Raw genomic sequence first — 114906 nt, forward strand, 5'->3', positions numbered from 1 at the left:
AATCCTTTACAGAGTTTATCATAGCTCCACTTATTTATATGGAACAAACGTTAACATAAAAGCGATACCGTACAGGATAAATTAAAATGGCCACTCCCNAGAACTGCGAATTTTTATTTATTTGGCATAGCCAATAAGATTGCCTGAGCAATGAGAATCATCAAACGTTTTGCCGTTGACAATGCATTTTCCGGCTTTGCACCTGCCACTATTGCCCTGGCAAAGCTGGCCATCCGCTCGGTTGCTGGTCGTATCGTTCGTTTGTCCAGCCGTTGGTATGGCCACGGCCAAGGCGGTGAGAAGGCTGATTAAGAAAGAGGTCGCAAGCTTCATTTTGGTTGGATTTTGGTGGCAAGCTTTAATTGGTATGTGAAAGAGGTTGAATCGAATGTGGTGAGGTTTATGTATTTGAAGGTTAAACCGGGGAACCTGCCAGTAAAAGATAAGGGCTGTTGAAATTCTTAATCGCGCTTGGGCAGAGAATATTGCTTTAGAGAAAACCAGTGTCGAAATGGCAGCAGTGATGGCCCGTTTATATATCCGTGTTGCAAATTTAACGACAGGTTAAAGCAACACTAATTCGGGAGGTAGCTTTGTAGCGATCGAGAGATTTCTCGTTGCGTATCAAGTCGACTTTGACACTTAACTGCTGACTCGCCGTTTCACCGGAGACAAGGGTGTTATTTTTAAAGGGTAAAAAGCTTGATACGGCGTCTTGGTCGAACCTTGGAAAGGCAAAAGAATGCTGTTTTTGGAGTTTGTTTCAATGCCATCCACTTATTAAATCACGGCTATGTGGGCTTCGTTGCACCGCGTCTCGTCTAAAAGTACAGAATGCGTAACAAGGGCCAAGGCACAAATGTTATTTTTACAAATTCTTCTCAAAACGCGCCCCAAAACAAGGGTAACGTTACCAGCGAATTTTTGGTGGTGTTCAATATATCACCTAAACCGTTACAGAAGCCTTTTCTGACACAATAATTGACATTAACGTTGGGGATTATACATGAACCGCAACCCCTAAACAAAATCAATGCGGATCCGATATTCGAACTTGTGTTGTAAATATATCCGAAATGGAAAGCCCAATTTTGTACTTACTATTATCACCAACCCGGCTATATTCGAGCTTACCCTGTAATTACATACAATTTGCGAAGTCGGTTGTTCCCAGCTCGGCTTGTTATCCTTATTAATTAGTCGATTAGGTGGTAGGGAGCCCTGGAATTTATATTTATTCAGGGGTTAAAGTGAACTGAGTGCGTCGCCAGTCGTTACCAGGGGAACCCCCAGCTTGGTTTCGCGATTATGAGGCCCTTTATAGTAGTTAGACGACATGCATTGTAAGAACGTCAACAGAGACGGATTGTAGTCGATTGCAATCGGTGAGAAAGCCACACCGTTTTTTTTTTCTTTCTTTTTCTGTTGTACGCGCCGCAAACGATGGCTTCAGTAGTAACGATACACCAAACTGCCCTACTATGCGGATTATAAGGGACCATGGTAGACTACGTAATAAATAATGTTTGGAGCGGATAGTAAACACACTTGGGTAGGCAGCGCTTTTTAGTTTCTGATTTTAGCTTTTTCACACGCAGACTTTGATGGTCCTCAGAGGGGAAGGTGCGCCAACATACCATGTCCGGTTGCTGCAGCACCGCAAGACATCTACTGAAAAGACAAAAACAAGAAACTGCACTGTATATGTGCCAAGCTGTTGTATGCAGTGAGTTCTTCGAGAAGACTTGAAGACGGTAACCAGTCTGGATGCAATTGAAACCTCAGACGGTAACAAATAGGAGGCAATGCAGCCGAGTTGGCCGTAATCCTATGGCCTGGATACGCCGGCCTATCTGTCTAAGATTCAACTTGCTTCCTGAAACTGAAAGAGACTTCGTCACCGCCATCAAGCTGGCCAACCTGTCGAGCCAGACTGACGTTAACCTCGCCAGTATTGCAGACACTGTGCAATAATAAATCGATGCCAACGCCGAAGCATCAGTGCGGATTCCTATGTTATCGACAACATACAGCAGACCAATCAAAAGTAGTTTGCCGAAAGCCACTTGTAATTCTTACACCAGCTCAATACTGAGTCGACATGGTCGTAGAAGCAGGGAGCAATGCGACTGCACGGGCAACTCAGGCCCGAAGCTCTAAGAGTTGCCTGGAACGCCTGGGATGAGCAATTCTGCGCACCGTCTTGGAGTACAGGTATACTGTTGCGGTCCAAGTTGTTCATCTGATGGACACCAGGGAATTAGGATGTCGATGTCAACGCAAAGAGGGCATTACTGATGCTGGATAGTTCAAAAGGAATCAGGAGTGTTCGGTCAGGCACCTGATTTATTATGCACTATGGGCGAGAAAGAAACCGGTGCACTCCAGCTTGAGGGATTGCCAGTCGTGGGCACCTCGACCAGGTCTCACATTGAGGTGCGTCTCTTTCAACGGCATTCGGACTAGCAAACGAGTGGTCTTCGCCCTGCACGCGCCAGAATGATTTGAGCCCGAGACGGCTCAGGCCCCGGTCAATCTCTTCAAGGAGTTGCTGCATTATGACCCGTCAATTACGAAGAGCTTGTCAGCAGGATCAACTGGGGAAAGCAGGGCAGCAGCTTAGCAACCGCGCCGAAATCGAAGAACGAGTCAAGGGGTGGAGAGGCCGATTTGAGTCACTATTCTATATTCTACATTCCAGTATTTCCCCACCCTGGAATACCTAACACGGGTTAGAGAGATGCTTCCTTCAATCAATGCCCAGCGCCCGGCGCTACGCCCTTGGTGACTTGCAGTGCTACTCTAGGTATGAACGGGCATTTCAGTGGCAATTGAGCCTGACTTTACTCTTGTCAACATCAGGGGCCCGGATCGGATCGACTATTCAGCCTCTGGAATGGACGGCGATTTGCTAGTACATGGCTTTGAAGCTGATGTTAAGGGATTGTTACATCGCTTTGTGCAACATAGCCAACAGGTCCACTTCAAAGGGCACATCGTCCATTCGTTGGGGGGCGAGAGGACGAAGATGATGTTAAGGAGTGGGTCTCGTTGGCCTGGTCGCATGAGAAAAGTTGCACATCACTATCCGCAGTGATGTGGCTGAGCTGGGCCCAAATTTGAGATCCAGCGTGACATCAGCGGGGCGCAGCAGCAGTTTCGACAAGGTGGCATCAACTCGACCTTTCGCCAACACCCGAGCAGCGGTTGTAGCAGCGCTGTCACAAGTCCAAATTCCCATCCGGCGCTCCCGTCTTTAGCGACACTGCATCCTGGGCCGTCACTCGTATATCTCTTGCCAACGAACCCGCGGCAGCCACGGTGGAGCTGATGCATAGGTAGTTAAGAGAATCAACCATAGCCTCCGTTCCACTTGATCGTTCATTACGATAGATGCACAAATCCCAGTCATGGATCAAAGAGGCAACCCAAGCCCAACATCAAAGTGGCCTGAAAGTCGTGGAGAAGCATGGTCCACATTATGCCCAGAATAACGCCGTCGATGAAATAATTTAGCCGCGCATGGAGGCGATCGTGTCCTGGAAGACAAGGGACTTTCTTGCCTTACAGGACAAGAAACTATCCCTTTTAGTGTTTACTTGCACCCTGGAACTATTTTGCTTATTACACTACTCTCTCCACACGACTTCGAGATTTTCAAATGTAACATGAAATATACCTTTTACAGCTTTTTTATTGTGTGACTAGTTCAACGCGTCAAACGCGGAATCACCGCTACGAATTCAAAACGCGAATGAGTAATGCGATTTAACGCCATGCAATACAATGGCCCGATGACACCACATACGATTTGCGCGTGTGGTGAAAGAATGTACTTGCAGGAATATATTTTGCCCATATAAAGTACGTCAGGCATATTAATAATGTGAAGTATTTTAGTCCAAGCTTTAAATGAGCGTAATTGCAGTAATATTACGGTGCGGTACGATGAAGTAATATCCGCTTTTTTTTGTCTCAAGTTAAAAATAACCAGCTCGAATTTTAAAATTAACATACATTATTATATAAGCTGGGCTAGTATCATGTAGACAGGAACATAAGGTTAATCCTTCAATCTTCCTTTAAGCCAAAGCCAATTGCCCTCGGTTCTTCTCCCTGAAATCGAATGGTGTAACTGATAATCTTATTTTAATTTGATATTTTTCTCCCTGTCTGTTTTTTTCAGGAAAAGTGAATGGCTCGGTTTACAATTTATCCATACAGTAAGTGAGCACGGCCTGGCTATCAATTTGTACCATGTTTCAGTTCAATATATTTGGACATGCCCAAAATAACACCCGAAGCAAGCTGCATCCCTGCTCCGACCGCGCAGATCTACTTAATTCGAGACAGAGCAGCGGTGTATAGAAAGGAGGTGAATCGATTAAGGGTGTAGCTATATTACGAATACAAATCGCTATAGTATACAGTACATATACATGTTGGTACATGATGCCACGAGAAAACCATCCAAAGCCACGTAAAGCCACGCAAAACCACGCAAAATATCACAAAGGTATGTTTGCACGCCGCAATTTGTACAATTTTGCAATTCGCACTACCTGCATTAGCATCTTTCTTATATTCAACACAAAAAACAAGTACGCGGGTGTTGATCATGATTAAAAACTTGCATACACGCGGGATGATTTTTTTGAGTTGTAAATAAAAACGATGCAGCTGTAGGTCGTTGAAAATTTCAAGTTTTGCACGTGCGGGGTTTATGGGGTAGTGTTTGCGTTGTACCGATAATTATTCGCACCGTAACCGTAAAGGTGGAGATTTGGAGGTACCTATTATAGCGATTTGTATTGGTAAAATAACCACACCCTTGGTTAACGTATAAATACTTCCCTGGCTTTCTCTTCAGCATATGGTCTTTATCGTATTTTCGCTCATCCGTCCTGGGCTTTTTCTGCACCCACCACATTCTTTTTTTTATTTCTTTTTTTTTTTTTTTTTTTTTTTTTTTTCCTTTGTTTCTTCCCTCTGTGTGTTATCTTGCTCTTACTCAACGAAGTAGCTTTTACATCGTTCGTTCTTTGCCAATCAATTCTTTATTGACGATGATTTAAGAAAGTAACGCATAAAAAAGGAAATAAACAGACAATGTACGCCCCAAACCTCCTCTCTATTCTCGCCTTCACCAGCGCCGCTCTTGTCTCCGCCAACCCGGTCTCGGGCAGCGGGAAACCCAATGCCGTGGGGCTCGAGCGGCGCTGGTGGCCGTTGAAGCAGCAACAGGCAACGCCGGTCCTGGCGAAACAGCCGACAACGCCCCAACCTCAGTGCCCCAACTTCTTCTCCGTCAGGGGTTGGTTCAAGCAGAAGGAACAGGGGCACTGCTGCACGCAGCACGGGGACTTGGATGCTATAAGTTGCTGCATGCTTACCGCCACCACTCCCCTACCGGGCGCAACGTCCGAACTCCGTTGCGACAACACCTACTTTTCCCAGGCCCGATGGTACAAGCTGTTGGAGGCGTGCAACACAGGCAAGCAACAACGATACATATGCGAGGCAAACCATATCCCGGACATGCCTGAGGTCAGGAAAAAGTACACTTCCAATGGCGGCAAGACCACTTTTGGGGCCACGGGAACCTTAAACAATCACCCTGGAGTGTCACGGTTGGGACGATACCCCAACGGTGACCCTGCTCCTGCAGACAATCAAGACATGTTAGGACAAAGCCAAGGATCGAACTTTGCGGGACCTGCTCGCAAACATAACAAAGCAGATTCAGGCCACCCTCCTACCATGAACAGCCATTTGCGGACTTTGATTGGCGAATAAACGGCCGGCCACGGTTAGACCCGGATGTTTAGCACACGAGGTATCCACGACAGTGTATACAAGACGTGCAACAGCGGTTTGGAGGCGCTGTTATCCCTCGGACGGAAGGCGGCGCGGAACGTCTCGTGTTGGGCTATGGTCACCCGGACTGCCTTTGTCACCTTTCCATGTCCAGACTGCCATCCAAGGGGGGGGGCGCCAATCGGGTTGTGCGGAATTGAAAAGCCAGGAGAGCACGATGTAAAATATAACGCCGGCCAAAGTCTTCCTTAACGTCTGAGCTGGAGAGAACTATCAAGCGGCGGAGTAGCAGTGGGACGATTATTAGTATCGCTGCTACAGGGAATCCTGCGACGGACTTGTGGAATTGTCTGCTTCTTGGACAAAGGTTAGGGCAACGGGGGAGAGGAGTTAGGCGTTTTCGGCTACTAGCTCATCGATTGAAGCACCGGAGACGATAAGCAAGATCAAAAGTTTGGCAAGCACTTGTTTGAAGCACCTGTTGGTTGTTAGTGGATTGTGGATGGAATAGAGCAATACTGTGTGTGCTTTCGACTAGAAGTACAATGGGACTGTAATAGCGTTTAGCGAGTCGATAACCTGGTCAACGATCCATCAGGGAACCAGCCGCATTAATACTTAGCTGGGGAGAAATATGTAATAAGACGCACATCTCATCGGAAAGAAACTTTGTTACCCCCTTTCCTACGTTCATCGCAGCCCAGGACAGATAACGCCCAGTAATTCCCAGTAAGAAGAAAGACGAACAAAAGAATAATCTCACCGCTGATGGCCTGAGGGACTAACCCCATGGTCGTGGCCGCAATCAGCATCTCCTTGACGCTAATACCGGAATGACGTGGGCGATTTCCGTCAAGGATATGTTGCTAGCCGACTTGGACTGAGTACCCTTGACACTCTCGACCTTGCGGCCGGATACGACAGCCAAGGTGAAGAGGCAAGGTCATTGTAAGCAGCGATTCTGGATGGCTTGGCCCGAATTACCATGCCACAAAGCAGCGCTCGAAAACGGTACAAAGAAGTCCATCGGGTCGCCAAACATGTCGAGGAAGATATTGGCACCAGGCACTTTGGATCACGCTCATAGCCGCCAGGCTTATATTGTCGAGCTGCTTCTGTGACTGACAGCAGGTCGCACGGCAGACCGCCCACGCGCGAGAGCACGCATTCATTACTAACCTTGGCGATTCGGGAAAAGCCCAATGCGGTGTGCTTTGGACTGATTTCTTTAGACATCCTGCACTATTGTGACGGCGGTGCTCACGGGTATACTCTTTGCCTGGGTTGGTTCGGAAAGCCTGTGTGAAGAGACGGTGGCTGCATCGAGCAACTTTACGCTGTTGCTTCGATTTTCGGACTTAAAGTTCACCTCTTGGCGCTTGCAATTTCGGACGCATTGCTTGCCGAGAACTGTCACTATACACCATTCAGGAAAGTGACTTGAAAGAGACGGGTGCGTTCTGTAACAAATACAGACCCCAATCCACCTCGCTGCGAGACCGTCTTCCAGCTATTATCGCTTTACGAGCGACAGGCCGCCCAGGCCAATTGTAACTCAAAAATTCGCTCAGCCTGTACTTCGTAGAATGGTGGCAGCTATATATCTGAACTAAACGCCCACGTCAACTGAACGACTAGCTGGACTCCTGGGTGTTTCAAAGGAAGCCTTTCCTCCAGTTTCAACAACCTTGCCCAAAAGCTTCCATAAGCTATTGGAAATTACTGCCATTATCACGATGCACACAGCATTTTTTGTCCGACTCAAATGACTGCCCTTCAAAAGTACCAAACCCCTCTTGACCTATTCGAATCTTGATAACCACTCGTTCGCTTTCTTCCACTCTACCTGCAAAACTTCACCCCGGGCCTTGCTCCGCAACCGAAACCTCAACTTGGTCGGGTGCGGCGTCATCAAAAACGCGTCATCATACCCTGTTTCGACGCTGGTGTCGATTTCCCCATCCGGTGCCGTGATTTCAAACGACCAGAGGATCTTTGCCATTACCAAAATGATCGAGTATTCGGCCATTTTTTGACCAGGACAATTCCTCAACCCCTGCCCAAATCCGTAAACCGGGAGAGGTTGGACGTCGGCGGCGCCCCTGACCTGTGGCATATATCGGGCGGGAACAAAATCTTCCGGTCGCTCAAAGACGTCGCTGTCATGCGACATGGCCCAGATGTTGTAAAGTACTGTGGTGTTCTTCGGGATGAAATAGCCGTCATATATGTGATCTGCGCGGACTTTGCGCGTCATGAGCGGCGTCAGGGGTCGCCAGCGAATAGCCTGGCAGAGAGCTGTCAGATCTTATTTCTTTTCACAAGTCATGACTCGAGGAATTAATTGGCTGACCTCATAAAAGCACGCCTTTAAAAAGCGTAGCTCACTCAATCTTTCCACCGAAGGCATGGTACCCTCCCCGAAAACGCCATCCACCTCGGCCCTGGCCTGATCCTGAAGACCCCTGTACTTGACAAATGCCGTAATCATGCTCAAACATGTTACGGCCGTCGTATCGGCTCCGCCGTTCATCATGGTCGACCCAAATGTGAGAATTTCCGATTCGGAAAACCCCTTGCCATCCAGCCGCTTGAGCATTCCGTCCCCCTCGCGGCTGGTTTTGCGCCCGGCCGTTTCCAGGCCGAGCCGGTGGAATTCTGTCCAAAAATGATGCCATTTGAGCGTAAATTTCTTACCTTTTTCCACCCATCCGCGCCAGGGGTTAACAATATCGGGCAAATACGCGATGAAGGGGAAGATATCCAGCGGCGGCGCCGACGTCAAGGCCAAAAGCGGGATAAACTCTTCGGCGAGTGATGCAAACATGCCGAGCGGCGACTCGGGCGCGCTGTCCTTGCCACGAATGCCGTAGACGGCTGCGAGGACTACGGCGCCAAACATGCGGTAGAAGGAGAGGCTGTAGGATCCGGGTGCCGCAGCACCTTCATCCTCGAGGTTTAGCAGTTCCCAAACCAATTGCGTGCTTTCGGCGTCCTGGATCGGGAGCAGTTTTTCGACCTGCCCGGAGCGTAGCATATATTCGAGTGACGCTTTCCTCGCACGTTTGAGCTCGTCGTCGTATTGGGAAAAGGCGAAGTTGCCCACGAATGGAACGCCCGACGGTTTCCACGAACGCATGCTGTCCATAACGGCGACGGGCCCGCGACCGGCATAGACGGTGCCGCGAGACTCCAAAAGGTCCCGGACCTGCCTGTCCTTGTTCAGGATGATGGTTTTGGACCAGGGGCCGAGGTGAAGACCAATAAGCCCGTCCGAGGAGTCGCCATATTCACGGCTCCACTTCTGAAACTCAACACATGACTTTTTGGTTGGGATCTGGAGGAGATTCCCAAGGATTGGGATCCCTGGGGGTCCAGGTGGGAAGGGTTTGCTGTTGCGGGTTCTCATGTGGTTGATAATAACAAGCAACAGACCGAGGCCGGCTGTGACTGCAATCACTGGAAGGTAAGACATCGTAGTGATGGGTCAAGACTGACGTTGTGCGTAGCAGCCTAGCAGTGGTCTAGGACGAGGATATCTTAGGGGCGGGTGCGGTTGTCATGGTGCTATATATCCATTTCTAGCGGCCACAAACGACGTATTTTGTCACCTCCGTAGAGCAAATTGGACTTGAGTATGCACGGGGATCTGACATGCATTAAATCATTAGCATGGCAAGATGTTGATCCCATCAAGGTTGCTTTTTGGTTGGACGAGTCTTTGACAGGATGCGACAAACAAAGATCTTTTCCGTTTAGGGGATCATCTTACTCCTCGGCACATGCACCCGCGACCAGGTGGATTGAAGCGAGCCACGGAAACCGATCCAAACAAAAATTATTCATGAATCTCGGGTAATTCCAACTTCCGATTTTATCAAACCAAGCCTTTGAGTCACTTTGCATCATCATGATTGCCTGCTCACCTACCTGTCAGATTGTGCGGGGTAAATTGGCAGCAGGCTTGGCCACCGCCGAGTCGCCAGGTACTGGGTAATAGTGAAGGACAACTAAGGGAAATTTACAAGCTGCATGTTACTAGAACTCAGAGTATTACCTAGAGTACCAAGGGAAGTTATAGGGTAACAGCCCAAGATATACTTAAGGTAGCTGGGTAAATGTCGACATTGTTCATCTCCGAAGGGGTCCGGAAGCAATTAAACTGCAAACCTTCTGGCTTGTGTCTTTGTAATTCTCCCTTTCCGTTCCAGCCCAAATCTTGATGATTATATACGTCTATGAATATGTAACTGATAGAGATGATGGTAAATTTGTCTATTACTGTTCATCATGAAACTATCGGAATACATTATTCTCCGCCTCGTTTACCATAACCAACCATTAATACCTACTCCCTTCTACATAAACTTCCACAGGTAAAACAGCTCAAATGATCATCTTCATTACTTACCATTCTAGCACCAGGCCCGGGGGCTAGCCAGTGTCTTGTTCATCCAACCACATGTTATGTAATTCAGGATATTTGCAACTTGTTGAAATGGCTTTGACTTTTAACGTTGCAAAGGCAGATTCTACCTCCTGAATATTAGGAGATTGACATTTGTCCGCTCCATCGGCGCTTCATCTACGGATTGCAGTCGCAGCTTTCCCCACAACTCAGACTGCAGCAAGCCTCTGCAGCCCCTGTTTCCGCGCAGTCCACGCATCCCAATCAGTTAGAACAGCCTTTATCCTCTTTGACCCAGTCAAGGCCGCAACCTGCTCAAAATAGTCTCTGGAGATCTCAAACGGCCGACCCGTCACGTTGGGCACGTATTTGCCAACCAGCTGGCTGGCCCGTACCCGTTCGGGCTTGATGGCCACCAGGAGCGACTCTTGAAACGCCGACCTCCGCGGCGCGATGTGACTGCTATGGAACGGCACATCTATTCCTACCAACGGTATCGTCGCGCGACCTCTCACCAATCGAATCGAGGTCTTGATGCCGTCCGTAGCGCAGAGATCCAGCTCTGCGACATGCCGCTCCACCAAGCTGCATAGCTGCTCGGGGATGGTTTCTCGTGTTGCCGCGTCGTCCAAAACCTGTTGCAGCACATGCAGGGCCCGCAGCTCACCGGCGCAAACGTACTGCGCATTTCTGACGTTGAAGTTGACGATTTCCAGGAGCAAGCCCATGCGTTTGGCGATTTGCACCACGAGCGCCTCCAGCAAAGTTGGCGAGAGCGTCCCTCGCGTCCCGCCCAGCACGACCCGCCCAGGGTCGACAGCGACCATGGCGAAGGCGCTCCTGCCATCCGCGTCCCGCTCCACGGCCTTTTGCATCGTGGCTCCGCGCGCCATGATCATAGGCAGGAGGCTGGAGAGCGGCAGGCAGTCCGTGACGGCGGCCAGCGCACCGTATTCGCCCAAGGAGTGGCCTGCGAAACGACTGCGACTCACGTCGACCACCCCGGCCGCCCGCATGTCGCGCATCGCCGCCACCTCCATGACCGTGATGGCTAGCTGGGAGAACTGCGTCGTGAAGAGGAGGCCCCCCGGGGCCCAATGCGTGTAGCTTGATGTGGTGGCCGTAACGCCAGGGAACATGGGCCGGCCTTCAGTCGTGGCGGCCATGTATTTTTGCCGCAAGGCTGCACCGCGCCTGCCGCCAAAGGTCACTTTTATAGATTTTGGGTTTTGGCGGACGATATAGAGCAGCGAAAGGCCGAGGTTCTCTCGCAGGTATGTGTCTGCTTCGTCCCACACCGCTCTCGCCACGGAAGAGGTTTCGTAAAGGTCCATTCCCATGTTGACCTCCTGGCTTCCTTGGCCGGTGAAAAGAATCACAGTTGGTGGCTGTGTGAGCGTCGCTGAACCCTGCATAACCACGGTACTTTGACCATCATCATCAGTACCGGCCCGCGCCTGCCGGCTAACCGAGATGTCGAAAACCAAACACCCATTCAACATGGCAGCGTGCGTAAAGGTCACATCGAGTACATCACCCGGCAGGACCATATTCACAAAGCGAGCCTCGTAACGCAGTATTCTCTCCGGTCTCTGTGCTGCAACCGCTCGTTCCAGCACTTGCCGGACTGTGGCGCTGACGTACATGCCGTGGGTGATGGTGTCGGCGTTGCCGGCAAGAGCGGCAAAGATGCGTGAAGTGTGGATGGGGTTCATGTCGCCGGACGCAAGCGAGTAGGGCAGGTTGGTGCATGGAACTTTGATTGCGGCCACAATCGGTGGGTAGTGGATCGGCTGTAGGAGTAAGATTGGTTGGTTAAGTTGCCGGCCATAGGTTGCTAGATAAGCTTGCAATGGACACTTGCCCAAGGATGTCCGAGAAATATTTGCCATTTGCACCAAGCCAGAGTCGGTGCGTAGCTGTAGATTACCGGACGTCTTGATGTTGTTGTCTGTGATGTGGGTTTCCGTGTGAAACTCGACGGTTTGAGGACGAACTGCCACGTCTGTCAGATATGTGGCCATGAGGTTTTCCAGTGTGCTATTGGCACCCGTTTCAGCATTGGGGGCAACCAGATAATCTTGTATATTAACCCAAAAAAGGGCAACATCCGCCACGCTCTTGAGCACAATCTCGACCGGTGCATTTTCCGTGTGACTAAAGTACGTTATGCCCTCGGTAACAGCATCATCGTCCGGCTGGCCCCTTATCAAGAACCTCGATCGAATCGTCATGATCAGTGTCCCATTGCTCGAGTTCAAATGGCAAAGCACATCAATCTCACAGCCTGTGACGGCGCCATCCGAGCCGCGCGCTGGCATGACACGACTAACGCATGCCCTGGCGGTGATGACATGGCCAATTCCCATCGATTCATCGCCACGGTGGTCATCATCATCAGTCGCAAACTCAAAGCTGTTGCTGAGGTGCACAAGACGCAGCAAGTCGCCCTTTACAGGATCGGCAAGCAAGGCGGAGCAAATGGTGCCCCACGAGACGACCATGGCAAAGTCCATACTGACCGTCTCGGACTGGTGAGCCTTGGAGTATCCAACGGCCTGATTAAATTTGCTCACTCGCGAGGCCGTAATGTTAACTGTTTCGGTGAACCAGCCAGACTCAAACGTGACGTTCGAGGTGAGCCACAGCTCGCGGTACACGTTGTACAAGGCCTGGTTTCGTAAGTTGGGCGGCTCACGAATGAGGGAGTACGGGGTGGCCGGATGGTACGTCAGCTGCAATAGGAGCGGCACGGGGGCAGAGGGGGTGCGAAAGGTGAATAGTCTTATTTCGATAGAGGTGGAGGTGGTGGGCTTCATGATCTGGAGGAGGGTGGACTCTTGGGTGTGAGTGTTCTCCTTTACGCCCAGGATTGTAATAGTGGTGGAGTCGTTTGCAGTGAGTATCTCTACACGTTCGGCCCACAGGGCTTCGGTGATTGTCCACATGGGGTTCTCTACCAGCCTTGTTCCACGGAAGATGTGCCGTGAGTGGAAGAGGGCATGACGCCAGGATTCTCTTTGGTCACTGTCATTGGTGCAGATAGCAGCCCTTAAAGACTCGCCATTTAGTGAGCCCCTCATTATATCGGTTCCGATGGGATCGTCCTCGTTGCCCTCTGCCGCCAATTCCCAGTCATCGGACTCCATAGCCTCGTTGACTGATATGAGATTCTGAAAAGACAGGCCGGGAATATACTCAGCAGTTGGAACAGCATCAGCGTCATCCTGGTAGCGATCAGAGAGCAGTCGTCCCAGAACCCCATTCATAATCCCATCAAGCACCTGCCCAACCGGCTCATCGACAACCTTGACACCACGAGTTGCCACGGGTCCATGGAGAATGAGCACCCGTCCCGCATCGCCATCGACCACAGCTTGCAGGTTCTCCGACTGCCAGAGCGAATCTTTCTTGAACCACGTCTCAAATTTGGAATCAAGCGCCGGGATGAACGGAACGGGCTTCATGCCGGGCGTGGCGCAGAGCTGCTCAAAGAAATGCACGTCTTCAAGGTATAGTTGTGTGTCCAGCGCCTCGGGAATGTCTGCCATAACACTGCTGACAGAAGCCGATGGGTCCAGCCTACACCTCTCCTGCAACGCGGTCGCATCACAGCCCTCCAAGGCTACTGCGTCGAGGAAGCGTTGCTGTGCCCTCATCAAGAAACCGCCCAGCAACTCGGCGTAGGTCTCATCGATCCAGGTTTTGCCATTGACACTGCAAAGCTTGACGACACGCCAAGCAACCTCGGCGTATGTCATGTCGAGCAACTCGCACGCCACTTGCGCACCAGAGACCGTAGACCGACAGGCAAACCACGGCTTTTGAAAATCTCGGTTGAGCCGCGTAATCAGTTCATGGTTTCGCATCTCCTCCAACTTTGCACCTCTCCTCGGGCCCTTGGGGATGCTGAAAAGTACCCTGTCGAGCTCGGCCCACAGCAGCGCCCCGCGGGTGGCGACGACGTGCATGGGCTCGCCCATCTCCGAGGTGATGCTGACCACACCCCCTGCACCTTGAGGACCATACGTGCCCTCCCACTCGTGGTCTGACAGACCGGAGCAGTCGACTATGGCCTGTTTGGCGGCCGCCGAGGTCAGCGCTTCGGCGCACGCCATAACCCGGCTGCCCAAAAGCACGCCGTCAAAGGGCATACGACTGGCCCGCCCGCGCCCATGGGATAAACTCCACGTCCCCGTAAGGTACGGATATATATCTTCAGCTTCGGAGAAGCCGGATCCCGCTATCAGGATAACGTTACCATATTGTCGGATCCGCGGGTAGGCTTCCAATATTGGCGCATGGAAATCCTCAAAACTATGGTGGCCGCCACTTCGGCCGCCGGTCCACTGTAACATAATTGGGAAATTTGGGTGCGCACGTGCAATAGCTAAGACCTGCTGTATCGCCGTCGCCGACCCCGGCTTAAGGGACAGATGCGAAATGCCGAGCGTGGTGATGTATTCAGCAGCCACTTGTAGAGATGGTATACCGCCGCCGACAGTAAGTCCGACTATTGGGACTTGTTCGACGTTGCGCAACCGCCGGATCAGCGGGATCTGCCAAGCGAGAGCCTTGGGGTTGGCGTAAATGACATTCAACGTCAACCCTCTACCGGCGGGCAGCATTGTAACCATTTCCAATATAGCAGCACGGAGCGCAGCGGGTGTGTTATATCCCCCACAGGCGAACTCGACATGGTACCCCGCGCGCATTACACTCGACACGAACTCCGGATGCGTAGTCGTGGGCGTCATCCCCGCAACCATGACGGGCGGCAGTCCCAACAGCCTGCTCATCCTCGAATCCAGAGCCAACTTGCCCGCAGTGCGGACCAGCGACGGCCCGAAATCCTTGTGCCAGTCGACGTTCCACTTTAGGCCCTCGTCGCGGCGATCGTACATCTCCACCAGGCTGCCCATGTCCTGCTGTTCAGGGATGTGGAGGCCATTGCGGCCGGCAACAATGACGCGCGCCCCGGTGCCTGAGAGTTTTTCCATTATTAGAGCGCCCACACCAGATGGGCCGCCCGGACCGAAATCGATTATATGCGTTGCTGATGGGAATGCGGCGGTGCGCCAATCCACGGCGCGCGTGGTGATACCTTCCACCAGGTACGGGATCAAATTATCATCCTTGCACCCCTCGGCGAGGTGTCCTCCGTCCACGCCCTGATTGACCGGAACACGCAAGGCCGCGCTGTCCAGTCTGACCCCGGCGGCTTGTAAGTCGCGAAGGATAAGCGGGGTCGCACCAGCCAGCATCGGGCTATGGCAGGGGATGGAAATTGGGAGGAAGCGAAGCCGGGGAGTCATCTTGCGCTGAGAACTGGGCACACGTTCCTGCGGCTCGGTCGGTCTTCCGCCGCCGAGCGCCTCCACCAGAGCAGCTAGCGTCCGCTCCGGACCGCTGACCACAAAGGTGTCGTCCCTGTTGGCCAGAGACACGGCCATTTGCACGTCGACGGCAAGGTGGGCATTTGTAGCGTCAACAACGGTGACCAGGTCGGCGTGGCCAATGCCAGTGATGCTTAGCATAGGCGAAGGCGTGCCCAGCCCCGCAGCGTCCAGAACGACCTCCTTTTCCGGAGCCAGCGGGGTTTGCCGAAAGGACTGTTGGCTCCGCGCGCCGATGTGAAGCAGTACTGTAGTGGCAGTCAGGGCGACGTGTTCAAAGCTTTCCCAAGTGGTGACCGTAGCCATAGCGGCAGCCACTACGGCGCCCTGCGAGTGACCGGCAAACCCGGAGAAGGCGGTTGTGAATTCGGCGGGATTGCCGCCTAGGCTAGCCACCAACGCTCTGACATAACAGAGCTGCAATAATCCTATCAGCGGGAAACTGACGGGTGCGCGGATAAGGTATTCCACATCGGGCGTGTGTTTCGCATCCTCCAGCCATCGTGATACATTTAGACCTTGTGGGAATTGATCTGCGATAGATGGTTTGGCCGCCAGAGACGAAAGGTGACTACTGCATGTTTGAATTAGGCCCGCAAGTAGATTGGGATACGTGTTCCTCAACGTGCGCAGCTCCTCAAAGTACTCCCTGGTGTTGCCCTGCCCGCCAAACACCCCATATATATTCGCGGTGCCGGCCCTTTGTGCTCGTAATAGCGCAGTGTTGCAGCTCCGGCGATTGATGCCGATGGCTTCCTGGGCTTCATAAAATTTGCTAATAAGACGCTGTCGACAGGTAGAGCTTGCTGTTTTGGCAGCTGCATATACATGTATGTCATTGTTGGCGAGGATTTTGTGCTCCAGATGGCGCCACAAGATATTGATGAGGGCGTTGCAGCTTTTTGATCTTACTGACTGGGTGGAAACATAGGTGACAAACTCGATCAGCAGCTCAGCCGGTGTCCCTCGTGGTGTCGCGTTTGTGTCAGAAAGGAAACCTTGCTTGCATCGGGAAGCAAACCGTGCAAGCGCATGACGAATTGGAATCTCTATAGAAATTGTGTGAGAATCAAGGGAAAAAGTGTGTCTGCTTTTTTGAGATGAGGATTGTTCTCTGGATTGAATGAACATGGTGATGGAAACGTTCACTTTACGGAGTAAAGTGATGTTTCCCTTACGACGATGTTTACGTCTACCCAAGGCGCTGGTGTTAAAGATAAAGTATACGTGCTCTACTGTTGGAATAATCCACCACTAGTGTTGTTACTCAACAAGATGATTCCTTGTAGGAATCCACGCGTCGTTGCTCTGACAGGACTTTGCCGAAAGTCGGACTGGGACCATTTATCATACACGTGGTTCTTATCTCGTAACCACGCATCTACCCCTCTGTAGATGTACCTTCCTTATCGCACGAGAGCCGATTATATTCCAAACGATAAACAATGCTACTTTGAAAGAAATCGTCATAAGGTACCGAGAGGTAAGTATTCAAAGGTAGCAGTACAAAAAGAAAACATATTAGTAGCGTATCAGTATTTGATTCCTTTCATTAAAGTAGAAAGGGAAAAAAAAGAGGGAAAAAGCTCCAAAATTGTCTTGTATAACGATGACACGCGGAGAAGAATACAGGGTGAACGCTTCTGGAGTTTTCCAATTTTTAATTTCTCGAATTAATTAGTCATGGGAAAAGTACGGGTTAGCTCTTCAAATTCAGCATCCCCGTGGGCTCGGTTAGATCTATTTAGGGCATGGAGTCTGGGTGGAACGGTCCCAGCAAGTCTCCTGATCTCGCGTCGTATTATTAAAGGGGAGACCGATGCGGGAATATACATGTTTACAAGGTACCCCACGTTTAGCTAGACTAGAACCAGGTTGTCTTTGGATGAAACGCAATGGACGACAGTTTTGGCAGTTTGCGGTATGCCCGTCACCGGGTAGATTTGTTGAAGTTGATAAATTTTGCATTTTGTGATATTATATCACTCTTGGGCTTTCGTTTGCTAGTCACATTATCTTGTTGTTTCCAGAGGTTTGTACCCGCTTACCGGAACTTTGATCTAACTTGCCAGACGTCCTTACCAGCATTGCCGGAGATTCTTACCTCTTTACCAGATATTTCTACTCCTTTTAATAAACGGGTCTCTATACACAACGATCCAATCCAAATTGCGATAGTTATCACCTTCACCTCCCAAATAATAGTTACACCGCCCTCTACCCTGCAGGGAGAGCGGAAAAACTCCAATAACCGACGGCAAATAGCCAAGGCACTAATGTTGGGACAGGGACATGGGTAGGAAAACTGTAATTTTAAACTTAAATAAATGGACTTGTCGGGTCACATCCTTGAAGCAGCCCCCGCCAAACCTCAAATTTGCTATCATTGCAGCGAGCCGGTGATAGCGCAAGCGCTGAGCGTGTGCGCGAAGGGGAACAAATAATTGCCACAAACAAAAAAGCGAGTAGAAGACAACCGCTCGATCGATAGCTAAGGTCTCAACTCATGAATCTCGCTTGCTTACTTATTGTTGTGAAGAAACCGATGCTGGCAAAGCAAATTTCCAAGGGAAAGTTATAACTCGAGTTGCCTGATTGTTGTTTTGTTTTCAAGCTTGTAATCGCAGCGCAAAACATGGCAGATCTGCAAACCCAAGTCTTCGACGCCGTAGATGATGAGCTCTCATACATTCTTTTGACGGAACTTCTAGCGTACGCACCCAGAACCTTCTTCAAACCGCTTTCACGACAACTAAACGTTTGGCAGATACCAATTCTGCTCCCCAGTGCAATGGATAACGGCCCAGGACGCCTTCCTAGGCGGACCGCAAGGGGCCACCCGCATCATTGAGGTCGGCCCGGACCAGACACTGCTGAACATGGCCCGCAAGACTCTCACGACCGAGTTTGCCACCGAGGACACGGCATATGGGAGGGTGAGGGAACTGCTTAGCTTGAAGAAGGATGCAAATACGATCTACTACCGGACCGAGGCACATGTCGCATTGCCAGAGCCCGCGCCGGCGGAAGCCCCGGTTGAGAAAACTACGGCTGTGTTTGTTCAACAAGTGAATGGTGTCGCCAATCCGACCCCAAAAACAGCACATGCACTTATTACCGACACTCCTATTCCCGCCCTCTCAATCCTCATCCTTTTAATCGCCACCTCACTTAAAAGGCACGCCATCTCTCTCCCCACCGACATACCCATAAACACCCTCTGCGGCGGTCGCTCGACCATCCAAAACGAGATTATTGGAGACCTCACCAAGGAGTTTGGTGCGCTCCCTGACCAGCCCGAGGCCATGAACATTGCTGAACTCGCTGCCCAGCTTCCCAACGGAAGGCTGGGCCCCTGCAGCATGGCGCTCGTCAACAAGATGGCTGGCATGAAGCTGTGCGCCGGCGGAAGCGTGGCGAGTTTGAGAAAGGCTTTCGAGGGTAAAGGATTCGGACCAGGCATGCAAGACCGCGCGCTCGTCAAGTGCGTGGCTATGCAGCCGGACGTGAGATTGGCGACCCAGAATGACGTAGACGGGTTTGCGGCCGAAGTTGCCAGTGCCGTGCTGAAAGACGTCGGTATTGATCCGGCTAGTGTGGCGACCATCGACCAGGACATCAGCTCAACTGAGACAGGACAAGTTGTATCCTCCAAGGCGTTGCAAGATCTACGGGTCGAGATGCAAGGAACATACAAAGACGTGAGGCAGCTGCTAGCTCGCCACTCTGGCCAAAACTATGAGACAACCGCGGCGGAGCTCACCACGCTCCGTGCTGCGGTAGGTGACTTGCAGCAACGATTAGACGCATGGACAGCTGAGCTAGGGGATAAGTTCGAGGTCGGCATCGTCCCTGCACTGGTCGGGTGCCAGCAAAAAGTGCGGGTGTATGAGTCCTGGTGGAACTGGGCTGTCCAAGACGTCCTGCGGCTGTTCCACGGGCTCGCCTCTGGTAATGTGAGCTTGGACTGGGCACAAGACATGATTGAAAAGGTGGCAAGGAGAAGCTCTGATCGGCTAGTCAAGGTCGTGGAGTGGTATTCGAGAAGGGTGCAGACGCTGCCTGCGGGTGAACAAAGAGAAAATGCGCAGCACTTCATGACCATGTTGGAAACCCGGGTAAAAGCAGCGGCAGGGCAGGAAGCCACTGTGTTCTGCCACACAACCCTGTCCACATCGTCGCTCCTTCAGTACAAGACAGATAGGAAGTCAATGGCGGAAGAAACCATCCGCATCTTACCAGATTCCGCCCCTTCGTCGCTCTTCTCCAGCAGCCCATCGACACCCTCCTTCCCCGACGTGTCGGCAATCAGGCCATTTTGCACAAGCGGCACTCCTTTTATCAAAACTCTTGATAACCGCGACGGCTGGATATATAATACAGTCCTTTCTACGGCTTACACGTCTTGGTTCGAACACTCGGCTTTATCAGGCATCTCCTTTACCGACAGGACTGTACTGATTACAGGCGCTGGTCGAAATTCCATCGGCGCCGAGATTGTCTCGCTATTGCTTTCCGCCGGCGCCCAAATAGTTGTCACCACCAGCTCATACTCATACGAAACCCTTGCCTTTTATCGGAGCCTCTACAATACTCACGGGGCTCGCGGATCTAAGCTCGTCGTTCTTCCCTTCAATGCATGCAGCGCATTGGACGTGGACGCGCTGGTAGCATATATTTACAAGGATTTGTGTTGGGATTTGGACCATGTTATCCCGTTTGCAGCCATTAGCGAGACGGGTAGACCAATCGATCGCATCGATTCTACGTCCGACCTCGCCCACCGTGCTATGTTAACAAACATAGTACGTTTACTTGGGGCTATCAAAGCGGCCAAAGAAACCCGGGACATTTGGACCCATCCAACACATGTATTATTGCCACTGTCTCCCAACCACGGATCTTTTGGGCAGGATGGGCTGTATGCCGAGTCCAAATTCGGTTTGGAGGCCCTGCTATATAAATATTTTTCTGAAAATTGGACAGACTTTCTTAGCCTGTGCGGTGCGGTTATCGGTTGGACCAAGGGCACTGGGCTGATGGCGGACAATGACGCGCTTGCGGTGGGCGTCGAGGCCGAATTGGGGGTGCGCACCTTTTCCATCCATGAGATGGCATGGCATTTGGTCGGCCTTCTCGATTCGGAGCAGCTCCGCACAGCATGCGACTCTGGCCCGCTTATGGCTGACATCTCGGGCGGGCTGACTCCTTGGTTAAAGCTACAGCCAGCATTGGACCGCATCCGGCAAAGGGTGAAGGACCAGGCCGACGTGGAAAGAGCCCTCGCATTCGAGGAGGCACGCAACAGCCAAAATAAGACCAAGGTCAAGTTAACGCCACTTGCCAGGCTCAAGGTCAATGCCATGGAGCTCCCAGTTTGGAAAGACGTCGAGCCCTATACGACCGCCCTGCAAGGAATGGTTGACCTTGATCAAGTTGTTGTGGTGGTTGGCTTTGGAGAGGTGGGATCTTGTGGCAGCTCCCGCACACGCTGGGAGCTCGAGGTTAACGGTACCCTCTCCATAGAGGGTTGTCTGGAACTGGCGTGGGCTATGGGCCTCGTCACATACCACAAGGGCCCATTGTCGCTGTCACGGGCTGGCGGCAGCAACAACTATTATTCTGGGTGGTTGGATGCGGAGACCAAAACACCCATTACCGACTCCGAAATCAAGACAAGGTACGAAGGCCACATTCTCGCCAATACGGGCATCCGACCTCGAGCACGTCGGGGCCATGATCTCGTCGGCCCCGATTCGGAGCAGGAGCTCCACGAGATTATCTTGCAACAGGATCTTGCCCCCATAGCTGTGAGTGCTGAAACAGCAGCACACCTGGTCCGGCAGCACGGCTCCCACGCAAGTATTACGCAAGCCGATGGTCAGGTATACGTTACCATACACTCGGGAGCAACCCTCCTTCTTCTAAAATCCAAGCCATTCGACCACACTATATCCGCGCAAATGCCGACAGGCTGGTCAGCGGCACGATACGGTATTCCAGAGGATATAATTTCACAAGTCGACCCGGTTACACTTTACTCTTTAGTGGCCGCCTCGGAAGCCTTCCTTTCGGCGGGCATCCCGGATCCTTTCGAGCTATATGGTGACGATATAGGGAGCGGTCCCGCAGAGGTTGGAAATTGTCTAGGTACTAGCATGGGTGGCGTACAAGCGACATTTGACCTGTTCAAAGGCCAGTTTCTTGGGCGCGAAAGCCAAAATGACGCGCTTGCTGAATCCTTTGCCAACACGCCCGCTGCCTGGTTAAACATGCTGCTCCTGGGGGCCGCGGGGCCCATTCGTACCCCTGTAGGAGCATGTGCCACAGCCCTTGAGAGCCTTGATAATGCTTACGACCTACTGGTCCGTGGGCGGGCAAGATTCGTTTTGGCAGGAGGGGCGGACTCACTAGAACGGGACGTCGCGCAGGGTTTCGCACGGATGGGCGCAACCGTTGACGGCACAGCGGAGGCGAGCAAGGGCCGCACGCCGATGGAGGCTAGTCGACCCATGGCTTCGACGCGGGCTGGGTTTGTGGAAGGCGAGGGTTGCGGCGTGCAGATCTTAACCACGGCCCGCACGGCAATCGACCTAGGCCTGCCGGTTTACGGTGTTATTGCTCTTACACATACCGCTGCTGATGGCATCGGGAGGTCGCTGCCTGCGCCTGGCAAAGGAGTGTTGACTGCCGCCGCAGAGTGTGGCAATGCCCCTGGGGATGTGCTGGATATCGGGTACCGTAAAGCACAGCTTGATACAGAGCTGGCCCGGATAGCTCGGGATCGAGAAGCGGAGTTTGAATTTATAAACAGCCAGCAACAAATTCCAGCCGCCGAGAAATCCCGAAAGCTAGCACAGGTTATTTCCCGCACCGAGGCCGCAGTCCGCTCGGCGAGACAGTACTACTGCAGCCGTCTTTGTTTTGACAAGACCATATCGCCTTTACGGGGTGCGCTGGCGGTATGGGGGCTGACAATCGACGACGTGGAGGTCGCCTCGATGCATGGCACCAGCACCTCCCTGGGCGATATAAACGAGGCCATGGTCCTCCAGTTGCAACTTGCACATTTAGGCCGCAAGCCAGGAAACGTTATGGCGTGCGTCTGCCAGAAGTCTGTCGTGGGCCACGCCAAAGCCGCAGCCGGAGCTCTGGCCGTTAACGGGGCGCTGCAAATCCTCTCGTCCCAAGGCTGCGTCCCCGGCAACCGGCATCTGGACGATGTGGAGGTCAAACTACGGGAGAAGGATATGCTTTTCTTCCCCGGGCAGACAGTAGATATTGGACAGGGGATGGTAAAGGCGGTTACAATTACGAGCTTTGGGTTTGGCCAAAAGGGTGCGCAGGTTCTTGCCGTTAATCCGGCTTTGCTTTTCGCTGCCCTTCCCGGTGGTGAGCAAGAGTATGAGGCATATTTGCACAAGTCAATGGAACGGAGGGCAAAGGCAAACAGAGCTTTCCAACAGGTGCTGTATGGCGGTAGTGGGATGGTGAGAGTCAAGAAAGAAGGCTTAGTTGGGAAGGAAGAAGTTGGGAGGGTACTTTTACAAAGAAAGTGATCGAGTGTTCGTTGATTGTGTGCTTTTGCTTCTGTACGTAGTAGACAATACATTTCATGTTCTGCAAGTGACGTAAGTTCGGTAATCATCGTCGATAACATTCTATATGTTGCCTCAGTCCCGGATCGCTGGTGAAGATTCTAAGCTTTTCCACACGACCAAGTAGTTAGACCGCCAGCAGCTTACCATTTAAATTGAAATCTGTTTTGCCAATAAAATATAATACAAATGATAGAGAGATGTTCTACCACGCCTTCTTGCAGCAACATATCTTAAGAAGAAGGGTTAACTTTCTTCCCATAAGTTACTAAGTAGCTCCTATTAAGCCCTAAGAACCTTGTCAAAATTCCAATCAAAGTACCATCCCATGACACGTTTGTACTACGTAAGTGAGCCAAAGTTAGGGATCCCCAGACTTTTAGTGACATGGTGCATACCTGGTAACTCACCCCTGTCCACAGTGACTATGTGGTATCAGGCCGGATTACCATGCGCGAAAAGCTTATCTTTGTGGGCACCAGGAGATATGTTTACTAGTGCAATAATCATAACACCCACACACCCCTTTTGGCTCCTCCTACCCCTCTCAAGATAGTAGACGAGACCGAGGGGTAATTAATGAGCCAATCGTATAAATGCATGGAGAGATTTCTTGGTTTGTACTTCCAATGTCTTGGTTCTTCAAAATGAGAACGTACGTGACAATACTGGATAAAGATTTAACTTTTCCAGTTTCACATGTGCTTATGCACATTACTAGAGTTTCAGCTGGCTTTCATCTAAATCTTTGTCCTACAACTCATTTGGTGGAATCCGTTTCGTGAGCCTCGCCTGGAAAAGTAATTTGATCATGGCCCTTCTAGAGTTTACCGCGCTAGGTGCTGTTCTTACCGCATGCTTTGTCTCTGTTGGTGTCCATCCTCAATTTAATGAAGCCAATGATGATTACGAGCTAACAAAACCATTTCTCAGCTCATCTACTTTATTATTTATAACACCTACATCCACCCTCTATCCAAATACCCCGGCCCATTTCTAGCCAAGTTCACAGACCTCTACGCCGCCTACCATGGCTGGAAGGGAGACCTGCACCTCGACATGTGGCGTTGTCACCAGAAATACGGTACGTTCCTCTTCCAACCACTCCTGAAACCTCCTGCTAAACCAAACATCAGGGGACCGTGTCCGCTATGCCCCCAACGCGCTCCTCGTCAACACGGCCGAGGGCTTGCGCGACATCTACAGCTTTGGCCCGTCGTCCTCATTTTCCAAAGGCGCGACGTACGAGCCCATGATCCACCGCGCACCCAACACCCTCACCATCCGGGGCGGGCGCGAGCACGCCCGGCGCCGCCGAATTCTGTCACAAGGCCTGTCAGAGCGAGCGCTGCGGAGCTACGAGCCGCGTATCATGTCGCACATTCAGACCCTCGCCGGGGTCGTGGCAGCCGACGCAACCCTCGACGCGCGCGACAGTAGGCTGTGGGGTGCACCCGTCGACATGGGCAGCCTGTGCAGCTACCTGACGTTTGACATCATGGCCGACGTTGTTTTCGATGAGCGGTACAGCCTGTTGACCGAGCACAAATTCCGCTACGTCGTAGACGCCATCGAAATCTCCAACACTCGCATGGCTGGCTTGATCCAGGCGCCGTGGTTCGCGCGCCACAAGCTGGACCGGCACTTGTTCCGCGCTGCGATCAAATCCCGTAACCGCTTTCTCAAGTTCCTCGGCGGTATGCTTGGATCGCGGATGAAGCGACTATCGCGGCCAATTGACGACGCCAAAGATACTCAGCCAAACGACCTTTTTGGGAACCTCGCCGTCGCCAAAGATCCCGACACGGGCAGCAGCTTCACGGCGAACGAGCTAGCCGCCGAGAGCGCAACTCTCGTCTTTGCCGGCACAGATACGTCCTCCACCGCTCTCGCCGCCGTGCTTTTTTACCTCGCACATAACCCTTCTTGTTATGCGCGGGCCGCCGCCGAAGTCAGGAGCGTGTTTGGCGTGGGACATCAAGTAACCGGTCAGCGTTTACCGTCGTGCGTATACCTCAAGGCGTGTGTGGAGGAGGCGCTGCGCATGAGCCCGCCTGTCGGCGGGACCCCCTGGCGCGAGGTGTCGGCGGCACAGGGTGCGGTCGTTGACGGCGAGCATTTGCCGCGCGGGACGACGGTTGGTGTAGGCATATACAGCGTGCAGCACAGCTGTGCATACTATGATGAGCCGTTCCAATACCGGCCAGAGCGGTGGCTGGCAGATAGCCCAGGGAACGATGCAGAGAAAGTCAACCGGGCGCGGTCGGTATTTGCGCCGTTTAGCGTCGGACCGAGAAGCTGTTTGGGCAGAGGGTTGGCCCAGCATGAGCTTATGTTGGCGACGGCTACTTTGTTAAATGTCGGCGATTTCAGGCTGCCCGATGGAAGAGATGGTGTTGTCGGCTGTGGGACGCCGGGAGCCGAGCTGGGACGGCATCGAGAGGGAGAGTTTCAGCTTAAAGATTTCATTACCGGTCAGAAAGACGGCCCAATCCTGCAGTTTTCTATGTTTTAGACTGAGGCCAGGCTGTAAAGTGAAGAGACAGCGCCTAATCTTATGGTATTAGCACTTCTGCAACCTCAACCACGCCATGAGCTACATTTCGTTACCAAAAGCGATACGATTGAAAGAGGCCATACGTGTGACAGGACAAATTAAAAAGGCAAAACAAAAAGTGACCAATATCTTCATTCGAATAAAATTTGCGATTTTATTGTGCAACTCTTGCTACCTTGTATTAAACTTGTGTGGACGTGGTCTATATATATTTCACCGCTTTTAAACAACCAGCGAGACAATCCGAATTATCTTTGAGCTCCTTGTGCAATCCAAGACTCTTAGACATGGAACCATCTTTTCCGCTTCGCATCTTGCGGCTTTATACAGACTGCCATGGGCTGCAATTAGATTGGAGAACGAAGAATTGTATCAGTTGGGGAACTGATATTAGACCAAGAATTTTGACCTACGCTTAACAGCGGAGTGGACGGTTGTGACAGCGGGAAAATATATATGTGCTCTGCGCGACATAGGATAAGACGGCACTCAAGATACAAGACTGGGGAAACGTAGACCGACTATCTCAGTAACAATATCCAAAATGAAGGAACACACTTTTCAAAACTGACAGACGCTGTTTTGCGATTTCTCTGCTGTGACGGTTAAAGACTTAGATATACTAGTGTGTAAATTATGTGGATAATCACGTAGGTTTGATCATGTAGCAGAGTTTTAAACAGACTATACGACTCCGTAAATACTTGCAGTTAGCTGATATGTTCACAAAGACTGCTCATTTTGTGATGTAGTTTGTACTGATCGAACGTCCGAGCATCCCACGTACAAAGTATCACCAATGTATCGGCCTTCGAAGAAAGCCGACATGTCCGCATCCAATGTTATACCAAATAAAAAAATTTGAGTTTCTCTGAAAAAAGTATGTCCAAACTTGGTATTAACGCCTTTTTTTTCGCACTGACTTGCAGGCATACCGCTGCTCCCCCTAGGCTAATTTGTTCGTGAAAATACGTGGAATTGAGGTGAGGAGAACACCTGGGACGCGGGTCAAGTCAAGGACTAGGAGCTTACCTGGTTCTCATCTGTACTTGTCTTGCTAGCGTCGCTTACAGGACGTTAACCTGCAAGGTAACCGCCTGAACTTAAAGCTCGATTAGACCATGAAGATATCGCAACTTGCATCCCCAAGATGGGGAAGGCCAGATGGAAAACAAACTTATCCGAAAAGGGGTGGTGCTGAAACCTCCCAATACAATGTTAGGTGGCTCCGACCATACTCCGCTGGTGTATTCTTAAAAGATTCTTCCTCTCGGCGTGATTTCACCATCCTTCTCTCCTCAGTGTTGCTAAGGCATTCCAAAACCCGTCGCGGGCGCCCACGGGGGCCCATGGGCCAAAAAATACCGTAACTCACGGGCCCCCGTCTTATTTGCACGTTGTGGGGCATATATCTTAACATTAACTTTAGCTCAATAAATACAAACTCCACAGTGAAAAAAACCGCGGGCTCGTGGGCTGTTGGCCCACGGGCTTTTCAAGTAAGGTTTCGGGCCCCCATGGGCGGGTTTTGGAATGCCTTAAGTGTTGCCAGAAATATATCCTGCAAACAAAGAAAAGTAATCGTGCCATATAGTACTATACGCTCATTGCTGTTACCATGTCGATGTCATGAGAAGTATGCGACGTGGAGCAAACTAGGTATTGGATTCTGATCCCGACAATGTTACAAAGATCGCTGGCGCCAAAGGAGATAACAGGCATGTGTTCGAGTCGCTGCTACAACGCCCACACCGTGGATATACCAGCATCTCAGGTTATTATATACAATATATGCATGTGCATCGTAATATCGTACATTTCAAGGCTTATTTATACTCCCCAATGGTCCCGACTTGCAGTTGTATTCGGAATTCTCTCGAATCCAAGCTCGACAACCTTCTTAGTGCCCGCCTTTTCACACGTTCCCGGTCGTTCCGCAGAGCTGACGGCCCCGATCTTGGCTCCCTGCGAATGCCAATCCGTGCCACTTGCTCGGCTTTTGAAGCTACTTTGCAAAAGCTCCCGATCGCATCTACCGAGGACGTCTCCGGTGGCAGCGAAGGCTTCGGCACCGAAATCTTCGTCCCCAACGCCGCGTGCCCTGGCTCCAGAGTCGGTCATTGTCGATATCGTCCCCCTATCTCCCCTCCACCAATGGACCTTGGATGCGCCGCTGCGTCGGAGCCTACCGAACGCGTCAAAAACCCGTGGCCAGAAGTGCCGGATAAATGGCGTTAGAGTGGTGGCATTGCCGCCGATGATGGAGAGGCTGACCTCAATGATGCACCACAATGCGGGGCCTTTGATGATGTCTGTGGACGGAGCTCCTCTTTACCATTAATAACCTGCTGGAGAACAAATTGTGAGACCTGAGAGAAAAGGAAAGCCCGGAAAGTGCTTACACGTAACGTCAGGCTCGTCCAGCATCAGAACCAGCGCTTTCATCCTGATGACGCTAACGCAGCAGACAAACGCCCCAATGGTAAGCACAAGCCCCACGCCGATCTTCTGCTTCATCGGGAGGCGGAGCGTTCTCAGCAATGGTACTGGCACCACCACCGTCGTAATGTCGGTCAAAATGCATAAGGATCCATGGACCAAATAAAAAACTGGCCTATTGATGCATTTACCCGTCTCGGCATATTCGAGTCGCCAGCTGGCCTCCACTGGGCAACACGAAAAAATGTTGACCAAGGCTGAGGCGACCGAATAGCCAACTGTAAAGATAAGTAAAAACCATGTAGTACATGTCATGGGTGGCGTCGGGAAGATACGCAGATAAAAGAGTAGGATGGAGCCTTTGGCGAAACCAGTGGCGAAGCAGTAGGCGACAGAGGATACCAGCCTGTCGACCATAAAGTTGGGGAATATATCAGGCGTCAAAGGTACGTTCCACATGTTTTTTGTCATACCCCAACGCAACACTGATCGGTATGGTTATGTAGTTTTAAAGCCAGTTAAAAACATGATAAAAACATTGACGGCGTATTAGAGTTACTTACTGTCCAGCATGGATGCGGTTAATACGGCGGACCAAACCAGTGCAGCAATCATAACATCTAATGAATGTAGGTATTGGTTAACACCTCGTAGCAAGAGATTACACAATAAAGTAAAAGAAAGGTGAGTAAACGCCCGGCGATAAATGGTGACAATTTCAAATAGGGTAACATACAGTCGTCCATTCCCAATCTTCCCGTCAAAAAGGCCCGGGTGTAAATTCTAATGCCACATGATATTACAGATAATGTAAAGAATACAGAAAATACAGCGACCAAGTCATTCGCGTCGACTGGTGCATCTGGATCCGGTTTTATGCCATGTGGCGGTGGTATTGCGAAAATGATTCCTGTGGCATTATCTCGCGACATTAAAGGGTATCCGTCCGCGACTTTTCGTGGTGATATAAATGGGGTTGCCTCGTAGAAAAGGAGGCTTCGTGAGTTTAAATGCTAGCAAAACGATGCCAACTTGCATCAAATATAGAGCCACCACGGATGCGGACGGGGTGGATGGTTATCCGGCGTAAAATATTAAAATAACGTTCGCGCCAAGAAGCTCGTAGAAAGGATCATCCATATTTGACTTTGGCTCCATGTGTAGTCGGGAGCTTAACCTGGGAAGATTGGCCAAAATTATATATCAAAGTATCAAAGGGTACTAGGCAGAATACAAAGATCGGACTAAATGGTCCAGCTAGCAGATTAAAATGGTACTATGGTAATTATGCACCTACATAGTAAACTGCGATCGAGCTAATCGACTGCCCCTCTTTCAACCCAGGTTATACCCGTCAGCATACTTTCAGATATACCAAAAGAGGTTGCGTATCAATGATGCGTTTCCTATTCAACTTCGCACAGTGGAAATAATTCGTAAGATTTACAACCAGAGCCCAATTTACATTTAAAGGTGTAGCATAGTCCCTGTTAACTAGTGGTGTGTGCTACACAGCAGGCTGGATTTTCAGCGTTAATGAACGAGGCAGTACGAGACTTAAAGAGCTCTATTTGCAAGGTTCTTCTCCATTATAAGGGCATTAATTAGTTTCTGGCATACTCTTTTTCGGTATATATTTGATTCATTCCGCGGCGGATATCACCTTTTTCGAGTGCAGTGTGGATTCTCCAGTTGCGCATCTTCAAATCCAAGCTTTCAGAACTCTGATAGCAACAGGAACAAGAGTACTGCGCATATTTGTCTCGGTGCCTGGGTGTTTGCTTTGCTCTCTGGGTGGATCCAACTGTCGCAACGATTCACTGCAAATTAAAACACTTGAAACCGACAATCCAATATACCTAGTAAACCCACTCACCCGTCGACGCACAACCACGTTAAAAGTACAGTACGAAACTGCTCTCCCATTTTTCCATCCTTCTATCTTGTTCAAAACTCAAAACTACGGAGAAACTACCTGAGATTTCTTTATTGGATGTCCCAATCTTCTCCTTGCTGTATTAAATCTAACCACCGACGATATCTTTCCCCAAACCCAAACATTCTTTGAGTCCTTCATCCATCCAACGCTCTCCGGCATAGGCTCAAGGTAAACCTCCCATGGAATCATGAGCAGTATCACTCGGATTTCCATTTATGCCAAATGCTTTTCCGGCGCAGTTACTCCGACTGATGGAAAAATGCTTAAACGCCCCCGTCCCGTTGTTCTCGTATTCGGAGGGCTTCACTGCTGCTCCATTACACCCGGTTTTATCTCCCCCCGTGCAAAGCGACCAACGTTCGGGTTGACGAAAGAATCAGTTTGGGCAAATGAACCCGGCCACCTAAGCGTAATCAACTAATTAACAGCATCTGGCAGCCTCGGGGGGACATAGACACCGTTATTAACATCTCCGGGAGGCGTGGTTTGCCGCAACGTCGTCGGCACGACCGGAACAAAGCGAAAACCTTCTTCGATGATTCCGTGCAAATATGGCAAGTGCGGGCCAGTGATGTTTGTTATATTTATATCCTTGGCACATATAAGGCACGGCGGACCTTGGCGGCCGCCAAGGAGAACTTACCAGAACTGCGGCATAACAGATGAACAGAACTAGCTGGCGTAATAAGTATCATCCTTACGCCGGCCACAAAAAAGGGTGAAATAAATTAGATGTGGTTATCAGGGTGCTTCCAAATAGCAACGATTGTTGAATAAATAACCAATGTGCAGGGTTAAAAATCTGAAAAACTCGAAACTCTTTTCTACAACATACTTTTGTGCAAATCATATCTTGACTCTATAATTGTATTTACGTTATTATTTAAAAGACCATATTACTTGTTATATTGTCTAAATTTTCGCACAAGTTGTATACTCGATAACTTTGAACAATCCCAGGATTATTAAGAGCGATATATTCCCGACGATCCGCTTCGTTGAAAATTACTTTCCTTGTTATAAAATTGCGTGATTATTTAAGTAATTTATTTTTTTCGTACATTTGCACCTAGATAAATATCCCTCGTTGTCTGTTTCAAGTTCAAAGGTAAGTCCTGTTTATGTACCGGAATAGTCATGTAAATAAATTAAGTTATATGTAATTATACAAAGAAATAACTTGGCTTTTAAAGGATAATAAATAACCTTTCCTAACATATATATTATCGATTCGGGGCCACGTTAATGGGCCTTGGAAATTCTCCACGTTTTAGCTCACACAGTAATCGTTTGCACTGAGTACTTTTGGGATGGAATCTTCGGCCTAACCCGACAAAACGCATCAGTTAATAAAATGAAAAGCTTAATAACCACACCAGCCTCCTGTAGTTGACACTTGTAAGTTTATGTTAGAATACACATTTTTACTGCGGGGTGCCTTGTGACGCACACTAAGGGACACGTGCAGCCTGAATTATAGGGTAGGAGAGCCATGTATAGGGTTGAGTAGCGCTATCTAGCAAAAAGAACGCGGAGGCTCTTTTATCCTGCTCCTAACGCTGACTCAGCGCTCGCTGTCATGTGATGACTCGATATATCGGATTATCTAATGCGACACCTTGTGCATTGTAAATGCGTTGTAAAAATACGGTAATCGATGGTGGAAATAGTTTTGTAGTACGCACTGTTTTTGGTCCGGAATCAGGGATTTCTTACGGCCAGGCTAACGGTAAAGTGAAACAAATCGGGTTTAGTTTGGAGGCCGATTAAGAAAGCGTGTAGGTTCGTTAAGTATGGCCCTATATCTCCTGAGTAGTGCCTCCTCCTCCCGGAACTGGCTATAGCTGGGGTTAGACTCTGGGATTGGAAAGGGTAAAAGAAGACTGTGTGAAACAGTATGGAATTATCCAAGAAATAAGCAAATACCTGCTCCACTTCGGGCTATTTGTTGCAAAATTGAACAAAAAGGACAATAACCATATTTCACACTCCAGCGTACCCATCTGGTTGAGAAGAACGCAGTAGCGGATACGACAACATTGCAATGGTGCTCACGAGCCTGTGCACCATACTGATGCCTACTGGGACGATCAATTAATAATTTCAGATATAATTAGAACTTGCCACCAAGCTTATTACCATCGAAATGCCTGTAACCAGCCCCCAGCCTCAGACCAAAAATTCTTCACGTCGGCGCCACGGGCTTGTTGATTGATCGATACTTTCACAAATATTCAAGTGAGACCCAGGGGCTCAGGTGGCAGCCTTGGTAAAACTCCAAGACTACGTGGAAAGGTCAACAAGTCGCCTCCGAAGGTCCAAATTAATGAAAGGATTTAGGCGATTGGACAGGGCTAAAAAGGGCCACTACAAGCACCAATATGGTAAGTTATGCCGCGTGCAATAAACAAAGGGCCTAACGGATTCGAGGGACGGACTGTTATTTTTATCCTAGTCTTCGTCCAGCTATGGCGCCTTGTTTATTACGCTCAGGGCACTGGTTTCTCTCTGCGACCCCAGGAGCCTCCTTTTAAGCGAAGAACCGCTTTACTAAGTTATTTCCCGACCGCTAGCGGCACGTGGTTTAAAGGCGTGCCCAGTTCAACCTTGCCAAGGAGCGGAATAGCCTAGGACTCGCGCTGGCCACTGGCGCGGGACCTGTCTGGGCCGAGCGCTTCGTGCACGACTATGTGCAGGCGGTGGCTGCCGTGCTATTGAGGGCGCAACCTTTGAAGCTGTTGCATGACGCAGGACATTCCCGATGCCGCGTTGATGATTGTTAAACCGGTTGTAAGGAAAAAGAGGGACGTGGGTGGAACGAGCAGCTTTGCGGGTATTTTCACCCCCAGGTTGGGCAGCTCGTAATGAGGGCTGTGGTTTGTGAAGTGTCATAAGACCCTGATGGGAGTGAGGCGACGCCTGACGACTGCGACTCGTTGGATAATCCCCAATTCGCAAAGTTTATGCTACCAGGGCTTTGGGAAATGACCATCAGCTGCAAGACTGACAAATTAAGAAGGGCGGGATGGACGCCAAGGATGACTGACTACCTGGCACCCTGTTATGAAAAGGGTGTGCCAAAACGGTAGTATAAAGAATTGTACTATGGTGGCCTTACATACACGAGTAGGGAGCTTCTAGCCAGCTATTCAACGCCACTCACCGTTGACAGAGTAATGAAATAATTTTAACCTTTATGGCAGAATACTACCAGTATGGTATTATTTTCCGGGGGCCAGGGGGGTATTTATGGATTGGCTTGTCAGAATGATTGACGGCTAACCCGTGGCTAACCCCACGTGCCCCCACCTGACGTGGGGCAAGGTTCTTTTGTTAACTCAGAACTTTATGCCTTCGCTCTTTTTTTACCTTAGCTTTACATACCATAGTAGTAGTCTTCGAATAAAATCGCCCTTTGTTGTAGTCTTGCATTTTTTCGGTGTGCCGTTTGTGACGTTATTTTTTGTCCGGGTATGGCCTCACTTCCCTGCTCAATAAAGAAATTAGATTTAAGTCCTGCCAAGTTCTCCGAGCAAGACGTTAAATACGAAATGTGCAGGCAGAAAGATTTTCCACTGAGCGAAATCATCATAAGCCATTAATATAAATAATGTTGCTTATTCGCGAATTCGCTCCTAAGCAAAAATAGCAGAGTCGGGCCAACCAAGGATTTGATCGACTATTTCTGTACAATAATCCATGACGGAAAAATTAACTTTGACAGCGGGTATATACTGACTCGAAACATAAATACACAGTTGTACAAATATACCTCTCTTATTTTTAATCCCGTCTATGCGTAGGGGTTTTTAATTCAGACAAATAATTAAGTGCAACCCGCGCAACTAACTCATTCTCTCGCGTGTGTAAAATAAGAAAAACTCGTGTTTTACAGGATAAGTACCCGGATCGCACATGTATTTAATTGTAACGACCAGAGGTTGGGCTGGTGCCAGAAAGACCGGGCGGGGTTGGTTACACCCCTGGAAAAATACCGCCGTCAGAACCAAGGTTACGTAACCATGGTCACAGGTGACTGCACGTAACTGTCAAGAAAGTGATCTATGTGATCTCGTTAATCTTGTAAAATTAGGGAGATTACGCTTGGGATATAATATTTGTAAAATAGACTCATTACGATGTGAATAGAATAACTTCTACGTTTTCCTCGCAGGGATAAAACCCCTAGGTATCCTCATGACTTACTTGAGACCGATTATAACTTCGACCTCCAGTCACCGAGAACCCCAGTCACTAGTCACCCGCTCATTTGCTTCAACTCATTATACCCTTACCCCAGGAAAAGGTTACCCCAATACAGCAATATTATTTACCGGGGAATCCCATACAAATGCGACAACGATTATTTTTTTCAATAGTCATATCAATAGCATATTATTTCCAGAAGTTGAGGTTATAACAAAATAATGCGTAAGCTTTGTAAATAGAAGTTATGCGACCAAAATAAGAATTTTAAAAATACGAGTAGAAACAATATATAAAAGGTGCGTCCACTTGTTACTTGTGAAGGTAGAAATGCTATTTGATATTATCCTCCGTCACATTTGTTAACAATTGTTTTAAAACCTTCACGCAAAGTTTTTACTTAGTCCTAATATATTGCAACAGAAAATGCAATTTCCGTCTGTTTTAATTTTCGGCCTTTTAATCCAATCCGCTGTTGCCGAACCTGGAAGTATTTCCCAACAGGCAGGACAATGTCCACCCGGTCAAGTCAAATGCCCTTCTGGTTCAAAGCCATGCAACAAAGGTAATTTGTCGAGACGTGATAACGGTAAGTTATATTGCAGAAAATGTTTTCCTTTTGTCGTTTTGCCCTGTATTCTCCGAAGTTGTTACACGAAATTATCGCAAAAGATTGAAATGGATTACCAGAGTGTTGTTTCCCCAAATCATTATTGATATTCAACTAAACTTACCTGGGTATTTACAGGAATGGACGGAAGCCTTGTTCCTCGCGATTTTGGTGTGGCTGCTGCGGCCCTGTGTGTCATCTATACTTGTGTACTGGTCTGCGCGATAAGAGCGGCCAACAAACAAGACGAGGAAGACGACAATGTCCAAAACGGACCACGTCTGACTCGGGTTAATGGGAAACATTGGAGGGACAGACCACACGTACCCACTAACGGGGTTGAGGACAAAGGGGTCCAAAGCGAGCCACGTCTAACTCGGGTTAATGGGAAACATTGGCAGGGAAACCCATACGAACCCACTAACGGGGGTGACAACGAGGGGGTCCAAAACGGACCACGTCTAACTCGCGTTAATGGGCAACGTAGGCCGGGGAAATCACACGAACCCACTAACGGGGATGAAAACGAGGGGTTCCAAAACGGACCACGTCTGACTCGGGTTGATGGGAAACATTGGCACGAGAAACCACAAAATCTACCAAGCAAATTCCGAGGTCTACGTTGGTTTATGGGCAAACATGAGAGTGGAAACCCACGTGGATAGCCACGTAATCTCAGAACAGGTAACAGGAATTTGCAACAGATTCATGCAAGCACATGTAGATAGTAACAGTGAGCTAAGTACCATACATCAATACCAATCGTGTTTGTTATATTGTTTTACCGATCGGAGCGATTTTACAATCCCGATCCAGACTCCTGATAAGTTACCAAGAGTCGGTATTCTACTATTACGGTCGCTAGTACTTAATTTGGATTCGAATGACGTTAGCGACAGCTTAATCTTATCGGCGAGCTCCCATGGCTCCAAGGGCACAAGGTCCAGGATTAGATGGTGTTCCCTGCCGCTGGCTACTGTTTCATGCTGATGTAAACAGACTTGGAAAGCTGCTAAGAGACCCGGACTCCATTTCAATCAACTAACTATATAAAAAGTATTCCATAAGACCTTGAACAGTAACCACGTTACTAAAGCGCTGCCACATTCTTCCAACAACTTGTTAGCCCCGCTCGTCGAAACCTCCACAGTTACGCGGACTTTTTTCCGTTCCCTTGGCCCTTGGCACAATATGCACTGGGATCTTTGAGCTGCGGCGTCTACTTTTATCGGGGCTTCTCTCAATGCTGAGAAGGCCTTCGTCTTGGCCGTGTACCTTGTGGCTGGACCAGCAAAGCAAGGGGTATAGATCAGGACTGTCTCGCCTCGTACTCCGAAATCAATCTTCTGTGCAATACACCAGAGCATCCTCAAGAGCCTTTTGAAACTTGGCAACCTGTTTTTACTGGTTAGTGCGGAGTCTCAATGATAGTTTTTGGAGGAGGTAATCTTACATCAGGGGGGATGACCATTGTGAAATGATCAGCGTCAATGGACGAGCACCGGACATTGCCAACAAGCCTATCCCAGCCGTTAGGCCCAAGCGGCTTCCCCTTGGGGATGGCCCAGGCAAAAGGCCCGACGGCCGGGTCCTCCATAAAGTTAGGGATAGAGTCAACGAGAATACTCTTTTTGCGCAACTGGTTAATGACCAAATCGTCGAGTCGTTCCACCACGCCGCGCTTGCACCAGGTTATCCACGTGCGTCTGGGCCGGCGGTCTGCCGGCATGGGCACGGCGTCATACTCGGAAACAGTACGGACCATTTGCGCCATGTGGGCCAGCTGGCCGCGCATGACGGCCGGATCAGCCCATTCGCGTGCCTTGACCATCTGCTGCGGCAACAACAGCGTCATGGCCGGGGGCATGCCCGGGTCAGGGCGCAGCTGCGGCACCGCCATGTCGAAAAGCAACAGGCCCTGCACCACGTGCCCGTCCGCCATGAGTTGCCGCGCCGTCTCGTACGCGTAGACCGCCCCGCCGGAATAGCCCGACAGTAGGAATCCTCCCGCCGGATATATGTCCAGCACGGCCTGTTTGAACAGCGCAGCCACCGTTTCCACCCCGACGGTGAAGGCTTCGGGGTTGTGCAGGTACGGCGACTCCAGCACGTACATGGGCCTGTCGTTGCGGAACCGTTTCAGGTACATGTACGTGGACGCGCCGCCGGCGCCGTCGGGGAACATGAAAAGCGGAGCGAGGCCAGAGGTCTTGCGCCCATGCATTAGAACGGCGTTGACCTTTGGCTTCCACGCGTCCTTTGGTGCAGCTGGCGCCAGTAGCGCATGTAGGGCGTCCACAGGGGCGCTGTCAACCACCAACTCTGGGCCGGGGTCCGAGGCACTGACGAGCACCGGCTCCTCCACCGGACTCTGGTCGTGTTCGACTGTGACGAAGCCCGAACTCGAGCTGGACCCGGGTTCCGGGTGCTGCTGCTGCTGCAACTGCTGGAACAGGCGGCGCAGGTCGCCCATGGTGGGATTCTCGACCAGTGCCGACGGGTGCAGGTCGACCCCCGTCTGCTCCAGGAAGGACGAGGCGATTTGCATTGCCATGATGGAGTCGACGCCAAGGTCAGCAAGTGAAGTGTGGGGGACCTCGAGTTCGGACTGCTCGGCACCCGTTTCGCGCGCGATGGTGGACAGGAGAACCTCTGAAAGGTCATGGTTGTGGAACTCGGGGCTGGGCTGTGTTTGTAACCGGGGAGAGGCGGGGACGGACTTGGCTGGCAGTGCAGTCTCTTGGTTCTGGGCGACGTTTGATGTTGCGGACCTGCTTCCAAGTGCTGCCTGAAGCTCGCTTATGGACGGGTGTTCGTGGAACAAGGCGGCTCCAATCTCGCAACCCAGTTTGGCTTGTAGCTTCTCGGCTATCTGAATGGCCATGATGGAGTCGACGCCAAGGTCGGGCAGGATGGTGTTGGGCGTGAGGTCCGAAATCTCACACCCTGTTTCCTCGGCAATTGTGGACATGAGCAGGTCGGCGATCGAGGAGGACTCCTGCTGCGCCTTTTGGCTAGGTCCCTGTTGCCGCTGGGCCTGGGTTTCGATCAGAGCCGGAGCTGCAGGATGTTCACGCATGGGGGTTCGCGCAGGAGCAGCGCGGGCCAAGGGTAGTCCTTGCTTTGCAGCTAAAGCTCCGGCCTGAGTCGTCTTGCCTATCATGCTCGTAATAAGAGACGTAGGTATTTGCTGAAGATGCAAGCCTAGGTTCTGCATGACCAACCGCTCCTCACGGAAAACATAAACGTTTACGACGGACGACTTCTTTTCTTTACGGACAATGCGGGTATAAACCGTATACGCTACCCCGGGCTCCAGTGGCTCAACGATATTGAAAGAGTCGTACGTGTTCATCATGAACATAGTCCCAGGGGGCTTGGCAGGGTCGCCGTTGACGAGGAAGCCGGCCAGGTGCGTCAAACTGTCGACCCAATAGGGGTTGAGCGTGAAAGTGCACGAGTCCGGAGTCGGCCCCAGCACAACTTCGGCCACACCTTCGGTCATGTCCGGCGACAGGTATACATCAACGATGCGCTGAAATGCCGGAGAATAGCTGACGGTTTGAGCAAAGATGGAGTAGAAAAAGGCCGGCGTTAGTCGCTGTCCACGCCCTGACTTGGCAGCCTCGACGACGGCGGAGCAGCACTGCCAGATAAAGGGAGAGAACGAGGCCCATTGCTGCTTATGCTGCATCGGGTTGACCACTTGGATCTTGACCTGCGCCGCCACAGCTCCCGTGTCGGCCAGCATCTTGACGTCGACTACATCGCCAGCCCTGTCCAGTTCGGCGGTGATTACGACGGACTGGTCGGCGCGGCTGGCGTCGATAGACACGGGCGAGAAGAAGACGCAGTCCCTGGCGCCAAGCTGGATGGCTTTGACTTCCCTCCCGACCTTTTTGAGCATGTGTGTCGTGGCGGCCATGGCCATCTCGCCCAGCACGCAAGCTGGTGATATGGACACGTCCATCAGCCGATGTCCGTCAATTAGCGCCTTGAGGTCGGGCTCGGCTAGATGAGAGCGAAACGTGGAGGTGGAGCCGGACTCGCTCACCGCATAGTGAAGACAAGTGGACAAGGGCGGAGGGGGAAGGCCATGGGATTGCGACGGGGCAACCAGCGTGGGGACTGGGTCAACACGCGCAGGGTAGGAGCGCCAGTAGTTCTTCAAGTCGAAGGCATAAAAGGGCAGGCGGAGCAGGCGAAGGCCAGAGATGTACGGCGCGTGGAACCCGGCCCAGTCAATTTCCTGCTGCGCCTCATAGGCTGCAGCCAGGGCGGCGGAGATGGACGTCCATGCCGAAGTGCCAGACTTGAGCGAGCAGGCGGTGCGTGCCTGGCCAGAAGGCTGGAGGATGGGTTTGACCAGGTCAACCAGCACCGAAGATGGGCCGAGCTCCAACCATAGACAATCTTTTAGCTTGGTCTCAACCGCCTTGATGGCGCCGACGAAATCCACAGGCTCCCTGGTCTGACGAACCATGTACTTTGCGTCTACCTGGCCCGCCTCAGACACAAGGTGGCCGAGTAGAGTGGAGGCGAAGGGTGTTTTGGGTGCATCAAAGTGGACGGTTCGTGCCACTGCCTCATACTCATCCAACGCAGGGTCCATCTGATGCGAATGGAATGCGTATGGCAATTTGAGCAACGTGAAGCGAATTTGCTGGGTTCGGCAACTGGTTTGCAAAAACGTCACGTCCTCTGCCGGCCCGCTTACTACAATTGCAGCGGGGCCGTTGATACACGAAATCGAGATGCCTGGGTGATTCCTAAGCAGTTCTTTGACGACCGGCAATGGAGCTGCCAGTTGGAGCATAGAGAAAATCCCGGCTTGGCATCGAGCTTCCATCACCAACGCCCTCTTCCCAACCAAAAGGAGCGTGTCAGCCAGAGTAAGCACGCCGGCAACATGCAGGGCGGCAAACTCTCCGAGGCTGTGCCCCATGACAACTGCCGGGACTATGCCGCAGGAAGCCCAGAACGCTGCAAGCGATATTTCCAAACATACTGTGGCAAGCTGCGTTTCTGAAGTTGGCCTACCTGCTAATATGGCTGCTGGGTCTTTGAGTATGTCATCAAATGAAGGGAACCCAAATGAGGCGCAGATGCGGATACACTTGTCCATCTCGTCGCGGAATGCCGGACTGTCTCGGTACAGATCGGCGCCCATCCCAGCGTACAACTGCCCCTGGCCGGAGAACATAAAAAGTACAGGGCTACGCGTAGCGCTGCTGTTGGTTTGAGGAGACGTAGGCGTTGATGCCAAGTCCATCTCAATCTGACGCTCTAGCTCGGCGACGGATGTGGTTGCGTACGCAGATCGGATAGGGTGGTGAATCCGTCTGGCAGTGGTGGTGTAGGCAAGGTCTTGTATTTGGACAGTGGGGTTCTGTTTGATGTAGGCCAAAAGGTTTCGCTTGTTCGACTCGTGGGACTTGGCGGACTTGGCTGAAGTTACCACCACATGTCTAGACGGAAGTGGGATACTGGCAACTGGCTCCCTGGCTGGTGGTTCTTCGAGCAGCAAACATGTGTTTCCACCCGAAGCGTCGAAATTGTTTATCAGAATCCTTCGTGGACGTTCTGGAGCGGACTTAAACTCGGTGACACTCGCAGGAATGTCTATATTCAGCTCCGACAAGGGAGGAAAACGAGGATTCAGCTTTGCCGGGAGCCCAGCTTGTGGTGGGATAATATTTTTCTCAAACATCATGATTGCTTTGATAACTGCTGCAGCACCGGCACCTGCCTCTCCATGCCCTGCGTTTGCTTTGATCGAGCCCACACGCAGCCGGTCCTTCCGGCGGTTACGGCCGAGGGCGTTGCTGACGGCCTTCATTTCGGCATAGTCGCCAACTTGGGTGCCGGTGCCATGCATTTCGACATAAGACACGTCTGAGGCTTCGAGGTGGGCTTTGCGCAAAACTTCGGCCATGAGGTGCTCCTGGGCCTCGTGGTCCGAATGCGTAATGGAAATGGCATTGCCGGAATGGTTTCTCGCCGAACCGAGCACGGTGGCCAAAATGTTGTCGTTATCCTTCAAGGCGTCCTCGTACCGCTTTAGCACAAAGGCCCCGACGAATTCACCACGGCAATAGCCGTCGGCGTCTGCTCGGTAGGATTTGCACCCGCCCGTCGTCGACGTAAACCCGGCTTTCCCAAGGATATTAAAATTAAAGGGACTGGAGAAAATATTGGTGCCGCCAGCGACAGCCATATCACAATCACCCGTCAATAACAACGTACAGGCCTGGGTTAGCGCCGTCATACTAGATGAACACGCCGTGTCCAATGTGACAGCGGGGCCCGCCCATTTAAAATGGTAGTTGACGCGCCCAGCGGCAAAGGACCGTTGATTACCCGTGAGGCTGAAAGCGTCTCCGCCGCGAAGCCGGATGATCTCGGTCCAATCATCCGAAATCTGGCCGACAATGGTTGCAAACCGGCACGATTCGGTTTTCGTATGCGGCCGACGGAAATAGCCGGCGACCTCTAGGGCTTCGTACACAGCAAGGAGAAACAAGCGGTGGGATGGATCAACCTCCATCGCCTCCCGCGGCGAAAGGTTGAAGAAACGGGCGTCGAATTGCCCTGGGCTGTCAAGAAAACATCCGTACTTGGTGTTGGTGGTGTGGGGTGTGTTGCTTGAGCTGTAGTAATCGTCCAGGCTGAATCGTTCCTCTGGTATCTATAGTCTAACATATTAGTTTGTACTCCTTTTTGTTTTAGTAAGTCTTGAATGGTGATAGTACGTACCTCACTGTGGAGGGCCTTCCCCTGGCAGATTTTATCCCAAAATTCCTCCAAATCCCCGGATCGAGGGTACCGTCCACCCATGCCAACTATGGCGATTCGGCCCGAACCCTGCCCAGGTAGGGGAGCCGACGGCGATTCTGGCTCTGTCGCAACGCTTATGACCTTCCTGCCCTTGCCCTTGAGGTATACGCACAGGGTTGGAATATGTGGCGACGGGCCAGCACCAAAAACATTGACCATGGCGTCATGGGGAATAGCCGACTCAACAGCTGTTAATCCCCTCGTCATGTTCAGTGGTTGGCTGAGGATTTCCCGCACCACAAGCTCCAGAAGTTCTTTCCACGTCGGCGCAGAGAGCAGGCCACCCTCACCCAGAGACACAAGCTGGATGTCTGTCCTGGGAGAACTGTCCAACATGCCATGCACACATGTCATACCTGCGGCAATATGTTCGACCTCGGCCAGCTGCACGTCAGGAATAACGTGAACAGGGCCCGTGACTTGCAGTCTTGATTTTGTCAGACGTTGACAAGGGGGATACTGGCCGAAGAAGTCCTCCAGGACGGCAGGCGGGCCTATGACGGTGTGCCATGCATCTGCGACGCCGCTCCCCGCCACCTTAATCGTTCTGTGATTAGGCGTGCTCTCCACTGCGTGATATGAGTCGAGCATCGCCTGCAAATCTCCAGCTTTTATGCCCGACACTAGCCAGCCCCAGCATCCAGGCCCATTGTGTAGCGATCTCGCCCTCCATAGCACGATCTGGCTCAGCCGCCTGGCCATGCGGATGGTGTCGAGCCCGGCCTGGCAAAGAGATGCCATGTCACGAGCGTACATGAGCGCCACGGCGTTCAGCAGGCCACCACAGGCGGCTGCCACACATACGGACTCCTTCGGGCTGAGGATTTCGGGGTTTGACTCTGCATACCTAAACGAGAACTGGAATCAGAATATGGCGTTAATTATGTTAGTTTGGACGAGCAACTCACTGTATAAGTACTCCGGCTCGCATGACGTTCACCAAGACCGTGCTTGGCAGCCCGTCCGTATCATTGGATCCCTGGAACCTGCCAGCTAGGTGCACCAGATCTGTGAAGTCACCGCCAAACGAGTCTCGTAGCCTGGGCTCCAACGCGTTGATTTCTTCCTTGACGACGGCTGTCGCACTTTGCAAAAAACGACGGAGCCATGGGCTTGACGACGCTTGGGAGTATAGAAGTTTGATGGTCGGGTAAAATGTGTCTGTCTGGTCGCCAAACACCAAGACTCTAACATTATTCAGGCTGGCAGCCGTCATAATGCCTTTCTGACAGTTGTGTGCGATTCTCGACTGAGTACTTAGAAATACGGGGCTTGATAGATGTTGAGGCGTCGAAGAAGGGGATTTCCATTGGCTCAATAGATTTTGAAGAAGCGGTCTCCCAAAAACCACCAACCGTTGATAATGAACTTACTGCTTTGTTGTATATTTAAAGTATTTCAGGCAGTAGCTCTCTCAAACCTCCGTCCAAATATCCAATGCCGAATTGAAGTCCTGTATCAAAGCCGCGACTGCCCGTGTAACAGCGCTCACTATGGTGATACGGTCTTGACAACGCGTATTCAAGTGTTACTAAGTTTGTAAATGATCAAACCGCTGACAAGATGATGGAATCCACCACGAGAGCCCGCTGGGAATGTGACAAGCGCTGACCCCAGAAAGCCACAGGGTTTGATCTACATAGTAAAACGACTCACACACCCTGACCTTGTTGAGTGGGTTCGCGTAAGGGTTTGTGTGACCCAGTACCATAATAAGTGGGGAGGTAAGATGTAACATCAATCTACCAATGACCCGGTAATCTGGTAATCAAATCCAGGGTCCATACATACTATATACATTCCAGAAACAGGTGAGACACATGCCAAACTGAAGGATTACGCCACCGGCTAAGGAAACGGGCTTGCCAACCTGAGAGATTATACGGATTTCTCTCCGAGTGTCTCCTATAGCAACTTCACACAATTAGCAAAGTCACTCCATCTAACAGACCTCAAAACTATCGCCATTTTGAAGATTGTGACTTGTAAGCACATGAATATGTGCGACTGTTGTAGAAAGCTCCTTTCAAGTATATTTTCGGGTATAAAAGAAAACTCAAAATTTATGTACTAGTACTTTTCAGAAGTCGCTACGAAATATTGGATATTTTGGCTGATAACCAGCATGAATGAGGTTTGCCAATCATGTCATTCCATATGCTCATTAGATGTCTTGAGAAAACGAGCTTGCCATGATAATTCTCAAGGTCTGTTATTTTGATCCCTATACGCTCCAGTAGAAAGTGTATACGTCCACTCCACCAAAAGGATCAGAAAAATACTCCCCTTCGCTGGAATCCGCAGCTCCAGCGGCCACAAACAAAGGGAGGATGTGCTCGTCCTCATTATCTGGATGCACATCATACGAGTGAGGAAGGTCCCGCCACGACCGCAAAAGCTCTGCGCGTCGGCCTGGGTCCTGTGTCGTAACTGCATCGATAAGACCCTTGTTGAACTTTGCCACCTTGTCTCGCCACTCGAGCATCTCGGGCGAGGCCGCGTCCGCCATATAAAGCTTTCGCATCATGGGCACGTTGTGGTAAGAGGCAAAGCCTGAGCCCACAACGGCAACGTTATCTTCACGCAACTTGATAAGCGCCTGCCCCATTTTGGTGTACAGCTCCGGGTCCGAGGAACTGGAAATGGTGACGGAGATTAACGGAACCTCGCCTTTGGGGCTGATGAAGATGAAGGGGATGAAAACACCGTGGTCGAAGCCTATCTGCCAGTGAGTAGCCTACCCAAAATAGCGACATTTCAAGGCAGATGGAATACACTTGACTTACCTCTCTCCAAGTCCTTGGCGGGATTCAGGCCAGCTGAGCTCAAAGCGTCGTAAACAAGGTTTGACACCTCACTAGACCCAGGAGCTTCGTACTGAATCTCCCACGCGGCGGGCGGGTGGCTCGGCTCAAAGTCGTGGCAAATCGGAGGCTTGTCGACCATGGTAACCATTGGATAATCCGGACGCAAATGAGGAGTAATAACAACGATGGCGCGCGGCGCTTCCGCAGTGCCTAGCTTCAAGATGTCGCGCACGCGAGTCCTGAGGCTTTCGTTGAGCGGATCGTGGCCATGACCGCCCATCTGCGGCTCGAGCACGGGCATCGGACCTAGGGATGTTTAGTTGCGCTGTGCTGGATACAAACTGGTAAGCAGGCTAATACTTACCACCGCCGTGGGTGATACAAAGTACGGGAGCGCGGGGCATGTTGAAAGATGGAACAGGTTGGAAGTTGTTGTTTTCAGGTCGTACGCGCTGAGTTGTTGAGGCTGATGCTGAAAGTGTGGAAGAGAGAATGCACAAGGAAGTTCTGTAGTCTAACAGATTGGTTTCTTTTTCTTTCAGCTGACCAGGAATTTGGGAATGGGATGCAGTATACAAAACTGACAAGTCAATAAATCATGCTATACAAAGATGGAGCTGAATAAGAATCTGGAGCCCCACGGCCTAGGCAAGGATGTTATTAGACAGGGGTAACGCAAGTAATTTTATCTGTCTGGGAAATTCTCTAATCCGAAAATATCTATATCATCGAGGCCATGTATGTTTAATGTTTCTGGTGGTCAGTTCGGGCCCACCAAACGCTTTGTGGGCGAGTCCTTATTCATGGTGCTTATGCGGGATGATCGATTACAACTTTGCGACAGAAATAAAACCCGTTATCGCGGTGGATAAATGCGTGCTAAGAAACAAAAAAAAGTTTATAGGTGTGGAACAATAGGTACCTCGCGTTAACCGGACCTTCGGCATTGGCCACAAGCCCTTGTTCCTGGTCAGTCAAAGCCAAGACGCGTCGTCCCATTAAACGGGTCCGAACACCAGTGGTTTAATCGTACCAGAGTAAAAATTGTAACCACGCTCTGCGACTGAATTTGTTTGATATCGATCGACTTACACGCGCAGTTTTAAGCTTGGAAAAGGTTACAAACTTTAAAATAGTTGACGGCAGATTTGTTTTCTCCCGTCTGATACCCGTTTTGTGTTCAGCTAAGTCAGTCATTCATTCGCCCCTGTTTATCCGCCAAGAAAAATACCAGCTATTGTTGGGTTACCATCCTCCCAGGCCGAGCTATACCACCAAGACCACGTCACATATCCGGGTTTTGGCGGGACTTGGTTGTTGGGTAATGTTCCTTTCACATCATATCGCCCCGTGTTGAACAAAGGGGTTGCAAAATACTCGAACAAACAGAGAATGTCTACCAGCATGAAGCTCTCAATTGACGACTGCCCGCGTCCACTGCGCGTCGCCATCGTTGGAGCCGGGATAGGCGGGCTATCAGCTGCCATCGGCCTCCGACGCAACGGGCACGCCGTGGACCTATACGAACAGTCCCAGTTCGCAGCGGAAATCGGGGCGGCGGTTCACCTGATGCCCAATGGCCTCAGCATCCTGCGGCAGTGGGAGCTCGACCCGGCCGACTTCGACGCCAACCCCATGAGCCGTGCCGTGGAATACGACCGGCATGGTCGCCTCGAAAAGGATATGGACCTCAGTAAGGCGAATCTGCGGTGGTCAGATCCATGGCTTCTCGCACAGCGTGCCAAATTTCACAATGCACTCAAGACCAAGGCGCTCGCAATGGGCGCTGTCCTGCATACGTCTACACGGGTTGTAGGTGTTGACACTGCTGGCGGGACCATCACTCTGGGAGATGAGAGAATCATCTCGGCTGATGTTATTCTTGGTGCGGACGGGGTATATGTAAGCATTCTATTGGCTCGATTCGATATGGCAATATCCTGCTGAACTTCTTCACGCCCCTAGTCTGTTACGAGAACTTATATCACAGACGCAAAGCCTTTTGGCTCCGGAAAGTCGGCTTTTCGATTCATGATTCCCAGAAAAGTCGCGCTTGCAGATCCTGAAACTCGTCCTCTAGCCGAGATGCATGACAGCCTTCTCGCCTGGATGGGCAAGACTCACAGGATTATCATGTATTCCTGCAGCAATAACGAAATGCTCAATTTTGTCTGCATGCATCCTGAGGAAGAATCTCGTTCGATGATAGAGGAAGGTCAGTGAGCTGTAAACAAAACTTCAACCCCATTTTCTGGTAGCTGCCGCGTATTGACATGTTTAATGTGGCTCGAGATAGGATGGAACGCACAAGTGACGACCGAGCAGGTCCTGCAAGTATATCGAGACTTCCCTCGAGCGGTCATAAGTCTGCTCGCCAAATCCGATGCCCCCGGGACTCCAAAAGGAGTTTGGCCACTGCTGGACATGGAGCAAATACCTTGGACCAAGGGCAGGATGGCTCTACTCGGAGATGCTGCCCATCCGTTTACTCCCCGTAGGTCTTCAACACGTAACATGTCAGTGTGTACGGTTATTAGTATTAACACTCTCCAAAGACCAGGGACAAGGCGCGGTGCAAGCTTTGGAAGATGCAGCTAGCCTGTCCGTGGTTCTCCCGGCCGGCACTCACCTGGCTGCAGTGCCCGAAAGGCTCCGGCTGTATGAGAGGATCAGAAGCAAGAGGGCTCATACCATCCAGGCGTATTCACGTGAGGCCGGCAAAGATGTGGCCGAGGGTGAAAAGCCCGAGGTGAACAGTATGACTAAACCAAAAGCCTTCCATTGAGAAAAGTAGTGATTGCTAATTTCTTTTCAAGATACGGATGAGCTCTTCTCCCATGACGAGCTTTACTACTCCAAACGCATGTTTAAGAGGTGGAAGCACGAGCAAGACCCTACTAACTTCCACTTCCTCCCGCTAGCCGCTGGGGCTTTCTCGGGTATGCGGCGGGCCTTACCAATCAGAGACTCGTCGGGCTTCAAAAGAGTCACGATCAAGTTCAAGACGTCCAAGCCATTTATGGAAACCCTCCTCCCTAACGACCACTTCGTCTTCAGACGACCAGACACCGTGTGCACCGCCAGTCTGGTTACCACATCTCTATCCAACCTGCCTTGGCTTGGTGGAGAAGGCTACACTACGCTAGCGCTGCACATTCACGGGGTGCAGTACAAGCAAATAAAGGGCGGCGTGATGAACGGCTCTTTCGTCGCGATTCATCTGGTATCCCGTGGCGAGGCTGTTGCGGCGTGTCGCGAGGAGCTCGGCCTCCCGGCCGTGCCCTGCGACCTGGACGTGTATCAGCCCGATGACAACAGCTGCACCGTTACTGCGTCGTGGGAGGGGGCCAAGTTTGCCAGCTTGTCCCTCACCGGGCTAGTGGCAAAAGACGCGGCACTCGAACGCGGCTCTATAGGTACCCTGGCCGATTATGGAGTCATGTCTTACAGGTATGTACCAGCGGTCGGGCGGCCTGGCGAGCCCGAGGCTGAATATGCATGTGTGACTCCCCACGCGAGGGAGAAGACCGAGACAGTCGAGTCTGTTTCCAGCTCCACCAGTGCCCGGTTGGTTTTCAAGGATTTGGGATGGGAGCAGCTGCCTACTCTTGGACACATCGCGGCTGCATTCAGTCAGATGCCGATATATGGGATTGTCGGGGTCAAGGTTGTTGAGGGCAGTAACGCATCCGAACAGTTGTCATCTAGAAAGATAGATTAGTGGCGATGTTGTGAACCTACCAGGATTCCATTCTGAACCATTATCGCGCGGTATGATGGCGAGTATTTTGTGCTGGTTGTAATACTTCTCATGTCCTTGGTCCATCCCCGTACTAAGTTTAGACCTAGGTCTGTTAACAGAAGGGCATTCAATCCCGGATTGTGGGTGTTTGACGACCTTGCGCTAGATCCTCCGCTCCTGAATGAATGTACCGTAGGGTTGACCTTGCTTTTGTGCAAACAAATCACAATTCTGCATTTGGGCACTAGTACATGGAGTGGTAAAACAAGGTATAAAATCAAAGCGCTTTTAAAGCCTGGATGCAGGGGTGTTTCAAGTACTAACCATTTTCGGAATCACCTTATATAAATAGTAAGGGATACACCGGTCATGGGAAATTAGACACCGCGGCGTGTGTGGAGTCTCGCAGCAGTCTTGGTTCATGGTACGTAAATCCAGGGAAGATACCGAGTACTACCCTACTTGCCTACCCACTATGTCATTGCCGGTCCGGATTCTCACAGGGTTTCAAGTTCACGGTGTAGATTAGGTATTCCCTGCCAGTGGAGCAGGTAGCGTGCTACAAAGTCGGAAACACATTTGTCAGAATGATGACAGGAGTTTGGCTTTTTCTTTTTCTTTTCCTATTGCGTAATTTTAAACCTTATTTCGTTTTTTTTTTCTTTTCTTTTTTTTTCGCTCTTAGGTCCTGGGCAATTATCCCACTGGCTGGTCTCGGCAGACATTCGGCACCGGCTAACTCGTCCGTTGAAATTGTACAATCCTGGAACGCATGGTTCCAAAGTTATACCGCATTATGAACTCGGGAAGAGGGCGAGTCATAATAAAGAGTTGTGCTTTAATGTAGGGGTACTGGGCCGCCCAGCCGAAGGGTAGTAGGCAAAGCACGTTTATTTATTTATTTCTTTTTCTGTTTCTCAATGAAGCACAAATGTTTAGGAATCCATATAAGACGTTATATCGTAGTATAGGAACCCTTACTGAAATCTGTCAGTCATATATTAGGAAAATGGTTCCCTACGCTGAATTGGGTTGCTTTTATGTTTTCTACCGCATAATGTCCACAGCATAGCTAAAACAATCACCAATAAAATCATTTCGTCGAAGGTGTTTCCCTTTTCCATTCGATAACCATGGCCACGACGCAGTCTGGCCCGGAATATGGCAAGCGGCTTCTCCCGCATGTTATCGACTGCGTCGCCAAGACGAATCCCAATCGGGAATGTTTCTCCACTCCCTTGTCATCTAACCCGCAGGACGGCTGGAGGGCAGTGACATATGGCCAGTATGCTACAGCCATAGACCGCCTCGCTCACCACATTGTCAAAACTTCTGGCACGCCTGAGCCTGGAAGCTTCCCAACTTTAACCTATATTGGAATTAACGATCCAGTATATCTTGTATTTGTTATCGCCGCCGTCAAGGCTGGTTACAAGGTCAGAACTGCTATATTTATCCTTGTTTTCGTGTGGAAATCAAAGCTAATATCCAGATTAAGGCACTGTTTTTATCACCCCGAAACTCGGAAGAGGCTCAACTCAACCTGCTCCAGCTGACCGCGTGCGACATTGTCTATCATGACGCGACGTTTCAAAAACCCGTGGAAGCTTGGAAGAGCAAGCAAACCAGTCTCAAGAACAATCTTTTAATGCCGCTCGATTTCTGGCTAGACGAAAATGGTGACCAAAGGTCATTCCCTTACGTCAAGGACGCCAAAAAGGCCGAATGGGAGCCGTTTGTAGTGTTGCACACAAGTGGCAGCACGGGACTGCCAAAGCCCATTGTGGTTCCTCACGGCTTCATCATGCTCGACGACAAAAAGCATCTTCTTCCTGAATGGAAAGGCAGAGAATCCGTCATTCGCGGTCTAGCTCGCACCAACAGGATGTGGACCCCAAGTATGTGTCTAGAAAACGCTATAGAGACGTGGCTCTGTTGACTAACCAGACTTGTGCACTTTAGTGCCCTTCTCTCACGCGGGCGGCATTTACACCTTCTTTGGTTATCATATATACTGGGAAACTCCTGTTACATTTGCCATTATGGACCGGCCACTCACGGCGGATTTCGTAGTGGAGCAGTTGGCCCACGCGGAGCCTGACATTCAGTCCATTGTTCTCATGCCCTCGATCTTGGAGGAGTTCAGTCTTACAGAGAAAGGCTGTGAAACACTGAGCAAATTCAAATTTGTAGTGTTTGGCGGGGGTAAGCACCCTTTACCTATTTTACACAAGTTTGGAATTTGTGCCATCATACTAACGGTGGCCGTCATCAAAGGCAATCTCAGTGATGCAACTGGCGCAAAGCTACTCAGTCGAGGCGTGAAACTCCAAAACTCGTTCGGATCGACAGAGTGAGTATTCCGTCCCGAAATAGTTGATCAATCTACAGAATCTAATCCTTTCCAGGTGCGGCATGCTACCGTATTACTGGCAATCAAATCCAGAAGCATGGCAGTGGCTCATTATACATTCGGACGTTCTCGGTGTAGATTGGCGACCAGTGGCGGGCGAGGACGACATCTTTGAGATGGTAATTGTCCGCAAAGATGGTCCTTTCAGTCAACAAGGCATCTTCTGGACGCATCCTCACCTTGAGGAGTGGAGCTCGAGGGACTTGTTTCAAAGACATCCCACTTTGGAAGACCATTGGAGATACCATGGACGCTGTGATGATCTCATTGTCTTTTCAAACGGAGAAAAGCTTAACCCAGTCACCGTTGAGAACGCCATAAACGGACACCCAAAAGTCAAAACTGCGATTTTGGTGGGCACGATGCGCTTTCAACCTGCTTTAATCATCGACCCCGTCTCGCATCCGCTTACGAAACAAGAAACGAAAAGTCTTTTCGATGAGTTTTGGATTCTCGTGGCCGAAACCAACAGGAGATTGCCGTCACATGCCCAAATAAGCAAACAGCTGATTTTGCTCACCAGCCCCAACAAGCCATTTCCCAAATTAGCAAAGAACACAGTGCATCGGGCCCCGGCAATCAAGCTTTATGAAACAGAGGTGGATGCTCTTTACCAAAAAGCTGAGGCCGGGTGGGAAGATGCACGATGCAATTTGGACCTAGGGTCGAAAGAGACGTTTCTAGCGTCCATCTGCCGTCTTTTCCAAACGCTCACTTGTGTTGACACCATTGAGCCGGACACAAACTTCTTCAAGGCAGGGATAGACTCCCTCCAGGTCGTCAACGCTTGTCGTCTCCTCCGCGGCGCGCTCCGAAATAAAAGCGACAAAATAAATCCACAGAGGATTACGCCAAGGATTATTTATAACAAGCCATCAGCCCGTCAGCTGACGGCCGACCTGTGGGCACAACACATTGGGTCTCTAGAGGAGGTGGATCCCGATATCGAAGCGGCTAATACCATGGCCAGCCTGCTGGCGAAATACACCAAAGACCTGCCCGAAAGACCAGCCACCGACAAGCCGCCAGCCCGCACTTCTCAGCAAACAGTGATTCTCACAGGAAGTACCGGCAGACTTGGATCCTTTTTGCTGGACAGCCTGGTCCAAGACCCTGCGGTCGAAAGGGTGATTTGCCTGAACCGTGCAGAGGATGGGCGGACCCGTCAGCTGCGGCTCAATGCCGCACGCGGGATGCAAAATAACCTAGACAAGGTCGAATTTCTTCAAGCAGACCTTTCCCAGCCCGGTTTGGGTCTTCCCGTTGAGATGTATACCCGGCTGCAGACCAGTGCAGACCGCATCATCCACGCCCAGTGGGCCGTCAACTTCAACCTTCCCCTCGATTCGTTCGAGCCACATATCCGTGGCACGCGCAACCTGGTAGACTTTTGCGCCCGGACGGCTCGGAGCACGCACCTCGTTACTGTTTCCACGGTCCTGGCCGCCACGTCGTGGAACGGACATGATTCGGCGCCAGGCACAGTACCGGACGGCGGTTATGCGCAAAGCAAGCTGCTGGCAGACTTGATCGTGCAGCAGGCAGCAGCGCGAGGTGGCGTGTCGGCGGCGGTGGTGCGTGTTGGCCAGGTTGCAGGCCCTGAGGGCGACGGGCTGTGGAGCGTTGACGAGTGGCTGCCACGGCTGGTGTGCTCATCCGTGCGCGCCTTGGGTCTGCTGCCTCGCAGCCTTGGGGTGATGAGCATGGTGAATTGGATCACGTCCGAGGCCGCGGCGCGGTTGGTCCTGGAGGTCGCCGGGCTGGGCCCCGACGGAATCAACCGGGCCAGAGGGGTCTACTATGGCGTCAACCCCCATCCGGTGCACTTTTCCACACTAGTGGAACCGATTGTCGGATTTTATGCCGGTCGGGTCCGGTCGGTGGTTGACTGGCGGGACTGGGTAGCGGCCTTGGAGCGCAGCAACGGGGAAGCTGCAGATGTGACGCAGAACCCGGCGTTGCAGCTGTTGGACTTTAACAGAGACACGCCTGCCGAGGGCTCGGGTGTGCGGTTTCATTTTTCTTTGGAAAGTACATTAGAAGCCAGTCGATGTGTGAGGGATATGCTGCCCATTACGCCTGAGATGTTTGTTCAATGGTGTCGAAAATGGGATTTTTAAATAACAGTCAAGTCGGCATAAAGCTACTCCTGTGTGTCTACTACCGTAATAGGTCAAAGCCCGCCCTGTCCCCTTTGTATAATACTGGTAGGTCGATGTTGTTAGCCTCCATTATCAAGCAATGGGGTTAGTGGTGTTAGTGGTGATCTCCAGTGCAGATGGTCCCTGTGTGGATTTCAAAGAAAAGAATTGTGGATGCTATTCAGTTTGCCCCTACTCAAGTACGATATCTAGTTTCCCAAACCCGCTGTATACTTCCGAAATGTGCATACAAATCAATATTTCCAAAACGGTCCTAATACTTTTAGCTGTTCTACGTGGTTCAACTTGGCTCATTCTGCCAAAATTCCATCGAAAAGATTCGGAGAGAAATCCGTTCAGCATGTAAGCTGAAGTGTCCATTTCCTTCGGGTCCTGTCCATTACCGGTTTATATATGGCTACACTTTGTTACTTGTTTCCATTGATCGACCAAATCCGGAGTGTGAATTGTTTTAAAGCTACTCATCAGACTGTGGCTCAAAAGTGAATAACAAGTCCGTAGATGGTTCGGTATTATGGTTCCGCCATTTAGAGACATAGAAAATGTCTATATTTTTCCGAATGTGGATAAGAAGCTGGAATGCTAATGGCAGCCTCATTTTTTGGGTGTTTGTTTTCTGTTTCGAACAGCGCGGGACGTTGTCCCTGTTGAAAGACCCTGATTTTCTTGTTGTTAGGCTATTGTTTCAACGGTGTGCTACCTTATCCCTGTTGAAAGATAGGGCCCTTGGTGGACCCGACGGACTACTATTTTTGCAAGGGCTTTGCTAGCTGTGGATCGGTTTTTGCAAGGAGAGAGACGATGGACAAGGGTCGATGACCTCCCCAAGCCTTGCACGTCTAGCTTCTAACAAAGGCTCGATGGAGATCTTCTCGGTTCGACATTACCAGCAGTAGAGATCAATCCTCAGCTTGTTTTAAAGTTAAGTTACAAAAATAACCGGGCTTCTCCAGATATGGAAGCTGATTTCTGAAATAAGCACGGAGTACCCCGGTACCCTTGCAACTTACGTAGTACCGTAACCGGCCCGCCGGGACCCTGGGTAATCCTGGCTGGATGACTTGGCTCATTCCTGACCTTGTTGTTGTGGTCGGGGGTGGGGGTTTACCCTACATTCATGAACTCCATGGAACCTGGGTCCTAAACCTAAACTACATGACCAGGAGTAAGAATGTACTTTGACTCTCTGTCACCAAATCAAGATTTTATTCATTCATCACTACTTAATCAGATTCTCATTTTCGAGAAAAGAAAATCTAAACAGATCAACATAGCTATGGAACCTTTGAAAGTCGTTGTTGTCGGTGCGGGCATTGGAGGCCTTATGGCCGCTTGTGCCCTCGTTGAAGCAGGCCAAGACGTCCATGTAAGCAGTGGATTTTCTTTTCTTTTGCAAGCCGTTACGCATCTAATCGCTGGTACTGTTTAACTAGGTCTTCGAGCAGTCAGAGATGGTGAATGAGAGAGGCGCCGCTATTACCGTGCAGCCCAACTCCAACGTCTTACTCCGCCGATACGGGATCGAGCCTGAGGAGTGTGGAGGCACAGCTATGGAAAATGTGAGTTAGATTGGGAAATGCAGCAATCAAAGATGCTGACAGTGGCGACTTCATTGGATAGATAATGATGAAGGATGGCATCAGTCTGAATCTGCTGCAAGAAATTAGCGACAAGGTGAAGGCGGCCACTGTTTTGGAGGAGCGTTCAAAGGTTAGTGCTGCCTGGCTTGAGTGACTTTACGAATCAAGCTTTAGTTGACAAGAAAATCCCCAGAAATCTTACTTTGTCCACAGAGCCGACCTGCATGGCGAGCTTAAAAGGAAAGCAACTGGGCACGGCGCTGTAATCCATGCCGGGAGCAAGGTAGAAAGTGTGGATGAGAACGCCAGCACCGTGACTCTCAGCGACGGCACGGTCGTCAAAGCCGACGTTATTATCGGTGCCGACGGCGTCCACTCCAGAACACGCCAGCTCGTCTTTGGGGAAGCGTATCAAGAGCAGCCGTCGCCGCTTAGCTGCTTTCGCTTTTTGGTCTCCTCCAAGACCATTCAAGAGGACCCGGAGACGAGTTCATTCATCGAAAAACCAGGCACCATGATGGATCTGATCGGGCCGGACAGACGAATTATCCTATACCCTTGTTCCCAAGGGGAAAAGCTCAACGTTCTTCCCATCGTTCCTCGTCAGGTGGCCGAAGGTATCTGCTGATTTCCCCCGTTAATAATCTTGCGGCGTCGAGTAGCACGAGGTGATGCTAATCGAGCACAATACTCGAAGCCCGTGGATCTAGGAAAGAAAAGCTCTTGTCTGCGTTCTCCACCTTTGCACCATCCGTACAGCGCCTGTTGGAAAAGGCGGAAGAGGAGTCAATTTTCATCTGGCCCCTGTTCGACATGAACCCTCTCCCAATCTGGGTCAAAAACTCCGTTGCTCTGCTAGGGGATGCCGCGCATCCCTTCACACCCTGTAAGGCAAAGCTATGTTTTTCGATTTTCTCGTGCTATCCATTGCTAATCTTGTCACTGTCAAGTCCTCGCACAAGGTGCGGCGTCGGCGATAGAGGATGCCGTTTCTCTGGCCGTCATGCTGCCTCTTGGAACCAAGCCGGCGCAGGTTCCCGCTAGGCTGCAGCTCTACGAACGATGCCGAAAAGCTAGGGTGGATCGCATCCAGGAGTTAAGTCGCGTCAGGGGAAGAGATGCATCGGGACAGCGAGGCAAGCCACCTACCGGTAAGAATTGCTCTACATCCTTGATTGACTTTCCTCTTTTGGGACTTGGACGACTGATGTGGCCAAACAGGAGACGAGATCTTTAGCTTTGCCATGTATTGCAAACAGCATGATGAATATGTCCATTCGACAAAGTTTTTGGAAGCGTTTGATGTGCCGTTGGTACCTCCTACAATGGGTTTTTCATAGTGATGTGGGCTGCATTCTATCAATCTTTTTTTTTCTTTTTCTTTTACAATGAAACTTACTTTGTAACTACATACAGTCTGTTAAACCTGGTGTTTTCACTCGAGTGTCTTAGCTTCATTGAATTGGCAAACAAGGTGTGGGAGCCCTGCAATCCATGTTCTTTAAGGAGCTGTATTGCAAGTCACGCAACCTGATGTTTTGGCTACAGATCCCTGGTAAATACTCGCAATCCGTAAACGCCAACACGAGATGCATAAGCGAGCGCACAGTAAATTGGCAGTGGGCAGCTACCGTATGCAGTGGTAAACTAACTGGAAATTGTGAATATGGACGGAATTGAAACTCTGGGTGCTTGATAACATACATGGCCCTATATCTACAGATTGGCAAGTTGAAAACTTCAAAGTTGACAAAAACTTATCAAAGACCAGCATCCGATCCCAAAGTCACCTCAATCAGAGACATCAGACTCCCCACCGGCTTAAAAACATTGCGGATGACCAGACGAGGGTCGGCACGCCGGAATAGAGACTCAAACTCACTGAAATCTCGCTCCTTGGAGTTGGTCATGAGCGACATCTGCATGTCCATGGACCGCATGGGCCGCTCAACGACCGTCTGCCACTCCCCAGGTTGTGGGAGCACCGTATCCATGACGAGTAAACGGGAGCCAGGCCGGCGACCCATAGCGACGGCGATGTGGCCCAATATGGTGACGCATTTGTCGTCGGACCAGTCGTGCAGGATCATGCGTAACAGATACACCTCTGCGTCCAACGGCTGCGGCGCAAAGATGCTGTGCTCCATAAAGGTCACGCGTCCTCGCAGCTCAGCGGGCACGGCTGAATTGTCGTCACTGAGGGCCCGCGCCACCACCTCGGGGAGGTCCTGCACCACACAGCTCATGTCGGGGTTGGCGAGCGCGACCTGCGCGGCACAGTGCCCGACGTTGCCGCCCATGTCAACCAGTGTTGCAGAGCCGAGGGCGGCCCAGTCAAAGGCTTCCACTAAATGGTCCGCCTTTTGGAAGCGTGAACTGGCCATGAATTGCATCAGCTCGCTGAACTCGGCCATCCGGGCAGGGTTCTCGCCATAGTAGTCAAACAGCGGATTGTCGGTGCCATAAACGATGTTGTGCGCAGCCTGGTCCGGCTCGCCACTGTCATGGCCCCAGCGGTCGATGGCGTCCACCTGGAACGCTGCCAGCTTGAACGTGTCCCGGCTAACAAAGTCATTGTACAACCGCACCCCACGCGACTCAACCAGCCGTTTGGATGACGCCGTATGGGCGACAGATCCGAGCTCCGGCTCAACAAATACGTGCAGCGTCATCAGGTGTCGCAATGCCCTTTTCAGCTGGCCGATACCGGTGCCGGTTTTGGAGGCAAGCTCCGAGTACTTGATGCTTCCTTGGATTGGTATGGCCTCTGGGATCTTGAATCGTGATACGTACGCAAAGGCATTCAGGTCGTGGACTTTGTTGTAAAGGTCCTCGGTCAAAACCTCGTCCGGCTCGGAAGCCAGCTCCAAAAGCGTCTTGCAAGCTTCGCGGAGCCGCTGCCTAGCGCCATCAATCTCTGGGCTCAATTTGGGATACGAAGTTGGGCCGCTGAATTCAAAAGATGGTTGCTGATGGCCGTTGGATGACAGATGCTCCTTCAGTTTGGCTGCCAGCTGCTGGCATTCTGTTCCCAGAGTTTCCAAGTCCACCTGTGGAGGCGGAACCTGAGACTGATTTTTTCTCGCCGACATAATATTTGATGCGAATAACTAGTAGGTGCTAGCGCTTTGGAGGTATCGTTATATAACTTGCAATAGAAGGAGATATTCGAAGCTGAGCAGCTTGGGAATGATGAATCGAAAAACAAAAGTGTAACATATATGATATACCTTTCAAAGTAGCAATAACTTGGGGGGAAAAGGCCACCACTCTGCCTTTCTAGAATTGATATTTACTTGACTTGAGCTTGATCACGGGGGATACTTTCTGATTACCATGATGATGCTTCCCTCAAATATCCCGTTACTACTAGCAGGCATTAAAATTCAACCTATAACACGTACCGTTCAACTGGGTCGATGATCCGTCATGATGCAATAGCACTGAACGCATTACCTCGTAATCCTCCTGTAACTTACACTTGTGACATTGACATTCGTCGGTTGGAAATGAAACAAAAGAACCCCACGCCGTGGTTCACGGTAGATGCAAGCAGATAAAAGGCGAAAATCATGTTTTACAGATATATATAGTAATGATTTAAGACAGTTTCACCTCGGAACTGCTCCGTACCTTTGCGCTTACCTGCCTTGTACTTTTATACGCACGAACACTAGACTGACTCTGGACCCGCAAGGCCGACGAGGATCTTTGAGCCGATGGACACTTTGAATTTGATGAAGGTATGCGGGCAAGGGCCATGTACCAGGGAGGTTGCGAATATCAGCCCTATCCTTGAGGGTCCGAGTTCATTCTAGGGCTCAGATGTACCACAGGACCAGGGCGTTCCCTGTATTTGAGCGCTTTCACCAAACTCAAATATGCACCCTAGTATCCACCGAGACCCCTATGCTCATCATACCCAGATCTCGGTCAACAATGCCGAAGCCCGCATGTAGGGCATAACGTGAAACGGATTTGTGGGCCGTGTCGAGAGTCAAGCTGAGAAATTTGAACATTCTCAAATAACCCAACCCACTTCATTCCATAGTTTCACACACATCGTTTCAAAAGTTGTTAATCCAACAACCTTCTACCTAGAAAAGCATGTTCCGACTGGGTTGCGTAGTACACCTCAACCGCTGAGTGAATCCGTCGGATAAGCCTTGAAAAGCAACAATCGGACGCATGACGTGGTGTACTACGAGTAAGTGATGATGTTATCAAATACAAAGGAGAAACATGTTACACAGCTTACTCTGATTACCTTCATACGGTAAAAGGCTTGCTTGGCAGGGGGTTTGTCCGCATGTAACTAAAGTTTATTCTGGCTGTTGGGTGCGATCACTGCTTCGGTTCAGGGTAATGGTGGTTCGTTTCTACGATGTTTTGGAGGACCATAACAAATGAACTCCAATGCGTGTGATTCCCAATAACAAGTTTAGATTGACCGACCGGGATCGATAGACATAAGGTCCGAGAAGTAGCGCGTCATAAGTAAAGATGACAGCCCAAACCCAAAGGATACCGGTTTGATCGCGTCTTTCAGATTACTTTTGCCCACTATACCAATTGGGCCTTCCCATCCTGCTTGTCTGGGGATATTCCGAGCTGCCTTTATCCCGACCATTATCAACATGGCACCCACTATAGCCGTCATTGGTCTTGCATGCCGCCTCCCAGATGAGGTTTCCTGCCCCGAAGATCTTTGGCAGCAGCTCTTAGCGCAAAAAGGTATGCTGCTTGCATCCATCAGGACTTGCTACAATTGCGTGCTAACATTGACTAGACACCAGATCACTTCCCACTGGTAGATGGAATGCAGATGCTTTCCATCACCATGGATCTAACAAACCCCAGACCATTGCGGCTAGGGAAGCTCATTTCCTGAAGAGGGATATACGGGCATTTGACGCGGCTTTTTTCAACATCAATGCGGCAGAGGCATTAGCGTTAGATCCGCAGCAGCGGTTGGTTTTAGAGTTGATATACGAAGCCCTCGAGAGTTCGGGGCTGACCCTCGATACCGTTTCCGGTACCAAGACGGGCTGCTATATCGGGTCGTCCTCATCCGATTATCGAGACTCTATTGCTCGGGATACCGAAGTCTCACCACGCTACACCGTCCTCGGAATCAATACCGAAATGCTTTCCAACCGCGCCTCATGGTTTTATAATCTCAAGGGGCCCAGTTTGACAGTCGCTACGGCCTGCTCCTCTAGTCTCGTTGCTATACATATGGCATGCCAAAGCTTGCTGTCGGGAGAAAGCGATATGGCCATCGCCGGCGGAGTGAATCTCATGCTAAACCCGGACTTTCCGACGTACTATACCAACATGACAATGTTGTCGCCAGATGGTCGCTGCAAATCGTTCGACGCATCGGGGGATGGATACGGACGCGGGGAAGGCTGTGGTATAGTCTTGCTCAAGCGTTTGGACGACGCTATCAGGGATAATGCCCCTATTCGCGCGGTAATCCGCGGATCGGGTGTTAATTCTGATGGCTATACGCAGGGATTTACTATGCCCAGCTCTGAAAGCCAGGCAGATTTGATAAGGGAGGTATACGCCAAGGCAGGCCTGGATATGAGCGATACCCAATTCGTCGAATGCCATGTGAGTTTACCATTTCAGCCCTCCCGAATGCAGGAACAACAAAGCTCACTAGTGTTGAAATAGGGCACAGGAACCAAAGCTGGTGATCCCATCGAGACCAAAGCAATATACGAGACCCTTGGCCAAAAGGCGAAGAGGTCGCAACCACTGGTTATTGGCAGCGTAAAACCCAATGTATGATATAATGTCCTCGTTCTATTGTGTTCGAAGAAGTTACCAGTGCTAACGCTCTCTTCATGGCCAGATTGGACACTTAGAGGGGGCTTCTGGTGTAGCATCACTGGTTAAGTCAATACTCGCCCTGGAGAAAGGATACATCCCGCCACAAATGTTCTTCCGCACCCCAAACCCCAAGATCCCACTCCAAGAATGGAATCTTCACGTCCCGACAGCCCTAATGCCTTGGCCGCCAACCAGAGGACCGAGACGGGTAAGCATCAACAACTTTGGCGTCGGCGGGACCAATTCACATCTCGTGATCGAGAGCGCCCCTGAGCCACGGTCCGTGACGGTCGGCCCGTCAGCAGAGAAAAAACGACTCTTTGTGCTCAGCAGCAGAGACCGCGACGGCCTGGTGCGCGTTGCGCGGTCCATGGCCGAGCACATGGAAAAGACTGGCGACGGTTCCGCCGCCTACGCCGCCAACCTTGCCTACACCCTAGGGAACAAGCGGACGCGTTTCCAGTGGAAGAAGTTCTGCGTCGCCGAGGACTTGGCCGACCTGCGCACGCGCCTGCTCGCGCTGACGAGCGAAGACGCGACCAGGTCCAACGCTGCCCCGAGGGTAGGCTTTATTTTCACGGGGCAGGGTGCGCAGTGGCCCTTGATGGGTTTGAAACTTATGGGTATGTCGGCCCTCCTAATTCCTTTGAAAGCTGTGGCCACAGTGGTGCTGACTTTGTAGCTTTAGAATTTGCTGTCTTCAAGTCTAGTTTCCAAAAGTGTCAAGTTTACTTGAAGGAATTGGGTTGCCCCTGGAACGCAGCCGAAGAGCTCGCAAAGCCCGCCGAATCCAGCCGGATTAAATCTCCAGAACTAAGCCAGCCTCTATGCACTATACTTCAAATCGGTATAGTCGACCTGTTGGCTACCTGGGGCGTCTCGCCATCCAAGGTGGTAGGTCACTCGAGTGGCGAAATCGCAGCGGCATACAGTGCAGGGTTTATAACTGCCAAAGAGGCTGTTCAGGTGGCTTACCTCCGCGGCAAGTTTTGTGATGCCATGGCAGCTGCGTCTCAGGAGCCCAGAGGAGGAATGATTGCCGTCGGTTGTTCTCCTGAAAGGGCAGAGGAGCTCATTTCCGAATCGACAGCCGGTTATTTAACTATTGCTTGTATCAACTCACCATCAGGTGTAACCATCTCAGGTGATATGGCGGCCATCGAACAGTTATACGACCGCCTGAAAGGCACTTCGGTCTTCGCCGCCAAGTTGAAAGTCGACATGGCGTACCACTCGGAACATATGTCAGACGTTTACCCCCAGTACGTCCAAGCACTCACGCACATCCGACCGGGCGATAATGCTTCACAAAGTGGCGTGGTTATGGTGTCCAGCGTGGAAAGCATGCCGGTGCAGGCAGCGGACCTGGACGGCTTTTACTGGGGCCGAAACCTGGTCTCGCCTGTGTTGTTTTCGGACGCGTTGAAAGAGCTCGTGCAACCAGCCGACGAACAGGGCGATATTGCAATCGACCTACTTGTGGAAATCGGGCCTCACAGTGCTTTGAAGCAAAGCGTCAAAGAGATTCTTGGTGCAGCTTCGGTTCAAGGCGTCCAATACCTGTCTTCGCTTTCGCGCGGCATGGACGACCAGGACATGGTACTATCTTTGGCAGGCAACTTGTTTGTCGCCGGTGTCCCCGTGGATTTGGCCAAGGTCAACGACGACCCAGGCGCAGTGTTGCTCACAAACCTTCCACCGTACCCATGGCTGCATACGGCAAAATTTGATGCCACCCCTCGCGTGAGTCGGGAACATAACATGCGCCCACATCCTCAAAGCAGCCTTTTGGGTGCCCTCATGCCGTCTATGACCCCAGGAGAACATGTTTGGCGAGGTTATCTTCACCTCGACCAGGAAAATTGGGTCCGTGATCATAAAGTCACCGGGGTCGTGATATATCCCGGAGCTGGCCTGATTGCCATGGCTTTGGAAGCAGGCTGCCAATTGGCAGAACCCGGACGCAAAATGCGAAGCATCAAGCTGCGCGACGTAACTATTGCTTCGGCGGCCATGGTCTCTCTCGACAAGGCCACCGAGTTTGTGGTACATTGCAGGCCTCACCAGTTGGGCACGAAAACCTCGGGCCCGGCCGCGTGGCAGGAGTTTACCATTTCGTCGTCTGGTGGTCCAGATATACCGCTGCGTGAGAATTGCACCGGTCTTATGCGGGTCGAGTACTACTTGGATGGCGACTTGGAAACCATGGCGAAACGCGAGGAGAATGCTGCCGTGGTCTCCTCTCTCGCCAAATATAGAACCGCAATGGACGCATGCGAATACGATTTGCCTGTTGACCAGTTTTACCAGGACTTTGCCAACGTCGGTCTCGCGGTCGGGCCGGCATTCCGCAACGTAAAGAAACTCCGTTTCCGACCGGGTCAGGCCGTATACGAGGCCTCTATTGGTGACCCAGGAGAGACTTTCGACACAGGCCGCCCCGGACGGCCACATCTGATCCACCCAACCACCCTAGACTCCATTCTGTCCACCCCTTTTGCGGCGTATTATGGGGGTCCGGGGGCACCTCCCACAAAGCCGTATATCCCGGTCTGCTTCCAAGAACTGGAGATTTCTGCAGACATGCCGTTCGAGACTGGGACACCCTTGCGTGGGTGTTCAACTGCAACCAAATATGCCGTCAACGATCTCGAGTCGGATATGTACGTTTTTGATGATGCATCGACTGATTGCTACCTGAAGATTCGCGGGTACCGCGCCACGAGCGATATAGCGTCTGATGCAGACGTCGAGGAGGAAACCCAAGTGCCGGGACTATGCTACCAGACGCGGCAGGAGGCTTCTTTTAAGCTTCTGACGAAGGAGCAGCTGGAAACGATCATCACAAATTCCGGTCTGACGTCCGATGAAAAGCTGCAAAAGGTTAGTGATAAAGCCAAGTTCAGTAAAAAAAGAAAAAAACATCCAGGCTGTAACTAACAAAGGATTAGGTTGCGCGAATGATACTGCACGAGTCACCTACGACCGTGCTTGAGGTTTTTGCCGAAAACCCCAAGGACTCGAGCGTCAGTTTAATAACGAAGAATGTCGCTTTGAGTCCGTCACAGCAAATCATGTACGCCGTTACGGGAGGCTCACCGGCTGGCTCTGGGAAAGACTTTATGGAGCTCAAACCCGGGAGCAAGCCAGACAAGACCTTTGACCTCGTCGTTGCAGGGCAAAACTGCAGTGAATGGTTCAAGAACCAATCTAGTCTTGAGACCCTCTTGGGTCATGTCAAGCCAGGCGGACGTTTAATCTGCGGGTTTCCATTGTCACTCGACGGCAAAGTCGACCTCTTTTCGGACGACACAGGCTCAATTGCTATCTTCACAGCCCCTGAAGTCACAAATGGACATACGAATGGAGACCTCGAGCATCTCCAAGAGGTTCTCATCATCGAGCCAGCCACAGCGAGCGCCGCTGTTACATCATTTTCCAGCGACTTGGTATCCATGGTCAGCAGCCAAGGATATAAAGCACACATCGTCACCTGGAAACCGGACTTGGGCCCGGACACATTTTCAAACAAAGCAATTGTCAGCCTTTTGGAGCTAGAGACCCCTTGTATGGACAAGCTGTCGCAGCTAGACTTTGCCGCTGTCAAGAATCTCCTGGTAAAAGCTACCAGTCTTGTTTGGATCACCGGTTTCGAGGGGCCATCCGCGTTTGTTATTGACGGCGTCCTGCGTGTAGTCCGGCGGGAGCTTGGCAATGAGAGTTTGAAAGCCTTACACCTACGCAGCCTAGCAAACGGGCCAGCCCTGGCTACCAAGGTTCTGTTCGGCTCCAGTGTCGATAACGAGTTCCTCGAAGAGGACGGGCTACTTAAAGTCAGCAGAGTGTATGAAGACAAGGAGTTTTGTAACCAGGTCTCCTCCCACGCCGGCACCGCTCCGCACATGGAATCCATCAAAGACTGCGAGTTTCCATTGTGCCTAGGAATATCCAAGCCTGGTCTGCTCGACACGCTACGCTTCGCACCCACAAAAAGCTATGGAAAGCTGCAAGACGACGAGGTTGAGATCCAGATTCAAGCATCCGGGTTGAAGTAAGTTTACGCCCTTTTTTTTGTTCCCGTGCCCCAGTACCCTGCTAACAAACAACAGCTTCCGGGATGTTATGATCTCGATGGGTATAATCACTTACCCGTACCTGGGATACGAAGGTGCGGGTGTCGTGCTCAGAACAGGAAGCAAGGTGACGGGCATAAAACCAGGCGACCGTGTCAGCGCCCACATTCTAGGCTCGCACGCCAATGTAGCGCGCACGCCCGAGATACTGTGCGCCCAAATGCCTGATGATATGTCCTTCGAAACCGGTGCGGCGTTGCCCGTCGTCTTCACCACCGCGTACCACGCCCTGGTTAACCTGGCCCGTTTGCGAAAGGGACAGTCGGTGCTGATCCACGCTGCAGCTGGCGGGGTTGGCCAGGCAGCCATTCAAATCGCTCGCCATCTGGGCCTGGAGATCTACGCTACCGTGGGATCTGCCGAAAAACGGAAATTCATCACCAAAACGTACAACATTCCCGAGGAGCGCATATTTAGCTCCCGCAACGCTAGCTTCGTTACGGGGCTGAAACGCCTCACCGGCGGTCGTGGGGTAAACTGCGTGCTTAATTCACTTTCCGGAGAGCTTCTCCGTCAATCTTTGGTATGTTAAATTTGAGCACCTATCCCATATACGTTCTTTCCATGGCTAAACAAAACTAGTATTGCCTCGCCCCTTTGGGCACATTTGTCGAACTGGGCAGCCGTGACGTTGGCGAAAACACAAGGCTCGACATGGCGCCGTTTGCCAACGGTATTACCTTTACCTGCTTTACCCTGCTCGAAATCCTCAACAGCGACCCGGATCTCATGTCCGAAATATGGCGCAACACATTCCATCTCATCCGCAGCGGCGCCCTTAGCGCCCCAACCCCGTTAACCGTAATGCCCGTGGACCACATTAAAGATGCTTTCCGGCTGATGCAGAGCGGTAAACACCGCGGTAAAATCGTACTGTCTTTCGACAGCAACGGCAAGGTACCGATCGTCCTGGAACCCAGTGTCGCGTTGCGATTAAATGCGACCAGCACGTACCTGCTCGTTGGTGGATTGGGAGGGCTCGGCAGGTCGTTGGCCAACATGCTGGTGGCCTCTGGCGCTCGCAATATTGCTTTCATTTCGCGCTCGGGGGCCGTAAACCCCGAGGCCAAAGCAGTAGTCGACGCTCTTTCCGCCCACGCGGCCGTCCGCGCCTATGCCGCCGACGTCGCCGACCCAACGGCGCTGGCCAAAGCCCTTGAACGCTGCAGCCAGGATTTGCCGCCAATTAGAGGTGTTTTCCAGATGTCCATGGTCCTCCGCGACGGTATATTTGAGAAAATGACCCACGAGGAGTGGACCGACGCCATTGAGCCCAAAATCGACGGTACACGCAACTTGCATCATTATTTCGGCCCGGAGCGACCGCTCGATTTTTTCATCATGTGCTCGTCCATTTCGGGAATTATTGGCAACCGAGGCCAGGCCAACTACGCGGCTGGAAACTTGTTCCAAAACGCACTCGCCCACCACCGGCGAGCGTTAGGTATGGCAGGGTGCGCCGTCGACCTCGGTATCATGCGCGATGTCGGCGTGCTGGCCGAGACCGGAGCTACAGGTGATTTGGTCGCGTGGGAGCAGCTCCTAGGTATTCGAGAGCCGGTGTTCTTGGCGCTGATGAAGGCAGCCATCAACGGAGAGCGGCGCCGGGGCACTTTCCCGGCGCAAGTCAGCGTGGGTCTCGCCACGGCCGCCGCCTTCGAGAACGCCGGCTTGGATGTGCCCAACTGGCTGGTTGAGGACGTGCGGTTTAGCCACTTGGCGGCAGTGCGATCGAACACTGCCTCCAACTCTTCAGATAACCCGGCCAAGGTTAGAGCCGTCACCATGGCACAGAGGCTGGCCACAGTCGAGTCCAAGGAAGAGGCGGTGTCGGTCTTGATCGACGGGTTAGTGGATAAAATTTCAGTCATCGTGTCAATGCCTGCCTCCGAGGTTGATCCCAGCCGGCCTTTGTTCATGTACGGAGTGGATTCACTTGTGGCTATGGAGATTCGGAATTGGATCCAGAGGGATGTCAAGTCTGACATTGCCCTTTTTGATGTTTTGGAAGCGGTTCCCATAACCAAGTTTGCCGAAAAGGTGGCTTTGAGAAGCAGGTTGTGTCAGTTTAACAAACAAATATAGGGGTAAAAAAAGGAAAGGTCGAGTTACACAGGGCGGCGTATTGGAAACTAAATCAAATACATATATCGCCCATTTTGAACATAGATTACATTTGAGAAATTTTCGATTGGATCTATCTAGTACGCATGCTTTTCATGGTATTACTTTTGTATAATGTCAACTATACTAAGGTATTTATCACGGCTCAAACCCTGTAATGGAAATTTTGTTCACCGTTGACTGATGGCCCACTGGAGAAGTGTATCTATAGACGAAGGTTCATATTACCGGCGTTCTTGTAGTGGTTTAAAGCATAGCTTTGGTTACTTCCTTTTGGCTTTTCCTAAACGTTCTTCAACTGTATGAGACTCTCAGCACAAAAGCAATGTCTATCTTCCATTTCATTTCAAAAGGTCAAGCATATTATCCCAAACCTCTAACGGATAAAATATATCCTCCATTCGCACATTTCTACCACAAGCATTTTGCATTATGGCAGTTCGATTTTCCCAAGTAGGGCTTTATATTAGCGACAGCTAATAACAACCAAATCAATCTTTTTTTTTCGTTTTCTCTGGCAGATTCACTGAGCATGTTCGGGAGGACTTGACAAACGTTTTCGCCAAACCTAGGGTCTCTTGCGGCTATAAGGCCGTCAAAGGGCCTGAAGTATTACTAGTAGTGGTAGCAATAGAAGTGTCTATTGACGCCGGATATGCCGGTTCTCCGCGCAAGCAGCCGCAGGGTGGGCCGCTATAATGCGCTATATAAATCTACTCCAGTCTACATAACGGATGGTAGTGACGGGCCAGGCCCGGAGCGGCGTGGGGTTGTCCCTACGGCGACCCTGCTACTTATGTTATTCCAGAATTATATCATTAAAATTGAGTTTGGCGTTGTTATGTTGTTCTACGCAATAATTAATCGTTAAGGGGATGGGGCTTCCATAGGTGACCCTCCATTTTTACCTCCACAGTAAACGGTGCAACGAATCGCCCCGTGGTTCAAATTTGAACATTTAATCACTTGCGTTAGCGATATAACCGGTCTTCCGCTTGATATTGTTGTCATCACGAACAAAGTTTATAAATTTTCAAGCTGATTATAAAGTAAACATAACGCTTTACAAAGGGATAAAATGCCGGAAATCCCAGCCCAAAAAGTAATTGACCACCCGGTTTTGCGTATTTGGAAAACGCCCAAGTCGACCCGAGATATTCAGATTTACTTGCAAAAATTTTACCCAACCAAAGGAAGCACGACCCCGGGTCGAGCCGGGATGTCCCGGGATGTGCACCGCAACGGCAAGGCTGTCGGGTCCACGTGTTTTTTTATATTCAAAGTTGGGAACTTGGAATTATCGGAGTCTCCGAATGAAGCATTGAATTGAGTCATATCAATTTGAATTTTTTCGAAGCTATTATTAAAGCGTTGTACCCGTTGACTATAATTGTATCAGTTTCCTGGCCTATAACGGCAATACTTGACATATAAGTTGAGAATTACCTTTCTTAATGTGTAACATTTACTGTTAATACTTTTCCTCGTATTCTTTAACATTTCTTCCTTACTAACTACCTGTTATAACTTTCATCTACCTTCCAATTTTTACGAAGTTGCCTCAACTCTTTTTTCTTTTCATTGCAGGCGTAACAGCCGTACCTCTACCTGCCGATCAAAACGCTGAATTAAAAAACCTTCAAAATGCTGAATTAAATCAACCTCAAAGACCTTCTTTTTATGTAAGTCCAACTTTGCAAACACAGCGACAAACTTGGAAAGACCATTTTGGTTATAATAACCCCGACCCCCCTGACGGACCGGATTCGGGGCATCACAATTCGGTGAAGTCACATTATCGTCCCACCGAGAAAAAGGCCCAAGTCACTCATTAAGCCGGAGGCCCTCGCAAAACGGTGTAAAAATGGGTTTCCAATTTTAATTAACATCGATAAAACCTGCCCCCTCAAATCAAACCTCGGCAAGCGGTAGTGGAAGTCTTTACAATTAAACAAACGGTTATATAAACCTTAATAATACCATTAAAGACAGGTTAATCCAACTTTAAAAGTTTCTCCACCCGTAAAAGCAACGCCTTCCTAAGACTTTTATTTGCAAAAGCTAAAAAAAAGCTTCCAAGCCATGAAAAGCCTTTAATGGAAGCCCAGCAATTTATGCGATAAAAATGCAATGGTATTTTAAATATAATAACCTGAGTAAATTATAATTTTAAATAAAATTTTATTGGGGTCCATTGGTCGATCTCCTCTACATATATAGCGACCCGAATATAAACGTTTATGCCTTAAAATTGGCCCAAATTTATTTTTTTTATTGGTAAAAAATCCCATTTAATGCACATATTGGCAATTTTATTTTAAGAAATCCAAACGTATTTTAATAACCAAATGCATAATAAAAGAAAATGGATTAATTATAATTACCGGCGTCCGGGGGAGACGTGATTATTTATTTAATTAATAACCCTTTTTACACAGCCCCGGGTTTAACGGGGTTAAGGCCTGCCAAAGCCCGAAAAGCTTGGGGGCCCGGCCCGGCCCATTAACCTATAGGAATGGGATGGGGGCCCGTAAAGGCCCATGGGTTTTTTTGGCGGGTTAATAAGGGCCCGCGGGCTCGCGGGTTTGGTCCGAATTGGGTAACCCGCGGGCTTTATACAAACTTAAAATTTACGAAAAAATTATTGGAAAAAATAAAATATTTATATATTTAATTAAATAAAATAATGCAAATTTTAAAAGGTTATAACCATTTTTTATAATTATTTTATATTATATTAAATTATTAAATTAAAATAAAACGTATTATTATTTTTATTTTGGTCGGATTTGGTATTATCGTTAAAAGATTTTTCGTTATCGTTAAAAATTTTTTTAACGATATAAAAAATAAGGTTAAATAATTTAAACGGCGGAATGTTTTATTCGTTTTTTTTTAAATTGGAAATAGATTTTTAACCGAAAATTTAGGATTAAATTTGGGAATTTCTTCCGGAATAATACGTTATTTAATAATAAAAATTTTACCATTTATTTTTCCGTTTATTTACGGGCGTCGCGTAATAAAAAATTATAATAATTTTTAACCAAAAAATTTATTTATATTAAAACGGGCGGTTCGTTTATTTTTTTTTTAAATTGAGGGTTATTTATAACGGGTATGGCGTTGTAAAATATAAATTTAAATTGTATATTAACGTGCGAATACGTTTAAGCATTTATAATATTAAAAATAAATTTAACGAAATTTATATTTTTAACCTAAATAATAATACGGTAAACGTATATGGCGTAAAAATTAAAAATTATTTTGTATTAAAATGGTTATAATAGATGGTTATAATGTAAAAAATAAAAAAATTTACCAATAAAAAAACTGGTAAAAAACGTTTTAATAACTTTTTGTAAAACCGCGATAATAAACGTAAAAGACCTGTAATTAGGTAAATATTTGTAGGTAATTTTTCGGACCAAACGTTAAAAAGGTATTTTAGGGATAATTAAATCGAAAATTCGTTATATTTTTCGAATTTCCCGCAAAATAATAATTAAAATAAAATTAAATAAATAAATTAAATATATAATAAAAAAATAAAAATATATTATCGGGTTTAAAACGTATATTTTTGCGTTTTTTGGCGATATTTTTTTATCCGCGGTTTTAAAAGGTATTTTAGACGTTTTACCCGTATAAAATTTACGTATTATTTTTATTTTAAAAATTTTACGAAACGTTTTAACGGAAATAAATTATAAAAGGGAAAATATTATAATTAATTAAAATTAAATAATAAAATGGTTATAAAAAATAATTACCAAATAAACGATTTAAATCGGTAATAATTGGGGTTGGATAAATAATCGGGTAAAAAACCGAAAATTATTACGCGATTATTAAAAAAAAAGTAAAAATTATAGGGGAACGAAATTAAATCCGATTAAAATTAACGTAAAAATTTTTTTAGGTAATAACGCCTTTTTAATTGGATAAAATGCGGGATAAATATGGAATAAACCCAATTAGGAAGGCATTATTTATAAAAAATTTTCCGAATTTTAAAATTTAATTATAATAATAAAAATTTCAAATTTTTACAAATTTTACAATTTTATAATTCGATCGCGGTTTTATTTTATATTTGAAAAATTACCATTTATAAAAATAAATATCGCTAATAAATACGGGTAAAAACCTATATTTCTTACAATAATTTTAATTATAATTAAAAATTAACCAAAAATAATACCCAAACGTAAAATAAATAATAATATCGGTCGTAAAACCCAAAATTTACAAAACCGTAATAAAAAATTTAAAAAATAAACAAATAATAGCGATAAAGTTAAATTGTTCGTAAACCGCGCGCGTAAACGATTTAATATAATTCTATCGCGGTAAAAATCGAAATTACGCGTTAATTACAAATATATAACGTCGATTAAATTTAAATAAAAATAAATGGAAAATAAATTTAAAATAAAATTTATTATTAAAAAATAAATAATTATTCCATATAATTATTTAAAATAATAAAATTATAATAATTATTTTTTATAATTATTTAAAAAATATTAAAATTAATATTGGAAAAATTTATAATCCAAATTTGGTTTAAAAATACGTACCCCCGTTTTAATTAATAACGAATATTAGAAAAACGTGGATAATTTTAACGATTTGGAAAACATTTTCGAATTTTTTTTTTAAATTTCCATTAAAAAAATCAAAAAAATAATGTTTAAATGGGAAAAACTGGTCGTTATTTTATTATTATAATAGGCCAATTACCAAAATAAAACAAATAAATTCGTCCGTTAAATTTTTTACAGTTTTTTTAAAGGCGTTTCGTTTATTAATATTATAAAAATTGGTAAAATAATACGTTAAATTTGCCATAAAATTACTTATTTTGGTAATATATTAACGTTTTTCTAAAAAAAATGGTTAAATTGGTAAATAATTAATAATTATATAAAATGGTTATTATTTCTTTTAATTAATAATATTAAATAATACGTAATTCCGTTTATTATATTATATATCGGTATTAGTATTTTTTAATTGCGTATTTGGTTATTAAAATATATTATTGGATAAAAAATATTACGGTTTATAATTATAATATAAATTAAATGTACCAAATATTCGAAAATAAAATAAAATAAATATTCCCCAAATTAAAAATTATAATACCAAATTTAACAATTATAAAATAGGACGGTTTATTCTACGTTTATTTAATTTTTTACCCTTATTAAAGGAATTTTATTACGCGTTTTTATTTATTATAACGTATTTAAATTTTTAATTATAAACTATATTTATATTATAAATACCGCCAAATTCCGCGCGTAAAAATTATATAAAATATTTAATTGTAAAATTTTTATACGCCGTATTTAGGCCAAATAAACGTTTTATAAAATTTATATAAATATGTTTAATAAGTTGATTAAAATAATTTACCGAATAATTGTTTAGAAAAATGTCCAAAAATGGGTTATATTTCCATTTATTACCGCCGATTAGGTTAAAATACCCGATTTTAACGAAATAAAAAATAAAAAAATAAAAAAATTATAAATATTAATTGCAAAATTTATTTATAATAAAATACCTAAAAAATTTAAAGGAAATTTTTTATTTATAATATAAAATTATACCCAAATACGGTTATAATGGATAATTACGGGATTTTTTTATATTTTAAAATTAAAATATGGAAAATTAAATTATAATAATTATTAAAATTAATATAATATAATTTTAACGGTAAAAAGGGTTTTTATTTTCCAACCCTTTTTAAAATTAGTAAAAAAAATTAAAATTAAAAGTTTTTTTTATTTATAATTTTGCGTTAAATAAATTAATATATTTTAACCAATTTAAATAAATAAAATATATAAAACGAATATAATTTAAATAAATAGGAAAGTAAATAGGTAAATAAATATAAATATAAATAAATTTTATTTATTAAAATTTTATTTTATACCCTATTATTTGTAAAATAAATCGGATAAAAAATATATTTTTGGTAAATACCGTAACCCGTTTGGCGTAAATAACAGCCAAATTCGAAATTATAAATAATTATATTAAAAATATTTTCCCGGTTTTTTGTAAAATTATTAAAATTTTAATTTAAATATATAAACGAACGTAAAACGTAACCGTATTTATTAAATCCTTTATTATACGTTGGAAAGCGATTTTGGATATTAATAAATTCGTATTTAATTATAAACGGCGAATATTTTTTAATATAATAATTAAAATAATATATTAATATATAATTATCCAATATAACCATTATAATTTATATTTATTTCCAAATTTAAATTATTTTGTATAATTTTTCGTCCGTTATTTTTTTTATTATTCGGTTATTAATACGGCCATTTTTTCGAATTAGTGGTTTGTTTTCCGTTATTTTTTTCGCAATTTTTTTCGTTCGACCTCGTTTTGTAGTTAAATTTTAGAATAAAATTATATCCGGGGGTGGTATTTTTGGTATTTTTCGTGGTTAAACGGGTAATCGAAAATTAAATTATTTAATCGGGTTTAGCGGTATAAATTAAATATAATTAATAAAAATAAAAAATTTAATTTCGACTAACCGATATAAAATAAAAATTGAATAAATAAAAATTTATTTAATATTTGGAAATTTTTATTTAAAAACCGATAATTGTCCGCGATATTTTTATTTTATTTATATTATAACTTATTATATAAATAATGGCGATAATTTGGGGAAAAAAAATTCGTTAATTTTCCAAATTTTTATTTTTTTTTTATTTTAGAAAAAAGAAATTAAGCGAAATAAATCCGATATTAATTATTTAAAATTCCATATTAAATTTTAAACGAACGAATTAAATCGATAAAATTTTTTTTAATATTTTATATATAAACCGATCGTTATTTCTTTTTTTTTTAATTTTTTACCATATAATTATAATAAATAAATTAATAAATTTTTTGGGGGAATTAATCGAAAAATTATTTTCCTTAAATATTAAATTTATTAACGAATTTTACGATAAAATTTCGAACCTAAAAACGCCCGTATAACGTTAATTTAGCGTAAATTTGAACGAAAATAATTTCCTTTTGGATTTTAACCAAAATACCGAAACGGAATTTGTCGTTACGTTATTTACAAATTATAAATTTACGGATTATAATAAACCTATAATAAACGGCGGAAAAAATAACGTTTATTATTTATATATTTTTAAATTATAAAATAATTTTTTTAATTTATATATTATTAATTTTTGGTTTCGCCGTTAAATTTTAAAAAAAAAAATTAATTTAATTTTAAAAACGTTTTAAAAACCCAAATTGGTAAAAATTTGGAAATTTTACCAATAAAAATTTTTCCGAAATAACGGCAAATTATACGTTATTTATAAATAATATATGCAAATATTAAAATACCTTTAATTTAATAAAAAAAACTAATAATAATATAACGGAATAAATATTTTTATACGGTATTATAATATTATTGCCTATATCCGAAAAAAATCGGAAATTTAAACGACGTCCGGTAATATTATATTAATTAACGTCGATTTTCGGCTGGTAAATTATTTTTTTTCAAAAAAAATATAATTATTTATATAATTATCTATATAATTATTTATTATAATTTAAATTTATTTATTTTATATATTGTTTTTTTATTTACGTAACGTTAATAAAATATTATATATTTATATAAGCCAAAAATATATAATAATATTTAAAAAATAAAATCGAAAAATTTTACGTCCGATTTTATATTTCGTTACGGAAAGAATTTAATATTATATACGATTTGGAATTTAAATTATTCGTATAAACCCGAAATAACCGATAAAAGGTTTTTTCGCTATAAATATTTACCAAAAAATATAAAATAATAATTAAAAATATTATTATTTAAACGTTAGCCAATATTTTCCGAAAAGGGAAAATATTTTTAATTATTAACGGATAAATTAACCCAAATTTAAAACACGTTTTTTAAAATATTATAACCGTTTACGTAAATAATAATTAAATACGCCGTTATATTATTTTAAATTTTATTATAATTAACGCTAATAAAACGAAAAAACAATTGGTAAAATTTACGGCCCAAACCATTATAAAATATAAATTAAACAGCAAAATATTAATTATTACGGCCGATAATATATTTAATTTTCGCGCTAATAATATAACGGCGGAATTTCGGGTTTATAATCCCCAATTATAAATATAATAAAAAATTTTCCAATTATTTTATATGGTTTACGTTTTATAATTTGTAAAAGGGGTTATATATTAAAACTTTTATATTACCAAAATAAATTTCCGCGTTTTTTGGGTTAATTTTTATAACGACGAAAATTTAATTATTAATAGTACGGACGAAAATAAAACGTAAAATATTTTTCCAAAATATATTATCGTTTAAATAAATAATACCAATATATTAAATAATTCGAATATTATTTAATTTAATATTTTATATTAATTAAAATATTTGGCGGTTTTATTTTATTAAAACCCCAAACGGATAAAATTTTTTTACAATTTATAATAATTTACCGGTAAATATAAATTTAAAAATTTTCGATTATTAATTAAAAATATCCAAATTAAATAAAATTCGACCATTTTAATTATTACGCGTATTTTTTAATTTCGTTAAATTATAAAAATATTTATTTAATAATATTTTATTTCGTTAAATGGTTAAAACGATCCGGTTAATACTATTTTAACTAAATTTTGAATTTTTAATAAAAATTGGATTATTTTAAAATATTTATTAACGACGATTAAAATTATAACGGATTTTACCAACGTTTTTAAAATAAATAAAATAAAAATAATTATATATATATTATTTGGATTAAAAATTATCGGTATAATTTTTATTAATTTCGAACGTAAAATTTAATTAAAAATTTGAAAATATTTACAAACGGGATAATATACCAATTTAAAAACCGCAATTTTAACGGCGTAAATAAAATTGGATAAATATATTAATTTAATTTAACGTTATTACGTTAAAAATTTATATTTTTTAGCCGTTATTTTAATTTTTCCGACACGTACGGATTTCCGAAAAAACCGTTTACAATATTATATAAAATATATTAATTAACGCGTAAAAAATTTAATCGCCAAAAAAATTAAACGTTTAAACGAATTATATTCGAAAAAACGAAATTCGAATTTCCATTCGAAAAAAAAATTATTTTAACCGGGTATTAATCCGGTTTTATTTATTTTATAACGTAAACCGAATCCGAAAAAATCCAAATATATAAACAATTAAAATTTAAATCCGACAAAATTTTTATATTTTATCGATTAATCCGTCGAAAAAAATATCCGATTAAAAATTAAAATATTTTTAATATAAAATACGTAATATATTAATTTTATTATAATTTAAAATATAAATAATTATACGGATAATTATATATATTAATTTTTATTTATATTTAATTATAAAAAACGATAATAATATTTTTAATTAATAGGTTATATATAAAATAAAATTTCCAAAATTCGCCTAAATTACCCGTAATATTTTAATTATATTTACTATTTTAATTTTTATCGAACGTTTATAATTATAATTAGGTAATTTTATCGGTTTTAATTAATATTTTTTAAATTTATTTACTATTCGTAATTATATTATTATTTATATTTTAATTAAAAATTCTTTTATTTTTTTGGTCGGTATTAAAATTATTATCGTAAAAAACGAATATTTAAACCCGGAAAACGAAAAAATTAAATACGATAAATTTACGGAATTTATCGGTTTTATCTACAATTTAAATAAATTAAATAATAATTTTAATTCCGATAAAAATAATATTATCGAAATAACCGTTAATAATACCCTAATTCGGGCTAGTATTAACCGTATATTTATATTATTTATTTCCATTTAAATTGGATTAAAATATAATAAAATTTTTATAAAAATTCCAACCACGGCGTTAAAACGTGTACGGAATAATATATCGTATGGGCGTAATTTAAAAAAATTTTAAATATAAAATATTATTAAATAAATTGTTTTTTTTCGTATTTTATATTCGGTTAATAAAAAAAACATTACAATTAATATTTGTTATTTTTATTTTTACTATAGTTTAATTTATTATATACGAAAAAAAATAAAAATTAATAATAATAATAATAATAATAATAATAATAATAATAATAATAATAATAATAATAATAATAATAATAATAATAATAATAATAATAATTATATTGGAAAATATATTATTTTATATTACGTTTATTTTGGTATAATTTCCTTCGGAATTTTACAAATATTAATTTTAAAATATTTACGTATTTACGGGTTTTTCCTACGGGGGCCCGCGGGCTGCCAAAAAAACCCGCGTTCAAATTTGGGCCGGGTTGGGCCCCCCCATAAATATTACAGTTTACCCGCGGGCCCCCCGACCCACCTATTTGGGCCGGCGCGGGCCCCCATGGGCGGGTTTTGGCAGGCCTTAAGCGGGGTTATACCTGTTAGCGGTATGGTTGTCGGTCGGGCCGACGTGGTGGTTTTATAATTAAATTTGGGATATAATTTTAACAATTATCGGAATTTCCGAATAACGCATAAAAATAATTAAAATTTGTTTTTTTTTTCAAAGCTGTTATTATTATATTATGTCGGCTAATAATATTGGGATTAATTTGTGGGTAGTTTAAAAAATATATAATATGTTAATGTAAAGTAACCTTTTTTGTTATTCGCAGTTTACTTTTGCTGTAATTGTTTAATTACTTCAATTGTTTTTTTATTATCAACTACCCCTGAAAATCTTTCATTTACCTACTTTTATTATGTTGCCTCAACTCTTTCTTTTTTTTGCTACAGTAGTTGTAGCCGCACCTATACCTGTCGATAGCCTCGATAAATTAACACTTAAAGAACGCTTTCAAAAGACTGGTCATTATTGGGAAACCCCCGCAGAATCAAGGGGACTAACTTTTGAGGAGCTCACCGGATACCCAGACCCCCATCCAGAGCAGGCAGCGACACCGACCTATTACCCTACGATTGGAAAGGAATCTGTACTCAATGAAAAACAGAAGGAAGTTGCTTATAGATCCGGATTCACACGTAATGCCGAATTAAAACACCCTCAAATGAGGGCTTCGGACACAAATATCGCAACCCTTCCGGATAACGCAAACGCTATATTTGAGCATAAATGGTTTGCATATTTACCCGACCAGAAAAAGGCAGAAGGCGCTTATCAAGCCGGAGCCCCAAAGATATGATAGAGCGGATGAAGCGTGCACCCACAATTTGAATTACGTCAAATGGCAGATTATCAAAATCAAATGGTTAAGTTAGTACGCAGAAGAACAGGTGCGGCCAGCTCATCTTGGGGACGCCTAGAACAAGGAATGTTGCCTAAATTGTTGAATAAAGCGGGTTTACCTCACGGAGTTATACCTCCTGGCCCAATTAAAAGCTAGTTAGATTTATTAGATTGCATTCAAGTATATTTCGCGGTTTATTTATTTGTACCTTGTTATAATAGGAATAAAGTGATGGCTGCGATCGGTAAAAACAATATAATAAATTAAACGGTATTTTCATATATGGTGATTATTTATCTACAATTATTTATAATCCAATAAAAATTTGTTAAAATCTCTGCTACCCATTTTAAAATTACGTGGCTCCACACGTGGTTTACCCATTCGCATATTTGTTTATAAATAAATACCGGTTATTTTTTATATTAATAGTAAATATACGCACCCCTTTTTAATTTGTAAATAATTACCTGATAAATAAATAAATAAATTAAATAATCGGGAAATTATATAATTTTCCCACATTATAAAGGAATGGTTTATTTACGTGTTCCCCGGCGTAAATGAAGATATTTTATTATTTTCTAATTATAATAAAATAATTTAATAAAAATCATATATTTTAATACTTATCGATTTCGTTTTAACCTATTTATAAATAAGCCGTCTTTTTGGTTTGTAATTTGTTTGTTATAATTTTCCAGTTTACGTACCAATATATTATTATAAATAATCCGTTTATAATAATAATACTTTGGTAAATATATTATTATTAATATTAATGTAAAAACATTTAAACCATTATTTTTTGGTTTAATAATTTGCGCCGTTATCTTTTTTAAAAACGTTAACGTTTTAATTCGTATTTTTATTTTTGCGATTATTTCAAATCTCAATGCTTAGACTAGACCACCCTTGCTTCGCAATGGTGGACCGGGCGCTCCATATACCTTTTAGCCATATGGCTTTTCGGCCAATCAAATCGGCCGAAAAAGTCGCGCCCGTTTTAGTCTGAGGACATATTATCGATTATAGCCGCAAATGGAGGTTATCGCACAGTATACGCACTGTGTATGCACTGTAAACGTAACGGCGATATAGTTTTTTAACTGTGTATTTTTTATTTACGAATATTTAATTAAATACAAATGGTAAAAATATAAGAGAAATATCGTTATAAAATTTAAAATTTGGGTTTGTTAATACAAAAGACCTTATATTTATACATTTTATATAAAAAATAAAATAAAAATAAATAATATTATTATTTTTAACGCCCTATTTAAAAATTTATATACAAGTAATAATATATATAATTTTTTTATTTTTATATAATAATAAATATAATTATATTAACACCCACGCATAATTTATTTTTCCAAATTATCGTTCGCTAATCTTTTATTTATATAAATATACGTTGAATTTAATATTTTATATAAATATTTAATGATTAATATATTTATTAATAAAAGGTTTTATAGGAAAAAGTTTCGATATAATAAATATTTATATTAATTATATATAATAATAAAATAACGTTTATTTTTTTTTTATTTAAAATAAATATAAAATAAAATTTAAAAATATGTAAATTTTATTAAATTTATATATAAAATGCGCAATTTTAATAATATTTTAAAATATTTTTTACGTGGGCGTTTATTTATACGGGCTATATAATCGTTAAAAATTTGGTTTTAATATCGTTAAAATTGGTAAAAATATTAATCCGTTTTAATTACAAAATTTATTAAAAATATTTAATATTTTACCTTTTCGAATATTTAATACTTTATATTACGTAATATACAGGTAAAAATTTGTATATATAATATATACGTATATACCACCCCCCACATGTAAATTGTTTTAAATTATATTTAAAAATAAAAATATAATTAAAAAAAATCAAAAAATTCCAAATTTTTTTAAAAACCCAACCTTTATTTGCGAATTAAAGCTACTTATATTCCAATTCGACCAATATAACGATTAAAAATATAAATTAAATCGTTATTAATTATTTGGTTAATTATTATATCCAACGTATAAACCGTTTATTTTTACGATTTTTATTTAATTAATTATAACGGAATATCGGTCGCCGAATTGGCGAAATCACCTCCACTTGCGACGAAAATAAATAAGTTGTCCTCAGACCTGAACCAAAGTGATTTTTGGTTGGACCTACAGGTATAAGCAAAGCCACGAATTGAGCCACGGCCACGCGGTTTAATTAGTGGAGCTCCGATTCAGGGATGAGCCCTGAGACTATTAAGACTAGCTAAAAGGTATATGGAGCGCCCGGTCCACCCTGCAACGCAGGGGGGTCTAGTTTGAGCATTAAAACTAGGTATTCTTATAAATGCTACCTAGGTATTTATTTATAACTATTTAAAATCCTGCAGAAATTCGTTTAAATCTTTTCTACGTGTTTTAAAATTACGTGTCCCCACACGTGATTTACCCACACGCATATCTGCCCATAAATAAACACAAGCTATAAATAACCGTTTAATTAAAACCCAGAAATTAATAGGATACCGATATAATGTTATTTCAAATATGATAATCCGTGTAAATTATTGCTTTAAAAATCTTTTTATTGGGGTCCATTGGTTAATTTCCTCGACGTGTGTAATAACCCGGATATAAACGTTTATACTTTAAATTGGCCCAAACCTATAATTTTAATTTGGAATAAAATCCCATATAATATAGTTATTTTAATTTAATAAACGTAAATATATTTTAATAACTAAATGTATATTAACGGAAAAATGGATAAATTATAACTAACGGCGTTCGGGCGAATCGCGGTTATTTTCGTTATTAATAAACTTTTTTATACAGCCCTGGGTTTTACGGGGCTGTGCCTACCAGCGGTATAACTGTCGGTCGAGCCGACGTGCTGGTTTTATAATAAAACTTGGAAATATGACTCTGACAATTATCGGAATCCCTGAATAACGCATATAATTAATTAAAATTGATTTTTTATTTTTCAAAATTATTATTAGTATATTACACCGGCTAATGACAGTAGTGTAAATTTGTATGTAAATTTGAAAAATATTTAATGTGTGAAGGGGAATTTACCTTTCTTAATACGTGTAAATTACCAGTATTATCGTTATTTAATTATTTAAACTTTTTTCTTATTATTAACTGCCCCTGAAAATTCTTCACTTACCTTACCTACTTTTACTATGTTGCCTCAACTTTTTTTTTATTTTGCTGCAGTCGTTGTAGCCGCACCTATGTCTACCCAATCGCTCCGACTTAGATCCGCCGCAGATGCTGAAAAGTATGGTACTGTTGTAATGGCACCCAAAGTAATGAGCGGAAAAACGTGGGAAGAGGCTTTCGGCTATCCAGACCCCGAGCCCGAAAGGAGAGACAAACTTGTTGAATACGGAGATCCAGGAACATTATATCATCCCACTGAGAAACAGGCCAAAGTCGCTGAGCAAGCCAGAGCCTCCAAGGAAACGATAGACCGGAAAAAACCTGTACCCAGAATTTGAGTTACGCCAAATGGTCCAGTCAGCACCCGGAAGGACAGGTAGAGCCAGCCCATCCTGGCGACGCCTAGAATAAGGAATATTGCCGGCAGCGCAACAAGATTTCCTAACGAGGACAATGTGCAGCCTTATACAATGCCGGGGATGGATTTTTAGAATCGAGGGACGATTAGATTAACTCATGATTGTAGTTTATTAGTCGGCTGTTTTGCACGTAACTACCTTGTTTCGTGGTACACTGTTGAACACAGATAGTTAGGAGAGAGAATCAAGTTTGCGCTGAAAGTGCGTCATCACTCTGGAACAAAAAGCTCCTCACTTCTAATATCCTTTCATAAGGTATACGTGTTAAACCAAGTGCAATGTACCAGGTTTGAGCCCAACTGTTCGGATCAGGCCCCAAACCGATCCCTAGAATCACCACTTCGATCCGCCCGTCACGCCGGTCTCAAGTACAACCATGCTGTCAACTTTCCCACTCCCTAGGTATGTAATTTGGTGCAGACTCTCGAAACTTTAAAGCCTTGGGCCAGTCACAAAGCCCGGCAGCACTGTCGAATTCCGAAACCAGGCAGCCCAACAAAGTGAAGACCCAAGTTTTCGTGTACATTAGGACCAGGTTTAAGTGCCAAAATTTGCAATAAAGAAACCCTTATCCGGGTTTTTAAATTAGTATTGTTGTTACTCTCCGTTTACAATGTTAAATTTGTCGGTTCTTCCCACGAGCGACCCAAGTATGCCTTTTCACAAATTACTATCGATTGCCAACAAATAGCCAACCCGCACTACGAAGAGTTCCAATTTGTGTACCTGCAAGATGCTGCCTCTACAAACTCGGTCCCAAGACTGCCGTCTTGGCGCGCCTTCTTGTTGCCTCAGCCGCCGCCTCCCATAATCATCTTACCAAGCCAGAGGGTTCATACAAGGGTCAGGAGGTTCGCTCCTCCTGTGAGCATTCTCTGCTTTATTTTGTCTCTTTTTCACCGTCTTCCCCTTGCCGAGATATCCAAAAAAGTACTGAGATACGCTGACTCGACTGCCCCGCAATCACAAGAATGAGTCCTATGTCTTTACACCACCACGAAGCGGACATATCTAGACCTAGGGCTCTTTTGATTCGAAATCGCTAACAAGGCTCAATCTAGGATGCGGTAGTATCCACAGTCAGCGACAAATTTACATATATGACCGTGTTTTGGCATGGGGGCTCGTAGAGTTCCGAGTGGTCTAAAGCGGCCGCCCTCGCCGTCCTGCAAAACCACTACTTCTTCCTCTGCCCTGATGAGCTGGCGCTTTCTCATGAGCCTGTCTTGGCGTCTCAAGCTGCAGCCAGAGCAGCGTCCGTACTCCCACAGGTTGTGGCGCCCGCCGTCGCCGAGACCAAGTCGTAAGATCAGGCGTACGCCATGCCGGCCGCTTTTTCGTGCCTCCTCCCTGGCGGTCTCCAGCGCACCACGAACCGCTGGGACATCACTAGCGCGACCGATGGCTTTTTTGCGCGCATGTCCGGCGCGCTCGACATCAGCATTGAGAGGGAACTGAGACTGATGGCTGTCGAGACGCCGGTGCCCGTCGGGGGCGGCGCCGCATGGAAGCTCGTTGAGATGGTCACGAGCGGGTGCGCGATGGGGATGCTGGTCACCATGCGCAAATGTGTGGAGTCCGAGTGGCGTGATGAGCACACAAAGTATGTGCGCAAGATGGGAGGGGAAGGGGGGGGGCACTTGAATTCGCGAGCTGAGAAGGTACTGTGAAAGGTGACGGAAGAGAGGAATGAGCACAATAATACAAAAGAGAATACCTGTAAAAAAAAACCATGTAAAAGCTATAGAGAACCAGATGCAGGAGACAGACACTGTCATCGCCTGTTGCTGACCCAATCCTTGTACGTTGTCTGGTTTGCGCCCATAATCCACGGAAAGTCCGACCGTTTCAACTGACCCGGCCGCATCTGCGGGGGTACAAGCTTCAGCTTGCTCATACTAGCCTGGATTTTAGGTCGAAGGACCAGCTGGTGGAGCTGCTCGACCTTCCAAACTCGATATATGCCCTTGATATGCGGGAAGTTAACAGTCTCTTTATCCTCGCTGCCGTCTCTGCCTTGTGGAGCCACCGCCACTGGGGTTGCGGCCCCAAGAATGCGGCCAACTACTGCCTCGAGGACCTGGTGAACACTGACCAAGTCAAACCAGCCGCTCCAGGCCCACCCGCCGTGGTCCATAACGGTGCCGCTCTCGATGGTCGCCCGGGCCATGCCCTCTGCAATGTCCTCGGGCAGCGTCCCGTCCAAGGACGCCGGGACCCCCGTGGCTAGGTCGACATGGTCGGACCGGACGGTCCTGTAGATAGATGCGCACGTCCACGCCGAGGTCCCGCGCGGCCCGCTCAAGCATCCTCTCGCTGGCCCACTTGCTCGTCACGTACCCGTCCGCGCCCAGTTGGTTGGGCACGAACGAGGCCGAGGACCCTTAGACCGGCGTCTCCTCTGCGGGGAACACGCCGCCGGACGAGACGACGTGGAACGGGAGGCGTTGCGGGCCTGCGATGCGGAGCAGCTCTCGTGGTGGAGAGCGTTCACCGCTGCGGAGGGTCTCGAAGGTGTTCCAGGACAGACGTGCCGCCCCTGCGTGGGGGATGGCCGTTACCCTGCCGGCCGGATGGCTGGCAACCTGGGCGGAGAGACCCAACAACGGGACGGCGAGGTATCCTTGCTACGAGACGAGTTTCTCTGGCGTGGCGGCGGTCGCAGCTGGAGTCATGGCGGAGATGACAGAACGCAGTCCATCTGGATTGCGGACGGCGACCACGTGGACCTTGGAAGCCTTGGGGACGGATATCAGGGAACCCAGCAGGTAGGGTCCTAGATGACTTGTGGCACCGGTTAGCGTAATCTCGGCACCGCCGTTGCCGGCTGCTGTACAGGAGAAATTGCCAAGGATGCTCGATTCAGACAGGGGCACAGGTTCGTCGATACGAGGAGGTGTACACTCCTCTTGCCAGTCAAGACTTGCCGCCTTGGCCAGCTCGTCGAAGCGCGATGCCAAGGCCGAGAGGGTCTGGCCGCGATACAAGTTACGCATCGAGATATCGACGCCATCAAGAGACGCTCGAATGTGTGCCTGTACCTCGACGAGAATCAGGCCCGACCCGTCAAGGGCAAAAAAGTCGGTCGAGGGGCGCATCCCCAAGGCCGGGATCGCCTTCGGGAGACATCCTCTGCGCCCAGATGGACACCAGCTTCTCTTCGGTCTCGGTCAGCGGACGATTATCCGACGCCTCCAAGGCTGATTCCAAGGCCGAGCCCAAGGGCCATGCGCCGATTGCAGCGCGATCGAGCTTTCCATGCCGAGTCACTGGTAGTTGCCCGACCGGAATGAGCCGCGAGGGCTTCATGTAGCTCGGAAGCCCCAGCCACCGGATGAGGTCGACAAGGAGATCCGTATGCCCCGGAGCTTGATCTGGGTGTTGCCATCAATTCGACCCTCAAACAACAGCGTCCCCTCTTTCGGGAACTTGCCCTCGTCCCCTGTGCAGTACAGCTTTGCCCATCAACGTTGGACAAGGTCCTAATCCGCCCAAGGGCTTGTGATGAACTCGCCCTCGCCATTGCCGCCTTTAGCAGGGGTCTCATCACTGTCGAGATAGCCCATGGCGACCCCGGCGCCAGCCGATGAGGATTTCGCCCGACACCCCAGGAGGCAACAGTCCAAGGTGGTTGTCGACCACATAAACTGCACAGTTCTCAAGTGGCGATCCGATTGGGATTGCCGCCTGCTGGCCTGCAGACTCGGGACCCTGGATGTCGTCGACTGCATCATCAAGAGAAATCTCGGTCTTGGTCACAATAAATGGCGCCTAGGCCGGCCCATACGAGTTAAAAAGTCTGACGCGGCCCGCGGAAACAACCTCAGGAAGACGACGCTTCAACTCCTCAACCACGCCCTGGTCATGCGGTCGCTACCAGCAAAGACATACTTCAGGCTCGTGTCGGGCCCGAGTGCTTCCCCGTTTCGGAACCAGGATCTGTACTCGGGCGGCGCGGCCTTGGTGAAGGTGACACCCTCTTCGGCGATAAGCTTCGTCAATGTGCGCGAGTCGCCCCGGATGGAACGGTCCGCGATGACCAACGTGCCCCCACGGCAAAGCGCGAGGAACACCTGCTCGAGCGACATTTCGAAGCCCGGTGCGCCGTGCGGAAGAACTGTCCGCCGGCCGAGGCCGCCGGGCATGTGGAACTGCAGCGCCATCGTGGCCTTGACGACGTTGGTGAGAGATGAATGCCGCAGCGAAATGCCCTTGGGAGTGCCGGTTGTACCGCTGGTGAAGAGAATGGCGGCCGCGTCACCTGGAGCTGAGACGTTTTGCGAGCTGCTGCTCCTTTCCGTTCTCAGCTGCCGGCGCTGCTGGAGTGTTTTGAATAACGAGAATAGCAGTGACTTTTGGCGTGGCAGACGCCAGCCAGCGCTCGGCCTGGGCACCAACGTCGGCACTGTCAACCAGGACAAAATCGATTTCGGCGAGGGTGCCGGTCTGGGTCAGGCGCGCCGTGCGTAAACTGCAGTCGAGCGGAATTTAGACAGGGCCCGTCCGCATGACTGCCCCTTGCCAGAATGGTCTGTATGCCTCAGCGCGGTGATGGTTGGATTCCCCAAGGCAATGGCATCAACCCACTGCGAAACAGCCTCGTGTTTGACTGCAACCGAGGGGCCTCTTCCGAGCCTGAGCGCAAGCTCAATGTCATCCCGTGGGTAGATTTCGGGGTCTTGAATGGCGGATCTAGGGCTGCCAGCGAAGGACTCCCGCAGCGTCATTTAGTTGCCCAGGACGAGCTTTGCCGCGCTCTCAGAGTAGAGACTGGGCTGTAGGCCGATCGAGACGGTCACGTCTCCGGCGTAGTGTTCATTGACGTTCAACTCGATATCATACGGCGTCCGGGCGCACGTGGTGTGATTGGGGGGGGACTTCACCCGTGATGCCTGCAAACTGTATCTTGCGCGCCGGTCTATATTCGATAAAGGCCTGGATGAGCGGGTGTTGGCTGGTCGACCTGGGGACGGCAATTTCGTCGAGAATGATGTTGAAGGGGACGCGGGCATGGGACATGCCTGCATACACCTCGGACCGGGTCTGGGAGGACCAGTCCCCGACTTTCTTCTTGGCATCGTCCACTTGGTGCAACACCGAAACGTAACGGCAATAGATTCAGGAGCAGGCTGATGGTGCCAAAATCCTCTTCGTCCGTACGTCCGGCATCGGCCATGCCAATACAGACATATTGCTCGCCCGTAAGGCGGAAAAGCAGTGCTTGGAACACGGTCAGGTGCACATGGAAAGGTGAGGCCTTCTTGGCGGCTGCCACGTTGCGGCCAAGCTGGGCAACCCCTTGCTCGATTTATGCTTTGCCCTGTTCAGCTCGTACGCTCTGAGTGGTTTCCTGCCAGCGACTCGGGAAACAGGTAGGAGTGGCAGGATGAGGGGCAATGAGCTGAGAGCTTCGCGCCGGAACTTGCGGTCCTTGGCCAGATCCAAACCGCCGAGCACGTCGCTGAGCTGTTTGCGGGACCAGTCGGCGTACGGTCCATATACGGGAGGGGGGGGTTTATTTCTGCTGTCTGCTGCTGTCTCAATAGTAACTCTGCAACTCGGCAAACATAACCCCCAGCTGAAACCATCCATTAGTATGTGGTGGTAGCCCAGGATAAAGTAGTACGAGGTCGGCAGCTCCTCACACAAAACGAGCCTCAGCGTTACGCCCTTTTTGAGGTCGAAGACATGCTTGTTCACCGTCTCGAAAACGTCCCGCGCCCCGGTCTGCTTGGAGACTAGCCGATGCTCCATGCGGATTGCGCTCTTGCGCATGATACCTTGGCAGGTAGTTACATCCACCGGGTTCGAAAACAAGCAAGTGTGCGGCGCCTTGTGCCGCTCGCAAGCCCAACCCAGAGCCTGCAACAATCCCGACGGGCTGAAGTGGCTCGTCATGGGGAAGTAGAAAGCCACATTGGCCCGTGGTCGGGTCGTATAGGTACTTGCGCAAAAAGTCAGAAGCGGGATTTCCCAAAGTTCATCGGCTCCGTCCTTGCTATATCCGGCTCGAAAGAAGCCAGGGCTAGGGGCACCGATTGGTGAGCTGCTGATTCCGACACTGGAGTTGCCGATCGACTGGTGATCGAGGTATTGCCCGTGCCGTCTGATATTAGGCCATCCGACAAAGACCTCGTCTTGTCCTTGTCATCCTCGCCATAATTTTCTTCCTCCTGCTTATCAGGAGTTTTTGTTGCTTGTATCGTTTCCTCTGGCGGAGGCCGCAGCGTTGCAGAATCTTCGGTGCTGGTCTTTTCACCCTGGGGATCAGCTCCCGAGGAAGCCTTTCCACAGCGTCCTCGACTAGTTCCGCCATGGCCGCGCCGCCGAGAATCTTTAGAATAGCTATGTCGAGCCCGAGTTCCTGGCGGAACCATGTGCGCACCTCGACGGCGACCAGCGAATCGATGCCTAGGTCTATCAAAGGCTGTGAATCGGGGATTTTCTCAGTGGCCGGATTCTGCAGCGCTGCCTTGAGCTTGGCTGTAAAGGCGTCGCGGATGATCTTGAAGGCTTTTGCCGTAGAGTTGGCCTCGAGCAGAAGAGATTTGACGAATATCTTGCAACCGCTTCCCGAGGCGTCCTGTTCGCCAAGGCCAACCTCGATGACCAAGTGCGAGAATTTGAGATTATTGGCCCAGAAGGTTTTGTTAATACGGTCCGATTGGACAAGCTGGATGCCAGATGTGATATTGGCGTGGCGGCCAGAATTATGGGATATAGCCTTGACGGCCTTTGCGACGAGCTGATGGAGATCCCGCTCCGATATTGGCATGGCACTATTGTCGATGCGTTCAACCATCTTGGCAGTCATGATTCCGGCCTTTTGCACCCGTTCCACGTAGCCGATGCCTCGGACCGTAGAGATGTCGATAGTTGAGCCAGGGAGGCCTGTCAGTCCACCTTTGTTGACGAGTGCCTTGACAAAGTTGTTTCCTGCCGAGTAGGCGCTCTGGCCATAGTTGCCGACGACGGCCACAATGGACGAGAAGCCAATGAATCAGTCAGGCGAGCCCTGTGCGGTAAAAATGTTGTCCAGACTTACCGTGCTGAGCGCCTTGGGCCGGAGCATGGCCTGGAACGTGTAGAAATCAGTGTTGATGAAACGCCTGTCGCGTAGCACCAGGGCACCGTTGGCCGCACCACGAATAGGTGGTAGGAGAGCCATGTATTGGGTTGAGTAGCGCTATCTAGCCAAAGAACGCGGATGTTCTTTTATCCTGCTCCTAACGCTGACTCAGCGGTCGCTGTCATGTGATGACTCGATCAGTCGTATTATCTAATGCGACACAAACTAATGCATTCCACAGTAAATGAAACCTGTGGTGGTGGGACTTTTGCCTACGCTATTATCACTCCGCAACTAAAATCGTTTAGAAATTGTTTCATGTAATAAAACTTTGTACATTTACGCGCCCCGGTTTACAATTATTATTTCTGCTATTAATTATAAAAATGGTAGTAATGCATTTATATAAACGGCCGGTTATAATACCTTTATCTGTCGTTAATTATCTTTTCCTATTAACAAATATCTTACCTTTTTACAATTACAAACAATTATATTACCCTAGCTTGAAACAAACCTCGTTTTGTTATTTTTAACCTCAATTGTTTTTTTGATTATCCATTTTTCAAAATGCAGTTTTTTACCGTTACCGTCTTGGCCATCGCTGCCTTTATCCCGACCGCTTTCGCTCAAGTTCGTCACTTCTACTAATAATGCATCGCTTCCATGGATTATTCTAACATATTTCTTTATAGAACACCTGCAAATGTAGTGGCAAACCGTCTGCCCAAACCCATATTGACGAAATTACCGGAGGATGTTGCCAGGGAACCACTTTTAACGAATTTGTGTTAAAGGGCACTTACAGCAATGGAATTTGCGACTTTTCGGCGAACGTTCAATTCACAAAACTGAGTGTAAGTTTATACTTTAAAAAACCTAATCAAATGTCGCCGTGCTTGCATCGAATCGAACCAAAGTTAATTTAATTACCAGGCCGCCGATGCTACCTCGGGATTTAACGCTTGTTGCAGAGCAACCCATTACATGGGAGATTATGTCGCCACTGGAGGGTCGTGCAGCAAATAAACCTAGGGTTTTAAATGTGTTACGGGAAGTAAAGGACACATTTGGAATCAGCTAAATATTTGAAAGGGAGTGGAAATGGTCATTTGGTTTTTAAATATAAATGCCTGGTTAGCATTTTTATAGTAAATAATCTATAGTCTCAGGGCTCATCCCTGAACGCGAGCTCCACTAATTGAGCCGTGGCTCAATTAGTGGCTTTGCTTGTACCTGTGGGTCCAACCAAAAATCACTCTGTAGAACGGGCGCGATCTTTTCGGCCAATTTGATTGGTCGAAAAGCCGTGTGGCTAAAAGGTATATGGAGCGCCCGGTCCACCCTGCAACGTAGGGGGGTTTAATTTGAGCATTGAGATTAAATAATCTATTAATGTGGTTTATTAATATTTTGCTAATACGGATAAAATAATCGCTGCGACTAGTAAAAACAATAAAATAAATTAACGGTATTCTTATATAAGTTATTTATTAATTTGTAACCATTTACAACCTCCAAAAATCCGCTGGAATTTCTACTAGGTTTTTTAAATTACAAATCTCAGGGCTCGTCTAGTCTCAGTGCTCAAACTAAACCACCCCTGCTTCGCAGTGGTGGACCGGACGTTCCATGTACCTTTTAGCCACACGGCTTTTCGGCCAATTAAATTGGCCAAAAAAATCGCGCCCGTTCTAGTTTGAGGACATGTTGTTGATTTTCGTCGTAAGCGACAGAATTGCACAGTATACGTACTGTGTATGTACTGTATATGCCTTATATACGCAACGTCGATACAGTTTTTTAACTGTGTATTTTTTATTTCCGAATATTTAATTAAATAAAAATGGCAAAAATATGGTAAAAATATCGGTATAAAGTTATAAATTAGGGCTTTTTAAAAGTAAAACCCTTATATTAATAGATTTTACATACAAATAAAAATAAAAATAAATAATAATATTAATATTTTTAACGCCCTATTTAAAAATTTATATATAAATAATAATATATATAAGTTTTTTATTTTAAAATAATGATAAATATAATTATATTAACACCCACGTGTAAACTTTTTATCGAAATAATCGTTCGTTAATTTTTTATTTATATAAATATACGTTAAATTTAATATTTTATATAAATATTTAATAATTAATATATTTATTAATAAAAGGTTTTATAATTAAAAATTCCGATATAATAAACCTTATTACTAATTATATATGATAATAAAATAACGTTTATTGTTTTATTTAATTTAAAATAAATATAAAATAAAATTTAAAAATATGCAAATTTTATTAAATTTATATATAAAATACGCAGTTTTAATAATATTTAAAAATAAAATTTACGTGGACGTTTGTTTTTACCGGTTATATAATTGTTAAAATTTTGGTTTTAATATCGTTAAAATTGGTAAAAATATAAACCCGTTTCGATTGCAAAATTTATTAAAAATATTTAATATTTTACCTATTCAAATATTTAATACCTTATATTACGTAATATATTAATAAAAACTTATATATATAATATATATATATATATACCACCCTCCACGTGCAAAAACTTTAAAATTATATTTAAAAATAAAAATATAATCAAAAAAAATCAAAAAATTTCAATTTTTTTTAAAAACCCAACCTCCACTTGCGAATCAAGGCCACCCATATTCCAATTCGACCAATATAGCGATTAAAAATATAAATTAAATTGTTGTTAATTATTTTGCTAATTATTATATCCAACGTATAAACCGTATATTTTTACGATTTTTATTTAATTAATTATAACGGAGTGTCGATCGCCGAATTGGCGAAATTACCTCCATTTGCGACGAAAATAAACAAATTATCCTCAAACCTGAACCAAAGTAATCTTTGGTTGGACCTACAGGTATAAGCAAAGCCACGATTAAGCCACGCTCAATTGTGGAATTCGCGTTTAGGGATGAGCCCTGAGATTAGGGCTCGTCCCTAAACGCGAATTCCATAATCTCAATGCTTAAACTAAACCCCCCTGCGTTGCAGGGTGGACCGGGCGTTCCATATACCTTTCAGCCACATGGCTTTTCGGCCAATTAAATTGGCCAAAAAAATCGCGCCCGTTTTACAGAGTAATCTTTGGTTGGACCCACAGGTATAAATAAAGCCACAAATTAAGCCACGGTTTAATTAGTGGAACTCGCGTTCAGGGATAAGCCCTGAAACTACGAATTCCACTAATTAAGCCGCGTGGTAGTCTCAATGCTCAAATTAGACCCCCCTGTAGTTTTAGGGCTTATCCCTAAACGCGAGCTCCACTAATTAAACCGCGTGGCTTAATTCGTGGCTTTATTTGTACTTGTGGGTTAAACTAAAGATTACTTTGGTTCAGGTTTAAGGATAATTTGTTTATTTTGGGCTTAAATGGAGGTGATTTCGCCAATTCGGCGATCGACATTCCGTTATAATTAATTAAATAAAAATCGTAAAAATAAACGGTTTGTACGTTGGATATAGGAATTTACGAAATAATTAATAACGATTTATTTTATATTTTTAATTGTTATATTGGTTAAATTGGAATATAAGTGCTTTTAATTTTTAAATAAAGGTTGGTTTTTTAATAAATATTGGAATTTTTCAATTTTTTTTAATAATATTTTTATTTTTGGATATAATTTCAAAGTTATTGCGCGTGGATAATGGTGTATACGTATATACTATATATATGAATTATTATTAATATATTACGTAATATAAAGTGTTAAATATTCGAATAGGTAAATTATTAAATATTTTTAATAAATTTTGCAATCGAAACGGGTTAATATTTTTACCAGTTTTAATAATATTAAAACCAAGTTTTTAACGATTATATAACCCGTATAAATAAGCGTCCACGTGAAAAATATTTTCAAATATTATTAAAATTGCGTATTTTATATATAAATTTAATAAAATTTACATATTTTTAAACTTTATTTTATATTTATTTTAAATTAAATAAAAAATAAACGTTATTTTATTATTATATATAATTAATAAAAAGGTTTATTATATCGAAATCTTCTCCTATAAAACCTTTTATTAATAAATATATTACTTATTAAATATTTATATAAAATAGTAAGTTTAACGTATATTTATATAAATAAAAAATTAACGAACGATAATTTGGAAAAACAAATTATACGTGGGTGTTAACATAATTATATTTATTATTAAGTAAAAATAAAAGAAATTATATCTATTATTATTTGTATATAACTTTTTAAATAGGGCGTTAAAAATATTAATAGTATTATTTTTATTTTAATTTTTTTATAAAATATATAAATATAAAGTTTTTTTTATTAAAAAGCCCAAATTTTAAATCTTATAACGATATTTTCCTTATATTTTTACCATTTTTATTTAATTAAATATTCGTAAATAAAAAATACACAATTAAAAAACTATATCGCCGTTGCGCATAAAATGCGTACACAGTGCATACGCAGTGCGTATACTGTGCAATTCTGTCGCTTGCGACGAAAATCGACAACATGTCCTCAGACTAAAACGGGCGCGATCTTTTCGGCCGATTTGATTGGCCGAAAAGCCATGTGGCTAAAAGGTACATGGAGCGCCCGGTCTGCAACGCAGGGGGGTCTCTGGGCTGTTTGCGCTGCAGGATCCCGAATAATTTTAATACTCTTTTGCCAATTTTTTTGGCGGCATCAATTGTCAATACTTGCCCGACCTGGTCGATTGCCTTGTTTACCCCGCTTTAAAACGTATGTTCCAATCACGTCAGTCATATTACAGGCTTTATGAGAGGATAGTTTTTTCTCGGAAGTTGCTTGGAAATTTATAACTTATTTTAAGCCATTAATCCGCGGGCGGTGTGGGCAGCAACCCACCCTTATGGTACCTGGGATTTGACGGAGCGGCTACTGGTGACAATTTTTCGGGCGCCATGGTCGGCCATCCAGTCGACCAGGAACTCCCAACAGCCAGTACGTCTTTTCTCCCTGGAATGGAATATATTAGTGCGCACGTCTATGTGTACTGTTTTGATGGAGACAGTAACGCCCTCCTGGGAAGGCCAGTCAAGAAGGGCAATCGGTTCCCCTGAGAGCTGCCGAAGAAGTTTCATGGTGCGGGCAACATGGCCGCCATCGTCGCGGAACAGCTTGAGTAGTGACGACATGGTGAAATTCTCAATCTCATCAAGCAGGGCCGTGTGCGATTGGACAAAGTCAACTGCGTCCAGGAGGATCCCCACCTTTTTTAAGCTTGCAGTCTTGATATTATGGGTGACGACTGCTGCCTCGTGGGTGAAAAGACCTGTGGCATCTTGTCGGCGGCAAGATTATGGCAGCACCGAGGCGAGCCTGGCCCCAGCTATTTTTGCAGCGCGTGACGTGGAAAGGTTCAAGAGGCTATCAACTTGTCGCAGGGGAGCGCGATTCAATGCTGCATGGGGTATACGCGGGTGCAGGGCGATCCATCCCTGCCTTTTATTGCCGTGCCTGCCGACTGTGCTTGAAAAAACAATGCGGATTCCGAATCGTTCGGACGAAGCCTTGAAGACCACCGACAGCACAGGCCCGGGCTCGTGGAAAAGCAAAACGCAACCGGGCGTGGCGCTGGGGGAAAAAATGCCTGACGAGCAGGCAGGCCGTGACAAGCGCGAGGAAACCGCCATCGTTGAAGGACCCCGGCGCATCGACGGGGACAGACACATCTGGAGCAGCGGCAATGGCTGACGCGCTTGCGTGCGACGGGGCGACGAAACTATGACAACCGCCTCTCGTGCTGTGTTCCACGCGTCCAAATGCGACGAAGCAAGGGCCTGCGGGGGACTGAACTGCCCATGCCGTGGACTTGTGAACGTGCATCACAGGCTGTGCAGATGGAAGAGACGCCTGTAGCTCCGTTAACTACAGCCCAAGGCCACTTGTCTCGCTAGCAGCCTGTTCCACTGCGGCAGCGTGATATTGAGCCCGTAGACACGCCCGTCGTCCTGGCCGATCACCAGCCCGGAAGCCCTTCCCTGATGAGACCCAGCGGCATCGTTTTGATCTGCTGCCACATCATGGCCACGGCCGAGTTCGCAGCCTCGCCGCCGAGGCCGTGCGAGTAAAGGTTGGGCAGCATGTTGTCCTCCATCATGACCTCGAGGATCGTCTTGTCACCCCCGGACGACGGCCGGCATTTGCTCGCCCACAGCTTTGATGATCTTAAAGTCTGCATCGTCGCCGTAGGGTGCCATCAGCTCCAGTATTTAATGGTGCGCGTCGGAGCACCACTCTGGCTTTTTGCAGGTCCCACTCTGTTGGGTTATGAGCGCCGATCGCGTTGTCGTCGGGGCGGGCGAGCTGCCAGGTGACGTTTGCTGAAGAAGGTTCTGTCGTCCTTTTCGGTAAACGGAGAAAATGGCACGAACTCAAGCCCTTCGACGTCGATCGCCTTGCGCACCCCGTCGGCAGCCATCATGTCGATGCGGCGTTTTCTCTCCATGGCCGACATGGAGCAGTCAAACTTGGCCGTTCTAGCCAGGGCTGCACCGCACAGAGCAGGAACCAAGGTCACCCGCTGCACCTTGGATGGAACCATCAGCGACCAAGAGCCGTCTCCTGGTACTCGAAACGACTAGAACAGCGCGTGGATTGACGTGTCCAGCATGGCCGGGTGGAACAGTAGCGGATGGTTCTCGAGGTCCTCCTGGCTTTCGAGCTCATGGCCTATCTTGCCCTTCGCAGAACCTAGCCTTCGTTGCAAGCTGGCGAGGCCCCTGAAGGGTCCGATGTATCCATACCCGAGCTCGGCCAGGCCGTCGTAGTAAGCGTCAATATCTACATCGGCCCGCCTGCCCGCCAACCATTCGTCTTGCCTTGCAGTGAGCGGAAAAGCCTCGCAGTCGTCTCCCTCGTTTCTGACCGTCATGACCAACGAACCCGAGGCATTGCTACCAATGCGACCAGACTCCTTATCCAGCGCCGATCGAAAGACGAAGCTGGCCTTGATAAACTTGACTTCATCGTAGTCGCTACTGTCCAACGAGATGTCACCCAAAGGGACCATGATTTCCGTCCCGGAATTTTCGCAAAGTCAACTGCGATGGCCCTGCGAATGTTCAGATCAACCCGCTCAATGCATTACACATGCTGGCTCTGAGCCATGTAGCACGTCGCACCCTACATCTCCGCCTTCATGGCCAGAGCAACGTACTCTGCAGCCGGGTGGACCGTCTGGCCCTGGATCAAGTGCCGAGGCAGCCACAGATACATCCGAGGTACCAGCAGGTTCTCCTATCGGACGGCCTCGGCCGTACCGTCAGGGCGTCTCTTGGCCAGCAGCTCGTGCACTCGATGCTGCTGCGTGCAAAAGAGCCTACCGATGCGAGGCTTGGCCCAGAACTCGCGGCGGTGGTCCCACTGGTAGAGGGGCAGGCCACCACGCAGCATGCTGAGGGACCGCTTGTCCTGTATGGCGCAGTAGCCTGATATGAAGCCTGCCCAGTCTACGGCTGCACCGCCGAGGCAAGCCCAAGCGGTACGAAGGCAGTCTGACAGGGCCCCGATATCGTTGTTGCCGCGCTCGAGGGTGCCGGTATACACGGTGTTATTGTTTTTCGCAGGTTTAAGTGAAGCAATGGCAGGACCTTTCAATGCAGGCCGCAGGGTGTGGTCCGACATCAAGGGCCAAGCTGAAGGGAGTTTGCTCCGTTTTCCTTCCGACACTGCGAACGACATGTGGAAGGGCTTGTTCAAACAGGACCGTCTGTACCCTGTTATCTGCCCCGTAGTCCCCTTTAAGCTCCGACGACGCCTCCATAATGGTGTCCTCTCTCATGCTGAAGTACCATATGGGTCAGTCCTCTCCAATCAGCTGGAGAATTTTGATAGCACAGTCGACCACCGACTTCCTAAAGGCTACAGCTGGCTCTTTTGTATGGTGTGAGTGGTATGCTGTATCAACTCGCAAGACGCGAGTAAACTTCTCGTCTTCTAGCCCCTCGCGAGCAAGCTCTAGTGCGTCAAGGTCGCCGGACAAGGTGACGCTCGAGGACGAGCTGCATGCGGCAACCGTCAGACGGCCGTCGAGCTCTTCCAGCGTCGTGCCCACTGCCATCATAGCCCCTGTTGCCCTGGTTGCCGTCCGGCTGCTCAGCTCCCGGGCGGGAGCCGACGACTCAATTAGGCGCATCCCCATAGTGGCCCATTGAGCGCCCTGGCCGGTGAAGACGCCCAGAACAGAATGCTTGCCTTTGCTAGTACTGGAGCCTGTCCATGTGCTTCGTATGCCCAAAGTTGCGTCGTCGTCGCCACTACGGCGACTCGAGGCGGCCTTGTACCAGGGAAAGTAGCTCCACAGCATCTCGCACCGAAAAAAAAGACTTTATGCGGCAAGGCAGGGGTTTTAGTTACGAGAGTCAGCCTGAGTCGCGTCAAGGTCAAGCGACGGAGGATCTCGATTATAGCGCGCGTGTGACGATGGTGTAGCTTCGAGAGACGTCTCACTGTTGGCCGACCAGACGAACGGCACAAGTGACATGGCCAGTCTCCGTGTCTGAGTTGAAGCAACAGCAGGAGTTTCAGGACTCCGTGGCGTGGTGGTGGTCGTCACGCTCAACGGCGACTGATACGCTTCGAGGATGGGCATGTGCTTACTCCAGCCGCAGGCCAAGCTACTTCCTCAAGCGCGCCCAGTCACCCCCGGGGGCAGCTCTGGCCAAGGGATGACTTCCTGGGGAATGCGCCAGTGATAATACAAGGGTTTTGACTGGATGCTCAACATCTTGGGACGCAGATACAGGAGCTTTATGAAAAAGCTTTGTGAAAAAAGGCCAACAAATTGTCGAATATAGAGTAGTATATTTAGACGGTTGAAATAGTAAAAAATAAGAAAGCTATTGCCTCCGTTATTTAGAACTCCGAATCTAAATAAACCTTGCCCACATTTATTGCACCGTTCCAACTTTTGCTTTTATTTTTGATGGACATTAGGAATGGCCGAGAATAGCACCGCCGCCGCCGCTAGAACTGCCGGCATTGGACTGCGACTTGCCTTTGCCGTAATTGCTGCAGGCCAAATCGAAAAAGGTTTGAAGCTGGCCATTAATGGTACCTCGGCATTGGTTGTAAGCAACGCATACACCATTTTCGCATGGAATATCATCGGCGGCGCGAGTGTTTAGCGTGGCAGCGTTGGAATCGGGAGAAGTGGGTAAAGCGGCTCCGATGTTGGCCAAAAGGCTGATAAAAAGAGAGAGAACAAATTTCATCTTCGTTTAACAATTTGGTGAAAAGTAAATGTTCAAAATTTGTTTTTAAATTAAAATGTGCAATTTGTAACCGAAGGCTAGCTTTCTCGTTTGAACTTGTGGTTGAAAGAAATGTTGGAAAAAAGAACCTGACAAAACACGCCTTTGACGTAATCATTTTATAGACATATAATTCTATGGTTCAACATTAGGTTTCCAGGTCGTTTCAGGTAGCTATTATTTTTGAACTATCACACCTTTGCTGTTTGAAAATGAAACTTAATATTGACAAAAATAAAATAAAAGGATTGACCCGCCTCCAGCAACTGTTTCAATATGCTTTCAAAATTCTTCCAGCATTACAACGAAGCCCGTTCAACTTCAGCTAGCGTCTAAAATGGGTTGGCTATTTCACTAGATCATGCCCGGATGAATAATGCTACAACGCGTTTTTTGGTGTACAATACAAAATGCCCAACAATTGCGAAACCATACATTTTTATTTGTACAGGGGTAACGTCAAACCCCATATCCAACGCACGTGTAACGCGGCTTGTTTCTTTCGTAAATAAAACTCTTTCCAAATATAATTTTCAAAATGTCTGGTATTCGGGGTGCGAGGGCGATGGGGAATCACTTTTTGGGCGTTGTTCACAGTTAAAGAGGGAAAATCGTTTCATAAGGCGCTTTACAAAAAAATAATTATACAGGGATTCGTGCCTTTATTTATAACGAAAGCCTCTAGCTACTACCCCTATACAAATAATATATGTGGCTTGGCACTTGTTAGGCATTTTTTACTGAAGTAAACAAACGCAATGTATACGTATCGACATGGTTGTGATGGTTGTGATTTAGTAAAATCTTGTTGTAAAATAACCACACCTATCTCAGGAAAAGGTGACAGATATGGATTGAGCCCCGCCGCATGGAGCTAGCGCTGACGCGCGCCCGGACTTCATCGGGGGTCTGCTGCGCAAGCCAAAGGACTGGAATCTCAAGTAATGGCGCATCCGCATCAATGTCGGCACGGTCGTCCTCGCCGGCTCCGAGACCACGGCGATGCTGCTCTGCGGCGTCACCTTCCTGCTCTTCTCACACCCGCCGGCTCTCAAGAGGCTGACGGACGAGATCCGATCTTCGTTCTCGTCCCAGAGCCAGATCACGCTACTGTCGGCGTCCAAACTGCTCTACGTGCTCGCCTGCCTGAACGAAGCCCTCAGGGTGTATCCGCCCCGCAAAGGAAAACTTTCCCTTGTCACCCGGAACGGAAATCCAGGTAGCCATCCTCCTCATGATAAACCTCACAATATGGACTTCATCAAAATACAAAACAGCCTGGCTTATGCTGAAACGCGGCTCGCGCTGACCAAACTCGTGTTCAACTTTGACATGGCAGCTGGGGCAAGCACCCAGGGTTGGATGGACCAAAAGGTGTACATTATGTGGGCGACAGAGCCTCTTCATGTCTACTTGAGGCCAATCGTGCGGCCCTAGTATGCCGCTCCAAGTCTAGGGTTAAACCAGGGCAACCTCCTGGTCGACGGTGTTCATAATCAAGACGAGCTGTTTCCGACTGAACTAGCACATCCTAGTGTCCTATATTTTATTTGCTCGTTTGAATACGGGAAGCTGGGGACACGCTCCACGCTTCTACATGACAAAGCTGGTGACGGCAGGCCCCGGCTCTTACGAAAGCCGGGAGCGAACCGAATGGCCGAATCTCGTCATGATAGACCGTTGAAGCCGCTGCAAATGTTAGTGCGCTCCTGGAAGAGCTGGCTGCGATGATATTGGGGGTACTGGGGATCGTGGTCAGACCGAAGCATCCAGCTGCCTATATTCGAATACTTATCTGGATATTGTGACACGTGCACTTCGGCATATGATATCAAATGGTCCAGCGCTCCGAATGACATTTCCAACAGCTCTGGCAAAGAGTCTGAGGGCTTTGTTGTGATCACCATAGATCAGGAACTATTCTCGTGTCAATCTCGGACGCCACAGTAAAAAAGAATGCGTAGACGCAATCTCTTGAATCCTGAGATTGGAAGTTGGAAGACTTGTCAACAATTTGCTCGATAGTAGAAATCGAGATGTTTCCCCTTTCCGCGACGCCAGATAAGGTGACCAGAGACCACGAAGATTTTGCACTGGATCAGGATTTGAATTCAGGAGCAAAACACTCTAAATTGTGAAATCTGTCGATCTCAAAAGGGTTGTAAACATCCGTCCTCGTTAAGATGTCGTGGCCACTGATGCGGTGCATATGCATGGACTTCGACCTCGCCCGGTTACTTTGTCCATTAGACAATGTAGGCGTATTTGATGGCCTTTGTTATTGTTTTACTCCTGGGTCATGTATATTCCATCCACCCAAATATTGGCCGGCGTGACTGAGTTACGATTACGAATTTGGCGGAGGAGTGTTTCCAAATGAGGCCTTGAAGGGAATTTGTGCCACTTGGTCTGTCATGAGGTTTTTCGGAAGCAGTTGGGGGTTTGGCTCTTGGGTACTCCGAGTGTATGACACAGGATGGTAGGGTGGTGCATCATCTCGCTGAAACTTATGGAGGATTTAAGGCTTTCAGCCAGACTGTCAGTCTCATGGTCACCAACTAGAACAAGGTGCAAAAGTCTAAAGTTGTACTGGCGGTCCAAAAGACCACAAAACGTCTCAGACCCAGACTCCATGGCATAGACAATGCAAGTGATGTGGAAGATGCTATTGGTGCCAGGATTTTATTCAGCAGCGGCGGTAGTCAACCCTATGGCTTCCGACTCTCTCCGGGGCGTGGGTCTGACAGTTCTGGCTCCAAGATCTGCTTCCAGGATGTGCTTGCGAAGAGAGGGCGATCTTCGTGCTGATTAACGACCTTTCAAATCCCTACCATGGTGGCAGGCGACAAGGATCACGACCCCTGCACAGTGCTGAACTTTGCGGGTCTACGCAGCATTAGCTGTTTAAGGGAAATCTTTAAAATCGTGGCTCACGCGTACTTTGCAGATTTATGGGAAATATCACCAAGAATACGCAAACCCACTGCTCCGCGCGCCGCCCACAATCGTACAGGGACGGGGATTTCACCTATACCACGAAAGCATTAATTCCTAAACGCTGCATGGATCTTGAAAGAATTCCAGCAAATCTGTGTACAGGATCGGCTCAAAAGGTTATGTATGGCCTGTAGGAAGGCTTATGCACCTATAAATCACGTGGAATTGTGAAACCAATTGGATCGGCGTTGCTACCCTTTTAGCAGGTTTTCCGGCGTATACACACGCGTAGTAGAATATGGCTATCATTTTGATCTTGTTCCTTTTATCTAGAAAAAAAATCTTTCTCCATTGGCTGTAAAATGCTTCTTAACTTTGCTCGTTTTGCGGTCAGCGACGTCGCGTCATCGTTCCAAGGCTTGTCCGCACTTGCACCAGCCACTTTGAGTTGTAGGCCGGCCTTCTAGGGCTTGCGAAGCAATATCGCCATGTCTAGCTCAAATTTGATAGCATGTCCCTGCGCGCGTGGCTTTTGAGGGAGTTGAAAGTAGGCGTGTCTGTGTTGAGCATCCTTGATAGGGAGGGCGTCAGAGAGATTTTGTCAGACGGTTTTGTCACAGATGCAGTTCAAATAGAAAAGAGCGAGGCAAACAGTAAACTATGAATGAAGAATAGGATTTTGAATGCCGGCACATAATGTTGAAGCAGATATACTCTTTTTGGACGAATAATTCTGTCGGTTCAGCGTGAGATTGCAATGTGTGTTCCCGTAAATCTGACGCACACTTGCGCAATTAGCTGAAGAGGACCTAGTTCGCAGGCTGCGTAGACCACTGAAGTAATGATATGAACAGCTGGTTGGTCAAGGCATTTTCAGTTCCAACATACGTAGGCAGGTAGGCCCATAAAGTTATGCCCACCCGCAACGTTTGGGTGTTTCTTCCTTGTTTCGTTCAAACATCGGAAAATCTGACAAACACATTGTTAGTGTTTAGCAGAGCAATTGCTGCAACTTGATCTAATACGCTACCGAAAGGTGAGTTGTTATGCAATATGCCTCCACCACTCAACTTTCTTCAGTTCCGTCGGGAAACAGTTGTTAATATTAGGACTATTTAACTGCAACTGTCCGATTTATCGTGTTTTTAGATCACATGACCGGATTAAAATACTTGATTGAACCTCTTCTTATTAAAGCTACGCCTACTTCTTACTCATCTTGCTTTGACTATCCTCAATACAATATATGCTTTTTTTTTTATTGCTACGGGACCTGGCGAAAAGCTCCCTCCCCTGTCACTGTGCATGTATGCGTGGGCCTTCACCAACCCAATTGTCCGCAGGGAGCTTCAAATACCTGCCCCACAAAAGCTTTTTCTTTATTTTCTCCAAATAAATTTCCAAGATCGGGAATACCGACACGGCCCACAACGTTGTGCAAATACTTCAGGGATAAGGGTTTTTATCTATACCACCAAAGCAAATTTCCTTTATTTGCATACACTAACTCATTATTCAATTAAAATATAAACAAATGTTATATTAATTGTGGAAACTTCTATTCTCTATTTCATTCGTATATAGTTTGTTCATATATGCTTCTTCCATTAATAGTAAGATTTCTAGCTTGTATCCCTGTTTTATACTCTAGGTATAGTGGAGGGATACAATACATTCCATATATTGTATCAAATTTCAATGCGTAAATAGGGTCAATCTGCGCTTTGCGGGTTTCTTCAATATCTTTCGCACAGCAAAAGCCACCTTTTTGTAAGTAGTGCTATGATAAACCGCTGGGCATTTGAAATTGGAATACATGTTGTCATAGGCAATATATGAGAGGGCAATATAAGATCTCCATATATTTTATTAAATCCCGATGCGTTAATGGTGTCAACCTACGCTTTGTGGGTTTCTCTACTAGACTTGGTAGGTAAAAGCCATTTCTTTGTAAATATTCTTACGAAAAATCGCTGGACATTCTAAATTGACAGATGTATTCATTTATCATCACCAGTTGGTTCGGTAACCCAATGCGGTATAATTTGTTAAACATGGTGGAAAGCTATTTTGTATACACATTCTATAGATTTTCGACATATATAAAAGGGAAGGCTTTCCAACATGTGTGCACAATTTTTTTTTTTCAACCATCATCCTCAGCATCAGCAGCTTTCACTTCACTTTACCTTTTCAACCATCATCTTCAGCATCAAGCAACTATCACTTCACTTAACTTTTTCATTTATTGAAATCGAAAGCTTATTCTACTTCCAACAACCTCGAAAACACCCAGATCAAAATGCAGTTCTCTACTCTTCTGAAGTTCGCCATGGCCTTTGCCGTCACCGCCAACGCCCTTCCCACCGGGTGCAAAATCCACAACCGCGATATTTTGCAACTTTCCGAGGCCCGCAGCGTCGGGAAGGCCAACGAGGCTCAGCTGGAAAAGCGCAGAGACGCCGAACCGCAATTCGCTTGCGGCAGCTGCGGTAAAAAGTGGCATACCCAATCCGAAGCGGACAGCTGTCCGTCGTACCACAGGAAAGTTACGGCTTTCGTCTCCGACTAAATGCTACATTATTTGGTGCTTTAAAAGTGTGGGAATATTAGGTGAATAGCCGGTTTTAGAATGTTGCCTTATTTTCGATTTTCTTTGTTATAAGGACTTTGGTTAAAAGTATGGGAGCTCTGGGGATAAACGGCTTTAACACGCCTGTTTATTTTCGATCTTTTCTGTCATTTCTTTTTTCTTTTCTGATTTCGTCATTTGTTTACTTTCGTCACTCGTTTAGTTATCTCTTATTTTCTAGATTAGCACGTTTCATATAACAATATTTCAGCGCTGAAATATCTGTGCCGAACTCTACAACCTGCGATAATACTCTGTCATAAAGAGTAAACATTGATAATTATCAAAATATTGGCGAATTGGGTTGAAAAGTTTATACAAGCTTAAGTTTGACGGTAAGGCAGTCTTATTTTCACTTTGTCGGTAACAGGGGGACTGGCCTTAGCCCCTCACACGCCTATAATATAGGCGATATACGCCAGGCTTAAACATTAACAAGCTTAACCTTGGACCTCTGGCAAGGTTAGCAAGGGTCAGCGATTTGTTATTGCGGCCACGATTCGTTATTAACATATCGGTGCATAAGACTTTAACATGGGTAATACTAAGTCAATTGCATTCGGGGACGCACTGGGCCAAAATAGTCACAGCGGTTTCGGTCTGCCCCGATTGCTTCGTTCGACATATACATGGGCCTAATTATACATTATGTAATTAAAGAAACGGACTGGGAGGTACATTAATCTATATGGGAAACCGTAGTAATTATACATACCCCCGAGTGATAAATCGAGGCCCCAAGAGCAGACTGTTAACCCTGGTTAATTTTTGACTGAGCTTAAAGGTTAAATTTGACGATTTTCTGGCGTATTCTTTCGAGAAGTCTGCGATGATTCTAATTATTTTTTCATCTCAAGAAAATATTCCAAACCCTTTAGAACGGCCAACCGTTTCCATCTCGTACATTACCCCGCTTTATGCAATGGAAGCGCAAGGCAACAGTTTATAAATGTTATTTATGTTGTTTGCTCCATGTCATATTTATATAATTTAGTTTTGCCAAACACAAATTTGAATGCGCCACTGCTTTTATCGCGTTCAAATTACAAATGTAAGAGTGTAATTCAAAGGGTAAGAACTCTTTTGAAATCTTTCCGTTGAAACACGTGCTGTATATGGGTCGAGATTCATTCCTATCATTAACGTATCTAGTAAAGGCTCATTTATTCGTTCCTGGTGTTGAAATAAGTACGCCCTTTTCAAGCGATAAGCCGATCCACTTGGTGATCTCCTTTTGTCTGTTGCGCATACGTACGTTATGTTGAGGAAGATGATATCCTAGGTCATAATCACTCGTTTGATTGGAACCTGGATGAGGTGGCCCAGCTCGTCAGCCTGTGCATCCGTGTTCTTAATCACCTGGGCCGAGCCAACTTTTCAAACACAAATAAATGGCAACGTAACAGCCACGCATTGAGGGCCGCCTGTGAGCCTGTCTGAGTAGCATGCGGGTTTGCCTGAGCGCAAGAGGAAGAGCTGAGCGTGGTCGTCGGGTCGACGGCCGTCATCTGTACTTTGGCCTGGATAACCAGGTTACCAGGCGCGTGTGGGGCCATTTTGGGCCAAATTCTGGAGGCGTGCGCAAACTCCGAAAAAAATATGTATCAGGTCGCCGTCAAGGGCTCGGCCGTCCGACGCCATCACTATGTGCAGACCCTCACGGCCAACCCTGTTCAGGAGATGTGCATCCGACAGGTAGTACAACCTCCCAAGACGAAAACAAGCCACCTGGAAAGCCAAATCGCTGCGACAAATTTACTACTCTCCAACCGTGCTTGGGGTGACGAAGTAACCAGCGCCCACGCTCTGAGACGCGTTTTTGGGAGCTGGCCCAACCCCGTCACTCAGTCGTGTACCAGCACAAATTTATGGAGGGCAACGTGGCTGAAATGATTTACTATATGACTCTTTGCAATGTGTAGCTAAGCCCTCGCGATCAATCTTAAAGGGGAGCGGTAAAACCAATGAACAAGGTCGGCGAATCTGAGTGTGGCAGTCAAAGCCTAGGTACTCACCACGTCAATGACTCGTCCAAGTCAGTTTCTCATAAACAACAGCCAGCATTCCTCAAGCTATCTCACTGCACGTTCAGTGTTTCATCATACAAGCTACGTGTTTGAAACCAGCTCTCTGGACTCTCTTTATCAAAATTTAATGCTTGAATTCTGACTGTTGCTCTCGCGAGAACATTGCCCAAACGGTTTGAGGTCGGGTAATCAACTTACATCTCAACCCCTATACCATGCAACTCTAGCGCCCCAGCGGATGAATCAATGTTGTTTATATCCCACTTTCGCCAACTCGATTATTGCTACGAGTATTGGCAAAGGAAATTCGTATCCCCCTAAGACTATTACCGGAGGAGGTATCTTCCTTACCACAAAAACTGGTTCATGGCCTGTCGTTGCTTACCACGTGGGCAGATAGAACAAACTCACCTACGGTTATCTGTACTTATTTGCAATGTACTCTAGAAAATGCTTCAGGCTTGAAACACCATCTTCATGGTTAACGGCGTACTGACTCTACACTAGTAGGAGTAAGACGTGCGTGTTCTCAAGGCGCCCTGGACTACCACAGTAAATAAAGTACGAAGCAGCTGAGACCATGGGAACCCACAATTGAATGGCATAAGGATATGGTACGGACTTTGTTAACAAGTTCACCGTTTACCGCTCGCAACTGCTGGCCTTGCTGGGTGTGTACGTGGCCAAGGGGGCTACGTCGGAGCACAAGGACAAGTGACTATTCCTCATTTTTCTTGGCAGGCTTGGAGGTTACCTGCGCAACCTCTAGGCAGAGAGTTAACTCCGCTTAAATCGGTATGAGAGGAGGTTCGCGCACCAATTAATAATAAAGCTTGACCAAATATTAATCTAAACCTACCCATACCTCCCGGTCGCGTCTGTAGCAGCAGCACGTTAACTTCTCCAAGCTTATTGCAAACTTTTAATTACTGTTGACGCATGACTGATATCGCCATGACGATCATATATGGGGCCTGAGGTCCTTCCAGACTCACCGGCACACATCAATGCTATTTGTCGGCCAATAAACCAAGAAATTCCCCGCCGTAGAGGTCACTCCTTTGAAAGATCAGTGTATGAGGCTGGCCAGTTTCAATACAATAACATTGGTGCACGGAATCTACACACATCGGAGGTTTGAAATGAAGGGTGAGAACGAAGAACTTGGTAAACAAATCCTTCCAGCCACGGTTTAATCCAGTAACCACCATTTTTGAGGTTACAGTCGAACGCTCGCTACCATGAATGGCCCATGGCTCTGGCTAAGCAGATAACTCTCTCTCGAGAACGTGAATTCCCTTGCTGCGAGACGCCATCGACATTTGGCGGGATCGTGGTTGCGCCCCGTAACCCAAAGCCGCTGGGTGTACGCTAGGGCTACAGGGGCCACTATTGCAACTTTTGTAGAAAATGCTAATCCTGTTCTGATTACGATGGCCCACTTCTGCCTTTCGCTTCGGGGGCACCTCGCGCCCGTCGAGGGAACGGAAAAAATAATGGCCAACGACGAAACTAACACCAACGAGGAAGAAAGCATCTACTTCTGAGCAATTGTTCACTTGCTGGTGAATTATTTGTCTTGCAATGCTTATTATTCGGTATGATTACAACTGCCCAGGGGATCTTTTTGTCAACTAGGGCATTCCTTGACAAGCCAAACATGGAATATTCCGAATTTTTGTCGTCTTGGTGGGAGCCCAGCAGTCAAGCCTCTGCAAAGAGCTCCTTGATTGAGCTATCTGGGGTGTCTCAAACCTCCCCATTCGACTTGGTGTGTTGCTTAGGTTCAGGTCTTGACGAAGCAAACTGGAAGCTCTTGTGGGCATTTAGTTATAAGGCAAAGATAACTGGGCCAGCGAGGAGTTGCATGACATCAAGGAGTCGGTTTTCGAAATGCTTGATGGATCGCGTGTCAGAGCGCGCTTGTCGTCTACAAATTGTTGTATATTCGATGTCTCGTCCCAAAGTTAGCAACTATCAATGTGAAAGCATATTTTCGGACTAAATTGGCATTGCCGTCGAGAGTGGAATAAAGAAGAAATTCCAAACACACAAGAATTCTACATGTTCGATACAGTCATGTGGAAGAAAAATGCCATCTTGCGTGCCTTTTCAATTTGGCAAATCTAAAACAAAGCCATCCCTGCTACACACCAATACAGAGGAAGATACGGCAAGATTAACGATTGCCAGTTCCAACCATGGCAATCAGTCATAAGAACCCAGCCCCGGCCACCTGTTGGAAGGCTACGCTGGCCGCATGAGATATGTATAAGGGTCGGCTCTCAAAACAAACTAGAACTAATCTGGTGCCGCGAAGCGCCATACTGCGGTTGTGTCTTCAGCCGCTCCTATGGTTCGTTTTCTAACATATTGGCAACGGTAATCGGCGCCAGATTTACCTTCATTTAGATTTTCAGGCCGGTAATCCGTTTTAACCCATGTGATTTATCCCATTCTTATGTACGGAGCTCCCTTTTCTCCTATTTCCTCCCATTCTGGCTATCAATATTATTTAACCATACCATGCAAGCCAAGTCGCCAGATAACACATGACCCAGGGACGGCATTTACTTTTACTTTCCCGGTCCGAACTCCCCAGAGCGGGGCGAATTTCCTTCCGACCAGGTTGATTTCATTATTTAAAGGTGTTTTTTCCGATGTGCATAATATAAACAACAACTGGGTTGAGTTTAAAAATAGTGAAGAGCAGGCTAAGTAAGCTAAAAAATATACAACAATGATTAGTGTGATTGCTTGAAATCATCTTAAAAAATTGAAAATCTTTTCGCAAGAAAACTGACATATTACTAATTTTTCCAATCACTTGACTGGGTAATTAGTCAAGTCAAAAATATTTTTAGTTAAGCTACCTAGTCAAGTCAGGGCGGCGACCAAGTCTCATTCAATAAATTTGGTAATGAAATGAGTAAATGACTAATGATCTCTTTCACCAGCCCTAACGTAAACAACCAATTGAACCAACGCTGGTATCTAGGCCGGGTTTCGGGAGGCCGTTCCAGTCTTTGTGTTTGCATCTGCTCAATTTCAATTTCCAGTTGAAATTTCCATACAAATCGCTCTTTTATTCTTGGCCTTCCTACGATCTCGGATTGGTGTGCATAACCATACCTAGACAGCTAATAATCCCAACTGAATTGGCAGCGCATTAAATTTGCTAATAATTAACAGGCTTCTACAACAACAAACACTGCCTTAATTGTCCGGTCATTATAAGTAATATGCCTGCTCTCAGACTATTTTGGGCTCACGAACGCTAAATCAGTACAAAAAGTTGATTTTCTCTCCAGAGCCCCTGAATGTTATTTCATTATATTAGTGCCTGCACAAACTGTATTCGACCTGGCTAGTACGACCATGTTCATCTAATTCCACATCCTTCATCCTTATTTCTGTTTAACCTAATTCACCTGCAACACCCCGTCCGGATTCCAGTGTCTATGAACCCATTTCATACACCCCATTCAACTGCCACAATCACAGCCTCCTAGTAGCTATGCGGATGGAAACCATCCTTTATTCAATTACCATCGCTAGCATGGCTAATCCGGCGTTGGCTGCCGGCCGCAGGGTCCCGGTCAAAAGACCCCAAAGCAGAACCCGTGCGCCCGACCCGCCGAAAGAGGACCGAAAACCAATTTCTTGCGTGGTTAAAATGTGTGAATCGGTTGGCGACGGCAAACGAAGCAAAGTAAGATGTATAGAAAGGCAAAAGCTTTATCCTGGCGGATCACACACTTTTCAAGAAGATGGGAAGAACTCTATTACCGTTTCTCTTGACGGAAATTGCAACAAGTCGCTCTCTGGGAGGACTAACAACCCGAGGATTGGGTTTGTAGTTGAGAAGTTATACAGGCCTGAAGACCCTCTTTTGGCCGCGATTTCCAAGTACTTTGAGCCCCCACGAGCCCCACACTATCAATAAACGTCTTTGTGGCTGAGGTTTCTGTATCAAAATGGAGATTGTGTAGCGGAAGAAAATCGGAGAGCTGGGTTCGAGCCAGTGTGTATATAGCGAAAAGTGATATTATCAAGATTACCAAGTAACAAAGTGTTTACAAAAACTTCAAAAAAGCCTATAACCGTGGATATCTGCTGGAAAGGAAGACACGACAGAGATTGGAATGGTCCAAACCTGACCCCATGCTCACCGATCCAGGCTTTTGTCTGCAGTCCAGCTGCCCCAGTTTAGTCATAGCAACCGTCGCAGAAGACCATTTTAACAGAAGGGATAAAACTCTCGTAGTGCCGGGGAAAAATCGTTTCTTAGAAGAGACCCAAGTGCCTGAACACGAGGATTATGGGGCCCATTTTTTTGAGTTGGAATAGAAAGGCGGGTTGTTAGGCTCGCCTTCAACTTTGCCAGCAAGCAAGCTGGGGGTGGGGCTCACAAATATCAGTTTGGACTACTGAATACAAAATACAAACTAGCATTACAACCCCAAACTCTTCTCTTAGCCTCAGGGTAGTTTGTGGGTACAAATGGATTTGAGCTCGACACTTTGACGTCGTATACCGGACCGGAGAAGCATCTGTCAGGGCAAGGGGTTTACCGTGCCATTCCGCCCAAGCCCGACTCGGAAGCGCCAATTCGGAGCATATAATTCGAAGGCTTGATAGTCTATTGATTCGTAGGCTGGATATGAATGGGTGAGAACAAGGTACAAATATCGATGGAGGAGGTAGAATATCATGTTGAAATGGTCAATAGAAGCAAATAGCATGAGGGAGTTGTGACACCTTCATACCGCGAATGGTAGCTGAAGATGTTCTTCGACTTAAATTAATTGCAAACCACATCTCATACAATATATTTGAAAGTAGAAACAAAGAGAAAACATGGATACATCACGAAAGATTAGCTAGTAGCATAATCTAATCGGTGGTAGGGAACAACTCCTTTTATTGGTCCTCCGTATACATGGGCTGAACTTCAAAGCGAACATCTCACAAACGAGCAGTACTTGTAAGGCCTTCAAAAACCCGAGAATCAGTATAGCCCGGCCCAGTCCTTGGTCCCGTGGACCTTGCATGGGGGCCCCCAATAGCCCATGGGCTTTCTCGGGTGATAATTGGGGCCCGCGGGCCTTGAAACTAAGCTTGGTGTGAATTTAAGATGAAAATAAGAAATTTGAAAGGTGGATGGATCTTCATTCGAAGTATGTCAGAGAAGATCAGCTAAACCATTAAAACCGGCGAAACATACCTATTATTACGTTGTAAATCAAACTATTATACCATTTATAACGGTGCATCTAGCCTTTCCATTAAGTATCTATTAACGACATCCATATTATTAAATTAATGGTGAAACTTGGTTTGTTATCGAGTATAACGAAAGCAATTCACAGCGGTAATTTCAATAGAATATTAGCTGACTTTGGTACAAACAAGAGGGATTTTTTAGGGGACATTCCGGGGCATTTTGGAAGTACTTACACGATGCCCAAAGACTCCACGTATACGAATTAGCAATAAAAATACAGTTTTGCGTAAAAACTGTTGATGCAAGCAGGAGCGGAAAATACAATCTCGTTGAGAGTTTGTACCGGCTGTTCGCATCGTAGCAATGAGAAGGCAGATGTGATATACTTTGGAGTGCTGTGCCTTGATAGAAGAAATACAGGTGAATACTAATCTTGGTAATGATTTCACATGGGAAGATGAACAAGCCGTTGGCAAGATGACCCGAGGGCGGAATATAAGTCATTTCTATAAATCCATTCTCAGTATTAATAGTATCGCTCTGGTCAGCTGCAACCCCATCCTCGCTTCCAAATCCATTAATACCCCCGTGAACCAGAATCTCAAAATCATTGTCAAAAGCTCCCCTGCCTTGTTGTGGGCATACTTAAATTCGTAAAGTTTCTAGTGTCTCTTCGGTGTTGAATATAAGCTAAAACTATGACAAATATTATAAGTATTGAAGTACATCGCTTTTTCACGAGACCGAGTCTTGGATCCCACAGGCCAATAGCATATCTTGATAGGCGCCACCATAAGCCGATGTAAAGCAGCAAAGAAATTGCCAATGAACTAATGTTAGGTTTCGAAGTGAACTTGTAAGGCTGTGTGTGAATGGCCACTATGAAGATATCCAATCGTCCAGACCGATAACTCGCGCTGTCCCTGCTTTAGAACGTTTCAGTGAAAGCGCTTGGCAGATGGAAGCCACCAAGCCAGAACGTGGAGACAAAGGTGGTACAAGGGCTGTCGAATTCGCCGACTTGTGGTATTTCAATACGTAAGGGCTGGTGTCACGGCGCGAGACGTATCTGGCATTGGGTCATGCCTATGTAGAACGGTGACTGATGTTAGACTAGGTATGTAACAATGAATAAGCAACCGGTATTTGGACAGGAGGTACACAGTTGGTGAAATTGTTTTAACACCCACAAATGGCTAAATTGCAGTGACTTGAACATAACGACAATATCAGTGATTATTAGTCCCGAACTATGTATCTCAAGACCATATATAGCCAGGACCACCTGGCCATGTGTCCAACATCTTCCAGAGATTTTCAGCGAACGACCCTAAGAACATGGAAAGTTATTTGTCGTAGATGATCTTCATGTAGCAAAATAGTGCAGTTAGCAGAAAGATAGCCCAACCGGTTTGTTAGTACGAAGGACTAAGCAGATTCTTTAATTTCCGAATTTCCCACGCTCCAGCGCCGATTGGAATCTTAGGCACCATGCTGAAGCGTTCATCTTCTTTGCGATTTTTCCCGATTGAAACAAAGTCTTATATGCGAACGTCCGAGTACTTCCGTTATAGGAGTCAAAATCGTAAGCGGCGCAGGAACTGGACTGCAAATGTGCCCTTTGTCGTTCAGTGTTATACTAAAACTGCCGAGTGAAACATAAGGGACCCATGTTATATTAGAGGCCTCGGCGTTAGGTTATTTAACCGGTAATTCATGAGGTGATAGGGACTGGCTACGGTAAGGCCTGCCAAAACCCGCCCATGGGGGCCCGCGCCGGCCCAAATAGGTGGGTCGGGGGGCCCGCGGGTAAACTGTAATATTTATGGGGGGGCCCAACCCGGCCCAAATTTGAACGCGGGTTTTTGTTACGATCAAGGTATCGGGTAACCTGTTCTTATGGTAAAGTACAGTGGGTTGAAGCAATTGAGCGTCTAAACTGGGTAATTGGGATTCCTAATAACTGGGGTAAAGTTATAATCGATTCCTGGGTAGGTAGTAAATTGGATACAAGTTAATTGCTACTAAACAATTTCAGGCTAAATTCTATTTACATGGTAATAAGCGTATTTTATATAAATTCTATCCCGGATGTGATTTTTTTTAATTTTAACAAATTAATAAAATTACTTTCCCTTAATTTGTGGTAATTTTAAAAAATTATTAAAATTATTTTTTTGGCGATTACGTAGTATTACGTAATCCGGCTTCCTTACGTAATCCATTTTTTACCGGTCGGTGTCTATATCGTTAAAAGGGGTGTAACCCTACCTGGCCTTTTTGGTACCGGCCCAATTGTTTGGTCGTAATATCAGATTTCCTTTTTTTTAGCCAAATCCCTTTGGCTTTAAATAATTTGTATTCCCCTAATTTTTGTTATTCGTTCCTGGTTCTTTTTTTACTAATTTTTTTGCGTTATATTTAATCGTATAATTAAATCGAAATTTAATCGTTCGTCGATAAAACGTCGCTACGCCCTTTTTTTTTTTTTTATTATCGACTAATATTGTTAAAATGTTTTCCTGTAATTTTTGCTGTACCAAAAGTATAACGTTTTATTAGGTGTTTTCCCAGGATTCGGTTCGTTACGTGGAATATATCCGTTCCAACCGTTCCGGGTATAATGTATTGGATTTATCCGCTATTTAAATCCGGTATATTGGTTGTTAACATTTAAAATTGGACGCGGAAATCGAAACGTTCGAAAAATAGATCTATACGCAATAGGCGAAATTATTTCGTCTGCGAAAACAAAAAAAATTGTGGTTTAAAAAAATAATGCGAATTATATTTCGCGGAATTAACGATTTGGAGGAATTAAATTGCGTGAAACGTAAAAAGGTAAAACGGAAGGAACGGCGGCGATTAGCCGAAATCCTTTTTAAAATATCCCTAAAATTGTTTTTTCCGGATTTTAATTTTATTTGGGATTCGTTTTTCCCAATAAATTTTTTAAATTTTTTTTTATTAAACGAAATAAATATTTTCGCGCGGTATTTTATTGGTAAATTATTTTATTCGTATATTTTAATTTGTAGTATATATTAATTATTTTTTTCGTAAATTCGTTTCGTAATATGGTTTCGAATTTTAATCGGTCCTTATTTTTTAAAAATAATAGGTAATATTTTTTTAAATTTTCCTTTTTTTTTGGTTAATTTGCTCGCAAATTTAATTTTTGGTAATATTGGCGGAACGGTTTTTAGCAATTTTAAAAATGGTTAAAAGGTTTCCAAATATTTTTTTCGTATCCGTAATTTTTCCATTTAATAAGGTATTCCGTTTTTCCGTGGTTACGTTTATAATTTAATATTCGTTTTATTTCGTAAATTTTTTATACGTCGATTTTAATCGTTTTTTATATATTAATACCGTATGGTACTAATTCCAATAATAATATATAAAATGTCGGGTAAATTTTTATAATATTTGGTAATAATAGTTTATAATTGGTATCGCTAATCTTTTTATTAATTTTAAAAGATCCAAATTTTTTAAAATTAAATTTATTATTTGGTCGTTGTATTTTAATATTACGTCGAATAAGGTAAACGTTATTTCCCTTTTTAAAGGATGGTCCCTTTATCCGATGCTGGTTGGCGTATTTTATTATTTTTTTTCGTACGAATTTTAATTTTTGTTGAAATTCCTTGTATAATTATCGTAATTCGTTTGTTTGTTTGTCGGCTCGCGGTACCGTAATGGTTATTTTGGGTTTTCCATATACGGTAGAATTAAACCTATAATTGGCATAAAACGGGGTTATTTTGGTATTTTCGTTTTTTAAACTATTATAGGCGAATTATATTATAGGTAATAACCGTACCCAATCGTTTTATTTATGGTTTACGTAGCATTTTAGGTATTATTCGAATATTTAATTGGCTCGTTTTGTTTATCCGTCCGTTTGGGGGTAAAATATTGTTAATAGTTTGTAATTAGTTTTTAGCTATTTCATTAATAATTTCCAGAATTTTAATGTGAAAAATTTATTTTTATCGGTAATAATACTTTTTAATAATCCGTAATTGCTAACAATTATTCGTAAAAATGTATAGGCGATTTTTTTAGCGTTACTGCTTTTTTTATAGGGTAAAAAATAGGTATATTTAATAAGTTTATCCACTATAACCAATATGCTATCGTATTTGGTTTTAATAAATAATTCTTCCGAA

At 46.2% G+C, this 114906-nt stretch overlaps 33 protein-coding genes across 33 annotated transcripts; 13 read left to right on the forward strand and 20 right to left on the reverse strand.

The window, feature by feature from the left end:
* Positions 1-5109: 5109 nt before the first annotated feature.
* PgNI_05162 (uncharacterized protein) lies at positions 5110-5796 on the forward strand (the record flags this gene model as incomplete). The annotated part of the gene is made up of 1 exon (XM_031125199.1): positions 5110-5796. The coding sequence occupies one exon, from the start codon at positions 5110-5112 to the stop codon at positions 5794-5796; it is 687 nt and encodes a 228-aa protein (XP_030982986.1).
* A 1446-nt stretch (positions 5797-7242) lies between these two features.
* PgNI_05163 (uncharacterized protein) lies at positions 7243-9334 on the reverse strand. The gene is made up of 2 exons (XM_031125200.1): positions 8171-9334; positions 7243-8104 (listed from the first exon to the last, which is right to left on the reverse strand). The coding sequence occupies exons 1-2, from the start codon at positions 9290-9292 to the stop codon at positions 7619-7621; spliced, it is 1608 nt and encodes a 535-aa protein (XP_030982985.1). The 5' UTR covers positions 9293-9334; the 3' UTR covers positions 7243-7618.
* Positions 9335-10434: 1100 nt separating this feature from the next.
* PgNI_05164 (uncharacterized protein) lies at positions 10435-16460 on the reverse strand (the record flags this gene model as incomplete). The annotated part of the gene is made up of 2 exons (XM_031125201.1): positions 10435-16396; positions 16450-16460. The coding sequence occupies 2 exons, from the start codon at positions 16458-16460 to the stop codon at positions 10435-10437; spliced, it is 5973 nt and encodes a 1990-aa protein (XP_030982992.1).
* Positions 16461-18256: 1796 nt separating this feature from the next.
* PgNI_05165 (uncharacterized protein) lies at positions 18257-23180 on the forward strand (the record flags this gene model as incomplete). The annotated part of the gene is made up of 2 exons (XM_031125202.1): positions 18257-18333; positions 18389-23180. The coding sequence occupies 2 exons, from the start codon at positions 18257-18259 to the stop codon at positions 23178-23180; spliced, it is 4869 nt and encodes a 1622-aa protein (XP_030981840.1).
* A 972-nt stretch (positions 23181-24152) lies between these two features.
* On the forward strand, positions 24153-25734 carry PgNI_05166 (uncharacterized protein; the record flags this gene model as incomplete). The annotated part of the gene is made up of 2 exons (XM_031125203.1): positions 24153-24303; positions 24356-25734. Coding segments are annotated over 2 exons (1530 nt in total), but the record flags the coding sequence as incomplete, so codon positions are not given.
* Positions 25735-27606: 1872 nt separating this feature from the next.
* Positions 27607-29147, reverse strand: PgNI_05167 (uncharacterized protein; the record flags this gene model as incomplete). The annotated part of the gene is made up of 4 exons (XM_031125204.1): positions 27607-28088; positions 28179-28700; positions 28779-28835; positions 28952-29147. The coding sequence occupies 4 exons, from the start codon at positions 29145-29147 to the stop codon at positions 27607-27609; spliced, it is 1257 nt and encodes a 418-aa protein (XP_030982990.1).
* Positions 29148-36308: 7161 nt separating this feature from the next.
* PgNI_05168 (uncharacterized protein) lies at positions 36309-43023 on the reverse strand (the record flags this gene model as incomplete). Its single annotated transcript, XM_031125205.1, has 4 exons — positions 36309-36365; positions 36424-41658; positions 41727-42654; positions 42716-43023. The coding sequence occupies 4 exons, from the start codon at positions 43021-43023 to the stop codon at positions 36309-36311; spliced, it is 6528 nt and encodes a 2175-aa protein (XP_030982982.1).
* Positions 43024-44031: 1008 nt separating this feature from the next.
* PgNI_05169 (uncharacterized protein) lies at positions 44032-45018 on the reverse strand (the record flags this gene model as incomplete). Its single annotated transcript, XM_031125206.1, has 3 exons — positions 44032-44525; positions 44594-44920; positions 44979-45018. The coding sequence occupies 3 exons, from the start codon at positions 45016-45018 to the stop codon at positions 44032-44034; spliced, it is 861 nt and encodes a 286-aa protein (XP_030981818.1).
* Positions 45019-46006: 988 nt separating this feature from the next.
* On the forward strand, positions 46007-48335 carry PgNI_05170 (uncharacterized protein; the record flags this gene model as incomplete). The annotated part of the gene is made up of 5 exons (XM_031125207.1): positions 46007-46516; positions 46580-46829; positions 46911-47108; positions 47170-47370; positions 47431-48335. 5 exons carry the CDS (start codon positions 46007-46009, stop codon positions 48333-48335), a joined length of 2064 nt encoding a protein of 687 aa, XP_030982734.1.
* A 1154-nt stretch (positions 48336-49489) lies between these two features.
* Positions 49490-52889, forward strand: PgNI_05171 (uncharacterized protein; the record flags this gene model as incomplete). Its single annotated transcript, XM_031125208.1, has 5 exons — positions 49490-49792; positions 49849-50254; positions 50319-50561; positions 50634-50709; positions 50765-52889. 5 exons carry the CDS (start codon positions 49490-49492, stop codon positions 52887-52889), a joined length of 3153 nt encoding a protein of 1050 aa, XP_030982736.1.
* A 1261-nt stretch (positions 52890-54150) lies between these two features.
* On the reverse strand, positions 54151-55027 carry PgNI_05172 (uncharacterized protein; the record flags this gene model as incomplete). Its single annotated transcript, XM_031125209.1, has 4 exons — positions 54151-54339; positions 54438-54479; positions 54714-54946; positions 55018-55027. 4 exons carry the CDS (start codon positions 55025-55027, stop codon positions 54151-54153), a joined length of 474 nt encoding a protein of 157 aa, XP_030982737.1.
* On the forward strand, positions 54208-55851 carry PgNI_05173 (uncharacterized protein; the record flags this gene model as incomplete). The annotated part of the gene is made up of 7 exons (XM_031125210.1): positions 54208-54297; positions 54365-54490; positions 54552-54641; positions 54705-55128; positions 55209-55397; positions 55462-55662; positions 55733-55851. 7 exons carry the CDS (start codon positions 54208-54210, stop codon positions 55849-55851), a joined length of 1239 nt encoding a protein of 412 aa, XP_030982738.1.
* A 420-nt stretch (positions 55852-56271) lies between these two features.
* PgNI_05174 (uncharacterized protein) lies at positions 56272-57603 on the reverse strand (the record flags this gene model as incomplete). Its single annotated transcript, XM_031125211.1, has 1 exon — positions 56272-57603. One exon carries the CDS (start codon positions 57601-57603, stop codon positions 56272-56274), a length of 1332 nt encoding a protein of 443 aa, XP_030982731.1.
* A 1545-nt stretch (positions 57604-59148) lies between these two features.
* Positions 59149-66570, forward strand: PgNI_05175 (uncharacterized protein; the record flags this gene model as incomplete). Its single annotated transcript, XM_031125212.1, has 8 exons — positions 59149-59245; positions 59301-60130; positions 60194-60304; positions 60375-60975; positions 61041-63235; positions 63304-64403; positions 64462-65008; positions 65068-66570. The coding sequence occupies 8 exons, from the start codon at positions 59149-59151 to the stop codon at positions 66568-66570; spliced, it is 6984 nt and encodes a 2327-aa protein (XP_030982732.1).
* Positions 66571-82591: 16021 nt separating this feature from the next.
* PgNI_05176 (uncharacterized protein) lies at positions 82592-83848 on the reverse strand (the record flags this gene model as incomplete). The annotated part of the gene is made up of 3 exons (XM_031125213.1): positions 82592-83089; positions 83332-83765; positions 83791-83848. The coding sequence occupies 3 exons, from the start codon at positions 83846-83848 to the stop codon at positions 82592-82594; spliced, it is 990 nt and encodes a 329-aa protein (XP_030983178.1).
* On the forward strand, positions 82862-83769 carry PgNI_05177 (uncharacterized protein; the record flags this gene model as incomplete). The annotated part of the gene is made up of 2 exons (XM_031125214.1): positions 82862-83142; positions 83442-83769. The coding sequence occupies 2 exons, from the start codon at positions 82862-82864 to the stop codon at positions 83767-83769; spliced, it is 609 nt and encodes a 202-aa protein (XP_030982733.1).
* A 1237-nt stretch (positions 83849-85085) lies between the features above and the next one.
* On the reverse strand, positions 85086-86266 carry PgNI_05179 (uncharacterized protein; the record flags this gene model as incomplete). Its single annotated transcript, XM_031125215.1, is given in 5 exon segments — positions 85086-85310; positions 85344-85412; positions 85427-85858; positions 85878-86010; positions 86034-86266. The coding sequence occupies 5 exon segments, from the start codon at positions 86264-86266 to the stop codon at positions 85086-85088; spliced, it is 1092 nt and encodes a 363-aa protein (XP_030982739.1).
* PgNI_05180 (uncharacterized protein) lies at positions 85104-86009 on the forward strand (the record flags this gene model as incomplete). Its single annotated transcript, XM_031125216.1, has 1 exon — positions 85104-86009. The coding sequence occupies one exon, from the start codon at positions 85104-85106 to the stop codon at positions 86007-86009; it is 906 nt and encodes a 301-aa protein (XP_030982334.1).
* PgNI_05181 (uncharacterized protein) lies at positions 86267-86558 on the reverse strand (the record flags this gene model as incomplete). The annotated part of the gene is made up of 2 exons (XM_031125217.1): positions 86267-86314; positions 86382-86558. 2 exons carry the CDS (start codon positions 86556-86558, stop codon positions 86267-86269), a joined length of 225 nt encoding a protein of 74 aa, XP_030982333.1.
* A 213-nt stretch (positions 86559-86771) lies between these two features.
* PgNI_05182 (uncharacterized protein) lies at positions 86772-87437 on the reverse strand (the record flags this gene model as incomplete). Its single annotated transcript, XM_031125218.1, has 1 exon — positions 86772-87437. The coding sequence occupies one exon, from the start codon at positions 87435-87437 to the stop codon at positions 86772-86774; it is 666 nt and encodes a 221-aa protein (XP_030982335.1).
* Positions 87438-93501: 6064 nt separating this feature from the next.
* Positions 93502-93789, reverse strand: PgNI_05184 (uncharacterized protein; the record flags this gene model as incomplete). Its single annotated transcript, XM_031125219.1, has 1 exon — positions 93502-93789. The coding sequence occupies one exon, from the start codon at positions 93787-93789 to the stop codon at positions 93502-93504; it is 288 nt and encodes a 95-aa protein (XP_030982330.1).
* A 162-nt stretch (positions 93790-93951) lies between these two features.
* PgNI_05185 (uncharacterized protein) lies at positions 93952-94480 on the reverse strand (the record flags this gene model as incomplete). Its single annotated transcript, XM_031125220.1, is given in 2 exon segments — positions 93952-94118; positions 94135-94480. 2 exon segments carry the CDS (start codon positions 94478-94480, stop codon positions 93952-93954), a joined length of 513 nt encoding a protein of 170 aa, XP_030982329.1.
* On the forward strand, positions 94136-94348 carry PgNI_05186 (uncharacterized protein; the record flags this gene model as incomplete). Its single annotated transcript, XM_031125221.1, has 1 exon — positions 94136-94348. One exon carries the CDS (start codon positions 94136-94138, stop codon positions 94346-94348), a length of 213 nt encoding a protein of 70 aa, XP_030982332.1.
* Positions 94481-94613: 133 nt separating the features above from the next.
* PgNI_05187 (uncharacterized protein) lies at positions 94614-94835 on the reverse strand (the record flags this gene model as incomplete). The annotated part of the gene is made up of 1 exon (XM_031125222.1): positions 94614-94835. One exon carries the CDS (start codon positions 94833-94835, stop codon positions 94614-94616), a length of 222 nt encoding a protein of 73 aa, XP_030982331.1.
* An 87-nt stretch (positions 94836-94922) lies between these two features.
* PgNI_05188 (uncharacterized protein) lies at positions 94923-95198 on the reverse strand (the record flags this gene model as incomplete). Its single annotated transcript, XM_031125223.1, has 1 exon — positions 94923-95198. The coding sequence occupies one exon, from the start codon at positions 95196-95198 to the stop codon at positions 94923-94925; it is 276 nt and encodes a 91-aa protein (XP_030982337.1).
* Positions 95199-95234: 36 nt separating this feature from the next.
* On the reverse strand, positions 95235-95666 carry PgNI_05189 (uncharacterized protein; the record flags this gene model as incomplete). Its single annotated transcript, XM_031125224.1, has 1 exon — positions 95235-95666. One exon carries the CDS (start codon positions 95664-95666, stop codon positions 95235-95237), a length of 432 nt encoding a protein of 143 aa, XP_030982336.1.
* A 227-nt stretch (positions 95667-95893) lies between these two features.
* On the reverse strand, positions 95894-96280 carry PgNI_05190 (uncharacterized protein; the record flags this gene model as incomplete). The annotated part of the gene is made up of 1 exon (XM_031125225.1): positions 95894-96280. One exon carries the CDS (start codon positions 96278-96280, stop codon positions 95894-95896), a length of 387 nt encoding a protein of 128 aa, XP_030983239.1.
* Positions 96281-96455: 175 nt separating this feature from the next.
* PgNI_05191 (uncharacterized protein) lies at positions 96456-96962 on the reverse strand (the record flags this gene model as incomplete). Its single annotated transcript, XM_031125226.1, has 1 exon — positions 96456-96962. The coding sequence occupies one exon, from the start codon at positions 96960-96962 to the stop codon at positions 96456-96458; it is 507 nt and encodes a 168-aa protein (XP_030983241.1).
* Positions 96963-97272: 310 nt separating this feature from the next.
* PgNI_05192 (uncharacterized protein) lies at positions 97273-97869 on the reverse strand (the record flags this gene model as incomplete). Its single annotated transcript, XM_031125227.1, has 2 exons — positions 97273-97403; positions 97611-97869. 2 exons carry the CDS (start codon positions 97867-97869, stop codon positions 97273-97275), a joined length of 390 nt encoding a protein of 129 aa, XP_030983237.1.
* Positions 97870-98910: 1041 nt separating this feature from the next.
* PgNI_05193 (uncharacterized protein) lies at positions 98911-99592 on the forward strand (the record flags this gene model as incomplete). Its single annotated transcript, XM_031125228.1, has 2 exons — positions 98911-99344; positions 99481-99592. 2 exons carry the CDS (start codon positions 98911-98913, stop codon positions 99590-99592), a joined length of 546 nt encoding a protein of 181 aa, XP_030983238.1.
* A 3555-nt stretch (positions 99593-103147) lies between these two features.
* Positions 103148-103417, forward strand: PgNI_05194 (uncharacterized protein; the record flags this gene model as incomplete). The annotated part of the gene is made up of 1 exon (XM_031125229.1): positions 103148-103417. The coding sequence occupies one exon, from the start codon at positions 103148-103150 to the stop codon at positions 103415-103417; it is 270 nt and encodes an 89-aa protein (XP_030983235.1).
* Positions 103418-104636: 1219 nt separating this feature from the next.
* Positions 104637-105033, reverse strand: PgNI_05195 (uncharacterized protein; the record flags this gene model as incomplete). Its single annotated transcript, XM_031125230.1, has 2 exons — positions 104637-104715; positions 104837-105033. 2 exons carry the CDS (start codon positions 105031-105033, stop codon positions 104637-104639), a joined length of 276 nt encoding a protein of 91 aa, XP_030983236.1.
* A 4030-nt stretch (positions 105034-109063) lies between these two features.
* Positions 109064-109450, forward strand: PgNI_05196 (uncharacterized protein; the record flags this gene model as incomplete). The annotated part of the gene is made up of 1 exon (XM_031125231.1): positions 109064-109450. The coding sequence occupies one exon, from the start codon at positions 109064-109066 to the stop codon at positions 109448-109450; it is 387 nt and encodes a 128-aa protein (XP_030983232.1).
* Positions 109451-114906: the final 5456 nt, after the last annotated feature.

This window comes from Pyricularia grisea, chromosome I, assembly GCF_004355905.1.
Source record: "Pyricularia grisea strain NI907 chromosome I, whole genome shotgun sequence".
Lineage (NCBI taxonomy): Eukaryota > Fungi > Ascomycota > Sordariomycetes > Magnaporthales > Pyriculariaceae > Pyricularia > Pyricularia grisea.

Bases quoted from the DNA above. Each gene is read 5' to 3' on its own strand.
- PgNI_05163 (XM_031125200.1), bottom strand. From the start codon at position 9,292: ATGTCTTACCTTCCAGTGATTGCAGTCACAGCCGGCCTCGGTCTGTTG. The intron at 8,105-8,170 runs GTCAGCCAATTA...GCTCTCTGCCAG, and splicing joins TAAAGGCGTGCTTTTATGAG to GCTATTCGCTGGCGACCCCT.